Source organism: Lynx canadensis, chromosome C2 (assembly GCF_007474595.2).
Source record: "Lynx canadensis isolate LIC74 chromosome C2, mLynCan4.pri.v2, whole genome shotgun sequence".
NCBI classification, from domain to species: Eukaryota; Metazoa; Chordata; class Mammalia; order Carnivora; family Felidae; genus Lynx; species Lynx canadensis.
Window position 1 is genome coordinate 118,579,719 of NC_044311.2, and position 144,179 is coordinate 118,723,897.

At 35.1% G+C, this 144,179-nt stretch overlaps 1 non-coding gene across 1 annotated transcript; it reads right to left on the reverse strand.

The window, feature by feature from the left end:
• Window positions 1-25,069: 25,069 nt before the first annotated feature.
• On the reverse strand, window positions 25,070-89,014 carry LOC115524166. Its single transcript, XR_004344061.1, has 3 exons — window positions 88,926-89,014; window positions 46,805-46,868; window positions 25,070-25,192 (listed from the first exon to the last, which is right to left on the reverse strand). It is a non-coding gene; the product is annotated as an uncharacterized LOC115524166 (transcript).
• Window positions 89,015-144,179: the final 55,165 nt, after the last annotated feature.

Here is a 144,179-nt window from a genome sequence, read left to right on the forward strand (position 1 = left end):
ATGAGTTCGAGCCCCATGTCGGGCTCTGTACTGACAGCTCAGAGCCTGGAGCCTGCTTCAGATTCTATGTCTCCTCTCTCTCTGCCCCTCCCCTGTTCATGCTCTGTCTCAAAAATAAATAAACGTTAAAAAAAAATTAAAAAAAAATCAAATATAAATAAACATTAACTTTAAAAAACATTTAAAGAGTGACAATATGTTTGTATCTAGAATATATAAAGATCTCTTACAACTTAATAATGAGACAAATAACTCATTTTTAAAAGTGGACATGGTTGAAAGACACTTCACAAAACAAGACATTTGAATAGCCCAAATCATATGGAATATGGTCAACATCAGTCATCAGGGAATAATAATGAAATTATCGCTAGAATGGCTAATACTAAAAAGATGGAAAATACCAGTTGCTGGTGAGGATATGAAGCAAGTGGAATGCTCATGCACTATCAATGAGAGTACAAAATAATACAACTACTCTGGAAAACTGCATTTTTTTTTTTAAAAGTTAAATATACATATGTCATATGACCCAGCCACTCCATTGCTAGGTATTTACTTGTGAGAAATGAAAAAATATGTTCACAAAAAGCCTTGCACATGAATGTTCAATCTACTTTATTCATTTCAATCTCAGACTAGAAGCAACCCAAATGTCCACCAAGGTGAATGGTTAAACAAGAATGGTCATTCGTACCATTGAATGCTACTCATTAGAATAAAACAACAAACTGCTGTTAAATGGAATGACATGGATGAGTCTCAAAATTGTGCTGAGTTAAAGAAGCCAAGCAAAAAAGGGGACATTTTATATTATAACACTTATATAAAATGTAACTAATGTAGGTACCCAAAAGCAGATCAGTGGTTGCTAGGTCCAGGGACAAAGAGAGGGAAGGACTATAAAGAGGCACAGGAATCTTTTGAAGGTAGTTTAAATGTGTGACTTGATAATGGTGGTAGTTTCAGGGTATATGCAACCATTAAAGTTAATAGAATTTTGCATTTTAAATTGATATAATTTATCTTATGCAAATTATCCCTCAATAAAATAGGCAAAAATAAAATAAAACAAAAAATAGATGGGGCATAATAGTCTGAGGTCCCAAAGCAGATGTAGCCACCGCCAAGAATATCCACCCAGCAGAATAAAGCATCGAGTATAACCAGTTTACCTTGGAGAACCTGTAAAGAGTTGATGATCTACAGGGGCGCCTGGGTGGCTCAGTCGGTTAAGCGTCCGACTTCGGCTCAGGTCATGATCTCGCGGTTCGTGAGTTCGAGCCCCGCATCGGGCTCTGTGCTGATGGCTCAGAGCCTGGAGCCTGTTTTGGATTCTGTGTCTCCCTCTCTCTCTGACCCTCCCGCGTTCATGCTCTGTCTCTCTCTGTCTCAAAAATAAATAAACGTTAAAAAAAAATTAAAAAAAAAAAGAGTTGATGATCTACAAACACAAGGGATGATATAGGATGGGAGTAAGATGAGGTGGAGAAGACAGGAAAATGAATTGAAACTTTAATAACCTTCTCCCACTACTTTTTAAAAACTCAAATAAGAAATAATGTATTGGTTTTTTTTCTAATAGACTGTGATTTGGTTTATTTACTATGTTACCAAAACTTCTATACTCCATCCCTCCTACAAATTTATATCTGTATTTAAAATATCTTCATTGGTTATTTTTGTGAATTTTAGTAACATCCTATCAACTTTCCCTTTGCTTTCATTAACAAAAAATATTTTTTGACTCTCAATTATGTGAATGAGGGTATTTACTTCCTGTTGATCCCTTACATTTCTTTTTGCCTCAGACCTTACAACTTATACTTTTATAGGAAGTTCATAACATTTCAGTTCAATTTTATCATTATTAAGTTCACAGAGCTTAGAATAAGTTGGAAATCAAATACATAACTGTGGCAGTGTATTTAATTTACATATATTACATATAATATGCAAATATTATTTATCACAGAACCAATGACTACCAGTATTACATGTCTTTTTCACTTCAGTCTTTGGTTTTCCTGAAGTTTCTAGTTTCCCTATTTTTTTCTTGCACTATCTGCTGCATGATAACCTCATTTTTCCTGGACTTAAACATGCAATCAAATTTAATATATAGTTATTTTTATATATAGCTATTTTTTGCCTTCACAGATAACTTTCTAGGGACTCTGTGCTTCTTGCTCCAGGATAGTATGTTTGTTCTCTAATCTTGCTACAAATTGTTATTGTGGACCTTCCAGTAACTGCTTTCAAGGGTTGGTTCTGGGAACTCATATCTTCATGTTTCTTAGTTACTGCCTATTTTGGTGGAGAACATACTCAAGTGATTTTTAAGAAAATATATGTAAGAGGTAATTTTTCTGTGTCCTTAAGTGGCTGAAAATAGTGTAGCTTCCAGGAAAAAAAAGAAGTTAAAAGAGGCATAAAAGCAATTGGGACTGAGAAGAGAATGGTGGAGACCACTACTGTTTACCATCCTAGAGTATGTATTATATTGATCCAAAAAAAAAAAAAAAAAAAAAGACTGGTTCCTGGTAACTATCTCTGTTCTATGCATTATTCATTTTTTGACTTTTATCAGAAAGTGAATATGTAAATTTCAAAATATACAAAAGAAGTTGAGAAACAAATTTTAAAATTTCTACTTGAAGGTATTGTTTCCTTTGTCAGGTTCAGGGCTGATTGCTTCTTACTCTTTCCAGCAATGTTTTAGAACTTGTAAGCTCCCACCATGTCATTTTCTCTGACAGCAGTCTTATGAGGAAGATACTATTTTTAATCCCAATTTTACTGATGAGGAAACTGAGGCTCAGAGCAGTTTCCTGAAGTTTGCTTGTTTCCATATCAATATCTCTACTGAATTAATGGATTCTGAAATGCTGGTAGTCTTAGTTGTCCTTTGGGGCTGCACTAAATTACAGAATAAAAGATCAGGTATAAAAACTGGTAAACATTGAATGATTAATTATAGCTTTGTCAAAAAATAAGATAAAAATAAAATTTTGTTGTTACATCTTAGTAAAATATAAACGTTTTATTCAAATATTATCTATTTGCTATTTGAGCCCGTTTAGAATGTGACCTTGTATCCTACAAGTAATTCATTGATTTATTGACATCAGGACTCTAACCTGATATGAATCAATGCTTCCCCCCCACCCTCTTGGTAAAAAATTCTCAACTAAGATGTTATTCACAAGCTGAATGGATATACAGACTGTGGTACATTCAAACAATGGAATATTATATTCATTGCTGCAAAGAAATGAGCTATCAAGCAATGAAAAGACTTGGAGGAAACTTTAATGCATATTACTAAGAAAAAAAAGCCAATATGAAAAGCCTATACACTGTATAATTCCAACTACATGACATTCTAGAAAAGGTAAAACCATGGAGACAGTAAAAAGATCAGTGGTTTCCAGGATTTAGGGGGTGAGGAGGGGTGAATAGGTAAAGGCAGTAACACTATTCTGCATAATTCTATAAGGGTGGATGCATGTTATAAATTTGTCTAAACCCATAGAATGCACTATGCCAAGGGTAAGCCCTAATGTAAATTAAGGTCTCTGGGGTATAATGATGTGTCAATGTAGGTTCATCAATTGTAACAAATGAACCACTCTATAAGGGATTTGATAATGGAGGAGACTATGATAGTGACAATGGAGGAGGCAGAGGTATGTAAGGGAAATCTTTGTACCCTTCACTCAATTTTACTGTGAACCAAAACTACAAAATCAAGTGTGTTTTAAAAAAAAGTCTGTGGTAAAGTAACAATATACATCGGTTAGTTTCTTTAGCAAGTACTCATTGAATGGCGTTGACTTCCTCTGATTATTTCTACCCTGATGATAGTAATAGTATCTGCCTCCTAGGGCCGTTAGGAGGATTCACTAAATGCTGCATCAAAGTATAGAGTGCCTAACGCATAGTGAACTTTAACATATTATTGTTGTCATTACAGGTAATATAATGGTCCAGGCACTAAATGGATATCTTTGATAAGGTGGTATGTAAAAGCTTATGGTCTGAAATCATAGTGATCATTATATAACTGGCTCCACTTGCACTCAGCACTGCTGGAGTAGGAGTAGCAGCAGTTGATAGGGCTTCCCAGGTTTTGGAGGCTGGCCACTAGCCAGGGGAATTTGAGGCTCTGGGGGCTTGTGAGGGCATCGATCCAGAGGTCCACAGTAAACTGAGAAGAACATGAAACCAGGGGCATACTGATGAACTGAAAGACCAGAAGAAATTAAGAGTTTGTGATGAATGAATGAAGAAGTATGAAAGAAGGAAAGATAGTCTTAGAATACCAGATTTTGGAACTAGAAGCTTCTCCAGTGGACTAGGTTGGAGTTAACAGAAGTCCAATTTCTGAACATACTTGCAAGAGGAACAAATAGAATATGTGTAAAAATTGTTTAAACCGGGAACTATGAGGCTACAGGGTCCTGTGTGTGTGTGTGTGTGTGTGTGTGTGTGTGTGTGTGTGTGTTTTACATTTATTTTGAGAAAGAGAGAGAGAAAGAGAGAGAGTGGGGGAGAGGCAGAGAGAGAAGGAGAGAGAGAATCTCAAGCAGACTCCAGCCATAAGTGCAGAGCCTCTCATGGGGCTTGAACTCACCAACTGTGAGATCATGACCTGAGCCAAAATCAAGTCAGATGCTTAACCCCACTGAATCACCCAGGCACCCCTGGTCTTGGGCTTTGAATTCCCAAGGATCCTGATACGGAATGGGAGAAAAACAAGACTTACATAAATCAAACTCCAAAAACCTCTGACCTCTGACCTCTGACCTTTGAGTTGGTAGATGGCAATAGTGAGGTTACAGGAAGAGTGATAAAAAGAAGATGGTGTGGACTTCAAGAGGGAGGGGATTTTAGACTCCAGTGAGACAGTAAAGGTATGGAAGTTGTCAATAAGAAACAAGGAAAAGGCCAGCTTGTTCTTTCTCCATGACACAGAAGAAAGATGGTAGTGGCTTTCATTTGAAGTTTACTATCTGCCATCAAACTATTTACTTTTCTCAATGCCACTTCTTTCCCTCAACACCCACTTCAGACTTGAAGGAATTTGGCAGTTCTTTACAATAGTCAATCTTCCAGAAGGTGTTGTCCTGGGGCAAAAGAGGCAGAGATCTACATCCTAAAATGAACTTTTCTTGAGATGTAGATTCATACATTCAAGCTCCTGCTATTCTTGCTAGCTGACTAATCTGTTGGTAGTGGAGGCACTTAAGTAATGAATCATTTCCTAAGTATGTAGAATGGAGTTATTTGCAAGGCAGTGTTAGGAACTATGCCACTAAGAATCTCCAGTCGACTTGGCAATACAATGAACTTCTTCTACTGGGTATGGGTGGGTCTGTGTGGACACAAACTCTTTTGGCTCTGAAGAACAAATTTACATAAACATGTCAGCAAATTGGGAGTCTGGTTTGAGAGTGGTCTTTAAAAACTGTCATTTCTAAAAACTAAGCTAAGGTAAATAAACACTGAATCTAGAGATACAAAATTTTGTTTAAAACAGAATAGTTTATCTAACTATTTATCTGAAAATAAGCTACCTCTTTTATAAACCTTAGTAAGTAAGCTCAGAGTAAGGTTTTAGTTTTTAACAACATTGAGCGTGTTATTATGGTTTAGTAAGTACCTCAAAAGCAGGGTTCTATAATATGGCTATGAGTTCTATTGTCAAAAAGCAAACATAATATTAAAAATTAAAGTCTTTATAGAATAGTCCTGAAATGATGACATTAAAAGAGCAGTATATAAAAAGGATACCACCTGGCAGGAGAACTAAAATGTGATTTTCCCTAAGTCCTCATCTTACTTGGGACTTAGAATGTGTGCATAAATGGATTTAATGAAGAGGTAATTTAATAGGACAAAGATGTGCATTTTTAGACACAGTACAATATCCTGGAGGCTTTTTATTCTAGTGACCTCTTCATTTTTAAGTAAGGGTAGCTGCCTTTTGGTCTTTCAAATCCATCTAGCTCACAGAAAATATTATAATAATTAACTAGGCTGCTCTGAAAATTGGGGGCAGCCCAGCCAGAATGAATGAAGCAGTGAACATAGTCAACTTGAAACTCAGAACTTTTAAAATTAAAGGTCAACTATATTTACTTTTCTTTATTCCTCTAGGATGTTAGGATAAGCCTTAATGTTTTGTAATATTTTTCTGAATGTCATTTTTTTCAATGAAGTAAGGATCTAAGAAGATTAGTGTTACTAGATAAGAATCTTTGTTTCATTCTTTGACAAAACCATAGCTGTGAGTGGTTTAATAAATTTTAAAACATAGCAGAAGATTTGATCCTGACAATTTCAAACTTTGATTTTACAATAATAAACCAAATTTAAACTAACATATCAACATAATTTTGGCCAGGCATATTAAAGACACGATTTCATTAATCAAGCTCAATGGTCACTATCCTTGTTCATAATGAACATAATAATTATAATAAGAAGCATAAAGATGTCTATTTTTTGAACCATTACTTTGTGCCAAGCATTTGAGTTTTCACATACATTATCTCCGCTTCATCAAATTCCTGGGTGGTATGTGTTATTATCCTATTTTACAGATGAAGTATATAAGGCTTAGAAGGTTTAAATAATTTCCCCAAGGGCTTGCAGTAGGAAGTGGCTTTGTTGGCCTTTTGGACTCCAGAACCCAAGCTTCTACAATATTTTCTGTACCTTTGCCATTTGTGGTTATAGCTAACAAAAATATTTCCAATTTTCTAAATGTTATTACGCTATGTATTAACTGCATGTGAAAATAGTTCTGCTAAAGTTCATTGAACAAAAAAGAAAAGTATCCATAACTTCCTCTTAGACTTGTAATATAAGATGCTGAGAGGATAAACTTATTTTTGTTAATTATAAGAGAAAACTGTTCTAGCATTTCACATCTATTCATGCTATCTGAAGCTATCTACCTCAACCACTTTTCTCCTATGCTTTAACATCTAACTTAAAGATATTTTGAAAGCAAAAGACCTCCATCTAGCATAACCTTTCCAGCAATGAAAATTTCAAATTACTCTAAATGAACAACAAAGAAAAATTGGTGTGATGGCAATAATGTTACTGCGAGGTCAAAAATAATTGTATCAAATAATACCCTAAATTGCTGATTTTGAAATACAGTTTTGATCTTTAAAGGGGTTAAAAGATATTCATTGAAAGAAATACTTTGAGAGAAAGGTCAAATGGGTTCCCAGACTCAAAATATCCATGGCCATTTTCAACACTGCCATTCCATTAGAAAATTAACAATTCAGAATATTTAGGGGTAGAACTTTATTGTGCCTTTCCTTTTTACTCCTTCCCTGGACTTATTAGTACGTATATGAATTATCTATATCCTTTTATTCATATTTATTAGAAACTTCAACTTTCTTTATTTGTAAATAAACATTAGATTTTAGAAAAGTTAGAAAAATTGTATTCATTTTATACTTACAAATAACAACTACATTCAACTACTATAGAATGCTTATTCTTTGGGTGGCAAGATTTACAAGCCCTTTTATTTGATTATATTTCTGTAGTAGTTTTCAAATTTTCTCTTAGAACCCAAATTAAGAATAATAAATCAAGGGGTTAGGAAAAACAAATTACAAATGGGCATTAGAGTTTTAGCTTTATCTTTTTTAACTTTCTGTATCTACAGAAAAATATGATAATTGATTTTTAGAATGATAACTTTGAGACTTTTCAAAATTCTAAGTGGAACATTAGAACAGAAGGGGCTCTTGGGTGGTTCAGTTAGTTGGGGGTCTGACTTTGGCTCAGGTCATGATCTCACAGTTCATGAGTTCAAGCCCTGCATTGGGCTCTGTGCTGACAGCTCAGAGCCTGGAGCCTGCTTCGGATTCTGTGTCTCCCTTTCTCTCTGCTTGTGTTCTATCCCTCTCTCTCTCAAAAATGAATAAACATTAAAAAAAACATTAGAACAGAATAGTTATTATGTAAGATCAAGTATAATCCTTTGAATGCCACTGGTACTAATGTTCAATATTTTCAAGTTATATTTCCTCATTTCTTATTCAAATACTATCCAATTGCCAATATATATACATAGTTTCTATTGAACTAATATATGCCAATATTTCCCCAAATATGAATAAATTAAGATTCCATTAACTTTGTGAATCAATCACAGTGTACATTTTTTAGAAGTATTTCTTCTTGTTATTTAAGACATTTTTATTATAAAAAGTATGGAGACCATAGATGAGAAGAAAGAAGAAATAAATTTCTCATAATCAGCATTACAGTTTCAAGATAAAATGAGTATCTCAAACAAGTTGATTTATGTATTTACATTCCATAGTGTGTCATAAAACAGGCTTGTTATTAAGAGCATCGGCTACTCTGAACCCTCCCCAAAAAACTTATTTTAGTTATGTTCCATATTTCATATACAAAATCCCCTTTAAATTATATATTTTTGTGCTTTGAAATTCACTCTAGCTCTTGTTTATGTTTTATAACTTAATATTTTACTGCATCATTTGTTCAGAAACATCACAGATTTTGCCTCCATTCTGTGGTCAGTCTTTCTCTGGAGTGTTATAAAAAAGAGAAATTATGAATTTTTTTCCAAGTCACTCATTTATTTTAAAGTGGTAAATAATTATTACCTTTAGTCCAATAGAATCAATGACTTAGTAATGAATTAAAAAAAAATCTAAGCTTAAATTCAAGCAGGCATGGAGACTCAGATTCCAGAAGGAGAAAGAAATTATAAATCTTTCAGTCAAAATGCAGTGTATTCTATCTTATGTGGATCCTGAGAAACTTAACAGGAACCCATGGGGGAGGGGAGGGAAAAAAAAAAAAAAAAAGAGGTTAGAGTGGGAGAGAGCCAAAGCATAAGAGACTGTTAAAAACTGAGAACAAACTGAGGGTTGATGGGGGGTGGGAGGGAGGGGAGGGTGGGTGATGGGTATTGAGGAGGGCACCTTTTGGGATGAGCACTGGGTGTTGTATGGAAACCAACTTGTCAATAAATTTCATATATATATAAAAAAATGCAGTGTATTCTAGAGTGTTATTTATAATTGTTTACTTCTATTTGATCAATTTTATATATTACAAAGTTATAACAGAAGACAGAGCATTTAATTTTAGATACCGAATGCACAAGTGTATTCTTTAAAAAGTTTTTCCATTGGGACACCTGGGATGCTCAGTCGCTTAAGCAGCCGACTTCAGCCCAGGTCATGATCTCACTGCTTATGAGTTTGAGCTCCGTGTTCGGCTCTATGCTGACAGCTCGGAGCCTGGAGCCTGGTTTGGATTGTGTCTCCCTCTCTCTCTCTCTCTCTCTCTCTCTCTCTCTGCCCCTCTCTTACTCACACTCTGTATCTTTCTCTCAAAAATAAATAAACATTAAAATAAAAAGAAAGAAAGAAAGAACATTTGAAGATCTGAGGGGACCCAGGTGGAGGACCAACAGTTTCTGCTACAACTTGACATAGAATTGATCGGCAAGTGTTAAATTCTCAATATGTATGAGCTTTTATTGTTACACTCCTCATATTATCTCAACCTCTCATTCATTTGTTTGTTACTGTTAACTTACCGTTTGTACATTTTGGATATGAATATTTTGCCATTTATGTGTTTTGTGGGTTGTCTACCATTCTGTGGCTTGTCATTTTACTAGGTAACCACAATACCATGATCACAGCTGGAGAAAATTAACAATATATTTATATTCTCATCTAATATGCACAGCATAGTCAAATCTCTCAAGTTGTCAAATAAATGCTATTTGTACTTTTGTTTTTTAGTGCTCCACAATCCAATGAGTTCAGACACTGCATTTAGCTGTATTAGAAGATTTTTTTTTTCTTGAAAGGGACTCTTCCTTTTTTGAATCTACCTTCTATTTTCCACTCAAAAGAGTTCTTGTGTAGCATTCACTACCTGTGGATTAACTCAAGTTAATTGGAATAACTCAAGTCTGGAATTTTTAGATTGGAGAATGCAATTGTGGTAATTTCTACTAATTTTGATATTTTCATTTGTGGAAGCCCTTCTGCTGTCATTAAACATATGCACTGATTTCTGTGGACACCAAGAATAGTGACTCAGCACATAAAATTAACTCAATCTACCAGATGGATACAGAAGTACAAAGTCAATTCAAGGTAATATTGTAAAGTAAAAGGACTTTCAATAATTGATATTAGTATAACTTTAGAGTGTCCAGTGTTCCTTCATATGTTATCTCATTTGAATCCCTTTTAGAGGATTTTAGAAATCCCTGTGATGTTCAAGAGAGTTAAAATAATTATGTAAGGTCTTATAGTTAATTGGTGCAATGTCCTTGGCTTATAATGAACATATAATAATAATATCTGTTAATAACATATAGTATAATCTATTGAATATCTTAATAAAAATGGGAAAATACAATAAATTTTCTCACTTCAAATCCTTACTTTACTATGACATTTGGTTTCATTTTTGGAAAATAACCTCTCACTAGAATTATTGACTTATTTATTCATTCATTCATTCATTCATTCACTACTTAAAAAAATTTTTTTTAATCTTTTTATTTATTTTTGAGAGAGAGAGAGACAAAGAAGCCAGGGAGAGGCAGAGAGAGAGAGGGAGACACAGAATCTGAAGCAGGCTCCAGGCTCTGAGCTGTCAGCACAGAGCCTGACATGGGGTTTGAACCCACAAACTGCAAGATCATGACCTGAGTTGAAGTCGGAAGCCCAACCAACTGAACCACCCAGATGCCCCTCATTCACTACTTTATTTTCAAGATCCAGTCTTTGGTATATACTAGTAAGACCTTTTAATCCCTTTGGAAGAAGAGTCCCTAATTTTTTTTTTTTTTTGAGTCTCTAACTTCTTATGTCACATGTAATCCTATTCATGTTATCTGAAGAGTATGGCTCATTTGAAATTTCAGATCAGAGGCTGCAAGGTCTGTGTAGGGCACATCTACTGGAAACTGGCCACTCTTTCTAAAATGACTTATCATTTTATCTCAGCAGCTATATTTGCAATACCCAATCTCCTCCCTATCTTATTAGCTGACTAGCCTAGAGACAAACCTGTGACCAAAGCTGGACCAATCAGACACTCTTCCCCAAGACACTTGAATACTTGAAATGAGAGATACAGAGACCAGAACAGGTTGGTAGGTGAGTGGTGTAGAGAGTAGATTTAAGAGGACTGTAAAGTTGACCTAATTTCTGATGTGGTCATTCTTTCTTGGTTCTGTGAGAAACCCCAATATCCAAATATCTCTTTGGGTCAAATAGCTATAATTAGATTCTGTTAATTGAAACTCAAAGAACCTTAAACAATAGAATATTGTAGAAAGTGCATTGGGTGAACAGACTATCTGGGTTTGAGTGTAGAGTAACACTCAGCATCTGAAAGACCTTAAGATCTGGGAAAGGCCAACTAAAATGGCAACCAGGGATACTCTCCCTTGTCTTTCAAGACACCAAGTTTTCACTGATATCTCAAAGTCAGGGAAAGTTCTACTCTGACACAGAAGTCAGTCACTGGTTTGCTGAGGATCCCTGGACTCTGCCAGTACAGTGCCAGGTGTCATGGACTCTAAATGACCACTGGTTACTGTTGAGCTCATTGCAGCTACCAACATGGGCTGAGTGGGAAATACCTTAACTACTGAACCTCACTTCCAGACATAACTGATTTCTCTTAGCCTCAAGTTCTCACTCCTCAAATCTAAATCCATTAAGCTTCATATCCCTGTTTACCTCTGGTTGACAAGGTAATATAAAAAGACGACTCATGTTTCGGAACTCACACATTGCATTCTTACAATAAAAATGTATGTGCTTTCACTACATTATCCCCAATACAGCTGCTCTGAAGAGCTGTTAGACCAGGATGGTTCTTTTTCTTTTTAAAATTTTTAAAATATTCATTTATTTATTTTTGAGGGAAAGACAGAGTGTGAGTGGGAGAGGGGCAGAGAAAGAGAGGGACACGGAATTGGAAGCAGGCTCCAGGCTCTGAGCTGTCAGCACAGAGCCCGACATGGGGCTTGAACCCATGAACTGTGAGATCATGACCTGAGCCCAAGTTGGACGCTCAACCGACTGAGCCACCCAGGTGCCCCAGAATGGTTCTTTTTCATTGACAGCTTTCTTGGTGCCTGGAACTGATAATAAGTTGTACCTTCACACACAGAATGTGTATTTCCTTCTCCCTCTTTATACGTCAGTGTTTTCTGTTTCTTCTCCTGATGAATAGTGGTCTTGCCTAGTTTCTGTGCTCATTATCTCACAGGAGGAACAGTTAGCTGATAAAAGACAATGAGCATATGAAGACTTTTGAAAAGGCTGAAGCCAAAGCATAAATTAGGTGAGGAGAATCCACACCTATGGGAGGCAGTTCATGTCAGCAGTGTTCTTAGTGCAGAGCAAGACTGCATATGCACCCTGGCAAACAGCAAGATTTGTTTCCAGTACATGAGCTGACTCTGTATAAGTGGGTTGTATCTCTCCAAGTGAAAAATACTCATTTTCAGGGATACAGGAAATCATATTTAATCATGAAATTTTAAAAGGTGTATAAACAAATGATCCAAAATCATCTAAAATTATGACTTAGAACGTTAGAGTCGTCTAAATAAAGAATATTCAGTTCAGAAATTTCACCATACAGCTGAAGAAAGCATTTGTGAGTTTTTCAGTTAGAAGTAAAGATCAGCTAACCTACAGGTATTTGTATACACAACTGAAGGCACAGAAAATGATTATACAAAATTATTTATTAAGGTGTACAGGAAGTTATTTACACATTTCATGATTACCTCTGATACAAAATTTTAAAAAATGCTCTAAAATTAATTCACTGTAGAATTACCACATGTAAAATCAACGGCAATGTGTATTCAAGTCATTGAGGCTTATTTGCTCTCCACTATTCCCTGTCTTATTTACTTTTGTATCTCTGATGTCTAGCACTATGCTTTGCATAGGTAAATATCAATCAATATTTGTTGCATAATAAATGAATAAATGCAATAATTCAGTTGAGGTATTTGCAAATCCTGATTAGTATGTGTACAAATAGAACAAATAATTAGAAGGAAAATCAAAATAAATTTGCACCATAAAGGCTCATATTCATTTTTTTCCTTCCTTATTTGAAGAACAAATAGTTTTATAAAATGTAGTATTTGAGATTTCCAAATAGAATATACCATTTGGGGGTCTAAACTGTCTAGATTACAAAGCTCAGTGATCAGTGTTTCATCACAAGAGGGGACATGTAAATATATGAGTGTTCTGATAGACAAAAATATGTGTGCTATAGGAGCACATAGAAAAGGCACAAAGCTGACATCGTGCTGACAAGTGGAAGACAGGAAAGAGATTGTTCCAAGAAGAGTCTTGTCTATATACATATCCTACTTTGATCTACTATCTAAGTTTAAAGTAATCTGGTTTGGGGCACCTGGGTGGTCAGTTGGTTAAGCGGCTGACTTTGGCTCAGGTCCTCTCTCTGACCCTTCCCTGTTCATGCTCTGTCTCTCCCTGTCTCAAAAATAAATAAAACGTTTAAAAAAATTAAAAAAAATAAAGTAATCTGGTTTATCTGCAGTCCTTGTTAAACTTGAGAGTCCCCAGTGAGTGATTTGCAGAGTACCTTTTAAGGGACTCACTGGCATAAACTCCAAGGGTTAACTTCATATCAAGAATCTATCAATATCAACTTTGTCCACTCATTAGATACTCTCATTTCAGTAATGCCAAAGAAATGTGAACATGTGAATATGATTATGTTGCTGTGAAATGGACTTATATAAGCTCATGCCTTAAAATGTGAAATGAATGTATCTGCTTTTTCAAAAAGCAAAGAGTAAATATTTCTTAAGTTAAAATGTTCATGACCTTGTGGAATTTGTGTTGCACATAAATTAAACAAATACTACTTAATATATTGCTTTGAGGCAAATTCCAACAAAAACATAATTCTTAAGATAAATGATAATCTCCGCACATGAAAGAGTATAAGTTAAATCCAATCAATATACTTAAACAGTAGGTGCTCTGTCATTTTCTATTTTGTTATATAGGCTGTTATTACAACAAACAGAATTATGTTCTGATATGCCATATTGTTTTTTTCTTAATTTTAATGATTGAACACTCAGCAGTAAATGTCTTCTGTTGGTGAGTCTTCAAACATGACAGATAAGCTTACCTTGTCAGTGATAAGGAAAAGATCAGTTGTTTATACATGTAGAATTATATCAAAGATCAAGTATTGAGCTATGGAGCATACCATGTGAGATGGCAAATTAAAACACAAGGAAAAGAATAATCAAAAAGGGAAGAGGAGAAGCAGGAGTAGTGTCATTTCAATTTGTAAGAGTTTCAAGTTGTAATAGGTGATTTGGAATCAAAAAGGATCATTTAATTTGTCAAGAATAGAGGAAAAGGCATAATACTTAAGAGAGTGATGTCATTATGTATATGCGGGAGGAGTAGGGATAGTAGTTAGATTTTAAGGAATTAAAAGAAAATTTATATAGAAAGTTATTGTAGCCCACATAGGATAGATTCCTTGGCAAGGAGCGTGGTCCAGATTATAGTTGCGGTTTAATATTCATCCCCCTTTTAATTCTGGCTAAATGACTATATTTCCAAGCCACATTTGCAGGTCAGTGAGTTTATGTGACCCAGTTCTGGCCAATGAGATGTAAAAGGAAGGGTTACAAAGAATTTTCAGGAAGAATCACGAAGGCTGCTTAAAGAAAGTTGGATAGGGCACTCTTCTGTCATTTTCCTCTTTCTCCTACAGCAGGCCTGGAGGTCAGTGCAATAGTTGGAGTTCTGGTAGCTATCTTTGAGGGGTAACCTTGAAGATAAAACCATGAACTGAGGAAGGTGGAACAGAAAAATAGGAACTTGGATTTATGGAGACACTGTGGATCTACCATATGAGCCCTAGATTTCGATCCTGGCTTCTTTTACATAAAAGACAAATAAACTATTATGTTTTAGAAAATATTTTTTAAAATTTTTGTTTTATACCTTAACTTAATCTTTCTCACAGAGACTGATGCAGTACCTTCGGGGCTCTTGAATTTCTACGAAGTATTTACCGGTCACGGGCTTCTAAAGTGAAAGAGAAAGGGAAACTATACTTTGATGATTTGAATCTTTTAAACACATAGCACTGACTTGTTCTACTTTTAAATCAAGGAGATAAGGCATATTGCGAACACTAATCTATGTTTATTTCACTGTTAATGAATGCATGTGTGGTCTTGAAGAAAGACCATATATGGAGACAGACAGACAAGTGATACTCTGAAGCATATGAGCTAGGTTATACTGTGGCAACGAACACAACAAACACTGTGGCAACATTTCAGTGACTTAGAATTTCTTGCTTGCTGTACATGTTCAACATGGGTTGGTTCGGGGCTCTTTTCCATGTGCTCACACCACATCATATGATATCTGCTTCGCACAGAAGGGGAAGAATGCACTAGACAGTTGAGCACCAGTATTTACTGCTGGTGACACATACCTTGCCTCACATTTCATTTGTCAGAACTGCTTATAAGCCTATGACTGACTTTAAGAGGTAGGAAAATGTAGTCTCCCTCATACCCAGAATCAGAAGAAAAGAGGATATTGGGAAACATTAGCAATATCTACCACCCTACTAAAATGCGAGAGTCTATGTGGAAGCATTTAATGCACAATGATGATGTTTTTATCTTTTGGTTACAACATTTCACTATTATTACAGCAGTGCCTCCTTATCTCCAGTTTTGTTTTTCACAGTTTCGGTTACCCATGACTGACTACAGTCCTGAAGCAGATGATCCTCCTTCTGATGTATCACCAGAAGATCAATAGTGGTCTAACGCTACCTTAACCTCACAATGCCTTCGTCATTCACCTCACTTCACCTCACCATGTAGGCATTTTATCATCTTGCATCAGCACAGGAAGAAGGGTGAGTACAGTACAATAAGATATTTTGAGAGAGAGAAACCACATTCATATGACTTTTATTACAGTATATTGTTATAATTTTTCTATTTTATTATTAGTTATTGCTGTTAACTTCTTACTGTGCCTAATTTACAAGTTAAACTTTATCATAGGTGTGTATGCATAGGAAAAAGATTGCATATTTGATATGATTCATGTTTTCTGGCATCTACTGTGGTTCTTGAAATGTATCCCACACAGATATGAGGGATTGCTGTAAATTAATTTTTTTAAGAAAGGTTTTCCTCCAGAAAGAAAAAAGATAAAAGATTTCCAAATAAGAATGCCTACAAAGTTAATTTCTCTTTAGCAGGTGTGAGGGAATTTGAGAAATAACAATTCTCTTTGCTTGAGAAGATGAGCATTAAATCCTAAAGATTCACAAGCACCTACATGTTTTGTTTTTCCATTCGTTTAGTAGATAGAGATTGGTTATCTCTTAAGTACAGTTAAGACCTACTGAAACCAGAGCATAGGGGAAAGGATATGAGAAGGGAAATGGACATAACTCTAAATATTTCTAGAATTCTCCATCAAAACATAATTTTATTCAGAAAACAACAACTACATTATAGCCTCCAAATGCATTTAAGTTATCAGATAGTTCTTGGAAACTAATTATATTATCATGATTAGAATACTGCAGTGACATATATCCCAGATGGGGGATTTTTAAAATAATATCTAAGTAAACAAATAAGATTTCTTTTTCGATAAGATTTTGAGAAGACTTTCCTTACCAGCTGATGCTAGCTAGCTACATAAACATTTCAAACATTTCCTAGCAATAACATAACAATGTGGCTATTTTTCACAAAATACAAGATTCACTGGCATTTTATTTATTTTATTTAAGTTTATTTATTTATTTTGAGAAAGAGAGAGAAAGAATGGGAGCAGAAGAGGGGCAGAGAGAGAGGGGGAGAGAGAGAGAGAATCCCAAGCAGGCTCTGCACTGTCAGCACGCCCAACACAGGGCTTGAAATGGGGTTCCATCAGGGTTCCACATGGGGCTAGAACTTACGAACCAGGAGACCATGACCTGAGCTGAAATCAAGAGCAGGATGCTTAACTGACTGAGCTCCCCGATGCCCCCAAGATCCACTGAGTTTTAATTCAAGAGTCTTCAATCTCATTTTGTTTCCTTAAAATGGTATTTACTGAGCTGCTCTAAAGTATCACTGTACCAGAATCTCTTATGACAGACTCATTGCAATATAAGACAACTTTTTAAATAATAAATTGGGAGAAACCTATCATGGGAAATATATTATTAAAGAAATTGTCAATTATGCTCTAAATGTTTTACAAATATTTGAAAAAGTATTTTTCCCAGTTCTTTTTATTTCTTTAGGATAGATGACTTGAAATGAAAATACTAATTCAAAGTGTACAAGCACAAATTTAAAAGAACAAATTCAATACATGAAATTGCTTTCAGAAACTTATACTAATTTATACTCCAACATATAGTCAGTCTATTGATACCTCTTTATTTTGGTTTAAAAATCATACCAAAAGTTATTCTATTTCTTTGCTATTTCTTCTACCAATTTTAGGCTAAAACACCCCTTCCTATTGAGAAACCACATTATTATGTACCTATATTTAATGCTAGTATAATGGTTTGTTTTATTCTCTTGCTTCCAATCTAGTTATTTAATATTTACTTTAATTATTCCTTCTTTACTGCATACACTTTAACCCAGAATAGTGTATTCTCATGGTGGATGTGAAATAAATGTTTGTAGAATAAATGATCACTATGGTTATTTTTACCTTTAAAGCATCTGCTGAATTTTCTGTGGCTTAACAAGATCTTGCAAATCAATTTTGTTTTTGACAACTCATTATTTTTTTATTATGAAAACATAGCTACTTAAATTTCATGTTCAAATCATTTGATTAAAAATGTCATTAACTCTTCATTCCTACTAATTAAAACTATAACAGTTCAGTTCAGCAAACAACATTATCAGTAGGCTGTCAACAGAAAAGTTTTGAAAAAAAACTTAATGCAAGAAAACAATTTTGGCACAGCAGTCCTGTTCAATTGCTATTATTTCTAGTTACCTATGTGATTGCTTTTTTACAAAATGTATACTTTGATATCAATACAGCTAGAGAAGGATAGGTAAGCTTCATGAGACCCTATAAGTAAATTTTTATAGCACTTATTTCTTTGTGACAGCTACACAAAATTTTTGCCACAACCAATGATCTCAACCTATATACCTGTGAGAGAAAAGAAAATAGGCATCTTTTAAAAATCAAGAGACAGTGCAGAAAAAAAGAGAGAAAAGTCAGGTTTTGAGTAGGGAATACTAGATAAGTCTAGGCCAGCAACTAATTTAAGTGGCACCAATTTCTTTTTCTTTGTGTTTTGGACAAATATTTTTATTAAAGAATAAAACAATATGGAAAAGTGAACAGATCATCAGCTTTATGAGTTTTATAAAGTGAAAATATCAAAAACCACCTCTCAGATCAGGCTGTAGAAGAACCCTATAAGAACCTAAGAAGGTTCTTAGGTGTCTCCTCCCAGACATTATTGTTCCCACCTTTATAAAATGTAACCACTATTCTCAATTCCATCACCATAATAGCTTGTTGGTATTTGCATTTTATATAAATGGAAACATGTGATATGTATGTATTCTATTGGGCTTGGTTTTTTTTTTTGCTCAATATTGTAATTGTGATATTCATATGGTTGCATGCAATGGTTGTTAATTTTTTTTACTGCTATTTATTATTTTATTGTATGACTACACCACGATTTATCCATTCTACTGTTGATGGACATTTGGTTGTTTTCAGTTTTTGATCTATTACAAATAAAGGTGTTGGGACCCTCTTCTATTTGTCCTTTGGAGAATATATAGATGTATGTATTGGATACACCTGTTGAGTAAATAGCTAGGAATGAAATTTGCTTAGTAAAAAAGTATGGTATAAGTTGTATGAGCTTTAATTTTCATTAACATCAAACTAGGTCCTTTGTAAATTAACAGGTATCCATTTTATTAAAAATAAAACAAAAACTAATGAACTGGCTACCAAGAATATATAAATGTGAAACATTTTAAAAAGCTGTATTAATGAAAGAATTCTGCTTGTATTTATTGTGGTCAAAGGTAAGTGCACCTAAAATATATCATGGTATATTAACAATGCTGATGACATAAAAATACTTAGGGCATTTTCTCCTTTGTGTCTGAGACTCAGAAAATAAGCTGATTTGGTTTTCTTAATATATTATTTGGCTTGGCTTGCATTGTCAAAAGGCAATGCTTACTTGTGTTATTTACATTAATTTTGATAAATGAAAAATTCATAAGGCTAAAAGTGGACCATAGAAAATAAAAATTAGCTCTGTCACAGAAAATTTAATGCCAGTGTTTACTTCCTGAAGATATTAAGTATATTTCATGTTTTGTTTCTCACAGCAAAATCTGGTTACAATTTCAGAACAAAAAGGGAAATAGTTCCTTTGTAAAGAGACTGATATTTCTTGGGGAGAGAAAACACACATAGTAAACCAATGTTTTGTCTCAGAAATAACTGCTAAATCAGTCCTTCAAATATCCATACATCTATTTTTAAAGTATAATTTGAATTTCTCTGAGTTATTAATAAATAACATGTTTATAAGAAGAATGTCAGCAGGCAAATAATTATAATTCAGAGGAATGAACAAAAATATAATATGTATGCAAATTAAAAAGTATTAAAAATAGGTAAAATAGAATACAGTGTCCCCAAGAAAAAAAGAAGGTGGTCAACTACCATATCTCAGTGGATATGTCAGCCAGCCTAGCACATGGTAGGTACCTAAATTTTTAAAAACTAGAATGTTAGAGAACTGAATCATATTGCAATAAGATATTACCTTAATCTTACTAGTAGTTAACCTCCTGAGACCTGCATTATGATTTAGCTTTATGACATATGCCAGTTTATTCTTACCCATTCTCTCTGGGCCTATAGGAAAAACATCAGCTTGAGACGAAACCTATAAAGGCTAAGCGACTTACCCAAGGCCTGAAGTGATTTAATATTTCTGGGCCTCATTTCTAGATCTTAAAATGAAAGAAAGGCTAGGACCAGAAAACTGAACATTATTCCTGGGCTCTACTATTCCACAATCTAACCACACAATTAACCTACCTGATAGAGATTTGTATTGATCTCTTTTTTAGAAGTCTTATTACACTGGATTGTAATTCAGGCTTTTCACTCATTATTTCATTTTTAGTCCATCTTGTTTCCTGCCAAGAATTTAAAACAGCTATTTTGTCTAAATTCTCCTTGAAACTGAGCATGTGGTAGGTAAGAACCACGTCTGACACATTTGGGTTTCCAGTGCTCGACGCCCTACCTGTTACATAGGAGGTATTAGTCAATATCCCACAGTAGTATCAGTGTTGGTTACTCTCCTAAATTTTTATGTTTTTTTGTTTGTTTGTCTTTTACCTTAAGCATACGAACACCATTACAAAATCCTATTTTACTAGATATTTTAGGGAAGATTTCAATACTGCCAGGTGCAGGGTAACAATGAGAGTATGATAAATGCAGTCTTCTGGTATGTTGAAGTCTTTGGATTAGGTATAGTTACTAATTCTAGAAATTCAAGTACCCCATTTAGGATATGAGGCATGGGTCGTATTCATAGATAATAAAATAATAATAATAATAATAATAATAATGTGTGATATAAAATATACATAATGGAAATTATAAGTGGTTGGACACACAAGCATATTGTTTTTAATTCTAGCAAAATGTTCATCTAACACATATTTAATGATATATATAATCATTTATTCTCAAATGATAATTAGATACAAGTGTAAGCAATTCATATAAAGTACTATAATTAGAACATTTTTTTTTCTTCTTTAAAAAAGTTTTTTTCCGGGGCATAAAATTAGTATCAGTGTTGACTATATATTTATTTATTTATTTTTTTGAAGTGCAGTTGACATACAATATCATATTAATTTCAGGTGTACAACATAGTATACCTTCCATATTTATACATTACAAAGTAATCATGATAAATCTAGCTACCACCTGTCACCATACAAAGTTGTTACATATTATTAACTATATTCCTTATGTGGTACATTTAATCCCTGTGTCTTATTTATTTTATAACTGGAAGTTTGTACCCTTGAATACTCTTCCCCTATTTCTTCTCCACCCATAACCCGCCCCTCTGGCGACCATCAGATTGTTCTCTGTGTCTATGAGTCTGTTTCTGTTTTGTTTGTTCATTTTTTTTTTTTTTTTAGATTCCACATATAAGTGAACTAGTATGCTATTTGTTATTTCTCTGACCTATTCCACTTAGCATAATACCCTCTAAGTCCATCAATGTTGTTGCAAATGGCAAGATTTCATTCTTTTTATGGCTGAGTAATATTCCCCCATATAAATATATATCACATATTCTTTATCTATTCACCTATTAATGGACAGTTAGGGTTTTTTTTTTTCATACATTGGCTATTGTAAATAATGCTACAATGAACATAGACGTGCCTCTATCTTTTTGAATTAGTGTTTACATTTTTTTTCAGATAAATATCCAGAAGTGGGATTACTGGATTGCATGGTAGTTCTCTTTTTAATTTTTTGAGGAATCTCCATACTGTTTCCCATCTTTTCTCTACCATTGTTAATTTCTACCAACAGCACATGAGGGTTCCCTTTTCTCTACATACTTGCCAACACTTGTTATTTCTTACTTTTTTGATAATAGCCATTTTGACAGGTGTGAGGTGGTATTTCACTATACTTTTGATTTGCATTTCTCTGGTGATTAGCGATTTGAACACTTTTCATTGTCTGTTGGCCATCTGCGTATCTTTTTAGGAGAAATGTCTATTCAGATCCTCTGCCCAATTTATTTGGATTGCTTCTTTTTTGTAAATTTTGAGTTTCTGGATTCTTTATATATCTTGGATATTAGTCTCTTATCAGTTACAGCATTCACAAATATCTTTTCCCATTCAGTAGATCACCTTTTGGTCTTACTGATGGTTTCCCTCACTGTGCAAAAGTTTTTTTAGTTTAATGCAGTTCCATTTGTTTATTTTTATTTTTGTCGTCCTTGCTTGAGGAGACAGATCCAAAAAATATTCCTTAGACCAATGTCTAAGAGTTTACTGCCTGTTTTCTTTTAGTAGTTTTATGCTTCTGGTCTTACATTTAAGTCTTTAACCTATTTTGAATGTATTTTTGTATATGGTGTAAGAAAGTGGTTCAGTTTCGTTCCTTTGCATCTAGTTGTCCAGCTTTTCCAACGCTATTTATTTATTTATTTATTTATTTAAAAGAGATTGTCTTGAGGCCCCTGGGTGTCTCAGTCAGTTAAGTGTCTGACTGGGCTCAGGTCATGATCTTGTGGTTCGTGAATTTGAGCCCCATGTTGGGCTCTGTGCTGACAGCTTGGAGCCTGGAGACTGCTTTGGATTCCTTGTCTTCTCTCTCTCTACCCCTTCCCTGCTCACACTCTGTCTCCCTCTCTCTCAAAAATAAGTAAACATTAAAAAAGAAATTTTAAAGTGATTGTCTTTTTGCCATTGTATGTCCTTGCCCCTTTTGTTGTAGATTAATTGACCGTATAAGTGTGGGTTTATTTCTGAGCTCTCTATTCTGTTTTATTGATCTATGTGCCTGTTTTTGTGTCAGCACCACATTATTTTAATAACTATAGCTTGGTAATACAGTTTGAAATTAGGGAGCATGATATCTCTTTATCTGATATTATTAAATGTTTGGTCATCATGGAAACTTCTAAATGCTGCCTCTTGTTCAGAGAAAACCTTGGGTCTTACTTCAGAATACATGGGGTCTCTTTGTCTCAGGAAATTCCATTCTGTCTTACTTATACTCATTAAAATAGACATCTCATCATACATTCATCCATTTTTAATCCATCTATGAATTCATCCAACCATGTACCCACCATCCATCCATTGATCAATCTATGCACTCACTCAATTTATCAACTCATTATTGAGAACATAATTTAATCCAGGCTTACAATGTTGGAGAGACATACATTTAACCCAATTATAATATACTGAAGTAAGTATAATAAACAAGTTGCATAAATATGCATCACAAAGTTGGTTGAGAATAGCAAAAATTACCGGCAAGAGGTACCTAAGAATTTCGGGATGATGTGAGAAGACAGAATGGAAGAAATGACTTGTGTAGAGGTATGAAAGAATGTGAAGAATGGATAAAGCAAATTTGCTGCTTCTATGAGAGTATGTATGTGTGTGTTCAGGGAGGCAGGAAAAAGGGGGTAATAAGAAATGAGGCTGGAGGGGCGCCTGGGTGGCGCAGTCGGTTAAGCGTCGGACTTCAGCCAGGTCACGATCTCGCGGTCCGTGAGTTCGAGCCCCGCGTCAGGCTCTGGGCTGATGGCTCGGAGCCTGGAGCCTGTTTCCGATTCTGTGTCTCCCTCTCTCTCTGCCCCTCCCCCGTTCATGCTCTGTCTCTCTCTGTCCCAAAAATAAATAAAAACGTTGAAAAAAAAAATTAAAAAAAAAAAAAAAAAGAAATGAGGCTGGAAAATTGATGCCATCAGATCTCAAAGGGTTCTATATGCTGTATTGGGTATTACTGAGTTAAGATAAAGTCTTTATAGGACAGATGTGAATTCATAAGCTCAAAAAGCGAATATTATCATGGGATCGTGATATCCATTAAGAAATTTAAAATGGCTTTTATTTTTTACTGTCAAATTAAACCGAATAAACTTTCCTGTCTGACAAGTTTGAAATGATATGTGGTCTGTAAATTGAAGAAGTTATTTAAAGTGAGAGAATTACAAAAAGTGATCCACACATAGTTTACATGCTAAGTTGAGGGATTAAATTAATAAAAATAAATAACTTGGGGAGCCTGGGTGGCTCAGTGGGTTGAGCATCTGATTTCGGCTCAGGTCATGATCTCACGGTTTGTGGGTTTGAGCTCCATGTTGGGCTCTGTGCCGACAGCTTACAGCCTGGAGCTTGCTTTGGATTCTGTGTCTCCCTCTCTCTGCCCCTCCCCTACTCACGCTCTGTTTCTCTCTCTCTCAAAAATAAATAAAAGCAATTTTAAAAAAATAACCTGAATATTAGGCCAATAAAATTGATTAACAATGGTTACTTCTTTAGGGGTGGATTATAGGAAACTTTTGCATTTTATTTGTACATCCTTATAGTACTTGTAATTTTATATCAACAATATTATATTGATTTAATAAACATAAAAAAGTGAAATAATTTCCTATTTAAGGAAAAGTTTGAAGAAAACTATTACTATAATGGGATATTCTAAAAGCTGAAAGTTCAGCTTAATTAAATTTCAGAGAATTTGTTAAATTTTCCTTATTTGATAAATGCTTTGTAGGCTTCACCAATTTTAGCAGCATTGTAATCTTAGTGAGGAGCCCTCTAACAGAGCTATGTACCTAGCAATTCTGATTAAATTTCACCTTAGAGAGCATTCAATATTATTCGTTACAGAAATAAGAACTCAGAAAAATGTAAAGGCATGATGCAAGTCCTTTGCTTAATTGAAATAATGACACCAAACATCCACCAATATTATGAACGAGTGCAGACAAACTATTATGAACTAGTTTAGACAAAACTCTTGTTAATTTCATGAACAAAATCAAAACTACTTTGAAGATCTCTTTTAGATGAACAAACTGTTTCTATGACAGGATATTCTAAAATAAATGTGTAACGGATATACAGTGGAGAACAGATAAAATTTTAAATGATTAAATTTTCATGCCAAGAACATTTACATAGTCCAAAAATTTAAGGTAGGTAGGTCTACTTTTAAATTTAAATGATTTAGAGTTCTTTCAGCTAATTAATTTGAATAAAGATACAAGGAATGTTCTATCCTAGGCGACATGATATAATACTGTCTAGCACTGTGGCTGGAACACATTAGGCAATCAGACAAAAGGGTAGATGGACTGTAAATACCTTCCCTGAAGCTCGGTTAGGTTCCAGGTCCCTCTGCATTCTTTAGGAGGATGTCCAGGCTGCAGCTGTGACCATTAATTAGCATACGTATTGAACAGGTAAGGCCCCTTTTTGTTAATGGCTCTGGGATGGAAGAGAATGACAGGTAAACAGTCAGAGGTCTTAGATGAAGCAGCACTGGGAGAAAGCAGCATTCAGAGGCCAGTAGGCCATCTGTCATTCCCTAGCAATGTCATTGTCCCAAAGTGGATGAAATCAATGATTCACAACAGTTTCTCTTTCCCATTTTATTTTAAAAGTATTTATAATTTAGCAATATAGGTGACATTTTAAAGCACTCTTCTGGTAAATACTTCTTTTGGAAGGGCTTCAATTCATTACTACTATAAATCACTTTCTCATCACATCGGCTAGTGTTTCTTTCCCCCCATCTCTCCTTTTGGTACAGTGTTATTAACCCATATCTTACTTCTACTGCATTTCCCTGAACTGTTAGAAAAATGCATGAAAAACTTCATCAAAGTGTTAACTTCATTTTAAGGAACTTTTAAAAATGATGAATGCTCACTACATAAAAGGCTTTTGATCTACAACACTTTTACCTACTTAATCTGGAAAATAACAGGAAATTTAAAGATGATAGTTGAAAACTATGAGAACACAGGAACCACTTAGTTGAACTTAGTACCTTTTTTCCTATAAAGTGAACTTGCTATAAATTTGCTAAAGTCCAAAGATATGTTTTGTATTGTGGGGAAATTAGTCCCAACAATCAAACCAATGTTTTTGAAGGAAAAGAGTAGGATACAACATCGGTGGAGTATATATTTCATATATATGTTTCATATATATTATCTCATTACAATTTCACAAGAATCTTTTTGGATTAATATTTTTAACTTCATGCTATCAACAGAGAAGTTAAATAGCTTGGTCAGAGTTACCCAATTACTAAAAGGCAAGCTCACATCTGTTTGTGCCCACTCTACGTTTGTGCATAATACGTGCTTGTGCCTTTTCACTATAGCTGCCTCTGAGTACATAATATTTACAATAATTTTTGAGTTTTACAAACTACTTAAATCCCTTTAATCCTTTATGGCTAATATCTAATTCAATATTTTATTTATTTATTTATTTTTAATATTAGTATTTTTTTTTTGAGAGAGAGAGAAAGCACACATGTGTGTGAGAAAGTTGGGGAGGGGCTGAAGGAGGGAGAGAAAGAGAGATAGAGAGAGAGGGAGAGAGAGAGAGAGAGAGAGAGAGAGAGAGAGAGAGAAAATCTTAAGCGTGCTGAGCATGGAGCCCAATGAGCGGCTCAAACATGACCATGAGATCATGACCTGAGCCGAAATCAAGAGTTGGATGCTCAACGGATTGAGCCACCCAGGTGCCTCTCTAATTCAATATTTTGGGTCATCAGCAGAAATAGTACTTACTATTCATACTAGTCACTGGGCCTTAATCATAAGCCAGGCCCCATGCTACTGGTATTATACACACTATCCTATTCTCTCAAAAATTCTTAGAGGTGGTTAATAACCAACATTTGTGTAGCCCTTCTAATGTGCTTGTGATTTTTCTCAGCACCTTACACATGTTAACTCACTTACACATGTTAACTCACTTAATTTCATATGGTGGTTATTTTTTCCCCATTTTGCAATTGAGAAACATGAGGCAAAAGGAAATTGGTATCTTGGTCAAGGTAATCCAGCTGGTAGGAGCAGAGATGAGATTCACATCCAGATTATCTGGCTCCAGAGTCTTTGTTCTTTACTTTGTTGTCGTTGTTGTTTTAAAGAGTAAACAATTTAGGAAAGTTAAGTCACTTGAGGAAGATGATTTAGGGATAAATGATCAAGTAAAGCCTGTAACATAATGTGTACACACAAGTGACTGATTTCAAGGAACTATATGCATCTTGCTTATGCAATATCATAATAAAATTAATGATACAACTTATATTCGTTGATGACTATGTTTCGTCTTCTTAGAGGAAGAGTGCAAAGCATAACTCTCTGAGATCAGTCAGGATGAGTCTTATGAAAAAATCATAGATTGCTGTCATGTATTGCAAAGCAGTGTTGTTCTAAAGGACAATTAGCATAGGTCTGGTTTTTATACAAACATACAAATTTGTACTAACAAGCTAAATCTTCCCAGGCCATGCTTAAAAACTTCTTTGTGTGGTCAGGTGTTTTAGCAGTTACTTGCTGCTGTTGACATGGTGTTTAAACCTAGCAGTCCTTAATTTGATATGTTAGAGTCAAGTGTCAAAAAGATGAGACAATTGGTAGTGTTTCTCAAATGAGAATCTGCAAAACTCTGGAGTCTAAAAATGTCTATGACGGCTTGTTTTTCTTTAAAAAGAGTTAATAATTGCTTAAATTTATGCATTGTGAATTGAAAACATTATGGTATCTGGAATCTTTTTTGGAGAATGATGCAGAATGTGAACAGACATGCATGGCATGTACTGATTTATGCAGTTATTATAATGGCAGAACTGGTGCTAGAATATTCAGACCAAATGATGCTGAAATACCATTCACTGCTCATAGCTAAAGAATGACTCCTGAGACATTAAAAAAAATGAAAGTGAGAAAATAAGATGGCTTTTTCAACTCATTTAGCATTTTGCATTTGTGTCTCGAATAAGTCAGAGTTTAATGTTTTCACTACCACATCAGATAAGGATAAATCTGAAATTATATTTGAGGCTAGAGCCACCTACTTAAGTAAATGGACACCAGAAAGATAAAATTTGGTTTTAATAAGAACTGGAGTTATAAAGACGGCTAGTTAATCATTGCTCAGAAGAATTTTGGTTGAGGAAATTATGTATGAAGTAAGCAGTTTATCTAGGCTGCATGGCATAATGGATATACAGTCAGATTGGATTCAGGAGAGTTGGGTTCGCTGGCTGATTTGCCATATAAATCGAGAGTTGTACCCTATTTCTGATTTCCAATTTTCTCTTTAGGGAAATATGTTAAGTTGAAAAAGGTTTTTTCAGATGTCAAATACCTATAATTTAATAACCTACAGTTCCATAATAAAGGCAATGGTCTTTCTCTCTCTCTCTTTCTCTCTCTTTTAGTATGTTAGTGACCCTCTTCTTTTTGGAGAGTTAATCAATTTCTCATAAAAAAACTGACAAACATGGCAAGTGATGGTAGCATACCATTCTTTATTTTTTAATTTATTATTAAGTAATTAATTTATTTAACAATTGTTTATTTATTTTGAGAGAGACAGAGACACTGTGAGTGGGCAGTGAAAGAGGGAGAATCTGAAGCAGGCTTCATGCTGTCAGTGCAGAGCCATGCTGGGCACCAACTCATGAAACCGTGGGATCATGACCTGAGCTGAAATCAAGAGTTGGATGCTTAACCGACTGAGCCACCCAGGCACCCCAGCATACCACTCTTTATTAAACAATTGTAATATTAGCTACATCACAAAAATATTTACCACTCTGCCTGAGAGATCTAGATGCAAAATAACTGCTTTCATTGCAGGATAGATGAAAACAAAACAAACCTCCTCAAAAAAGGTGCACAACATTATTTTTCTTTGTTTAAAAAGGTTGAATTGGGGAGCACCTGGGTGGCTCAGTTGTTGAGTGACTGACTCTTGATTCCAGCTCAGGTCATGATCTCATAGTTGTGAGATTGAGCCCCACATTAGGCTCTGCACTGAGCATGGAGCCTTGCTTAGGATTCTCTCCTTCCCTATCCCTCTGTCCTGCCCCAACTTGCACACATGCGTGTGTGTGCTCTTTCTCCCTAAAAGAAAGAAAAAAGAAAAGAAGAAAAAGAAAATAATAAAGTGTTTAAAAACCAAATAAAAAGGTTGCATTGGAATATGCAAGATTTTCTATATAATTAACACCACAGGTGAATCTAAGCTGAAAAACAATGGCTTGAAAAAATGTACAACTATTTTTGGAACACCTACTATGTACCAGCAACTGTACTGGGTAGCTTTGCAAATATTAACTCATATCAAGCCAGTGTTTTATCCCCTTGTTTAGGATGAGAAAACTAACAGAAAAGTGAAGTAAAAAAAAAAAAAAGCCAAAATTTAATCCCACGTCTCTACCTTTGTGGCAATCATAAAGCAAGCAAACATAGTGAATCTGGATATTAAAATGGAAAATTCTAGTGATATTGGAAATAGAAATGTTAACTAAAAGAGATCTAGGTATTTGAAACTTTTAGGGAAAGTGCTAATAACAGAATTAAACTAACTTTGACTCTTTTGCAGTATATTCCCTTTTATAGTTTTTCATACTCTTTCTCAATATCTTTAAAGTTTCATAACAACATCTCTCAATTATAAATCTTTGCCTTATTATCTAAGTTAAATAAAATTCTATCAGTGAGATGATTCATCCACAATCATCAGAATTGAAGTCACAAACCTATTGATGGGCTCGAATAAGAAATGAGGATGCTGATATTAGAAATGTTGCAACACTCATGTGATTTTAATGCAATTCTTCCCCTTTAGGTTTCTACAAGATATGGGGAAGAAGAGAAGATATCCCATGGGAGAGTGAACATAAGTGTTGAGTTGGCACTTCAACAGATATATGAGCTTGACTTAAATTTTCTATGTTTCTCCCACCCCTGGCATTATACAGTAGTCAGAGGCTAATTGCAAATGATGGCGACTGTGAAGTTACTGAGTTGAAAAATTCCCTGAAATAATTATGTATTAATGAATGGAACAAAGAATTTAATGACAAATTGGAGAGCGGAATAGATAATTTTATGGGCATCCATCCATGAAAAAGAGCTAAATAGGTATCATATAATGAGATGTAGCAATGCATCAATAAAACGATCTTAAATGATAATGAGTCTGACAGATAAGAAGTAAAACATAAAGAGGATTCAGAAACCAACAAGATAGTAAGCAGATTATTTGCAGCGTGCATCGGACTACCAAATCGCAATTCTATTCAGACAATTAAAAATCATGTACAGTGTCTGCAAGAAAAGGAGAGAACTTGTAAAGCTCCATTTTTAAAAGAAAGGTGCTGCTAAATCTTGGAAGATGCACCCAAATGCCCATAAACTGGTGTCTTTACTTACCAACACCTTTCATCTGTCCTGGATGACCTTCTCTCCCTGTAGTCGGCAAATGACTCCCCAGGTCATTTATGTCAGTGCAGATGTTTACATATTGTGTTTGAAAATATGTAAATGTTTACAATGTATAGAGAAAATATGGGAGTAAGGCATATAATACATTTATGCTAAGTTTAGGAATAGTTTTATAATCCTCATGTAACTTGGGTGTGTTTGTTCATTAAGTTTGTAAATGTTGAAGGTAATTTGACGTTAAAGAATCTGTCATGTTGAATTTGTCATTTTAATTTGAATGTTTAAGAAAACGGATTGATATTGAACTTATGGGTTTTATTTATTTATTTATTTTTTAATTTTAAGTAGGCTCTACACCCAATGTGGAGCTTGAACTCATGATCCTGAGATCGAGTTACATGCTACTGACTAAGCCAACCAGGCACGCATACACTTATGGTTTTTAATTTGAATTTTTAAAGATTACTTATTTGATGTTATAATTTTGGTTTTAAGATGAAATAATTAAGAGATATACTTTTTGTACTTATGATTTTAACTTGATAACTGCAAGAAAAGAGTAGTTGTTTGTATACAATATTTTATTGCTTAAATATTTAATACTTTAAAACTCTAGAAATTTAGACTTTTAAGGTTTGTAAGTAGTAGTTAAGTGTTTAAGAGATTGTTTATTAGATTTGTAAATCTCTCTTGTTAGGTGTGTGAAATGCTTGAGAGACTTGGATGTGTTAAAATTTGTAATTCTAATTTAAAATGTCTAAGGAAATTGAATTAATCAGGCTTATAAATGCTGCCAAATGTTTAGGGGAAATTAATCTGCCAAACTTATAAGTCAATTGGGCGCTGATCAAAGAACAAAGGGAGAACTGCATGTTTTTTATTTTAACAAAAATACTAGATTTATATGTACATTTATTAGGATTTCTCTTTGAAGATTTAATAAGAATTTAAATTGCAATTTTATTAAATTGAATGCAAATTAAACTATGCACCACTGTCAGCATTCTTTTATATATCTGCATAAAATTTTCTTCCTGTACATTAAGAAATGATTGATTTGAAATGGAGTGGGGAACACATTCAGCAGGAACTCACTTCAGTCCTAGCATGGGTATCAATATGTGAGTACTTTTTTGAAAAAAATGAAACTTCATTTTGCATAATTTGGAATAATGTAAAGTGCCTATCACCTCCCATCATATCACAGGGTGCATGATATGCTTATGACTTTACTGGGGATATAAATCTTGATCACTTAGTTAAGGTATTGCCAGGTTTCTCCACTGTGAAGTTACTATTTTCCCCTTTCAATTAATTTTTTTATGTTTATTCACTTTTGAAAGACAGAGAGAGACCGAGCACAAGCAGGGGTGGGGCGGAAAGAGAGGCGGACACAGAATCTGAAGAACGCTCCAGGCTCCAAGCTGTCAGCACAGAGCCTGACGCGGGGCTCGAACTCATGAACCTTGAGATCATGACCCCAGTGGAAGTAGACGCTGAACCGACTGAGCCACCCATGCGCCCCTCCCCTTTTAATATTCTATACTAATCCCAGCCCATACTTAAAGGAAGAAGTTGGGAGTTAAGCTCTACCTCCTGGAGGGAGAGCTATCTATTTATATTATTTGGAACCCTTCTGTAAGGAAGATTTGTTTCTTCTCTCCCAATTCTTCACTAACCTCTTAACAACTCCAGTCTCTGAAATTACCTGTGGCACCTCAAAGGATTGTTGAGGGGATCTATAATACATATGAGTAGATATGAAGTTCTATAAGAACTGCAAAGTTTTAAGCAATTATATTCCCTCAGGTATATTTTTGAAATTAAGTTTTAAAGCATATATTTAAAAATAGCAGTACATTTTATATAAGTGTGTTAAGGTATTGAGTAGTACCTTGAATTAATTTTGCTTCTTTGAGATGTCACAAAGAACAAACTCTTAATCAATGAAGGGCAGGTTACGGACTATTGACTGGGTAACACAAACTCTTTAAAAGGAGCACATTGCATAGGTGCTATCCATGATTACATTATATTATGTGGGTCTGTGCTGGAGAGTTCAGGATATAAGGTACATATAAGGTAAGAGCCACACATATAACATAGAGTTCTAAACTTCCCACTAAAATCATAAGATCACCTTTGACAATTTGATATTGGGAAAAGAATGATAAAATATTTTAATGGAAATTTACAATAGTTTTATTACATTAATGAAATACAAATTATATTTTCAACAGAGGTCCCTGATGTAAGACTTGCAATCTAAATTCAAAGGCTATCATGTCTAAATCACAGTTATTAATCTCATTTTCATATTAGAATTTAACTTGTCAGACTCAGCAGGCTGGCAATTACTGAGTGCAATAAGTTGCAAGTTATTAAATAATCAAATAGTAAATGTCAAATGATCAAACATGGGCTCATTTAAAAGAAATAAGAAAACAATCAATTTGCTATAGTCTGGATCATTAGACAGGCCAGCCTTGTTTCAAAAGATTCTTTTAACTTCCTAAATTTATCTTGTAACATTGCAAACCTAGATATGTGAGATTTTTTTTTGCCTCTAAATCAGTCAGAAAACTTGTCCGAATTTGGAGAAAAAAAATATTCTCTAGGCTTAAATTGATAAAACTTGGTCTTTTGTGTTTTGAAAACCTTATCCTCAACAGATTCTCAACAAAACACTAGCAAACTGAATTCAACAATACATTGAAATAATTATTCACCATGATCAAGTGGGATTTATTCCTGGGATGCAAGCGTGGTTCAAAATTCACAACTCAATGTGATACATCACATCCATAAGAGAAGGGAAAAGAACCATATGATCATTTTAATGGATGCAGAAAAAGCATTTGACAAAGTACAACATTCATTCATGATAAAACTCCTCAACAAAGTAGGGTTAGAGGGAACATACCTCAACATAACAAAGGCCATACATGAAAAACTCACAGCTAATATCATCCTTAATGGGGAAAAACTGAGAGCTTTCCTCCTAAGGTTGGGAACAAGACAAGGATGTCCACTCTCACCACTTTTATTCACCATAGTACTGGTAGGCCTAGCCATAGCAATTAGACAAAAAAAAAGTATTCAATTTGGTAAGGAAGAAGTCAAACTTTCACTATTTCCAGATGACATGATACTATGCATAGAAAACTCTAAAGACTTCACGTACACACACACACACACACACACACACACACACACACAACTGCTAAATGAATTCAGTACAGTTGCAGGATACAAAATCAATGTCCAGAAATCTGTTGTATGTCTATACATCAATAATGAAGTGGCTGAAAGAGAAATTAAGAACACAATCCCATTTATACTTGTACCCAAAATAATAAGATGCCTAGGAATAAACCTAACCAAAGAAGTGAAAGACCTGTATTCTAAAAACTATAAAACACTTAAAATAAGTTGAAGATGACACAAAGAAATGAAAAAGATCTTCCGTGCTCATGGATTGGAAGAACAAATATTGTTAAAATCTCCATACTACCCAAAGCAATCTACGAATTCAATGAAATCCCTGTCAAAATACCAACAGCATTTTTTTACAGAGCTAGAACAAACAATCTTAAAATCTGTGTGGAACCACAAAAGACCCCAAATAAACAGAACAACCTTGAAAAAGAATGGCAAAGCTGGAGGCATCACAAGTCCAGACATCAAGTTATATTACAAACCTGTAGTAATCAAAACAAAATGGCATTGGCACACATAGATCAGAACATAGAACAGAATAGACAATCCAGAAATGAACCCAGGATTATATGGTCAATTAATCTTTGACAAAGAAGGAAAGAATATCCAATGGGGAACAAACAGTCTCTTCAACAAATGGTGTTGGGAAGACTAGACCACTTTCTTACACCACACATAAAAATACATTAAAAATGGATTAAAGAGCTAAATGTAAGGCCTGAAACCATAAAAATAACTTCTTTGATATTGGCCGTAGCAACTTCTTTCTAGATATGTCTCCTGAGGGAAGGGAAACAAAAGCAAAAATAAACTATTGGGACTACATCAAAATAAAACACTTCTGTACAGCAAAGGAAACAATCAACAAAACTAAAAGGCGTAGTACAGAATGGGAGAAGATATTTGCAAATGATATATCCAATAAAGGGTTATTATCCAAAGAACTAATACAACTCAATACCCGAAAAACAAATAATTCAATTAAAAACGGGCAGAAACACATGAACAAGCATTTTTCCAAAGAAGATATCTAGATAGTCAACAGACACATGAAAAGATAATCATTATCACTTATCATCAGGGAAATGCAAATCAAAACCACATTGAGATATCATCTCACACCTGTCAGAATGGCTAAAATCAACAACACAAGAAATAACAGATGTTGGTAAGGATGTGAAGAAAAAGGAACCTCCTTGCATTGTTTTTGGGAATGCAAACTGGTGCAGCTACTGTGGAAAACAGTATAGAGGTTCCTTAAAAAGTTAAAAATAGAACCACCTTATGATCCAGCAATCACACTACTGAGTATTTATCCAAAGAATACAAGAAAACTAATTCAAAGGGATACATGCACCCAATGTTTATAGCAGCATTATTTACAACAGCCAAGATACAGAAGCAGCCCATGTGTCCGTTGATTTATGAATGGATAAAGAAGATGTGGTATAGATGTATATATACATACACACACAGTGGAATATTATTCAGCCATAAAAAGAATGAAATCTGACCATTTGCAATGATGTGGAAAGAGCTAGAGTATAATGCTAAGTGAAACAAGTCAGTCAAAGAAATACATATGATTTCAGTCATGTGGAATTTAAGAAACAAAACAAACAAGCAAAGGGAAAAAATAAGAGAGAGAGAAATCAAGAAACAGACTCTTAATTATAGAGAACTGATGATTACCCTAGGGGAGGTCAGTGGGGAGATGTATTTAATACATGATGGGGATTAAGGAGTGCATTTGTTGTGATGAGCACAGGGTGATATATGGAAGTGTTGAATTACTATATTGCACACCCAACACTAATATAATATTGTATGTTAGCTAACTGGAATTAAAAACTTAAAAAAAGAAAAGTTGGAACAACCTGAAATCTAAAAATGAATAGTTTTCCATAATAACTGGGAAATGGAATGTGGTAGGATAAAAAATAGGATTTTTTTTGTATATAAATTTAGTCACTCACAATTTTATGAATGTATCTTCTTCAGTTCCTCCTAAAATAATAAGAATTATAGGGGCACCCAAGTGTCTCAGTTGGTTAAGCATCTGACTCTTGATTTCAGCTCAGGTCATGATCTCACAGTTTTTGAGTTTGAGCCCCATGTTGGGCTCTGAGCTGACAGCAGAGCCTGCTTGGAACTCTGTCTCCCTCCCTCTCTCTCCCTCTTCCACTCACACAGGAGACAGTGTGTACACTCCTACTCTCTCTCTTTCTCTCTCTCTCTCTCTTAGAATAAATAAACATTAAAAAAATAAAATAATAGGAATTATAGATGCTAACATTTCTCAATTTCTTATTTTGTACTAAGCTGTTAAATACTTTAAGCTCATTATCTCATTTAATCTTTACAACATCCTCGAGGCAAGTACTTTTATTTTCCCTATTTTTATGCATGAGGACACTGAGTTTTAAAAAAGTTATGTAGTTAGTAAATGATCAAGAAGGAATAGACTGTGAGCCTTGCTCATAGCCATTCATTATTTTGTACTCCCCAAATAAGGAAATAATCAGAATTCCTGATATAAAAATTGCGTCAATTAGGTGGATTTTTTTTGACAATCCATAAAGTTGATATTTTTATCTCACAGTGCTTTTTTTTCTCATCTGCAATATATTTAGTAATTTCATGCTTCAACTTTAATGCTTTACAAAATATGTATCCACATCACTTCCCTGGGTTATTAAAATTTCCTGGGTTATTAAAATTTCAGTGGGCAGACTCATTAATGTAAATTTGGTAAGTCTTTGTGTTTTACTTCAACTATTTACTTTGGAAATTTCAAAACTTGGGGAAAATTGAAAAATAGCAAAATGAGAACCCACATAAGCTCAAATATATTTACAAATTGTTAATGTTTTGATATATTTTCTTTCTCATTCCCTCTCTCTTTCTCTCTCATACATATGTGGATACACTCCTCAATGCATGTATATAACATATATACACATACACACATACTTTTTTGGCTGAACCATTTTATTTATTTATTTTTTAATATAATTCATTATCAAGTTGGCTAACATACAGTGTATACAGTGTGCTCTTGGTTTTGGGGGTAGATTCCTGTGATTCATCACTTACATACAATACCCAGTGCTCATCCCAACAAACGTCCTCCTCAATACCCATCATCCATTTTCGCCTCTCCCCCACCCCCCTCATCTACCCTCAGTTTGTTCTCTGTATTTAAGAGTCTTTATGCTTTGTGTCCCTCCCTCTCTGTTTGTATTTTTTTCCCTTCCCTTCCCCCATGGTCTTCTGTTAAATTTCTCAAGTTCCACATATGAGTGAAAACATATGATATCTGTCTTTCTCTGACTGACTTAGTTCACTTAGTATAATACCCTCCAGTTCCATCCATGTTACTGCAAATGGCAGTTTTTCATTCTTTCTCATTGCCAACTAGTATTCCATTGTATATATAAACCACATCTTCTTTATCCATCCGTCAGTTGATGGACATTTAGGCTCTTTCTATAATTTGGCTATTATTGAAAGTGCTGCTATAAACATTGGGGGTACAAGTGCCCCTATGAATCAGCACTCCTGTATCCTTTGAATAAATTCCCAGTAGTGCTATTGCTGGATTGTAGGGTAGTTCTATTTTTAATTTTTTGAGAAAACTCCACACTGTTTTCCAGAGTAGCTGCACCAGTTTGCATTTCCACCAATAGTGCAAGACGGTTCCCGTTTCTCCACATCCTCGCTATTGGCTGAATCATTTTAAGAGTTAGTTATGGATTTTAATTTTAGGTACCAATCAATAAATTGGAGAAATATTGATTTCCCTGTTGATAAAGGGAATTTTCAACTTTCAACACTTGTGAGCCCTGCTCCTAGGCTCCCAGGGAAGCTATACTTTACCATTTACAAAGGTCAAAATGACTCCACAAAACCTCAAGTCATGGGCTCTATTTCTGTCCTGAGAACATATTGATTGTGCATCTTCTTAAAAAAATAACCAAAACAGAGATTCCAAACATAAAGATAAGAAAAACAAAAAAACCTCCCTGGTTCTCATAAGATTAAAGTCATACAACCTTGCACATACGGAAAACATGAGATAAAGTCTGTAATTTTCCAGAATGTCCTTCATCATGATGATTTGTAGCTCTTTATGCAGAAAAGTATACAGCCCTGCACCAAATGTTCCTTCCCCACAGTGGTCTCTTTGTGAAGATGGTGAATTGTAGGCAGTAGTCCTATCTTGGGCTCGAGTAGAACTCTTTCCCTTTCTCTTTAAAATTTTAAAAAAAGGTTTGTTCATTTTGCGTCGACAATGTAAATGGAGTAATCCAGTTAACATTTCTAAAATCAACTTTAACTCTCACCAGGTTTTCAATAATCACAATTTATCAAATGACAATGAATTTTTATTTATTCAACTTAAATTTTTGACATTGTTTGTCTTTTTCTTGATGTCGTCGAAAAAATTTTAAAAATATTTATATCTGAGAGAGAGAGAGAGAGAGAGAGAGAGAGAGAGAGAGAGATAGGCAAGGGGCAGAGAGAGATGGAGACAGAATCTGAAGTAGGCTCCAGGCTCTGAGCTGTCAGCACAGAGCCTGACGCGGAGCTCGAACTCATGAGCTGTGAGATCATGACCTGAGACGAAGTCAAATGTTCAACTGACTGAGCCACCCAGGAGCCTTCTTGATGATGTCTTTTAAAGAGTACTAATTTTGGTGAAAAGCATATATTTTTTAAAATCAATTGTATTGAGGTGTAACCTATGTGTAGTAAGCTGTGTCCACTTAAAAAATACATAATTTGATACATTTTTGACAGACATACACACCTGAAAACCACACCACAAGATCTGGAAGTCTTCTATCACTCTCCAATGTTTCCTTGTGTCCCAGTGTAGTCCATCATTCCCTTTGCTCTGAGCCCAGGCAACCACTTATTAATTTGTCAGTATAGATTAGTTTGCATTTCTTAGACATTTATACTAATGGAATCATATGTTGTGTACTTTTTTGTGCCTTACTTCTTACATTCAGCATCATGATTTCAAGATTCCTCCATCTCTGAGTAGTCCTTCAGAAACAACATAATTGTACATATACTTCCTCCCTGTACACTTGTCCCCACAAAATGAGTTTTCAACACGAAAGCATTTGTATTATGATTTGATTAAATATATACTCAATTGTTCTCAGTGAAGAGCAAATTTAAGTATAATGTGCATTTGAAAATACAATAGTATTTATTGTATCTTCAATACAATTGAAGATGTATAACATCTTCAATACTTCTAATGGCAGAATAGAAGAGACCATATTAAACAGTATTGATGAAATGCAGGGCAGTTCAGTATAAATAGGATTTTCTATGCTCGGTAGGTGGAGTTATTTTTCCACCTTTTTATCACGGTAATTTTGAAGGATGATTCATATGATGAAATAACTTTTTATCATGGTAATTGTGAAGGATGATTCATATGATGTGTTAATTGGGGGGATGTGGCTTTTAAAAACATCATGTATTGTTTGTAACTGTGTGTATCTTCTTTTCTGTGTTGACTTTGTTATTCCCATGGTATTGGCCTTTTAAACTATGTGCCTCTGAGTCCTTTAATTTATAAATTTGTTATCTTAATAAACATTGTAAAAATGAAAATAAAGTTTCATCCAACTGTTGAATGTATTCATAGTCTCTCCTTTTTATTCCTGAGTAATATTCCACTGTATGACTATATCACATCTCGCTTATCCTTTCACTGACTGATGGACATTTGAATTGTTTCCAGTTTGGGGGTATTGTGAATAAAAAAGCTATAAAAATTCATTTACAAGACTCTGTTTTCACTATTTTGGATTCAATGCATAAGAGTGGAATAACCGGTTAGGCAGTACAATAAGTCTATCTTTAAAATTTTAGGAAACTGTGGAACAATTTTCCAGTTATTACCTCATTTTTCCTCTATATCAGCAGTGTTTGAGAGTTCTGTTTGCTCCACATGTTCAGCAGCACTTGGTATTGTCAGCTTGTTAATTTTAGCCATCGTTGCGTGTGGTGTTATCTTCTTATGAATTTTAACGCCAGTTCCTTAATGCTAATGATGTTGAGAGTCTTGTGCTAATTGGTCAGTCATCTTCTCTTGCAGAATGTCTTCTCAAATCTTTTGCCTAGTTTGTATTGGGTTATTTAATTGGGGTCACAGCACATACTCTGTATGCATTCAATCTTTTTAAGTGTAATAACACTTGTGTTTTCTGTCATGTGGTGAATCTTTGTGACTGAAATGTGTATTCTGCAGTTGTATATAATAATCTATAAATTTCAGTGATGTCAAGGTCATAGAGTATTGTTCAGATTATCTACCTGTTAACTGATATTTTTTCCTAGTTGTAGGGATTACTGAAAAAAGAGTGTTAAAACCTCTTACAAAGATTGTAGAACCTTTTATTTCTCCCTTTAATTATGCCTCTATTTGCTTCATGTCATCTTAGCTGTCTTATTATTGTACACTTTCATGACTGCTATGTATTTCTGATGAATTGATCTTTTTATCATTATGAAATGTCCTTTACCTCAGGCAGTATTTTAAAGCCTATTTTATCTGATACTAATATAGTATTTACAACCTTCTTATGCTGATAGATCTTTTTCCTTCTGTTTATTTTCAACTACCTGTGTTTTTATATGTAAAGTGTATCTCCCATAAACAGTATATTTGGGTATTGCTTTCACATCTATTGTGAAATTTTTCACCTTTTAATCAGACTATAATCTTTAATCCATTAACATGTCATTGATATGGATTTAGAACTACCATCTTGCTATTTTTAAAATATGTTCCTCAGTCAGACGAGGATTTTGTAGTTACAATTGCAATACATGTTACATCTGCATTATAATATTAACTTTTGCTTCAAATGGTTATATAATTTTAAATTAAGGAAAGTATTCTTTTATTTTATCCAGATATTTATCATTTCCAGTGCTATTCATTTCTTCTCAAAAAACATTTCCCTTCAGCATGAAAACTTCCTTTGGCATTTCTTATAGTCTAGGTTTGCTGGCAACAAATTCTCTTAACTAATATTTTTGTTTACTTTTGTACTCCAAGGTTGTTTTCACTGAAAATAGAAATCGTGAGTTAACTATTTTCTTGTTATTATGTTTTTTGTTTTTTAATGTTTTTAATGTCATCTCTTAAATAACCCCCCCACTACCCACTTTCTGGCCTCTGTGGTTTCCAATTAAGAAAGCTAGATCGGGGTGCCTGGGTGGCTCAGTTGATTAAGAGTCTGGCTCTAGATTTCAGCTCAGGGCATGCTCTCACGGTGTGTGAGTTCCAGCCCTGTATCCCTGCACTGGAGTGTGGAGCCTGCTTGAAATTCTATCTCTCTGCCTCTCCGCAGCTTATTCTCTCTCCCTCAAAGTAAATAAATAATTTTTTTTTTTTAAAAAGTAAGCTAGAGGAATTGTTTCCCAAATGTAGTATGTTGTTTACTCTGGTTGCTTTCAAGATTTTCTCTTTATCTTTTGTTTTTAGGAGTTTGAGTATATTGTTCCTAGGCATGACTTTCTTTGCATTTATGTTTCCTGGGGTCTACTGGGCTTTAAGGAGTTCTAAATTTATCTTTTACCCAAACTAGAGAGATTATCAGTCATGATTTCATCATATAATTTTTCTACTTCATTTTCTCTTTCCTTTCTTCTGGGACAGTAAGTACACATTAATTACTTATTTTGATCATCTTTTCCAACAGGTTCTTGAAAATTTATGTTTTTATTTTTTCCCCTCTTTTCTTTAGATTGGATCATATCCACAATCTATCTTTTATGCTCACTGATTCTTTTCTGTCATCTCCATTATCCTATTATAGATAGATATCTATTGAATTTTCAATTTAAGATACTTTATTTACTTATTTTTATTTATTTATTTACTTATTTATTTAAGAGGGAGCAGGGGAGGGACTGAGGGACAGGGAGAGAGAATCTTAAGCAGGCTCCATGCCCAGTATGAAGCCCATGGCAGGGCTCGATCTCACAACCATGAGATCATGACCTCAGCTCAAATCAAGAGTCAGATGCTTAACCCACAGCCACCCAGGCACCCCAAGATTGACTGATTGATTGATTGATTTAATTTATTTATAGTTTAAAATTTAAATCCAATTAGTTAACATATAGTATAATAATGTTTTCAGGAATAGAATTTAGTGATTCACCACTTACATAAGATATTTTATTTTTTAATTCCAAAATTTTGGGGGGGTTTAGAAATATTTTCCATATTTCTGTTGAGATTTTCTAAGTTGGTTTTCAATATGAGTATATTTCCCTTTGCTTTATTATATAGTTACAGTAGTTATGGAATGTCCTTTTCTGATATTTTTCACTTCTGGTACATCTTGGAATTGGCTTCTATTAATTGTTTACTTCTTGAGAGTGGGTGACTTTTCTTAGCTGCTTGTATAACTATTGCCTGCTCTTGGACCAAATCTACAATAGTGTGAAATTCAATCCATTTTGGAATCTTCTTTCAAATTTTAGCTCTCCTGCAAGGGTCTCCATGTCTTTGCTCACAGTCTAGAGCTTTCCAGTTGCTAGTTTAATTTTGTTATTGTTCTATTTTGCCCAGAGTTTATTGTTGTTATATGCAGGAGTGTGAATCTGTAAAGAACCTTCCTCTTTTGCCATTCTGGAAACCAAAGTCCTGTGTGTGAACACTACTATTTAGCTTGAATGATTATTTATGTTTATGTTATCCATTTTTGCAACTTAGAATAAAGATATATTTAAGTGGTTTTTGATGAAAGTTTTATATGAAACTAGGTTACGGAATATATGTTTTGAACAAAGTGATTTTATGATTAAGATTGCAAATCTATTAATATTTCTTGAATTAAGAGAGAAATCATTTGAAATACATAGTAAAGTTAATTTTATTGAGTTAACCCTTAAATTATATTCAAATTTTCACCTTATAGATATATGAAAAATATTTTTTTTACATGTTAAATTTTATATCTCTTTTAAAAATAATGGGATATATCAGAATCACTGGAAAGGAAATTCCTATTTTAAAATTATAGTTAGATAACAGAAAAAAATTACTATCATTAAAATTTATATATTATTAATAGTGTGAGAAATAAGATGCTTTAAATATAGATGTTTTAAATATAGAGGTTAAATAAATCTTGCTTATCTAACTAAATTTTACATACAAATAAATATATTGGCTAAGCTCTACAAGAAATGAATAATTCATTTTATGGAAATGTTAGTAACACTTTACATTAGAATAATATGAGAAATCTGTTTCTTTTACTGAAATTTTGAGAATCTTGGGATTGGCATCTTTTTCTTTAATGAAAGATTCTATATATTCCAGAATGTTGTTATGACACTATTACAGAAAATCTAATTAAATATAGCATCTAAGGAGGGGTGTGTGTGTGTGTGTGTGTAGTCTATGTGTTGGGGGCCATGGTTGACTATTGAACTACCAACTTGACATTAAATAAAGTAATTTAACTTGTAAGACAACTCTAAAGTTATGGAGGATTATGGGTTAATATTCAGTAAAATAACAAGACATTAATGATATTTAATATCATGACATATATCAATGTTAAGAATTATATTGTATAAGTGAAAATAGGAAATGAAATACGGTTAAATATAAACCAAGGTAAATATTTTATTTTTTTACCATTTTCTTTAATATATTTTTTAAAATTACATCCAAGTTAGTTAGCATATAGTGCAACAATGATTTCAGGAGTAGATTCCTTAATTCCCCTTAACCATTTATCCCATCCTCCCTCCCACAACCCCTCCAGTAACCCTCTGTATGTTCTCCATATTTAAGAGTCTCTTATGTTTTGTCCCCCTCCCTGTTTTTATATTATTTTTGCTTCCTTTGTTCATCTGTTTTGTTCCTTGTTCATCTGTTTTGTATCTTAAAGTCCTCATATGAGTGAAGTCATAGGATATTTGTCTTTCTCTGACTAATTTCGCTTAGCATAATATCCTCTAGTTCCATCCATGTAGTTGCAAATGGCAAGATTTCATTCTTTTTGATTGCTGAGTAATACTCCATTGTGTATATATACCACATCTTCTTTATCCAGTCATCCATTGATGGACATTTGGGCTCTTTCCATACTTGGCTATTGTCTATAGTGCTGCTATAAACATTGGGTTGCGTGTGCCCCTTTGAAACAGCACACCTGTATCCCTTAGATAAATACCTAGTAGTGCAATTGCTGGGTCATAGGGTAGTTCTGTTTTTAATTTTTTGAGGAACCTCCATACTGTTTTCCAGAGTGGCTGCACCAGCTTGCACTCCCACCAACAATGCAAAAGAGATCCTCTTTCTCCACATCCTCACCACCATCTGTTGTTGCCTAAGTTGTTAACTTTAGCCATTCTGACAGGTGTGAGGCGGTATCTTATTGTGGTTTTGATTTGTATTTCCCTGATGATGAATGATATTGTGCATTTTGTCATGTGTCAGTTGGCCATCTGGATGTCTTCTTTGGAGAAGTGTCTATTCATGTCTTTTGCCCATTTCTTCACTGGATTATTTGTTTTTTGGGTGTTGAGTTTGATAAGTTCTTTATAGATTTTAGATACTAACCTTTTATCTGTCATTTGCAAATATCTTCTCCCATTCCATCGGTTGTCTTTTAGTTTTGCTGATGGTTTCCTTCACTGTGCAGAAGCTTTTTATGTTGATAAGGTCCCAATAGTTCATTTTTTCTTTTGTTTCCCTTGCCTCTAGAGACATGGAGAATAAGAAGTTGCTGCAGCCAAGGTTAAAGAGGTTTTTGTCTGCTTTCTCTTTGAGGATTTTGATGGCTTCCTGTATTTTTAATAAAAATTGAAAATGAAAACAAATTTTTCCTCTTTCTGTATTCAAGAAAAAGAAAAGAAATGAAAAAGAAAAAAAAATAAAATTGAATAGATGGAGTGGCAAACAGACTGAAATACAATTGAAATAACATCGTTTTCCCCTAGAAGTCAAATTATGAAGCACTTCATAGTCCATAAAGTAAGCAGGCGGAGAGACTTGTGGTGTTCCTGAAGAGCGAGGTTGGCCCAGTTAGGCAGGCATTAGTGTACCAGCTCCATTCTCCACTAGATGGTGCTGCTTAGCTTACTGGGGTGGACTGTTGTGGCACTTGTAGGTGTATATGTGCATGCGTGGGAGGGGGTGTCATCCAGCTACCCAGTCTCTAGTATCAGAACTCTGTTCTCCTCGATCAGCAATCATGCACTTGTCCTTTGTCTTCAGCTTCTGTCCACTCCCTACTTGTACACTGTCTGTGACCAAGTTGTCACATTGCCAGGCGGCACCTCCTTCCTGAGTTTTATCTCAGATACGGCTTTATTTCCTGACCCCTCGCTTCTGAGGGACTGCGGCTTTGACCTGCCCAGATCCTCTGGGGGAGAGTATCACTGAGCAATGGCTGGGTGCTGGCTGCACCCAGGAATGTGACATAGATAATGTCACCATTTTCTACTTCCAGCCTACTTTTTTTTCTTTTAATTTTTACTTATTTTTGAAGAAGAGAGAGAGACAGACTGAGTGGGGGAGGGGCAAAGAGAGGGAGAGACACAGAATCCCAAGTGGGCTCCAGGCCCTGAGCTGTCAGCCCACAGCCTGATGTGTGGCTTGAAGTCAGGAACCATGAGATCACGACCCAAGCCAAAGTCGGGTGCTCAACCGACTGAGCCACTCAGGTACCCCCAGCATACTTTTAAATTTAAAGAAAAAGGAACAGTTTTGTTGAAATCTATAGGTAACCAAGAACGTATCCATAGCATATATGATTCAAATGATTCTATATAATTACTGCATGCGTACTTAAAAAGCACAAATCCAGACTTGTTTTTCACTATCTACTTTAAAATATTTATATTTCTATCTATATTCATGTAACATTTTGGGATGGTATTTATGACATATTTCTAATGAAAGATGAAAAAAATAGCAGACTTTCTCCTGTATTTCATAGCATTAACAAACTGAATACTGCTTTTCTCAACTATAATATGACACTTATACAATAGACTTTGAATAAAACTCAAGTTCAAGCAAAGACCTAGGGAAAGGTATAAACCAACTACTAACAACTTTTACATAATGGCTGGAAATAGCCTACAAGTATTTTCCCTGTTTTTATTTTTCTGTCTATTCTTGTTTGCATGTGTATGCATATGAATGTGTGTATGTAAAGACTGAGATCAATACACAAGAGTAGATCTGAAAGCACAACGACTCATTTTTACTCAGAGAAAATGAACAAGCTTAAAAAGATACTGCCTCTGCCTTATCCTACACTTCTACCTGAAACAAAACAATGAGCAATAGAAAGGTCTGATCCAGCTGGGGAAGGCAAAAATCCTCTTTTGTTATATCCCTATCCTGTGGAAAATCATTTTTGTCAACAATTTCTGGGCCAATTACACCTTTTGCACCAAATGATTTAGCAGTTACTTAATGGGTCTACCAGGCTTTTACTGGGAAGGTTTCCACAGTCTTTAGTAATATCTACTTTTCTTCAAGGTGATTTGATAACCAACAATCTGGGTCATGAATGGTCTAATCTAATACGTGAATGGTCTAATAAAACTCCATACATGTTTCAGCTTAATCTTTCAAAGCAAAACCTCTGCTCTAGAATGACTAATCTTATTATTGGCCACAAAAATGTCCTGCTAATTCTTACCTCTTAGCTTTCCCCTATATTCTCAGTCTATTCAAAATTCACTCATTTCTCAAGGTAATGCTCATTCTTCCTCCTCCATTAAAGCTAGGATCAACTGCCCAAGTCCATGTTTGTTTCCCATTTGTGAAGCATTTTAGAAACACTTAATTGCCAAGAGAATAAAACTGAGAGAGAAATTGGGGAAACCATAAAATTCATTTTACTTGAGGTCTGGAAAGAAGTAGAAATTTGGAAGTCTATGGGAAGGAAGGAGGTTTGCTTACTCCTCTCCCCTTTCTCTTATCCTTAGCTAAGAAAAAGACTATTACCTTTTGGTTGAATTATTAGGCAAGGCTGTTCCACGTTAGAGCTCATTCTCTATACACAGTATTGTACAGTAGCAGTTGGGAGCTTGAATTTGAGAGTCAGACATGGAGTCATGCTCTGTCTATAATAGTTGGAGCTTTGGATAGGTTAAATTCTCTAAACCCCAGGTTCCTTATTGGTAACATAAGACTAATAATAGTGTCTTCCTCATTGATAAGATATAAGGAAAACATGCATTTATGGTGTCTGGCACCTAGCAATAACTTAATATTGTTTTATATTCTTCATTTATAATTCATGTTATGTTATTAATACTTTACATTAAAATTAATATTTTCTTAAATAATTTGTCACATAATTTAAAAATACTTTACCTATCTTTTTGGAATGGTTTTCCAGTGCCATGCATCAGTGGACACTCAATCGATATTTAGTGAACTGGAAGGAAAAGGGAAGGGAATGAGAAAATTCATTATCTACTCTGGACAGACATTAGGCTAGATAATTCAGGCACATTATCTCACTCAATTCTTATAATATACTATGTAGTCACATTATCCTATTTGCTTTCATTACAGAGAAGAAAAACAGCTTGGAGACATAATATAGTTTGGCTAATGTCTCAGAACTTGTACAGGGAAAAACTATGGTTACTTTCCAGAGATTTTAAGTCATTGAAAATTTTTTATTCTTTCTACTTTATCAGTTTTTCTTTTTTAACTGAAATCAATGGACTAATACCACCAAAAATGATGCTTTCTCATGACCTTTTTAGACATTATATTTAATATTCCTAGACCTAAAATTACTTTTTGGACGTTTGACTTTTTTATTATGATAAAAAGCTAAAACATAAAATTTCCCTCCTTAACCATTTTTAAGTGCATAGTAGTGTTAACTATATGCATACTGTTGTGCAACAGATGTCTAGAACTTTTTCATCTTGCAAAACTGAAAGTCTATACCTATTGAACAACCACTGGCAACCACCATTCTACTTTATGTTTCTGAGTCCGACCACTCAAGATACATCATGTAATCGAAAATATGCAGTATTTGTCTTTTTGTGATTAGCTTATTTCATTTAGTATATTGTCCTTATGTTTCATACATGTTGTAGCATATGACAGGATTTCCTTCTTTTTTAAGACTGGATAATATTCCATTGTATATAACTACCATATTTTCTTTATCTATTAATCCATCCATGGACATGTAGGTTGTTTCCAGCTTTTGGCTATTGTAAATAATGCTGCAATAAACACGGAGGTGCAAATATCTCTTCAAAATCCTGTTTTCAGTTTTTTTGGATGAATATCAAGATATGGTATTGTAGAATCATATGGCAGTTCTATTTCTAATTTTCAGAGGAAACTCCATACTGTTTTCCATAGCAGCTACACCATTTACATTGCCATCATCAGTGTACAAGAGTTCCCATACCTCCACATCCCATCAATACTATTTTTATTTTTTATTTCCTAAAATACCTAAATATTAGTGATGTTGAATATCTTTTCATATGCTTATTGGCCATTTGTGTGTGTGTGTGTGTGTATGTGTGTGTGTGTGTGTGTGTGTGTATATATATATATATATATATATATAGATAGCAGGAAAATGTCTATTTAAATCCTTTACCCATTTTTATATCAGGTTTGTTTGTTTGTTCATTGATTTGATTTAATTTGCTTTTTTTGTTGTTGCTGTTGTTGTTGAGTTGTAGGAATTCCTTATAAATGTTGACTATCAACGCCCTGTCAGATATATAGTTTGAAAAATATATTCTTCCATTCCATAGGTTGCCTTTTCACTTGTTGACAAAACTTGTTAATTGTTTCTTTTGCTGTATTGAAATTGTAAAGGTCAACATAGTCCTGTTTGCTAATTTTTTTGCTTTTACTACCTGTGCTGTTGTCATACCCAAGAAATCATTGCCAACTCCAACGTCATGAAGCTTTTCATCTATATTTTCTCCTAGGAGAGCGAGTTTCAGGTGTTATACTTAGGTCTTTAATTAATTCTAATTTTTGTATAGGGTGTTAGGTAAGTCCAACTTCATTTTTTCCCACAGTTGGAATATCCAGTTTCCCCAATACATTTGTTGAAGGTATTATCCTTTCCCCATTATGCAATCTTGGAAATCTAGTTGAAGGTCCTTTGATCATGTATGTGAAGGTTTACTTGGGAGCTTTCTTTCTGTTCCATTGGTCTGTGTCTGTCTTTATGCAAGTACCATACTGTTTGGATTACTGTAGCTTTGTAAAATGTTTTGAAATCAGGAATTCCAGCTTTGTTTTTTCTTTCTCAAGATTGTTTTGGCTATTCAAGTTCCTTAAAAATCCATTTGAATCCATTGAGTTTTTCCTATTTCTGGAAGATATTACCATTGGGATTTTGATAGGGAATGCATTGAACCTTTGCTTTGGGTAATATGGACATTTTAACAATGTTAAGTCTTTCAATCCATGCATGAAAGTGGGATGTTTTTCCATTTTTCCATTTATTTATGTCTTTAATTTCTTTCAGCAACATATCTGCGAACTAGTTTTACTTCTATTCTGACTTGGATGTCTCTTATTTCTTTTTCTTACCTAATTGCTCAGGCTACACCTTCTAATACTATGTGGAAAGAATGGCAGGGTAGGCATCTTTGCCTTGTTTTTGATCTTGAAGGAAATATTTCAGATTTTCACTGCTGAGTATGATGTTATCTGTTGGCTTTTCATATGTGGACTTTATTATATTGAGGTAATTTCCTTCAACTCCTATTTTAAGTGTTTTTGTCATTACCATGACAGGGTGTTGAATTAGTAAAATATTTTTCTGCATCAGTTGAGATGATCATGTGGATATGGTGTTGTCTTTTATACTGTTAATTTGGTATATTGCAGTGATTTATTTTCATATTTTGTAACTCCCTTGAATTCCAAGAATAAATTCTACTTGGTTGTGATATATAACCTTTTTAATGTGCTATTAAATTCAATTTTCTAGTTTTTTTTTTTAGTATTTTTGCACCAATATTCATCAGGGATATTGGTTTTTAGCTTTCTTTTCTAATAGTATCTTTGTTCTTCTCTTTTTTTTCTTAGTTTGTTTAGCTAAGGGTCTGTCAATTTTGTTAATATTTTCAGAAAACCCGCTCTTCGTGTGCTGACTCTTTTCTACTGTTTTCTATTCTCTAGTTCATTTATTTCTGCTTGAATCTTTATTATTTCCTTCCTTCTAACTTAGGCTTAGTTTGTTTTTCTAATTCTTTGAAATATAAAATTAGGTTCTTAATTGGGAATATTTCTTCTTTTTTTAGTTACATGTTTATTAATATAAAATTCCTTATTAGTACTGCTTTTGCAATAACCCATGTTTTGTTTATACCATGTTTTTGATTTTATTTGTTTCAAGATGTCTTCTAATTTCCTTGTGATTTCTTTGACCTCTTTGTTGTTCAAGAGTGTGTTCTTTAATTTCCACTTCTTTATGTATTTTCCTTCTGCGGTTGATTTCTAGTTTCATTCCATTGATATAATTTTAATATTAAATTTGTTAAATTATTAATATTAGAAAATATTAAAAGACTTGTTTTGTGGCCTAACATATGATCTATCCTGGAGAATGTTCCATGTGTGATTGTTGCTGTTGAATGGCATGTTCTGTATATGTCTGTTAGGTCCTTTTGGTCTACAGTGTTGTTCAAGTTCTCTGTTTCCTTACTGCTTTTCTGTCTGGAGGATCTATCCATTATTGAAAGTAAGGTATTGAAATCCCCTGCTATTATTGTATTACTTTCTATTTCTTCTTTCAATTTTGTCAGTGTTTGTTTCATATATTTGAGACCTCTAGTGTTAGTTGCATAAATATTTAAATTGTTATAGCATCCTGGTGAATGGAACCTTTTATCATATAATGTCCTTTGTCTCTTGTGACAGTTTCTGACTTAAAGTCTATTTTGTTTGATAAAAGTAAGTTCAACTTGCTCTCTTTTGGTTATCATTTGCATGGATTATCTTTATCCATTCTTTCATTTTTAGTCTATGGGTGTTCTTAAATCTAAAGTGAGTCTTACAAACAGCAGAGTTAGATCTTGTTTTTAAAATCTATTTAGCCACTCTGTATCTTTAGATTGTGGAGTTTAATCCATTTATATTTAAAATAATTACTGATAGGTAAGGATTTACTATTGACATTTTGTTGTTTTCTGTATATTTTATAGCTATTTTGCTTTCTTTTCCTCTCTTATTTTCCTTTGTGTTTCATTGATTTTTTTTGTACTGACATACTTGATTCCTTTTGTGTATCTTCTATAGGAATTTGTGTGTGTCTGTGTGTGTGTGTGTGTGTGTGTGTGTGTGTGTGTGTGTGTGGTAATCATGGGGATTACATAAAATATCTTACAATTATAGCAGTCTATTCTAAACTGGTAACAACTTAATTTCAGTTGCACACAAAAACTCTATTCCTTTGCATCCTCCTCATTTTATGTCAGCAATGCCACAAATTAGGTATTTTTTTTTAATTTTGTATCCACTAACCTAGTAATACGGTTGCAGTTATTTTCTATGCTTTTATCTTTTAAATTCTATGCTTGAATTAAAGTGATTTATGGACTACCATTACAGTGTTATAGGATTTCTATTTTTATCTACATATTTACCTTTGCCAGAGAGCTTTATACTTTTACATGCTCTCATGTTGCTGTCTAGCATCCTTTCATTTCACTTGAGTGACTCTTTTTAGCATTTCTTATAAGACAAGGGTAGTAATGAAGTCACATAGCTTTAATTTATCTATAAAAGTCTTTATTTCTCCTTCATTTTTGAAAGACAGTTTGCTGGATATACCTGTATCAATTATTTCTCCTGGTTTAGTAATAATTTAAAAAGACAAGACTGTATGGGGTTCAGATGATGGACCAGAATGTTTGTTGCAAGTAAGTGTGCACAGATACTCAATGCAATAATGCTAATTCTGTAGGGAATGCTAGTTATTTAAATGCATTTAATTGAACTCTACACTCTATAGAGTAGAAAATGCTAACAATAAATAAAAGCTTTGTTTGTACTTTATAGACACAAGCTTAATACCAGACAGAGGCTTTTCTATAATTCTCTGATAAGGCAATCTATTTGAGTTTGATTTTATTTACTCTTTATATAAAAAACATTTTTTTCCTGATGCTTAGAGAAATTTTAATCATTTTATAGCAATTTAAGTAGATAACACTTCACCTAATAAAACACAATATAATCAGAACATCAAAGTCAGTAAGGATAAAAAAATATTTTAAGAAAACCTGCTCCCAAGATTTGTATTGCACTGACTCTTTTATCTAAACATGTGTTTGCTAGCCATGTGTTTCTCCTTTTCTAAGCAGATCTTTTCACAAGGGTTACTTATCTAACACAGTAAAAAAAATCACATGCTAACCCAATCTCAGCAAGAGAAAAAAGACTTAGAATTAATCTAATTAGTTAATCATAATTTTTGCAAATTTATTAAATGTTAATTTGAGCAAAATTCACTTACTTTATTACAAAAAAGAGAAAAGGGCTAGAAGAAATGAGATCCAACAAATGTCAGAAATCTCTGAGCTAAAAGCCACCATGGCAACAAAATCATCTTCTAAAGAAAGTGTTAGAAATTGTACATACTTTATTTGATGAATCGATGTGGCTGATTAACCCTGTAAGATGAGAGGAAAGAGCAAACTGTAGCAGTGCCATAAGGAGCACCAGAGAGGAAAATACTAAAAGGAGACCTAACTAATGAAACTAAGAAAGAAACTAGATCATAAACCATAACAAAATATCTACATTTATTTGGACCTGTGGTTTATCTTGTTTGTGCAGCAGAGCCAATATTTAGATGTAAGTCTTTAATTAATGATTTACATAAGAGAAAAGGGAAGCTATGAAATCAAATCCAGATGTGGAAAAGTTTTCTAGTGAAAGTATATTTCAAAGCCCCTATTATGTGGATAAAGTGGCACCATTTTTAAATTTCAACCATACTGCATTTTCTTTACTGAGTAAAATGAGAACACCTATGGTAATATGCATGAAATAGAATTTGAAATTTTTTAAGCAAAGAAACTCCTAGTTGCATTAGAAGAATTAACCAACTTTCACCAGATAGTACGTGTCCAACTTCTTACAGAAATAAATGCATAGTCCTTGGAACATATATACATTGGTTTACTAGGGTGGCTCAGAGATACAGGATATAATTCATCTTCCTGGATAATCTATTTTACTTAGAGACTTCTGAATAAAAGTTAAAAATGTTTGCTCCCTTAAAGATTTTATCCAATGGCACAGCAAATAAAATATGAGTTTCATCCCCCCCACCTTTTTAAGTGCTTGGAAGAGTTCTTTGTGAGTGTGTGAGAAAACAGAGAACATGAGGGAAAGAGGGAGCAAGATAGAAAATTTTACTGTGCAGTGAGAGAATTTAAAAGTTTGAGACTCCTATTTTATCTAAGAACTTGTTGTTTTATCACCACATTCTCAGCAAAGGGGAAAATGCTAAAGTATGTGAAGCCAGCATCACTGGCCTACGTAAAAAGTGCTGTCACAGGTTGAGATGAGCTCAAATAAGGATACTTCCTTTTAAGGTATGAAAGATTCCATGGCCCAGTGTTTTAAAAAATACTCAGACAAATTACAAGCTAGTACTGAATTGTTTTTGTTGTCTTCTATATCAAAACACTTCTCCTAATGCAGTTTACTTCTTCCAAAAATCATATTGCATCAATAATTTGTTTTTATACTATTGTCTGAGCTTTCATTTCAAGTTAAGCTACTGATTCTTGCAGAAATAGTGCTCAGGGTTTGGATAAAGAAATCCATAAAAGTGGTACCTTCCTTTCACCCAATTACTCTACTACCTGAGAACACACACATGCACACATAGGCACGCGCGTGCGCGCGCGCACACACACACACACACACTTGTGGCTTGCATGCCTCTGAAATAAACCCTAACCCAAACAATTTTCTTTCCTTATGGAAATCACTGGCCCAAGAGAAATTCTGTTGAATAATTATAAGAAATCAAACACCATATTTTATAGGAAAACCATTAGAAGTTTTGTTTGCTTGTTTGTTTATAAGTACAGAGACAGAAATCTTGTGTATAAGAAACAAAACAGTAGAATTCATAATGAATCTAGCAAACACCATGTTTTTTGAAGTGACTCTCTAGGTCAATTTCTAAATTTCCTTAAAATGTGAAGGTCATAGTATACAGTCAAATCTGGTGATGCCCTGTAGTATAGATAACGATGTGTTCTTAGATGCTCAAAAGACATTCTGAAGCAACTGGTTGCTTTTTTGTTCAAAGTATTTACGATTTTGCTTATGGATGCATAATAAACAAAATTAATTTCCTTAACTAGTCTCTCTCCAGCAAGGCTCTGAACCTAAACACCTAGTTTAACTTACTTTTAAAATTGTTTTCAAGATAGCACGAATTGGGGAGGGGGCAGAGGGAGAGAGAATCTTAAGTAGGCTTCGCACATAGCATGGAGTGTGATGAGGGGCTTGATAAGGGGCTCGATATGGGGTTCAATCTCACCACCCGGGAGCACGACCTGTGCTGAAATCAAGAGTTGGACGCTCAATTAACTGAGCCACCCAGGTGCCCTAAGGCTCTGAATCTACAGTCAAGTTCTGTACTAGCAGCTTTAAATCTCTGCCCAATTACATAAATATTCAGATGCTTCCTCTGATTGGACATATGTTGATAACACCTTAGTACACAATTATTTGCTTTTGCATTTGAGGCTCTTATTTTGAATATTCTAGTTAGAAGCAGTGGCCAATCAATTGATGTTCTTTTAGGACACTGGATTATTGATTTATTGATGTTATTTTTATAAATTATTTAGTCCTCATTTTATTGGGAAATTGCCTGGATCAAACTAGGGCAAGAAAACTTAATTGGAAATATTTTCTTGGTTTCCATCATAAAAGCAGCTAAGTATTGGCAAGAATGTGGAGCAAAGGAAATTCTCATTCACCATTCACTGCTGATTTATCAACTTTTTGGTAAACTGTTAGCTACAACTAAATCCAACCATATTTAAACCCCAGGTTCCAATAGTTCTACCCCCAGATATAACTGTAACAGGAATTTCTACACATAAACATTAAAAGTCCTGCACTAAAATGTTCAGAGTAGTCTATTTGTAATATATCTAACCTGGAAATGATCCAAAATATCCACCGAAAGTAGAACAGATAAATAAATTACATATTTTTTCATATGAGGAAATAATATACACATTGAAATAAATGAACTATTGCTATATGTAAACAATGTAGATGAATCTTTTGTTTTCCAAACTTTTATTTAAATTCTGGTTAGTTAACATACAGTGTAATACTGGTTTCGGGGGAAGAATTTAGTGATTCATCACTTTCATATAACACTCAGTGCTCATCATAACAAATGTGGATGATTCGTACAAAAATAATTTTGGGTGAAAGAAGCCAGATACACAACTATTTCTTATGAGTTGTGTGATTCCACTTATATAAAGTTCTAAAACAAACAAAACTAACTGGTGATAGAAGACAAAATAATTATTAGCTTTAGAGGAGAAAGTTTATAGTGACTGGACGATGGCATAAGGTAGTTCTATAGAACTGATAGTACTCTATGTCCTAATCTGGATGCTGGTTACCATTGTGTATTTACTTTGAGAAAAGTTCATCAAGTAGAATACTTGTGATCTGTTCTTTTTTTTAATTATATCTTGAATTTCAATGAAATTGTTTTTCTGAAAATATCTGATAGCAGCAGAGAATGCATCAGGTACAAGGAAACAGTTAATATTATTCATGATAAGGGATACAGAGGATGAAGTAAGGTAAAAAAAAAATTGGAATTTGACATACTGACACAATAAACAAGGTCATCAGTGATTTGAAAAATGAAAATCAAAGCTTCTGGTATGGTTAGAGAGCTTGGACCAACTCTTTGACTAATACCAACCTTCTCACAGATAACAACTACATTTCATGTCTGAAGTAAAAAGAAAACCTACCTGAAGGCACTAGATAGTGTCCAAAAGTAGACAGACATTGGAGAGAAATCAACACTGGGTAGAATGGAATCACACAGAGTGGATTTCCCATACATATGACATTTCAACTGATGACAAGCACAGGTCTTCATCATGTAGGGCAGCTAAAACTTCAATAGAAAATTCACAATCTTATTGGCTTGAAGAACCTGAGGACAGAATTTGAGTCAACCATAGTCACTGGATGATAGCAGGTGAGATTCCCAAATTTGAGGGAGCCTAAGAGGAGCTCTGAATTCCACATATCAATTTTAACTAGCTCTTCAGCTGATCTGAACAACATATATGCGGGGCACACTCCTAGCAGCACATCTAAGGCTACAAGAATGACATGTGATTTGGGCTGCTGCCATGGCAAGGACAGTTTCAGGGTTAAGCTGGCTATGTATGGTAGGCCAAATAATAGCTTCCCGAAGATGTCCATGTCCTAATCCTTGGAACTGGCCAATATATTAAATTACATGCCAAAAGGAAATTAAGGTAGATGGAGTGAGGTTGCTAGTCATCTTAAATGAAAAAGGGAGAGTGTTCTGGGTTATGTTTGTGGGCCAATGTAACCACAAGGGTCCTAAAATGTGTAAAAAGGAAGCAGCAGAGTCAGTGTCAGGGTGATGGGATAAGAGAAAGAGTAGACTTGCTACCGTTGGCTTTGAACGTGGAAGGGAGCCAGTAGCCAAAGAACTCCGGCAGCTTCGAGACACGAGGAAAGAAGGAAAAAAGAAAAAGAGAAGAAAAAAGGAAAAAGAAAAAAGATTCTTCCTCAGGTGCCTCCAGAAAGGAATGCGGTCTTGCCAACATCTTCATGTTAGCTCAGTGAGAACAATTTCAGCCTTCTGATGTCCAGAACCGTAAGACAAATTTGTATTGTTCGATACACTAGGCTTATGGTAATTGGTTACAAAAGCCACAGAAAACTAATGCAGATTTTGGTACTGGAAGTAGGGTGGTGCTATAACAAATACTCAAAAATGTGGAAGTGGCCCTGGAACTGGATAATGGATTAAAGCTGGAAAATTTTTGAGAAGCATCATAGGAAAAGTCTAGATTGCCTTGAACAGACGGTTAGTAAAATCATGGATGTTCATAAGCTTGCTAGAGAGAACTCAGAAGGGAATAGGAACATGCTTTTGGAAACTGGAAAGGGGGAATATATATAGTGGCAGAGAACTTAACAGAACTGTGTTCTGCAGTTAATGGAAAATAGAACATGTAAGTAACAAAATTGAATACTTAGCTAAGGAAATTTCCAAGCAAAGTGTTGAAGCTGTGGCTTGTTTTTTCTTGCTTTTTAGAGTAAAATGTGAGAATAAAGAGATAAAGTTACAGAAAAACTATCAGGCAAAAAGGATCAAAATTGATAACTTAAGGGGCGCCTGGGTGGCGCAGTCGGTTAAGCATCCGACTTCAGCCAGGTCACGATCTCGCGGTCCGTGAGTTCGAGCCCCGCGTCAGGCTTTGGGCTGATGGCTCAGAGCCTGGAGCCTGTTTCTGATTCTGTGTCTCCCTCTCTCTCTGCCCCTCCCCCGTTTATGCTCTGTCTCTCTCTGTCCCAAAAATAAATAAACATTGAAAAAAAATTGATAACTTAAATCTTTAGGAAGGAATAAAGCACAACATCAGAAATAGTAAATGTGTCGCTAAATATAAGGGGTTGTTGTTTCTCCTCTCTAAATTATTTAAAATATAAATAATTGTTTAAAGGAAAATTGTAACACTGGATTGTGGAGTTTTTAACATATATAAATGTAATAGATATGAATAACATAAAGGACAGGGGAGTAAACAGACCTACATGGTTACATGGTTTTGATATTTTATGTACAATAGTACTATATTAACTGCAACTAGAATGTGAAAAATTAAGGATATGATTCTTCATTTAATTGATGTAATTCCTTAACTCATTTAAAAGTAATTCAAAGAAGTATACTAAAAAAATACCAATAGATATAAATGGCTATCAATGAGTTTTAGGAAAACACAAATTTATGTAACTAGACACAGTTACATATGTGGGAAAGTTACATATGTGAGAAAGTTACATATGGGTGGAAAGGAACCAGCCAAGTAATTTTTACAGGGCGATGGGAAAGAGCTATTTTCGTGTTTTCGAAAGTATTTATGAGCTCTATAGCCTTAAACTTCAGCAAGAGAAATTTAAATCTCATATAAGAAAGACTGCAAAGCATATTGAATATTGCTATTCTACACAAGGGATGAAAATGGCTTATCTAGATGTTTATGCTAAAGTCAATAATTATTGTTGGTATATTAATGGAAATGTAGCTCTTATAAAGGCAATACTTTTTTATTTTTTTCTTCTAACTGAAGATTAAAGAAACTTGTCACTTCCAGGAAGTAACTTTTGGGGCTTAAACTTCAAAATTTAATTATTTAGACTCCCTTCATAATAGATTTAGTATTCACAGTAATAGGATGGTGAAAAAATGTTTTTCTTAATAGGTGAACCTAATTCCTGGTAAAACCAGTTAGAGCCACTATTTCAGTTTTCTGCCTACAAGCCAAAGCAAAAATTTCATACCTTCTTAGGCACAATGGGTTCTGAGTTGATAATATTATTTTATATGGAAGTGAAAGGAAGGCACTCTGGCATTCTCTTCCATAGTTATTTGTTCAACTTTTCACTTACAATTGTTATGAGTCTAGAGGTTTCTGAAGAAAGCATTAAAAATTTCCAATTATTATGTCATGTCCGTGGGCAAGCAAAGAAATGCTGAACTGTGACTGAGATAAGTTTAATATCCTGTTCTGATTCTAAACCTGGATCTTAACAAAACTGAAAAATTGGATATCTCACTCTGTATATTTATTACTTCACTAATGATAAGAGGAGAGAGTTTAATATAAAATTCAGTCTATAGGTTGGTTTATCAAAGCAACCAAAAGTGATTCTGAATCTAGGAAATAATAAAAATCAATAGAGGAAAAAAGAGGAGGCAGTGAATGCCAAAGAAGGAAGTACGTCTGGGTACAGATGCGGCCTGATGTCAGAGTTCCACAGAGAAAGGGCAGTGAAAGAATCCCTAACTCAACCTAACGCTCTCCAAAAGTTACAGCTCAATGTGTGTTATGTCTCAGATAATAACACAAACTGTAACCCAGTATTTAATGGCACTTATGTATTTACATATTATAGAAATACCCTTGTACTTATCAATTGGTACAGTAAGTTAAAAAATAGTTATTGAAGAGTGCCTTTCTGGCTCAGTCTGTAGCATGCAACTCTTAATCTCAGGGTCATGAGTTCAAGCCCCATGTTGGGCAAGGAGTCAACTTAAAATTAAAACAAAAAAAAAGTTATTGTTTTCACTCTAGACAAGAGAACTAATTTTACAATTACCTATATTCAAGAAATATTTTCCATTTTTCACTTTAAAAATGCATGTTATCTAAAATGTTGTTAATACAAAATAATATATTCAGATTATTATGACAAACATTTCTTAGTAAATTTCTTTATCTATGTATTGCATTTTGAAATTTCTATGTTATCTTCAATGTCAAATATATACTTTGCATAAGTGATCTACATGTGTAAGAAGCTCCAAGGTGTTGTCAATGGTGTTGGGCCCTTAGACCACACTTTAGAGTACTTCATAAATCCCAACCCCTTTACAGCTCATCCTTTCCAAAAAGATAGATTTATATTGCTGTCTGGCATGTTAATTAAATTAATCAATAAATTTAATTAATTATTAAATGTTATTTTAGTCAGGAACTTACTCTTTAGGGATAAATATAGGAGCAACAGATGATATCATTCCCTTGATGTCAAACATGGAAAAAAAAGTCTGCTTCCCTTAATTAGTGGCCCTATTGATTCCCTAGCATTGTAGCTATGAAAACCAATCAATGTCATATGACTGTAGGGAGGATGCTTTTTTGTGGTTCTACTTTAGAAGCAATATTCTATTAGTACCTCATTCCTGTTGTATATGGAATGACATCCTGCATGCTAAGATACCATCTGGTTGGGTTGGCCCATCTCCAAAAACCTGACTCAGTCCAATTTAGTATCTTTTTAGACTGACCATTTATGTGAGACTAATGTGCTACAGCAATGAATAGCAATGACACATTCCTTTGACAAAACTTCTTAAACTCAGGAAGGAAATGCACTGTTGAAGAGGGAAATACATAAAACCCCAAGTGTTGTAACCACTTGTCTCAGATCTGTGACTTTCACAGCCTGGATTTGCAAAGGAACTAAAAATGGTTTGATCCAATACAGAGTAAGTGCTGACTTCTATGGTAAAGTATTTCTCTGCCATTCTTAGTAAAGATATGCTTGGTTTTAGTAAAAAGGAGGAACTGTACACAAAATATGCCATTGTTGTAAAAAAAAACACAGAACATCCATCTTTCTCAAATAAAATTAATTTTATAGGCAATTGCAGGTCCTTGAAAGTGCCAGAGCCACATTTGCAAATATGGTTCTCAGGGTTCCAAAATAGAGATAATGACATTTAAGAAAGCTCATGGAGCACGTGGGATTGGAAAATATCTTTAAAAAGTAAAATACACATAGGCAGAAAGGTAGATTGATATGAAGGGTATTTCATGTTGGTAAAAAGGCAAATCCGAGGAGTAGCAAAGCACAAACAAACGATAATATTATCTTCTCAGGCTAACCGATGCAATATGCTGGTTGAGGGTGAAGCTTTTACTACACTTTTAATATATATCTTAGTATTTATACATTAAGATATATATTGAATACAATACTATTTTATTGAAGCCCAGTACAGACAGTTAAAAATGAGTAGACTTTCATAGCAGATCACAAGCCACAATGGGATAGGCCTATTCGGGCCTGGGCATATACCTTAGCTACACAAATTTTGACAATGTTGTGTATATTACTTTGCTCGGTGAAAGTTGTGTACTTACACTCTACATGTTGAGCATATTTATCAAGCCTTAAAATCCTTTATCCACAAAAAACATTTTGAGATTTGTTAAAAGTAATTTGACCAGGGCCTGTAGTTTGGGTTGGGGGTACAGATAGGTTATGATTCTCTTTCTCCTTTTACCACTGCATTCCTTCACCATTCTTCATTTTTCTTTTCTTTCATTTTTTTTGCCTTTAAGGTATTAGAATATTGAAGAAATTTAGTTTAATAAAAAAATAAGAGTTATATTACCATCGTACCCTGTAGTAGGCAGAATAATAACTCCCAAAGATGTCTGTACTCTAATCCCCAGAACCTGTGAATATGTTACTTTACGTGGCAAAAGGGACTTTTTGGATGTTATTAAGGGTACAGACTTTGAGATAGGAAGATTATCCTGGCTATTTGGGTGGGCCCAGTGTAATCTTAGAGAACCTTTTTCCAGTGGGAGAGATAGATAAGACAGAAAAAGAAGAAAGTTGAAGTGTGAGAGAACTCAGTCTGCTGTTGCTGGCTTTGAAGATGGAGGAAGAGGTGCCAAGGAATGGGGGTGGCTTCTGGAAGCTGGAAAAGGCAGGGAAACACATTCTTCCCTATAGCCTGGAGATAGAACACAGCCCTGCTGACACTTTTATTTTAACTTAGTGTAGTCTGTATTGGACTTCTCACCTACAGAACTATAAAATAATAAATTTATGTTGTTTTAGCTGTTAAGTTTGTGATAATTTGTTATGGCAACAATTGAAAATGAATACATCAAGTCTGATAAGAAGAAAAGAAATAGATACAAAATTATTTTACCTCAGCCCTACCCTTTATAGTGATCTTTTACAATGGCCCTACGAGATATGTACTAATATCCTCAATTTAAAGATGAAGAAACATAATTTGTCTAGCCTTTATTTATTCACTCATGTATTCATCCACTTTAGAAAAAGTATTAAAAATCTATAATATGTAAAATGCTGTATTAAGTGATGAGATATAATGGTTTAAAAAAAGGTGACACCAACATAAACTTTTTCCCAATTTTCTTAACATTTTGCCAGAAAAGAAAGGCATTGAACACATAATTAAAAGTGTGACAGGAGGGCACCTCAGTGGCTCAGTCAGTTAAGCATCTGACTTTGGCTTATGATCTCATGGTTTGTGAGTTCAAGCCCCACATCGGGCTCTGAGCTGACAGCACAGAGCCTGCCTCAGATCCTCTGTCTCCCTCTCTCTGCCCATTACCCACTCTCTCTCTTTCAAAAATAAATAAACACTCCAAAAAAAGTGTGATGGATGACAGAAAGGAAAAGTCAGAATGCTGTTGGCCTGTAAAACAGAGATCAGCATGTGGCCCAGGAGTTAAGGGAAGAATTCTCTGAAGATACAATGTCCTAGATGAGACCTAGAATGAAGTAAGGAAAGTAAGAAGTGAGGAAAGTTGGGTGGGGGAAAAACTTTCTTGAGCAAATACTATACCATGGAGGCAGGTCTAAAGACAAAGCCAAGAGTATTTCACCAACTGACACCAGTTCAGAATGACTGAGAAGGGAAGAAGTGTCTGGGTGAGGTTGAAGAGGTGGGCACAGAGAGGTCCCTGGGTGTCATTTTAAGAACAATGAAAAATGATTGAAGGATTTTTAAACTAGCATATGGCTTGAAAATGTTCACATTTTAAAGTATTCCCCTGGTTTCAAGAGTTTAAATGGATTGGAGAGGAGACAGTATGGCATTTTCCAGGACAATTAATAGGCCATAGTACACCAGAGAAGAACGACAGAAATGAAGATTGAGAATGTGATACAGTCAAGAAATATTTAGGCTTGGCATGGACTTGATTTGGCATGGGGCATTTGGAGTCAAACAGTAGTTTTAAAATTCTGGCATCAGGGAACATGGAGCCATTCATTGTGAAGGGCAATGTTCCAGGAGATGTTTGTTTGAGAAAAAGTATTATGAGTTCTGCTAGATATATTGAGTTTGAGATGTCTTTGAGACATCCAATTAAGGAAAGTGAATTTCCATTAGATACATGGATTTGGAATTCAGAAGACAGGCTTGGGCTTGAGAAATATATCTGGGAGTCACTGACAAATAAAGCAAGAGTATACCAAGGGGGAAAGGAAAAGTACCTGTGACATAACCTTAAGGAATAGTTTTCCAATGATAATGGAATAGAGGGTGAGAAACTGACAGTTTCAGAGCCACTGACAGTCAAGATTTGCAGCCAAGTTTGCATGACTCTGAAGTCCAGAATCTGAGTTATCTTGCTCCATTCAGGAACAATTTTGGAAGGCTTTAAGAGATTCTACTTTCTTCTAACTGGATTGAAGATGATAGACATTTACAAGACATTAAAATACCTTCTTCAAAATTAGTTACCCTCTTTTTTTTTTATTTTGGGTCTAATTATGATGGAAAAAAATCAGTAGGATCATTCTTTTGGAAGGCATTTGTCATGTGTTATAAATCTGTATGATTGGCTTTAGATAGGGAATTAATTAAATTAATTTTCAAAGCATGGATCACGCATTTGATATTCTTCCAATTCATTATAGTCTGCATATGCAATATAAATTATGATGATGTAGTAATATGTATTCTCTACCAGAACTAGACAAGTCTGCCTAGAATTTTCTCTGTTTATTAGAAAATATTTTAATTTGGTGCAACATAAAAATATTTGGGAAGTTGCATTTCTGGGAACATTCACAGACAATTTTCTCCCGTTCATCTCCATTCTGCCTCATTGTGCTCTTCAAGCAGCAAAAGTGAACATGATAAAATAATTTCTTGGTTTTGCAAAATAGCCTTAGGTCAAGCAATATCGTAAAGGAAAAGAGCAAAATGCAGAAAACACTAACAAGTTTAGAGAAATTAACCAACAGTCTGTAAACTGCATGAAAGCGTTACCAGAATCAACTGAAGCTAATGCACGTCATTTCTGCTAATAATGCCCATGGACTGTGTCCTCAGTGGGCAAAAATTTAACGTGAGAACGTACAGATTTAACTTTATGATAGCAGTGGGGCGCCTGGGTGGCGCAGTCGGTTAAGCGTCCGACTTCAGCTCAGGTCACGATCTCGCGGTCCGTGAGTTCGAGCCCCGCGTCGGGCTCTGGGCTGATGGCTCAGAGCCTGGAACCTGTTTCCGATTCTGTGTCTCCCTCTCTCTCTGCCCCTCCCCCGTTCATGCTCTGTCTCTCTCTGTCCCAAAAATAAAAATAAACGTTGAAAAAAAAATTAAAAAAAAACCTTTATGATAGCAGTGATAAGCTTTTTATTCCATTCTTAGAGGTGTGATACAGACTGCACTATTTTCTATATATTACTATTTCTAAATGCACATTTACATTGGCACATACTTAGGAGAAAATTGGTTAGTTGCATATTCTGCAAGGTTTTTTTTTAATTTAACCTTTTTGGTTTAATAACTGTGTGTTAGCCACTGGCTGGTGGTTTAGCTTCTTCAGTAATGTTGGAAGAAATTCTTTGCAGAAAGCAGTTTCGTTTTGTGTATGCCCCAAAGAACAGGTACAAATGTCAAATATGTCATATAAGACAAGTACGGGTTGTCCCTTGGGATACCTTAAACTTTAAATCATGTTCAAATACACTTACTTCTACATATTTCATTTCTTTAAAGAAAATAGCCTTTATTTTTTAGAGTGCTTTTAGGTTCACAACAAAACTGAGTGGAAAGTACAGAGATTTTACGTATACTCCTTGCCCTCCATGCCTCATTTTGACATATTAACTTTATTCTGGTTGTAGGTAATGCAATGGATGGAGAAAGAGGATTCTAGAAATGTGGCAGCTAACTGCACTCCACTTTCCTCCCCAATCTCAATGTCAGAGTAAATTCATTATCTTTTTTGAGCCTGTCATTCAGACTGGCTGAGGGAGTTGGAGAAAAAGCCATTGCAGAGTTCTTACCCTCTGCATTGCTAAGAATCATTAGGGAACAATACATGTCTCATTCTGGAAGTGGAGTTTAAATCCTACAGAAAACCTTTTCCTAGAAAAACAGAAATTACTAAGATTAACATAAGGAGGGACAAACTTACATGGATTAATTACTGTAAAAATGAATGTGAAGATGTTAAAAAGGCATCAAGATGGATTCATAGCTAAATTTTACTAGCTCTCAAAAGGCAGGCATTAAAATATTACTTAAACTCTTGTCAGATTATGGAAAAATTATAAAACTTATGAAAGGACATAAAAATATGAGCAGTGAAATACCAAGTTTTTTGGGAAGGAAATTGTAATTAGAATCACAATGGGGCTTTGTTTTGTCAAGTAGACATTTCTCAAGGAAGATCAGCTGTCTAAGAACAGCCAAGTGAATATAAAAAAGATTACCAAGGTGAAATTTGCTTTGGCCAACAGTCAATGTTAAAAAATAAATCATATAGTTGTGGTATGTGGATAAAAAGAGATCAATGTAGCAGAATCAAGATTCTACAAATTGTTTACAGAATATGAAAATTTAAGTGTGAAATAGTCAGTATCAACTCTGTGGGGGATAATGTGGTTTATTTAATAAATATATCTGGGTATTATTTCAGGGTAAAACTAAGTTGAAGCCCTAGTTTACATCATAGGCAAAATAAATTTCCGATATATTGAGGAATAGCAGTTTTAAAAGTAAACCTTGGAGGTTACATGCAAAAACTAAGAATGGGAAAGACTTCTTAAACAAAAAGAGAAGTGCATAAGCTATTAAAAAAATAGACACCTTTTGCTACAAAATTTATAGTAAGAATGGTAGGTTAAAGGCTAAAATTCAATAAAAAATTGTTAAATTGACAAGAAGAAGACAAGATGTAAAACTTAGACTGGAAAAAAATATGAAAACTCAGTTTACATTAGAGAAAATCCACAGGTCAGTTAATATAAAAAATATGGTGTAAGTCATTATTAGTCAGGGGAATGGCTACATGAAAGTAGCCATAAAATACCATTTCATACATATCAGACTGGCAAAAATATTTATTGTAGGTGAGAATATTGAGAAAAATATATTTTCTTTCAAGTTTTTTTTATTTATATTGAGAGAGAGAGAACATGCTCCCCAGTGCGGGGTGGGGAGGGGGGAGAGAGATAGAGAGACAGAAGGAGAGACAGAGAGAAAGGGAGAGAGAGGGAGAGTCCCAGGCAGGCTCCACACTGTCAGCATGGAGCCTGATGTGGGGCTAGATCTCATAAACTGTGAGATCATGATTTGAGTGGAAGTCAGATGCTTAACCAACTGAGCCACCCAGTGCCCCCCAAAAAATAGATTTTCAAACTATTGTTTGTAGAAATACTCATAGTGTACATTGTTTTATATATATATATATATATATATATATATATATATATATATACTTTTTGTGTATATATACATATATACATATATATACTATATATATATAGTATACCATATACATATATACTATATATACTATATATATACTATATATATATATATACATATATACATATATACATATATACTATAGTATATATAGTATATATGTATATATGTATATATGTATATATATATATACTTTTTGTGTTTGTGGGAGGAATCTAGCACTATTTCAATTTAAAAGACACATATCATTAGATCTGGTAATGCCATTTATGTAAATCTATCTCATAGCAGTTGAGGCAACAATTCATTAGGTGAGATGTTCAGGGATGTTGATTATATCATCGTAAAAAGAACACCATACAGGAATAATTGGATCAAATATGACCCAGCAACAACAAGGAATATAAAGCAGTCATTAAAAAGAGTGAATTAGCATCATTTCCTTGAAGATTCCCCTGAAGAAGTGTTAAGCAATAAAAGATGCAAATAAATGTATATACTATTGTATTTTTTAAGAGTACATAAAACCCCTTGTAAATGGAGTAATTACGTAAGTAGACTTTGACTGGTTACTATCTGGGAGTGGGAATGAAATACTTGGAGGCTCACAGAGTTGAGTGAATGTTAAAAAAGATAGTAATAATAAAGCCACATTTTAATTTCAGTAAAATCATACCTGTGTAAATGATACACATATAAAGAAATTTAAATGGTGTACCTTGGTGGCTCAGTTGGTTAAGTGTCTGACTCTGGGTCAGGTCATGATCTCACAGATCATGAGTTCAAGCCCAGCGTCAGGCTCTGTGCTGACAGCTCAGAGCTTGGAGCCCTCTGTGTCTCCCTCTCTTGCTGCCCCTCCCCCACTCACGCTCTGTCCTTCTCTCCCTCTCAAAAATAAACATTTAAGAAATTTTTTAAAAATAAGAAAGAAATTCAAATAAAAATATGGAATTGGATCTATCTGCTTGTTAGATGATCATGATATTCTGTTAAGTGAAAAATGAGAATGGCAAAATAATAGGTATAATAGAATTTTGTTTTGGTAAGCAAGACATCCAAAACAAGTATTTAAAAAGGTATATTTAGGGGCCAGGGTGGCTTAGTCAGTAAAGTGTCTGACCCTTGATCTCAGCTTAGGTCTTGATCTCAGGGTTGTGAGTTCAAGCCCCCTGCTGGGCTCTGTGCTGGGCATGAAGCGTACTTAAAAAAAATTAAAATAAAATTAATAAATAAAAAAAATGTATGTTTGTATCAGCTATGAGAAAAAGGTGGAAAGATGCATCTCAGGCTTGTTAATATTCTTACTTTGGTGAGATAAGAGCAGAGGTGGGATATTGGGAGGTAGGTAGAAATGGTTAACTGCATTTTAACATTATTATTCTGTTTCACTTCTTTCAAAATAATCAAATAAAGGCAAATTTTAGAAAAGTAGTGTGTACATATTATAGAAAACTATAGAAATTTAGGTAAATAGAAAACAATGATAAGAAAACAAAAATCACTTAATTCCAGAACACAGAAATACCTAACATCATTGTTTGTTAATTTTTTCTGTTTTTTTTTCTGTTCCTGTATAATAATGAAGTTTGTAAACAAAATTAAAACGTGCTATTTTGCATTTTCAGGGTGTATATATTTTTCTTTATGCTTTTTGCTTAATAAAATACTGTGAGAGTTTTTGTATCGTTAATCTTTGAAAATATTTCTCATATTGACATTTGATGAATGTATCATAGTCTATTGATTTGCTAAATCATTTTCTCATTTTAAAGATTTAGATTGTTTTGGTAATTCTAAGTATCTCCTTGTACCTAATACTTGCTTAAAAAAATTCTTTAGATATTATTTGAAATTCTAAGTTTCTATGAAGCTTAATAACTTAAAACACTAAACTAAAAAAATTTTATTACTTGAAGATTTCCCAAGAACTTCTGCTCATGCCTCATTCCTGGTCACTTCTCCCCCCACCCTCCTAAAATTCGATGTTGATTAGATTAAGAAAGAATCTCTCTATTCCCATTCAGGTTTTATTTATAGTCTCTCATAGAAAATAAGGGATTTTTGAATATTAACTGTTCAAAATCCAAAAACAAAAGAGGAGTCAACACATTGCAATGAGTAATAAAACATCTCTGATTTCACATGATTTTTTTCCTACGAATAAATTTCTTGAAGTGGAATTCCTTAGTCCAAGCTCTAGATACTTGATACTTATTGCCAAAGAGAACTATAGCAAATTTGTGCCAGTTAACTCTCATGACAAAGTATAAGATGAAAATGCCTCCCTCAAAACATCATTAATACTATCTACAAATCTTTGTTAATTTAAAGCCTAACCCCCCAAAAGCATTTCATTAATGTTTTAATTTACATTTCTTTTGAGTGAAGATGTACATTTTTCATATGTTAAATAGTTATTTGTATATTGTATTTAATGAATTTTATATTCAGGTTTTTCTCCCATTTGGATTTGGTTGTTTGTGTGCGTGCTACACACCTTATAAAAGAATAATGTACCTATGTGGAAAAATTGACATTTCTGAATATAATTATCATGTGGTTATTTACTTTTTATTAAAAAAAATTAACAGGGTAATTAGCCACAAAGTGACATTTCACTATCCGCTAGAAAATTCCCATCATACTCCTATAAAATTAAACTCCAGTGTGAAAAACTTGAAATTCCATTTCAAAAGTTATCAATGATCTTATGCAGTTAAGATATAATTCTATTTTTATCCATGAAGAATTTGTATTTAATCAGGAAGTTTTTCATTCAAACTTTATGCTCAGGAGGAGTCTGTAATATCACAGAGCAGCATCTTCCTCCCAGTTGAACTTTGAAAGTTAGTATTCAATCATGAAAATAAAGTTGGATTTGTAATTAAAAAAAAAAAAAAGGAATGCTGACTATGTTGCTATCTAGCTGGGTGATTTGGGTAAGTCATCTGACCTTTTATGAGCCTATTTTTCTCATTTATTAAATTATAAAGTTGGCATTCTCTCTCACTTATCCTGCTGTATCTTCAATATCACCTTTATGTAACTCACTGTATATTTATGTGATTATATTTGCTGTCTCCTTCCCCACTGGATTGTCATCCCCACAAGAGTGATGACTTTGAGTTAGTGTTTATCCCTAGCAGCTAGAAGAGTGCAGGTGCACGGTGAGTATTCCGTTAAAAAATGTCAAAAGATATGGTTGTCTGTTGTGTGCTAAGTGCTAGGGATTTGATGAATAAAACCCATGCTCATAAGGAATTTATAATCCACTGGATGAGCTTCTGAGTGAAAATGCCAAAATAATCTTTTCAGAGAAGAGAATATATTCCATCTCTAAATAAGAAATTAGAACTTAAAAATGGGAAATAACACATAAAATGTCCAAATCATCTGATAAATATATTCACAATTCAGGTAATGAGAAATCGAGCAATGGAAATAGATTTTCTTTTCTTTTCCTTTTTCTTGTGTTAGTAGAATTTTCCTTGTTTGAGAAAGAAAGTCAGGTAGTGAAAGAGTGGCAATAGCTTATGCAATATCGATGGCAAGAAATGTATTACGTTTGGTCACACGTACTTCAAAGAATACAATGTCAACATCAAAACAGAACTGTAAAGTACACTCAGGAAGAACACAGTTCACATTTAATATTTTAGAATGAGAAAAACAAAATATTAAGGAAATAACATCATAAACAGAATCCACCTACATATATCAATGTTACCTCAAGAAGTTAAAATAAGTTTAGTTTATATTATTGATACCATTAACATAAACAAAAAGGCTTTGCAAATTATCTTCACTTTTGCTGTTATTAATATTTTTATTTCCGAGATTGTTCTTTTTTTAAAAAAAAATTTTTTTTTCAACGTTTATTTATTTTTGGGACAGAGAGAGACAGAGCATGAACGGGGGAGGGGCAGAGAGAGAGGGAGACACAGAATCGGAAACAGGCTCCAGGCTCCGAGCCATCAGCCCAGAGCCTGACGCGGGGCTCGAACTCACGGACCGCGAGATCGTGACCTGGCTGAAGTCGGACGCTTAACCGACTGCGCCACCCAGGCGTCCCCCGAGATTGTTCTTGAATGAACATAAATTATAACTACTTATAGGAAACTACTGGCATCATTCCAGACACACAGGTGAAAATACGTCAGGGGCTTCAATTATACAGGTTCACCTGAATAATGGAGTCTGCCAGCCATGCTTCTGACCTAAATGGTCATAAAAACTTGTCTGAACTTGGAAACCTTGATCATAACACTCAGCTTTACTAAGACCCAACCACAGCACCTATACAGCATGTCCTTTGAATCCTACAGTTGAATGTGTGCCTGTTGTTGTATGGTTCTTAGAGGAATATTTCAGCTTTTAAAAATTACTTGATTATGGTCTGTGGTGGAGAAATGTATTTCCTCCTGAGGCAGATATCCTGATACACTACAGACTAAGTGCCACAAATTTGTTTGCTAAGAACTAAGTCTTACAAAGTTTTCTAATTGTAGAGATTGCCAGCTTCTTGTTATTTTTCCAGAAAGAATTGGGGTACTGTCTAGTACAAAAATTTTAGAGCCATCACATATGCAGTAATATTTCATTACAATTTCTCTAAGTTAAATTACTTGGCAGTTGCCATTATTTTAGAGTTTGTTTTCCAGAAACTACTGATACAAAATCCTAGATATTTGAAATTCTGTTATAGCTCAAATGATGTTTTATTATTCCTTTCAATGTATTGGGCTTCTTTATAAAAGTTATTGTTTTGGATTGTTGAATTGTTAATATTAAAATATTCTTCAACTTCCAGAAGTTAATGGTAGTGGAGAGATACTTTCACAATGTAATCAACTTTTAATTTTATGAGGAGAAAAAAAAATGACCAGGAGTGAGGTATGAGCAGCAGTTCTTGGGAAATCTTCAAAACATGACAGTTATTTAATTTTAGTTTCTTAGGTTATTGAGTTTCATAGAAGTGTAGAATTCCAAATAATACAGAGAGAATGCATTTTCTTCAAACTAGTGGTTCCTCCTGTACTCCCATATATTTGCTATAATAATTAATGGGATAATGGATTTATAATTTAATCTATGCCCTTTCAAAAATGCAATTGTAAGTAAAGAAGAGTTTTCATTGCCAGGTATAGTCAAAAGGATTGACTAATGATGGAAATTTCAGGGACTAAGGCAAACTTAGAGAAGTATTTGTTTTTAGGAAGGAAGCTTTTAGACCCACTCAGATTATGGCACACAGCAAGCCATACACCGTAAGCATAGGTTAGATCCTTTCCAGAATTTCCCATTGAAGAGACTCTTGGACTTTAAGAAGGTGGAGTTATCCCAATTCTGTTTCCTTTTCTTATATATTATTTCCATATTGTGTGTGTGTAGTTCAATTGGTTTTCATTTCAGTCTATTATTAAGTGATATTACAATAATTTAAATCTAAAATGCTTCAACTACAAAGCACTAAAGGCAATCATAGAAATAAAAGGAACAACTGATTGACACACAGTTATTTGGACAGATCTCAAGACATTATGTTGACGGAATAAAGCCAATCTTAAAACTTCACATACTACATGAGTCAATTTATATAACCTTTCCAAAGTGGAAAAGGATGGAAAAAATACTGGTGGGCACCTGGGGTTTGGGGTTGTGGGAGAGTGTAGGGTAGCATGCAGATGAAGTTTGGTGGTGATGGAAGAATTCTGTATCCTGTTGGTGGTGGTGGTTACACAAATCAATACATTTGATAAAATGGCACAGAAATAGGTAAGTGCGTTTTACCAAAACTAATTTCCTGACTTTGATATTTCATTTCAGTCATGTAAACTGTAACTATTAGCTTAACAGGGTGAAGGGTACCTGGGACCTCTTTGTACTATTTGGCAACTTTGGGTGAATCTATTAGTTATTTCAGAATAAATTTTTAAAAGACCCTAATCATTAGCAATTAATCAACATCTTTTAATCACATGAAACTTGTACCTATGGATTTCATTTTTAAGATAGGTTTTATAATATTTTGCCATATATTACATATCAAATAAACCCAAATTTGAAATCTTAAAGTCTATCTTTCATAAAATAAAAAAAAGTCTTGTGTTCAATTACCTCCCCTGCATATTATATTTTAGTAACAAATTAAAACTTTCAAAATGTAAAGGCAAGAATCAGAACTCAAGAAAACTGATTCTAATAAATGCACCAGCCAAAATCATGTAGGAAGTTTCAGAGTGAGAACAGAGAAAAGGTCTACAGTAGTATTATGGATTTTTACTGGGTTCTTATGCATGGACTTCTAAAAATTCCTTTGTATCTCATTCAATAAAAAGGGACATAGCAATTTATCTTCTGTATTAAATTCCCTCCATAGATTGAGAATTTAAAATGATGAATGTGACATTACATTTTCTACAGCGTAATATAATAGAAACAGCTTGGGTTTTTGACCAACAGAACTGTCTTCAACTTCTGGCTGTGAGATTTGCTAGCTTGGTGATTTCATTGGTTATAATAAAGGGAGAGGGAAAAGTTACTTTGAAGTAGATTGAGTGCTAAATAGAAAAAAGAAGAATGGAGTCAGAGGGACAGTTAAATCCTTGTTTATGGAGGGAAAAAGGTGAAAAGGATTCAAGAATAAGTTAAGTATTCAGTCTAAAAAGCCAAATACCTAATGAGTTCAAAAGTATGAAGATCACAGCATCTGCTGGAATTGGCAGATGCTTGGCCACGGCAATTGTGACAAAAGCAGTTTGAGCTTAATGGTAGTAACGTTGAGGAATAAACAAAAGATGAAAAAGTGGAAAATATCACATGAAATCAGTTTCAGGGTTATAGATACCAAGGAAAGCAGAGCGGCAATAGAAAAAAACATACCGTGGATACAGAGTGAGGGAAATCTTATGCACAGAAGAGAAAGGATCACGAGAGAGATTGAAGATAGAGAAATATGGGGTGTCAGGTTGGTAGATCAAGGTCTCTGAAGCGGCAGGAAGGAACGGAATATGGAGGAAAGGGAAGATATTTATCCTGGCTCTTAATGGGGCCCTGCTCCAATGAGAGGTGACAGAAAATTGTAGGTTTGATGTTTTGATTAGTAGGAGTGGCTTTCTCCATCCCCCACTAACTCACCCTTAACATCTCTTCTCTCTGAGTCAGTTCTTATTAGGAATTATTGTATTATTAAGATTCTTTTTGAGTGGACCTTTTTGGATGCTTAAATCTGTTTTCTTCCCAGAGATCTCAAGATATATACCTTTGCTTTCTGAAAGAAATTGTTCAACAATCACAGTTATTATTTTCAGATAGTATTCTCACAGATAAAATAAATTCTGGAGAAATGTCAAGTAAATAGAAATATAACACATTGATTTTTGATACAAGATAAAATAAAAAGATTCTTCAGTTATAACATGGTAACAACAACATTTTATCTGTCTTAACTCAAGGGAGGGGCTAAACACATTCAATGTAACTTAATCCAGGGTAATAGGTTAAGTTCCATTTATTTAAAAAAATATGTCATACTTACAAAAGAGAGGAAAAAATTTAGAAAACTGTCAGCCAATATATAATATGCTTTCAAAATAATCTAATAATAAGTTCTCAGAAAGCATTTATAGTCTTTAAGATTCACTTCTTTTTTCAACATTTATAAGATATACTTATTATTTTTCTGACCAAAGTGCAATGATTTTTAAATCTCCTTAAATAACTGAAAAAAAGTATTCAAGAACATAAAACACAAAGGGGAAATTTAACCATTAGATTTCTTTACTTCATACCAACCCTACATTGAGTCTAGAAAATAAAAAAAAAGAAAAAACTTTGAATGAAGAGTTACTAAAATGCTATCCAAATCATTTTACTATAAACCTAGTACATGCATTTCAAGGTTCTACTGCTAGGGATTTTGTTAAGATCAGTTTAATCATTAATAGCACTATATAATAGACCACAGGGACATATGTCATTAGATGTGATCCCTGCTTCTTACCTTCAGATTTATGTCAGAATAAAGCTGACCATCCTCCCAAGCTCTCTGAACCCCCAGTGACCCAATCCCAATCCCTGGAAGCAAAGAAGATGCCCTGTCACACAACTTTGTATAAGTTGTAATAAAACCAGCCTAAGTTTTCTCACCTTTCTATAGAAAATGGTTATAAATACTTAAACACTTCTAAAAATTCATTTTATAAGCTTGTTTACCAAACACATGTTGCAAGAACTGACTACAAAGTGTTCCTTTGGAGTTTGGTCCAAAAATTCACTTAACAGGTTGGAAATGTAAAAACGGCAAGAAAATGAGGAAGTGGGGAATCCCTAGTCCTAACATGTTGTAATTACTAAAGGGATGTATACACACACTAAAAAGTTTTGCTCACAGAAGGCACAAACTGTAAAAGGGATAGGCTTTTTGAATAAAAACAAAGAACTAGCTGATATCTTTCTTCGTTTTGTGAGCACCATAACTAAGCTGAATATTAGATCCTAATTCACTGTCTATTCTTATGACCAAAAAAAAATTGAAGATAAAAAATTTAATTTGTCTTATTACATACTTCAGCCATTAACTGAGATGTAATTATGAAAGGTTAAAATTGCCTTAAAAACGGGTTGTAACAGCAGTTATCAAGGCAATATTTAAGCATGATTTCAAGAATGCTTTCAGGTTTAGAGTTAGCTTCTTTGTCAAAAATCTTCACAACGTCTTCAAAACTTTATCAACAGATTTAGAAGCATCTATTTCCTTGACTCTCCCCATTTCATTCTGTTGTTATCACTCCTACTTTACTCTTTCCCCTTTCAAGACATCATTGAATACAGGTCTCATTATTATAGTCAGAAATCAGAACGAAAAATACATTTGCTTTCCCATCCATGGTCTTGTTCCAACCTGAAGGTTGTTTTGATTTCTTGGAAAGCCATCAATCAAGAGTTTATTCTTCAGAGCACTGGCAGCCATTGTCTGATCCACTTCCCTCTTTTACAAACTGATGGCTATTTCACCTGGCACAATCTTTTCATCTTAAAAATTATTTTTAAGTTTATTTATTTATTTTGAGAGAGAGAGAAAGAGAGAGAGAGAAAGCACAAGCAGGGGAAAGGCAGAGAGAGGGAGAGACAGAATTCCAAGTAGGCTCCATGACATCAGCACAGAGCCCGATGCGGGGCTTGAACTCATGAACTGTGAGATCATGACCTGAGCTGGGATCAAGAGTCAGATGCCCAACCGACTGTGCCACCCAGATGCCCCAATATTTCCATCAGTAAAGTGCCTTTCAATGAGTACACCATACGGTGAACCTGGGTTCTTCCTTTCATCATGAAGAAATTCTCCTGCAGAAAGGTGTGGGTAGCCATATTTTAGATCATTGGTTTACTATCAGGAGACTGTGACTCAGGAACAGTCAGCTGGATACATAGCACAAGGCTACAGAGCTTCCATGCCCTCTCCTGTCAAGTGTCTCCCCCTGGATCTATTTCTAGAGATTATGGAGAATACTTCTTGTTTTTCCCTATGAAGAATTCATTATCTTCATTCCCAGGAAGAACAACTGATTTCCCTTAGGGAACCATTTCTCTTTACTCCTTTCCCCTGTGATTCAGGAGAGGTTGGCCACGTACTCTTAGCTTTTACACTGTGAACATGCCTCAGGTTGGCTAATCAAAATATTGCAATGATGCTCAATATCAGGAGTTTTGCTGGACCTATTGGAAAAAAGGTTTTCTGTTCTGTTGGTATTGCTAGGCTAGTAAAATATAAAGCTTGGAGTTGTTGTGCCTATTTCTATAAAGATAATGAAGGCTTGATAATGAAGCTATCAGAGGAAAGCAGAGCTGAGAATATGGAGAAACACTAAGCCCTTGTGACATTGTGTGTGACTTTAAACTCATGGCCTATTCAGTTATGTGAGTCAAATTCTTTTTATTAACAAATACTTTATTAACAGGGGATAGTTTGATTGGATTCCTGATATTGCAACTAAAAAAAAAGGCCAAAATAAAAAACATAAGAAATATCAAGTGTTGGTGAAGATGTGGAGAAAAAGGAATCCTCATGCACTATTGGTAGGAATGCAAACTGGTGCAGCCACTGTGGAAAACAGCAAGGAGGTTCCTCAAAAAATTAAAAATAGAACTGCTATCTGATTCAGTAATTCCCTTACTATTTACCCAAAGAAAACAAAAACACTAATTCAAAAAGATACATGCACCCCATGTTTATTACAGCAATATTTACAATAGCAAAGGTATGAAAGCAAGCCAGGTGTCCATCATTAGATGAATAAATAAAGAAATGTATGTATATATACATACACACATATACATACCTACAGAGGGTGGGTGATGGGTATTGAGGAGGGCACCTTTTGGGATGAGCACTGGGTGTTGTATGGAAACCAATTTGTCAATAAATTTCATAAAAAAAAAAAAAAAGAAATATTACTCGGGCATAAAAAAGAATAAAATCTTATCATTTGAGACAACATGAATGGACCTAGAGGGCATAATGCTAAGTGAAATAAGTTGGTCAGAGAAAGACAAATACAATATGATTTCACTCATATGTGAAATTTAAGGGAAAAAAAAAAACAAGGGGAAAAAAGAGACAAACAAAAAAATGACTCTTAAATACAGAGGAAAAACTGGTAGTTGCCAGAGGAAAGGTAGGTGGGGGATGGGTGAAGCAGATAAAGGGGTTTAAGAATACACATCTCTTGGTGAGAAATATATAGAATTGCTGAACCACTATATTGTACACTGAAAGTAATATAGCACTGTATGTTAATTATACTTGAAATAAAAAAAGAATGAGATAGCATAAAAATAGCATAAAAAGGTGCTATTTAATGCATTGATTTTAATTGTATGAAATGCTTTCCCTATAATCTACAAAGCATCATTTTGTTGTAATGATACTGTATTAATAATTCAAAGTTAAAAGTCATCATCATTAATTTATAATTATAGAGCTAAGGATAGGAATGAGGAAATACTGGAGTCACAAAAGGATCGCAAATTACTTGCGTACAGTGCTGTCAGCTTCTCAGAGATGGGGGCATTGCAAATATAGCTTGGAATTATAATTCGATGGACTATATTAACATATCGATAAATATCAGTCCTTAATAAGTTGCAAACAGGTTAAATTTAAAGTATTAAGGAATTCTGTAGCTTCACCTTAATTCAGCATTTACTGAATATTTCTATTATCCAACGCAAATGACTCGTTCTTATGAACAAAACAAACCACTTGTGGATACCAAAATGTTTCCAAATAGTTATATGCCTCAATATGGAAAACAAATAAAATCTTCAGAGGATTATTATTTACTAGGACACACTGTTGTGTAACTCAGCACAAAAAATAAAAACTAAAAGAGGAAATGGTCTTCCCCGTATTAAAAACAATCACGTCAATGGGAGAGACAATCTTTTTGCTGACAGTACTTTTATGAGGACATTGAGTTAATTCAGAATCTTAGTTTTCTGTGGTAATAATGGAATTACTGCATTCTTCCTAAAGTTATGAGTTGGTTGCACAGAACCACAAAGACTTCCAAAAGAAGCTAAGCTCTAACCCATCTGACCAAAGGGGCAGTATATCGACCCACAGACAATAAAATAGGTGTTGACCTGCTTTGCTGATAGTAAGGGGAAATCAATGATATTTACTTTTCTGCTGGCTAGAATCCTGGAGAATAATCAGAACAAGCAGTAAAGGTGTTGGTTTGGGTTTAGTGCTTGTGCCCATAAAATTATCAAGCTAGGATCCTTCGCACTGGCATGCTACAACTAACGCAAAGGTCTGAAAGTGCCCTGAGGAATGTTTCTCATTTGCGTTAGAAGGCTCATTCCCAGAGAATACAGACTAGGTAACAAGTGCTCTGGGAAAGACTTATTCATGGGGAATCAAATGGGTCCCACTAATGGTTCAATTTACTTCTAATTTGGATCTCTCTTTAGGAGAATGTATGATCTAGTCATAGATGAAGTTCATGGTAGGAAGGAATTTGGTTTCAACTTAAGAACTGGGAAACGATAGTCTTTTTGAATCAGTTCTGAAAGGAAGAACAGAAAATTGAAAAATAACCAAAACATTGCTAATTGCTTTATATGTGTGGTCTATTGACTTCTAAACTATTTGAAATAGATATCAAATACTGCATAACTGTATAAATTTGGCAGAGATAGATTCTTTAACTAGGGAAAGCACTGTATCTGCTTATGTGGTAGAGTACCAATGTATTTGTGTGTGTGTGTGTGTGTGTGTGTGTGTGCACTCATGCACGCATATGTGTATACATACACATAAATATTATGCTTACCTTATGTGTGTATGTATATGTATACATCTGTTTACACACACTCACACACAACATCTTACAGTTCTAATTTAGGACTTCAATCATGTATCACATGGAGTTTACTGATTAGAGGACTCCTACTTTGGGTTTTACATCCAAATACACCATCTCTGTCCCAGAAATAAAATCACTGAATTAGGAACATGATTAGCTAATTTGTAAGAGTTAGGATATTGTCCTACTAAGTAGTTACTTGCCATATATAAAACAAAATATCCTCCTGAGTTTAGCAGCCAATCTATATATTTTTCAAAAATGGAACAAAATAACTTTCCTTTCATCAGAATTTAGCATGTGAACTCTGATTCCTAAGCTACTTACTTAAAATGTAAGTAGGGGTGCCTGGGTGGCTCAGTTGGTTGAGCATCTGACTTTGGCTCAGGTCATGATCTCACCACTTGTGAGTTTGAGCCCCGCGACAACAGCTCAGAGCCTAGAACCTGCTTCAGATTCTGTGTCTCCCTCTTTCTCTGCCCCTCCCCCATTTTCACTCTGTCTCTCTCTAAATAAATAAACATTAAGAAAAAGTTTTTTAAATGTAAGTAGGTTTTTTTTTCCGAGTAAAAAGATAAGAATCTGTGTATAAGCGCAAGCTGTATAACAATATACAGAGGATTTATTTTTAATGCTTTATAGAGTGCAGGGGTTATCTGCATTGTTTGTTGAAATACTATCTTCTTGATCCCAGCTCAGAGGTTCTGATCCAGTAGGTCAGGAAGGAGGCCAAGAAATATACTTTTATTTCAACAGGTAGATTAGGGTGTTTTGATGTAGTAGGCTCAGGGCAAACAGTTAAGGCTTTTATTTTTATTTTTTCCTTGTTCCAGTTTGGGAACATTCTAGACACTTAAGAGAGGCAGAGCCCTGTTCACTCTATATGCTTTGATCTAAATATAACTCTCAAAGAAGCAGAGTTTATCAGTGGAAACAATGGCAATTTTCCAAACAGTTTACAGCCAGGATAAAGAACACTGCAGACAAAGATAAACTGTTATCTTTGCAACTAAAAAAGTCTAAAGACGCAAAAATCTCTCATACATGGCCTTTCCTTAACAGCTAAAGAAAAGGTGTTGTTGATTCAGACTCTCACATCCTAAAGAAGAATGTTCAGGTAAGAGAATGGTGATTTCAAGACACTTAAACCCTGTCACACAAGTCTGAAGTTTGCCAGTTTGAAGACAAAAACAAAACAGCAAAGAAAATAAAACTTTGCAAATATTTTCTGTATTCATCCAACATCCAAAGGCTTTTTATTCCTGGGACTCTTGATAAAATTTTCAAAGATCTCAAATATAACTTTCAAATATCATTATTTTGCTATAATATCAATTATTGATAATGTCAAATGTGAAACCCTGGGGTGATCTGAAAAAGGTTTGCCTTGATTCTGCAAAAGACACAAAAGTTTTTGCCTTGAGGGGGCACCTGAGTGGCTCAGTCAGTTAAGTGGCTGACTCTTGATTTTGGCTCAGGTCATGATCTCAGATATCAAGTCCCACACACCCACCCACACACACACACACACTCTCTCTCTCTCTCTCTCTCTCTCTCTCTCTCAAAATAAATAAATAAACATTAAAAAAAAAAGAGGACAGGTTTATGACATTACAGTCTGTAATCCTTACTGACTGTGTGACCGTGGGCAAGTCACTTAGTCTCGCTAATTCTCAGTTTCCTCACAGGGATGACAGTAGTACCAATCACTGTTAATAATAACAACAGTACAAGGAGATGATTTTAGTACGTTGCTCATGTGGTTATGAAGAATACAATAATCCCTACATAGTGTAAGTATAATTTTCAAAAAGTTAACAACATGACTCATTTACAAATATATGCTAAATATTTGTCAAAGATTTTATTCAGTGTGCTAATTAATGGATAAGCCAATCAGATGGCAAGGCTGACCCATAGCATTTTGAGGATCTGGGTATTTATAGTCATTTTGAAACATTATTAGTACAAGACCTAGGTAAGATTTAATACTGATTAATGTTCTATGGAGTAATAATCTATGACAGTTGGGTTTATTTTGTTCCTGGACAGAAATTATTTCTGTGTTAGAAAAATATCTGCAAAGTAACATGTAACTAAGTCTGGACTTTTCCTCAGCAACAGTGAATTTAACAAAGCATATTCTCTAGATTATTAAATAATTTGGAGTGTGCCTGTTAGATATTAAAAGCATTCTCTCTTGTCTTGTTTATATAATTTTTCTTAATATCCTTTAAGGGACAAGGACCCTATAAAACTTAGCTACTAATATTTTTATCACTATTATACTTTATAGGTCAAAATGTTTGTGCACCACAACTAGGTTATCACTTTTCTGTATCATGCTTATCCATCATAACAGAAAATTCCTCTCATATATATAAGAACATCTAAAGAGTTATTCCTGAGGTCACACAATGTGCCAACAACTTGCAGGAAACAGCAGGATAACTATGGATTTACTGTATATACTGTCCAATGGATTGATTGTTTCTTCATTCAATTATTGATTGAATGTCAGACACAGAGAATGCTGTACTGAATAGGACACAGTCTTTCTTTTATGAAACTGTATCTCAAATGTATACATAATATTTATTTAAAATCCATTTCTACTTCAAATGTGCCATAAACATTGATTAGAAAAACAACCAGGGAAAAGCATTTTTGTGAAGTGACACCAGTTTTTACCCAAAAACTTTTTTACACAACCTGAATTGTCTGGAGCAAGTCCATCAATCTCCTAATTTAAGACATAGGTGGCAATATAACACCGGTGCTCACCTTTCCAGCTCTCTACTGCATGGTCACTTGTTAAAAATCCAAAGTATTTTTTTGTATTTAAAAAAATAAAGCAACCAAAATTTAGTGAGGTATCACTTTACTGTGTTTTCATTAAATAGATCCTCTCAAATCTATTGTGCTTCTGTTAGTTTCAAGGTATTTGGTTTCTTGATAAAGAAAAATTTTCCATACCCAAGACAAATCATGAGAAATTAATATATTTATGATGACAAACCAGAGCATAATAAAATGAGCTAATGAATAATAAAATTGTACCATTATAACACATATCATTTATGTTATGACCAAGAAGAGTCCTGCTGTTCTGAAAATATATCTATGTGCATATGTTGGTGTACTCTTTGCTATTCTTCATACACTTCAGTGAGTCCATACACATGGGCATATTTTAGTATTTAAACACACACACACACACACACACACACACACACACAGAAGAATTAACACATAATAAATAGATTTACTCTATGCCATGGTTATGAGGAAAGCTATTTTATCTTTTCTCCAAAAATAATATATGCAAGGACATATAGTTTTGCACATCACTTCAAGGGGATTACAATCCCTCTAGAATTATATTATAGGGTAACAAATACACTACAAAAATTATGTCTACATTAAATATTTAAATGCTCAGGTAGAATTTTTTTATATGCTCTGCCAAGTTATTTTCAAAATAAAAAATTCATTTTTATATTTATAATATGACTCCATTTATTTTGCAAATAAGACTAAAAGTTAAGTTTTGCTTAAATTAGAGGAATACCATCATATATATTAGACTAACGATGACTTGGGGGTTAAACAATTTTTTTAATGCTTATTTATTTTGAGAGAGAGAGAGAGAGCAAGCAGGGGAGGGGCAGATCAAGAGGGAGAGAGAGAATCCCAAGCAAGTTCTTTTTTTTTTTTTTTAATTTTTTTTTTTCAACATTTATTTATTTTTGGGACAGAGAGAGACAGAGCATGAACGGGGGAGGGGCAGAGAGAGAGGGAGACACAGAATCGGAAACAGGCTCCAGGCTCCGAGCCATCAGCCCAGAGCCCGACGCGGGGCTCGAACTCACGGACCGCGAGATCGTGACCTGGCTGAAGTCGGACGCTTAACCGACTGCGCCACCCAGGCGCCCCCCAAGCAAGTTCTGTGCTGCTAGTGCAGAGCCCCACGCAGCCTCTATTTCATGATCCAGAGGATCGTATCCTGAGCAGAAATCAAGAGTTGGATACTTAAGCGACTGAGCCACCCAGGTGCCTGCCTATTTGTTTAGGCATATCCAACAAATTACTTAGGCTTCGTATGATCATTTCAGTGCTGGCTTTCAGATTCTGCATGTTACATACAAATAAAGAATGTTACTTATCCTCAAATGATTGTAAATAAAAAATGAATACCCCTTTAGAAATTAGTGGATAATTCTCATGAAGTCACACAACCAAACTATTAGAGTTTGGAGACAAAACCGAAGTCGTGAAATAGGCAGAAGGAAGTGCTGGTGAGCCTGTGGAGGAAGTTGTCAGTGGTTGCTGCTGGGTTTGCTGGACTGTACTGGCTGGCTGGGTGGTCAGTCTTTTCAAAGGAACAGGAGAACCAAACATAGCCTCAGGACAGTTCTTATTGGTTTTTTTGTTTGTTTGTTTGCATGCTGGCTTGGCACCACAAATAAAAACTATTACTTATCTACTTTTGAAATGGGACCACATCTACAAATGATTTTCTGTTGATAAAAAGCACTTGTAAAAAAACACGTTTTCTTTTTCTCTGTTTTGTTGTTTAGGAAGGAATGGACTCGAGACAATATGAAATAGTTATTTTACTCTTTGATCCAGAAAGTTGGATCAAAGATATTAATGATAAGAGATGATCCTTTCCAGAAAATTCACACACTCAAAATGTTTTGCATTTAGTTCTTAGAATGTCCATTGTCAAAATAAAACCAAAATGAAGATTTATTTTATTTTAAATTTTCAAGGGCTAGATATGAATTTTGTCATTGATTCAAGTCCTTTTGTTTCTGATTTCAATCTTTTCTGGCTACTCTGTATTGAGTGCCTAATTTACTATTGATCAACCCCTCCTCTGTGGGTAAGGTGTCAAATAAAGAGGCAGAATCCACACAAATTAATGCTCAACTCCGAGCAATGTTAAGTGTTAAGAAACTGATTGGGGACAAAGGTTTAATGTGCTCTTTGAAATAAAATTTTGGATTATCTATAGGTTTCAATTTTCCATTCCCCATTGTTACAGACATTGTATTTAAACTGAATTTGTTAGAAAATTCCTTTTAAAGTAATGAAAAGGGGCTAAAGATATCCTTATCTTTCCCCAGGCATGAGACTAATATTTTTTAATGCTTAACTAATCAAACTTGAATGACACTCTCCGCTCATGTTGTCAAGAAGTACAAGTTCCCCACTGTCAGCTATTTTACAAAGTAGGTACTTGAAAATTCTCATACACAAGACCAAAGACTGTAGAGATATAGATTACCTTCCAAATTTCTCAAGAGATGGGACAAAATTTATGAAAAGATCTTAAAATAATGTAAATAATATATCACATATACGGAAAGAGACAGTATATATATGGAAAGAGACAGTACAATTACCCTCCCCCTCCCCAGATAAAATTAGAGAAATCTTCAAGCCTTCTAGATCTGGTCTAGATCTACCATAGCGTACGTAGGCTTACTGGCTATATGTTCAAATGCTCTGCTCTCTCTGACCTTCCCCTTAGTGGTGAAGACTCCATGCAGAGAACCATAGAATTTCATTAAGTTATCCCAGGAGAGAAGGATACAGATTCTGGATGAGTGTGATTTCTTATGGCCTGGCTGTCTTGAGGTTAAATGTGTATAATAGCTGGACACTGGTTATTCCCATATCTCCTCATCCTTTTTCAAGTAAGGAGTTGCTCTCAGGGCTATCACGGTAAATATACTTTGGTGCACCATTTTGTAATATAAAATAAATTTGGGAAGAAAAAGGAGAGTGCTTATTTTGAAGGCTGATGAAATTATGCTCCATTGTTTTCCAATTTCTCTATCTAATAAATTGACTAAAATAGAATTAATTTTTCTAAAGATTTGATATTTTGTTTGAAAAAGGCTTTGAAATATTTCAACTTAAAGTCTCAATTGCAGAATGTCATTTTCATACAAATGAGAAAAACACACATACTAAAGTATTTAGCTAGATTTTTAAATCTTGATGTTCAGGAGTACATGAAAATAGATTTACATAAAAATCATATTTGTTTATGACATAGAGTACAAAATGGTAGTACAGTTTGACAAAATCTTGGAAAGAAAGTTTTAAATAGGTAAGGGCAATAGGAAAAATGATAATAACACCTTCCATTAGCCAGTAATTATTTATGGACCTTTAAGCATATTGTAGGTGCTGTGGTACTACCTCTCTTCAAACAGTTTATTTGATAGTGGGGAAGACAAATCGTACATAAACAGCACGAATATGACAAGATGCATACTTACAGAGACATACGAAAGTTCAAGGGGAATACTAAGCTGGGAAAAATTGACTGAGATGAGGCCATGGCTGACAAAGTTTTCTAAAGGACTTTAGCGAAACTATCAGGCATTAGCCAAACATATAAGCAGCAAGTGAGGACGGGCATTCTAATCGGAGAGACTGGTCATGTGGGCACAAAGGAATGAAAAAAGATGAACTTTATGAGAAAGCCAAACAGTGAAAAAGAGTGAGCGTCAGAACTGAGTTTAGAAAAATGTGCAAGAGTAGGATAGAGAAGGCTAAAAAATCTGTACTTTTGTTTCTCATCTAAAAAGAGTCATTGATGTATATATCAAAACAACAAGACAGCATGAAGGAAAATAGTTTCCAGCTATTCTTGAATGAGGATTTTCAGAAGCATAGAATAAAACAGGTTCCCTGAGACAGAATAGGGTCTCATTAGGTCCCATTATCTTTGTTGAGAAAAAAAGGAAATCCTTGCTACTCAAAAGAGATCAGTACAAGAGGCCTAGGAAACAATGCAGGGTTTCTGCAAGTGTGTTGTGGGTAACACACGATGGTGCCCAGGGTGGCAGGAAAATGCAGTAAGAGAACTAGCATCCGGTGAGCATCCAACACACGTCAGGAAATATCTTTAAGTAACACGATCTTATGTAGTTTTCACAACAACCCTATGAAGTGTGCACTACTATCTCAAAGTCACATTTGGTTAAATTAAGTTCCAGAGAAGTGAACTTGCCCAAGATGATACCACTGGTAGAGGCAGAGACAGGATCTGAAGCCCTACCTGTCTGATACCACCTCTTAACACTCTTTTTGTAGAATCTCCTACCTCAAAGTAGAATCTCTGCAACCCACCATTGCCAAGTCTTACTGCCTTGCAGGGAGAAGGCTTTGGGACATGACCCTGAGCTAACTCTGGTTTTACGGGGAAGGTGTGGTACAGTCAGAAACCAGGTCAATACATCTCTGTGAGGCTAGAATGGGTCAATCTTTCAAAGAGGTCATGGTTCAAGACAAAAAGGAGTAGGTGCCAGAGATATTTTGTAAGCAGAACTGAGAGGATTTGGTAACCCAGCTGATATATGAAATGAAGGAAAGCTGGGCATTAAGAAATGAATCTTCTGGCTTGAGAGAGTAGATAAAAGAAGGTAACTTCAACCAACATATAGAATATGGGAGGAGGTATAAACTCCATGATTAGAAGTTTAAATTTGACCTGAAAAAAAAAGAGACATGCTTCAGTAATTATTCAAATAAATTCAAGAGAGAAAAACCAGAGATTTTACAACAGCACATTTCATACATCTCCTGGTAGTTAATTTATTGCAAGCCCGAGCAAATGAACACTATAGTGGACTATAAAATTAATTATCAGTCAGGTCCAGAGAACTCTGAGGGTTATTATCTGGGATCATTTAAAGATATCAAATGCAATTTTAGGATCTGAAGCAGACATTACTTTTCTGGTAAGAGATATGTAAATGACACTGCAAAGTTAATCGATTAAGGGTATTGTCTGAAAAGTTGTTAGGGCAAATAAGACATTTGAAGAGTAGAAAAACAGATTTACCACCATGGCACATTTTTATGTACCTTAGCTATTGCACAATTTGAAAGGATTTGGCATAATATTACTTCTTATGATCGCCATCATCAAGTCTGAACATCATGTTTGACTATGGGAGGAAAGATGAAATGAATTCCTAAGTATAAACATTCAGGATGTAGGGAAGGAAGTTTGAGAGATGAAGAGTTCAAACAAAAACAAAAATGACTTTCCCTTTATTAGTTTTTAGAGCTTCCATTCTTACAGAATTAACTTGAGTTGAAAATAGGTAGAATTATTTCTTTGAATCAATACAGTATTTTTGGCTCTCTGTATTCAAAAGGAATGCCAAGAATGTATTTCGTTAACAAAGAATGCATTTATGGAAGAACATCTAGCACACTGATGATCATGTGTAGCTGTTAGTCTGATTTCCATGGATTCCCAGCCTGTTTCCACGGATGGATTCATACTATGGTTATGAATTCATTCATTCACAAGTATTGTGATAGGCAGCATTGTAGGTATGGATCTGTGAATAAAACTGGACAAGTCCTTTCCCAACAGGGGAGACAGACAATAAATAAACACATAAGTAGAAATACAATTTCCAAGAGGGCTTTGAGCTATGAAGAGTAACAAGTAAAAAGGCCTGTTTTACATAGATGAGTGAGCTTAAAATAACGGCCAGGGATCTGATCATATAGCATTTTACAGGACATGATAAAGTATATATATTACAGTAGAATCAATAGGACTTTTGCTGATGGACTAGATGAGGATGAGAAGGAAAAGGAGGGGTCAAGAATGACATCCATATTTTTGACTTAAGCAACCAAGGGTTTAGTAGCACTATAAGAAAAATAGGGAAAATTTGGGGAGAAACAAATTAGGCAGACTGAGAGGTTGATCTGGTCATCTGGAGATGTAGGTTGGACACACAAAGATGGTGCAGAGTCATGTGATAGCTAAGTCTAGAGGTCATGGGAAATTCAGGACTGGGACTATAATAGGAAAACATTGAAAAATTTTTCAGCCATGGGAACAGTTGAGACAATATGAATGTGGATAAAGAAGGGAAGAGGGCTGAGATTCCTAGAGCATTCCACCATCTGGAAAATAGACTGCATGGCAAGAGGCTTTTGCAACAGAACACCTCTGCTCTCTATGTTACTTCTCTGAAACTCAAACTGGCAATCCACTACAGCTTATAAATTGTTGATACTCTCTATCATAACTGTGAATCAATGCACTGGGAAAATAAAAGCCTTTTAAAAAGAATAGTAAGGAGAATGGGGACCACCAGGATTTCTAAGTCTAATATATAGAATTACAAATTCGTACAAACTTAAAAGTATTTATGGGGAGCCTGGGTGACTCAGTTGGTTAAGCATCTGACTTTGGCTCAGGTCATGATCTCGTTGTTCGTGAGTTCGAGCCCCGCATCCAGCTCTGCGGTGACACCTCAGAGCCTGGAGCCTGCTTCAGATTCTATGTCTCCCTCTCTGCCCCTCCCCCACTCAGGCTCTGTCTGTCTCTCTCTCTCTCTCATTAAAAAAAATTTAAACTTAACAGAAACCCATGGGGGAGGGGAAGGAGAAAAAAAAGAGGTTAGAGTGGGAGAGATCCAAAGCATAAGAGACTCTTAAAAATTGAGAACAAACTGAGGGCTGATGGGGGGTGGGAGGGAGGGGAGGGTGGGTGGTGGGTATTGAGGAGGGCACCTTTTGGGATGAGCACTGGTGTTGTATGAAAACCAATTTGACAATAAATTTCATATATTGAAAAAAAATAAAAAAAATTAAACTTAAAAGTGTTTTTCACAGATGGTAACATTTTGGGTATCCATTTCACACACACACACGAAATAGTTCATTTATTAAACAACTACTTCTAGCTTTGGAACTGTAGCTGACATGATACAGTATGCCAGGCTGTCTCCTAATAACTATTAAAATTCATATACACGGCAACAGAGTTATCTTATGATTACATTACTATCCTAAATAATAATATGCATTTCTATAAAACTTGATGTTTTATGAAACATTTTTTGATGAACTCAGACAACTGTATAAGGTTTGGAAAGTAAATATTATTATCATTGTTTTGCTAATAAGCACACTGTGATTCAGAGAGGTTGACTGATTTGAAGAATGTCATCCAGGTAGGAGTATATAACCTGAACAAGGAAGTTATGGCTCTTAATCCTTTGCTCTTCCCAGGATCCCACCATTTATTATGTAGTTTGATTTCTTATTTACACTTAGAATCAGAGGCATGTATAAGGATTGTGCAGATTGTGTTCTGCATGGGTAATCTATGAATGGCCCCTTCACACTGGGCAGTAAGCAGCCTGAACAAGATAAGCAATGACTGTGATTAAAATGATACTTTACTTTGACTATTATGTCAAATAGCCTCAGAAACATGGAGAGATAAGAGCTAAAAATGATTTGTCATTCTATTAGAGATAATTATAATCCCTCCAAATAATAAAAATGAAAAATTGAATTTTCCAAGTCTTGATGATTATTAAAATTCTTTGCTAAATCTGAAATTTTGCAGGTTTTCTTTCAGTATAGTATTTAATGTCCATTTTTCATTTTCTAGAAGCATTTCTCTTAATTCACTTTTTCTTTGATTCATGTTCACTTATTCAAGTGTTTTGTTAGCAACATTTCTAAGTTTCTACCTTATCTTCTTCCAGCAGGTTCTTAGACCTATTCTCCCCTCACCTTTAAACACTCCTGGCCACTAGTGAACCAATTAGTCAATGGTGGTGGCTTTTTCTGGAAACAGTACTCACGACTTTCATCCCCCCACTGCCACTTCTGCTTTTAGTTCCCTTGATTTGCCACATTGTTTTCTTCATATTTTCTCTAACTTACAACTTATTTTTCTTCATGATTTGAATCTGAGAATGCTCACCATATTGTGATAGATCAAATGATCGGTTTTCATCACCACTCTGCCTCCTCAAGTTCCTGTTCTTGTGAGAAGTCCGCCAAAGGCTCGCAGTCTACTTTAATTTCACTGGCTCTTCTTAGCTCATCCTTAAAAAAAAGAAAGAAAAAAAGAAAGAAACAAATGATTTCTTTTTTATTCTCTTGAAACTTTTTCGGCCAAAATACACGCTGACTTTGATGTACTGACGCAGCTGTAGCTCTTCCTCTGCTACCGATAGCCACTTTTTTCAAGTTTATTTATTTTGAGAGAGAGAAAAAGAGCAAGCAGGGGAGGGGCAGAGAGAGAGGGACAGAGAGAATCACAAGCAGGTCCTGTGCTGTCAGTGGGGAGTCTCGATTTCACGAACCAGGAGATCATTAAGTGAGCTGAAACCGAGACTGAAGCTCAAACAAATGAGCCACCCAGGTGCTCCCCCATAGCCACTTTTAAGTGAAACAGGTTTAGAAGTCAAAGAAGAAGAAAAGATGTGTGTGTGTGTGTGTGTGTGTGTGTGTGTGTGTGTGAATATAAACTGTAATAGCTGTGTTATGAAATGCATACTAACTAAATAAGGATATTTGGCTAGTTCTTTTTGTAATTAACATTTATCAATATCTACCAGACAATTAGAGAATCAATTAGAGAATTGTGAGCAAGTTTCATTATGACACTCAGGAGAATGGTCATATGACAATATGAAATATTTATTCTACAATATTATGACAAAATTTATTCTACCTGGGGAGCAAAACTAGTGCTTACCAATAACTGAAAGGCAATCACAAATATTTTGAGATTCGAGGGGTTATGTGAAAGCCCTTTTCTAGTAGGCATGGGACATCAAATTGTTAACATTTAATATGGAATAAGTTAGTAGCATACTACATGTCATTCTTTGTGGGACTAAGGGTAGAATACCATAAGATTGCTGGCTATGTCAGCTCGGGTCAACATCTCATGGGAAAAAAAAGAAACTAATAATTTTGGTCTTTCCTAATTCATAGAGTTGATAAGAGAATCAAAGAAAATAATGTACTTGTACATACTTTGGAAGATATAAGGATTGTAAAAATGTAACTTATTTTAAGCCTTTGGGTTACTCATTGGCAATCTTTCTACTGCTTGTCTAGATCAGTCAGGAAATCAATGGACATCACTTTCAGTTAAAAAATTAATTGTTTTGCTTGACATGTTCCATGAGTACATGGACTTTTGACTTGGTCAAATTTAGCATCATTCAAAATAAATTTAAAATTTGATTAACTGGAGTTAGTATTCACATGGTCATGCAAAACTTACAAAACATAAATACTACTGCTAGTCAAATCTATAAGACTTAGCCACTTCATTTTTGGTTTGTTCCATTGCCTTCAAGATAGAAAACTAGTAACATTAATAGTAACAAATTTATAATATTGATTTTAACCAAGTGTACCAGTATCAACTCTCAAACTCATTACTTAAAATTTACCTCTTAAATTTAAAGAATGTAAAAATACAACCCATCATTTTATGAAGTGCTATTAAATAATTATTCTAAAACAACATATTATTATATTCCCAAGTATCTAATTGCATCTTTGATGGTATGTGACCATCTTATTACATATTTCTCTTAGAGACGGGCAGTAAGCAATACATCCAATTCTCTGCATACAAGTATAAATCATGGTAAAGTGGTTCATAATTCTAGGAAACCAATGTTATTGAAATATTTACTCATGTCTATCTATTTTACTTTTGTCTATCAGATTCTAAGATTTAGACTTGCTCATAATTAATACTTCCCAAAGTTGGGTTGAAGTATTTCTACTGCTCAAAAAAAAAAAAAAAATCCATATAGAAATGTAAAAAAGCAGAATGTTAAAGTTAAAAATTAAAATTATTACACACACACAACTATAATTATCAGTGCAAAATACTTGAAAAGAGGTCCAGTAAGTTTGAATTAAAATTTTCACATTCAATATTAAATTTTTCCTAAATTTACTAAAGTCTGTAGTTTGTTAATATTAAGCATAGATTTTGATTGAAATACTAATTAATATTAAATCTCATTTTAGGGAATTTATAAAATACAAAAACATTTAACTTCATATTAGCTAATATTCTTTTATTATCTTATATACATTAAAACTTTATGATCTTAAATGTTGGCATGATGGAGATACTGGTCAATATGAAGTTTTTTTAATTAATAAATAAGTTAATTTTCCAGTTTTATTTCTTTATACAACTTACCAAACCCAGCATAAATGGGTTGGGGGGGAGGGGAAATCAGAAGATATTTTGAAAAGAAAGAGCACTATAATGGTGATGTCAAAGAAAAAAAAGAAGAGAAAAAATAATAACAAAGAGCCTAGTTAAAATTAGGTAATTTACTAAAATACTAGCATTCTTCTATGAATTTAAATAATCCAAACTCACAAACCAGATAAAAAAAAACTGTCCTATAAAAATAAGCCAAAAACTAAAACAATTGACACAATGAGGTAAAAATATTCAAGAGCTGAGAATAAAATCTAATCATCTTATGCCAATTGGATTAGCAATTAAAATACTTATATGTACATCAGGTTGTGGAGAAGTGAACACAACCATACAAATTTACAGTGACAGTTGGTAAAATTCTTTTCAAAAGAACCTTGGCTGTAAGCAACATGTCCCAAAAATGTTTATAACATGTGACTAGTAATCCCATTGCTGGAATTTATTATGCAGATATAATTTAAATGAAGTAAAATAGTACATGTATAAGACAACTCATTGAACTGTTTATAACAGTGAAAAACTCCAAGTAAACTCTCTTTGTTGCTCTATGGGTAACAAGAAGTTAAAGGATATTTTTCCTGCTCCCTAGAATTTTAGGCCAAAGCTGAAGACAGAAAGGCAACAAGAACCAATATATAACTTTATAAATCTAGCAATAAGGTTCTATAAATTTCAATAAGTTGTTGACGCTACTGAAACTCCTGTAGTGCATACAGAGAGGATTCTAAAGGTACCTTATGCCACAGACTGAATGTTTATGTCTCCCACAAATTCATTATGTTGACACCTAATCCACAATGTGATACTATTAGGAGGTGGACCTTTGGGAAGCCACTAGGTGACCAGGGTAAAACCCTCATGAACGGGATCACTAATCCCTTAAAAAGGAGGGCCCAGAGAGCTCTCTCTTCCCTTCCTCCCCTGGGAGGATTAGAAGAGAGGAGACAGCCATCCATAAACCAGGAAACAAACACACTAGCACCACATCTGTGAATACTTTGATCTGAGACTTCCTAGCTTCCAAGAACTGCGAGAAATAAATTTCTGTTGTTTGTAAGCCATCCAGTCTATGGTACTTTGTTATAGCATCCTGAACTAAGATACCCCATTATACTCTTCCCTCACATCTGGAGCTAAGATGGGACAGGTAAGGTTCCTAGTGATCAAAATTTAAGGAGGTACATACACAGCCCTGAGAGTAAATGCCTACTTAAATACTTTGCTTTAGACTCCTTTCCTGATTGGATTGGTTTAGCCTAGCGGCTCGATGGTATGTCTGTGTGACATATAAACAGGGGAAAGCATAGTTAGAGAGAGGCAGGGATAGGGAATAGGGGGTGAAGAAAGGGTGGTGGTAGAGGAGTCTAAAAGCCACTATTTGGCACGAGAGAATTGCAGGTCTCCTGTGCATCAAGTAGAGGTCTGGGATGACATTTAGGTCTAATCTGTCATCTTCCACCATTCCTCCTGTTCTGCAGATTCTTCTGCTTCTGGAGTTACCTTATTCTGTGAGCAGCCTTCCTGGTGTGGTTCTGGCAGAATGTCGCAAATACAGAATCTTCCAGATTTTCTCTCGACACATAAAAAATATGCAACCTTGCTATGCTAAACAGAGGGTTTGACTCTTTACTATCACCTTGCCTTCAGTCCCATTGCCTTGTACATGGATTATTTTTAGAGTTCTGTAGACTCTGTATCAATTGTTATCAGTACTGTCAATATTTGGGGGAAAAAATCTGAAGATTTGTGTCTTACATATGCATGTACTTAGTACAGCTCTTTCTAGTTTCTCTCATTCATTCAGAGGGTTGTTTTACATCTATGCTAAGGTGTCTCTGGTGAGAGCTCTTCAAACACGAAGCAATAAATATGTGCAGAATTCTCAGAGTTTTACTGCACTTGTAGAATTCTTTAGAGCAACCAAAAATAAATCACAAGAACTCTTGTTTTCCTTCTTGATAATGGTGTCTCTTTGAGACCCTACAAAAGCAGCATGACATTCTGGAGGTTATCAGACAGTTTTCACGGAATATGTACTTGTCAATTAAACTTCTGACGAAGAATATCTTTCTACTAACTCTCTCGAATTTGACAGAGCTGTGCTTTGTATAGCATGGCTTCATCAGCAACATGAGCAATAGTACCGAGGCGACATCTGCAAAATCAATGAATGATGAAAAATTTGACGCATATTTTAAAATATCTTAGTAATCTTATCCTTTGTCTTCCTTAACTTTTTAGATTAAAACTTCCTTAAAAAAAAACCAAAAACTTCCTTTATGTTACTTGGAGTAGAGGCATCTGAAAGCTTCCCAGAAGCAGAGGTCAAGTCACATTCCAGCTGTGCATCTCATTTATAAAATGTAACAATTAGCAGGATGTCAAAAGCATTGCTTATTTATAAAACTTAACAGTTTGGATGATGCCAAAACCATTGCTTAGTTCATGTACAGAAAGATAATAAAAAGCCAGAGCTCTCAGCAATTCAACAAGTGTACCACTCCCAACTAATCTAAGAGAACAATAATGATGTAGCCTAAGACAATTCAAAAAGCTATGTTGAATGAAGACACCTGGGAGGCTCAGTTGGTTGAGTGTCCAACTCTTGATTTCAGCTCAGGTCATGATCTCAGCCATGGGGCCTGTTTTAGATTCTCTCTCTCGCTCAAATTAAAAAATAAATATAAACCATCTTATTAAAAAAAAAAGCTATGTTGAACAAAGTTAATACCTCTTCTTTGATAGCATTCAGTTGCAGGGCTACCAAATCAGCAAAACTGATACTTTTCTGTACATTGGGAAATGTAAGAATTAGCATTTAGTTTCATTTGTGTCTCTGTGCACGTGCCTGTATACATGGGTATGGCTATTTGTAACATCAGAAGAACTGTGGACTCATAACATACAAATTGGTCTACTTTGTGCATATACTTTTTGTTTATAAAAATATTTCTGTAATTTGTTTTCTTAGTTCGATATAACAATTTTGGAGTTTTAAGGAGGAAAAGAATTATTATAGTTCTTTTGTGGAAAATAATAAGAAGCCCAGGGAGTATTAATTCATTGAACTTTCATTTGTTTATTAAATATGCATTTGCTGATTTTTTTAAACCTTATTCTTATCAGTAGTTACTGGGTACACAATAACTAGACATATTCCTTGCTTTTCAGAAGCTCATGACATGATGAGAGTGGGGGAGATATTTTTTTATACATAATTGCACATAAATACAATACGTTCAACTGTAAATACATACAAATAAGAGCTGTGAGAGGCCAGTAAGTTGAATAACAATTTCTAGAGAGACTCTAGGAAGATTTTATTGAGGATGTGATTGCTAAGTGGCTCTTGGTTGAGAAATTTGGAATGGCAGGTTAATCTGATTTAGAGATGAAGTTGAAAATGTAGACAGAGGCCAGACTGTGAAGAATCTTTAGATCGGGTTAAAGGTTAAAAGTACTTGATTTTTATCACTCTTCTACTCCCTTGCTTTTGCCACACCTATTGCCTCCCAAGTACTATCCAAAATATTAAACAACTTAACCAATTATATAAAATATATAACACTTATAAGTCAGAAAATCAGGAAAGTGTTGTTGTAGAAACTAATCAAAGAGAGTTTTAAGAAAGAGTTTCTGAAGCTAAAAGTATTAAGAATAAGTAGAACCACAAAAATTTGATTGAAGACGTACAATATAAAAAGGAGTAAATTCTGACATCAATAACATAAAGTGTGAAAGGATAAAACTGTAAAGCTTTTGTATATGATTGAAGTTAGGTTGTTATCAGTTTGTAGCATACTGTTATAATTATAAGAAGTTTTGTGCAAGCCTCTTGGCAACCATGAAGAAAAAACCTACAGTAGATTAAAAAAGATTAAGAGAAAAGAATCAAGTATATTACTACCAAAAAACTCCATCAAATCACAAAGGAAGACAGCAAGAGAGGAAAACAAAAGAATTACAAAACAGACAGAAAACAACACAATGGCAATGGTAAGTCCTTTTCTATCAATAAATTACTTCAAATCAATCAAATTACTCACCAATCAAAAGATGTAAAGTGGCTGAATGGATGAAAAAAATTTCCAAATGAATGCTGTCCATAAGAGACTCAGTTTAGATTTAAAGATACACATGGAGTAAAGTGAAAGGATGGACAAATATAATCCATTCAAATGGTAACCAAAGGAAAACAGCTAGCTATACTTAAGCCACACAAAACAGATTTTTAGTCCAAAATTGTCTTGAAAGACAAAATGTTTAGCAATATTATCAAAAAGAGTCAATTTCACCAAAAAAATATAACGATTATAAATATACATGCACTCAACACTGGAGCACCTAGTACATGAAGCAAATGCTGACTGATTAAAAGAGAAATAGACAACAATACAATAGTAATAGACTTTATTACTCCACCATCAATAATGGAGAAAATCAATAAGGCAAAAGTTCAATTGAACAACACTAGAATAAATGGAACGGACAGACACATACAGAATGTTTTGCTCAACAGCAGAACACACATTCTTCTCGAGTGCATGCAGAACATTCTCCAAGACAGATTACATCCCAAGTCACAAAATGAATCTCAACAAATTTAAGGAGACTAAAATCATTACAAGTATCTTTTCCAATCACAATGAAATAAAACTACAATAACAAAAGGAAAATGAGAAAACTCACAAATGCATGGAAATTAAACAATGTACTCTTGAACAACCATTGGATCAAAAAATAAATCAAAAGGGAAGTTAGAAACCATCTTAAGACACATGAAAATAAAAACATACCATACAAAAATTTACAGAATATAGCAAAGCAGTATAAAGAGGGAATTTTATGTCAGGAAATGTCTATATTAAAAAATAAGAAAGTTCTTAATTAAATAATTTAACTTTGCTTCTCAAGGAATTAAAGGGGAAGAACAAACTAAGCTCAAAGTTAGTAAAAAGAAATAATAAAAAACTATAAACCAACGAGTTGGGTTTTTTTGAAAAGATCAACAAAGTCTTTAGTTAGACTAATCAAGAAAAAAAGACGCCACAGAAATGAACAGGATCATAAGAGATTATTATGAATAATTATATACCAATAAATTGGAAATGTAAAATAAATGGATAAATTCCTAGAAACACACAATGGAATAAGACTGAATCAAGAAAAAATAGCATGAATCGATGAATAACAAATAAGGAAATTGAATCTGAAATAAAAAATATTCTATCAAAGAAAAAGTCCAGGACCAAATGACTTCACAAGTTAATTCCACCAAACATTAAAAAAAATACTACTGATCCTTCTTAAACTCATCCAAAAATAGAAGAAGAAAGAAACACTTCCAAACTCATTTTATGAGGCCGGCATCACCCTGATATCAAAGCCAATAAAGATACCATAAGAAAAGAAAACTACAGGCCAATTTCTCTCATAAATATGGATGCAAATTTCTTCAACAAATTCTTGGCCTACCAAATCAACAGTACATTACAAGGATGATACAGATGGACCAAGTGGGGTTAATCCCTGGTATGCAAGGATGGTTCAACATATGTCACTGAATCAATGTGATATACTGTATTAGAAGAATGAGGGATAAAAATTCCATAATAATCTCAACAAATGCAGAAAAAGCATTTCACAAATTCAACACCCTCAACAAAATAGGTATAGAAGGAACTTACCTCAACACAATAAAGACCACATACAGAAAGCCCACAGCTAGTATCATACTCAATGATGAAAAATTGAAGGCTTTTCCTTCAAGATCTGGAACAAGGCAAGGATGCCTGCTCTCATCATTTTTATTCAACATAGTACTAGAAGTCCTAGCCAGGACAATCAGGCAAGACAAAGAAATGCAAGGAATCCAAATGAGAGAGGAAGAAGTAAAATTATTTCTGTTTGCAGATAACATGATCTTATATGTAGAAAATCCTAAAGATTACACACACACACACACACACACACACACACACACACAAACCCTCATTAGAACTAAAAAGTGAATTCAGCAAAGTTGCAGTATACAAAATCAGCATATAAAAATTACATTTTTCTATGTACCAACAATGTGCTATCTGAAAAGAAAATTCTAACAACAATCCCATTGACAATAGGATAAAAAACCCCAAAATATTTAGAAATAAATTTAACCAAGAAGGTAGAGGACATGTACACTGAAAACCATAAAATACTGATTACAGAAAAAACAGACACAAATAACTACAAAGACATTTTGTGTTATGGATTGGAAGAGTTAATATCATTCAAATGTCCATACTACCCAAAACAATCTGCAGATTTCAGTGCAATCCCTATCAAAATCCCAAAGTCATTTTTCACAGAAATAGAAAAACAATCCTAAAATTTATATGGCACAACAAAAGGTCCTATAGAGCCAAAGCAATTCTGTGCAAGAAGAACAAGGATGGAGGTATCATGCTTCTTAATTTTGAAATATATTACAAAGGTACAATAATCAAAATAGTATGGTACTGGCATAAAAACAGACATATAGACCAATGGAACAGAATAGAGAGCCCCAAAATAAAATCCACATATAAGTGTCACTTGATCTTTGAGAAAGGTGCCAAGAATACACAACAGGGAAAATACAGCCTCTTCTATAAATGGTGTTGGGAAAACTGAATATACACATGTAAAAGAACGAAATTGAACCTTTATCTTATACCATACACAAAAATTTGCTAAAGCTGGATTAAAGACCTAAGCATAAGACCTGAAACACTAAAACTTCTAGAGGGAAACATAAGGAAAGATCTTTTTGACATTGGTTTTAGCAGTAATTCTTGGATAAGACATCAAAAGTGCAGGCAGCAAAAGCAAAAATAGGCAAGTGGGACTATATCAAACTAAAAATCTTTCATAGCAAGAAAACAATAAAGAGAATGAAAAGGCAACCTATGGAATGGGAGAAAATATTTGCAAGTCATATATCTGATAAAGGTTTAATATCCAAAATATATAAGAGCAAAAGCAAACAAAACAAACAAACAAACAAACAAACAAACAAACAAAAAACCCCTGGGCATCTGAATAGATGCTCCTCCAAATAAGGCATACAGAGTCTACAGGTATATTAAAAAGTACTCAACATTATGAATCATCAGGAAGATGCAAATTGAAACCAGAATAATACCATTTCACATCTGTTAGCATGGCTATTATCAATAAGACAACAGATAACAAATTTGTCAAGGATGTGGAGAAAAGGGAACCCCAGTGCACTGCAGTGGGAAAATAAACTGTTGTAGCCACTATGGAAACTGCATGAAGAGTACCTAAAAAATTAAAAACAGAACTACCATATAGTTCATCAATCTCATCTCTGGGTACCTATCCAAAGGAATTAAAATTATAATCTTGAAAATATAACTGCATGCCTATGTTCACTGCAGCACTATGCACAAAACCAAGATCAAAAACCACCCAAATGGATAAAGAATATATGTGTGTGTGTGTGTGTATGTGTGTGTAAATATATATATATACATATATATAAAAAATATATATATATAAAATAGTATTCCAGTGTGTGTGTGTGTGTGTGTGTGTGTGTATGTGTGTGTGTATATATATATATATATATATATATATATACACACACACACACATACACACACACACACACACACACACACACACACACACTGGAATACTATTTTTTCAGCCTTAAAAAGAAGGAAATTCTGCCATTCACAACAACATGAATAGACCTGTAGGATATTACCTTAATGGAAAAAGCCAGTCACAAAAGGATAACTACTACATGATCCTTTTTATATGAAGAATCTAAGATAGTCAAACTCTTACAAACAGAGAGTAGAATGGTGATTGCCAGGGCTTAGGGGGAGGGGAAAACAGAGAGGTATCAGTCAAAGGGTACAAAGTTTCAGTTATGGGAGATGAATGCATCCTAAAGACATATTGAACAGCATAACACCTATTTCTTTTTTTAATTTTTTAATGTTTATTTATTTTTGAGAGAGACAGACAGAGCATGAGTGGGGGAGGGGCCGAGGGAGAGGGAGACACAGAATCCGAAGCAGGCTCTAGGCTCCGAGCTGTCAGCACAGAGCCTGATGTGGGGCTTGAATTCACAAACCATGAGATCCTGACCCGAGCTGAAGTCAGATGCTTAACCGACTGAGCCACCCAGGAGCCCAACACCTATATTAATAACACAGTACTGTGTATTTTAAAATTTGCTAAGACGGTAGATCTTATGTTAAGTGTTCTTATTACCAAGAAATAATGAAGAGGGCAAGATAAAACTTTTGGAAGTGACAGATATGTTTATGGCATGGATTTTGGTGACAGTTTCACAGATGTATACTTATGTCCAAAGATACCAAGTTGTATACATACTTTAAATATTTACAGCTTTTTACATGTGAATTTTACCTCAATAAAGTGGTTGTAAAAAAAAAAGAAGTAACTTCTATAAATTATAGCAGATACTGCCAAGTGATAAGATGGGATGAAAGTTGAAGGTTGTTTTTGAATTTACCCATTTGGAGATCACTGGTGATTTCAGTAAGAACAACCACAGAGAATGATATCTCCCTAGCCACTCAACTAAGTCCTTCTTCTCCACTAGAATCATATATTTGCATATGTTGTCATTTGCTTAACCACATGCTTTTGTCATGTTTCAAATTTCCTCAAGGCTTGGCTGTCTTCAAATGACATTGAAAAATTAATCCAAACTAAGTCATTGAGGGAGAGTAGATGGATTAATGTATTCCTCAAAGAAAACTTAGATAAAAATCCTGAAATAATTGCCTAGATAACTTGTTTAATATACCAGAAAGGACAAAAACACCTTCAATGATATGCTGTAAAGAGAGAGGAAGTGAAATGCTAGGTTGGTCACTCTTGCTTCCATAAGGAAAGCTACTAAGACATTATCATCTGCTACTGAAGAATGATGCTTCTGTGTTTGCAGTAATCAATAGCTTCTAATTTTACATTTGGTGTAAAATTCAGTTAAGAATTTTAATTAGCCAATATCAAATAACTATAGGAATTTGTACTCCCCATCATGTAACCTCCCTGGTCAAAACTTTTCAATGTCTCTCTGCTGATAAGTTGTATAACCTTAAGTCATCCAAGTTCAATTTGGCAGTAGTTTCCTTTTCCATAAAATGAGATGATGCTTTCTTTTTAGTATTGATTTGGGAATTCAACAGAAACATACGTAAAGCAGCTAATATAGTGCATGCATCTTCAAATATGTTAACTTCATAGGAAATGGAAAACCTCACATAGGCTCATTTGTTAATTAGGTACCAAGCTACTTTTGTAGTGTATCTCCTGATCCTACCCTGGGTCTAGTTTGCAACTGAAATACATTAGGTTACTCACTTTTCTGTTAAAAAAAATATTTCAGGGGCACCTGGGTGGTTCAGTTGGTTAAGCATCCGACTTCAGCTCAGGTTATAATCTCATAGTTCATGGGTTCAAGCCCCACATCGGGCTCTGTACTGACAGCTCAAAGCCTGGAGCCTACTTCAGATTCTGTGTCTCCCTCTCTCTCTGTCCCTCCCCCCTCCACTCTCTCTCTCTTTCAAAAATAAATATTTAAAAAATTAAAAAAAGGGCAGAAGTTTTTATTTAAAAAATCTCTCATACTTCTGTGTCAATTCATATTTTTTTTGTTTGATTCACTGAAAATACTCCAAATCTGACAATTTCTACTCATCAAAATCCTGCAACTATCATTTCAAATGATATGAGGTTAAGTCTCTCCTGTTTATGATAGCCAAAAGTTATTTTCTTCCATGAATTCCCATGACATATTATTCCTACCTTTTGCAGACTTGTATTTTTGTGGCAAATACCACAGGTTGATCCATTCAATACCCTTTCTACATTTTTTGTCTTCTATTTCTTTCACCAGAGAGGCTCCAAAATGATAAGCAACAGCATCAAGTTGTAAAGATTATCCATGTGCCACGTGTCCCCTCAATTCCTCAAAGTTTTGTGTTTATTTTATTTTGACACTTCAGAAATGGAAAGGAAAACATGTAAGTAATTCTTCTCTTGCGGTGGTGTCTACATTTCTCAAGAATTTTCCCTCCTAGGGGCATCTGGATGGCTCAGTCGGTTGAGCACCTGACTTCGCTCAGGTCATGATCTCACAGTTCATACTGATCTCACAGTGCACTGACAGCTCAGAGCCTGGAGCCTGCTTCGGATTCTGTGTCTCCCTCTCTCTCTGCCCCTCACCTGCTCATGCTCTTTCTCTCAAAAATAAACAAACATTAAAAAGAAAAGAATTTTCCCTCCTATATAAAAGCAATTTTTCAGGTTGCTACATAGGTGTGCCAACACTAGAGACATGACCATTTCCTTACTAATCATATTACATCAATTCTGACCTCATTTTACTACTTTCTAATGAGTTAGGACAGGAAATGAGTAGTACAGAACATGGAGAAAAAAGTATTTAATATCTACTTATATATGAGCTACATTCTTATGTATTATATCTTTTAGTCATCACAAGATGCTAGTGAAATAGCTTTCGTTATTCAGAAATTTACAGATGAATATATTAAGGCTTAGATAAATTAGGTAATTTTGCTAAAATCACACACTAAGTGATGGTGCTGGGATTCAAACCCATCAGTTTCGGGTCCTAATGGTCTCGATCACTTTGAATTGCATCACACTGCCTTGTTCCTTACTTTAAATATGAAAGTACCAGGTATAAAATATCCTTTGTTTTTACCAGTTAGATCTTACATAGCCTGGTAATCATTTTTAAAAATGTTATTAAGATTATACTAGAGGTATGCTGGACTTAGCTCCCACTGGCCAAAAACCATTGGGCACATTTCTTCCCAAATGTGTTCAGTGACTTTATTTTGTTACTTTGAAATTGATCATGCTACGGGGTGCCTGGGTGGCTCAGTCGGTTAAGCATCCGACTTTGGCTCAGGTCATGATCTCGGGTTCATGAGTTCAAGCCCCGCCTCAGGCTCTGTGCTGACCGCTCAGAGCCTGGAGCCTGTTCCAGATTCTGTGTCTCCCTCTCTCTCTGACCCCCCCCCCCATTCATGCTCGTCTCTCTCTGTCTCAAAAGTAAATAAACGTTAAAAAAATTAAAAAAAAATTGATCATGATACACTGTTTGCAATAGGAAAATCGGCAAACTTTACAAATCTGGGCTCTTGCTCTCCCTCCCAACATTGGTTGGTAAACATTTACTGGAACACCACTAGTCAAACATTTTCATCCAGAATCTTTAAAAGCATTTTTTAAAATAATTTTAATATTAATCTCTTTCCTTTGTTATTTACATATCTTTCAGAACTGAGTTTTCATCAGTTGACATTTGAAATATTATTGTCATATCCTTTATGCTGCAAAGATTTCCCACTATTACAAAACAAAATCCATCAATTTCCTTTATTCCCCTTATTTACTCATAACCCTACCTTGCTCCTTTTTCAAATTGCAATTTAAATGTGTCATTGTGCCAAGAACTATTGAATTCAAGTAGTTTCCGAACTTGCCTGTAGGAATGCTTTTTTCACAACAGAACTCTATTGAATGTCCAAAAATAACTGAACTGCAAGGGAAGATTTAAAAATAATCATTTAAAGAAGCAGTGAGCCAGAGTGTTGGATAAGTCCTAATTTTATGACCCCTGTTCACATATAACTGAAAATATGTTAACTGAGAATTTAAGAAGTATGAAGTAAGTAGCCATTTTGAACTATGAGAAGAGAGAAGTTAACGAAGTATCTGAAATCAGGATTATATATGAGTACCTAGTCTATGATCAATTGGTACATTAAAAAAGAGTTAGATCATTTGGGGGAAAATAAGAAAGTTTTAGTATTCTAAGCTTATAAGAGCTGACAGAAGCTCTATCTCAGCTAAAGAATTCAATGTATACACATCTGGCCAAATGCTTCTTAAAATTAATAACACCTGTGCAAAGTTACAATTTATCTTTCTTCACATGATGCATAAACCGGGTCAAAGCCACAACTTGAGGAATTTCTCCACTTGAATTCATATTAAAATAACTTATAAACCAGTAAAGAAGAAAATGATTGAGCTACTGTTAAAAACTAGTGATACCTGACATCTTCCTGGCACAAATTTCAGGAATTTCTGCTTGAAATAGTGTGAATCAATCTGATGGAAGGCATAGTGAAAAGTAATTAAAATTTTACCTCCTTCAGAAAAGCTGTGTATCTGGGATGAATGAAGCAAAGAGAGTGCTAGCAGGCTCTATCTGACATACCATACATGTGGGTAAAGTAATGGCAGCAAAAGAAAGTTTGGGTAGGAAGGGGAGGTATTATTCCCATACCTGCTGTTTCCTTGGAGCCTTGAGAGGCATGCTAATCCAGAAATGTGTCATTTGGCCAAGCAAGGAATTGGACACTACTGAAGTTTATTGTGGCTTGGGCAGTAACATCAAATGGAATAGATGATAACATTTTGATGAAAGAAGTTTCTTCTGAAACCATTTGTTCCCTTCACTTTCTATCAGGCCACACAATCTTAGAAATGATAAGAAATTTAAGCAATGATCTATATCAATTTCTAATAGAATACACATCAACTCTACTTGGCTATAATATCAAAAAATAAACAAATCAAGAAATTATCCATCAGTGTCAAAAAATAGTGACAAAAGAAGACATAAGAAAACACGGAAAAATTTTTGGTCCAGGTATAATGGAATCTGATATTTAAAGAAGGTAATTAAAATTGTAAGGTAAGCTCACCTATTAAAAGGGAAAGATACCCAGATCAACTATCCAGATTAGGTAAAGATGAAAGCTAATAATATTTTGTTTGTAAGAAAAATTCAACTATAAAATGATTCAGGCCAACAAATTTGAGGCGGACCTATAAAAAAGAAGGATAATATCAGATAAGATGAATTCAATGAAAATAAAAGATGAAATAAATTTCATATAGGAAAACTAGACAATCATATATCTTTAAGTGCCCAATAATCAAGCACCACAATATACAAAAGACCCATAAGCTGGATATCCAGTGGGAAATAGACAAATAATGACTGTAGAGGGAGACTTTAATGGATCTCTATAAATAAGTAACAGTTAATCATATAAAATAACAAGAATATAGGAATGCAAGCTGGTGCAGCCACTCTGGAAAACGGTATGGATTTTCCTCAGAAAACTAAAAATAGAACGACCCTAGACCCAGCAATTGCACTACTAGGCATTTTTCCACGGGATACAGGTGTGCTGTTTCAAAGGGACACTTGCACTCCCATGTTTATAGCAGCACTATCAACAATAGCCAAAATATGGAAAGAGCCCAAATATCCATCGATGGATGAATGGATAAAGAATATATGGTGTATATATATATATATATATATACATATATACACACATACATATACATATGTGTATATATATATACGTATATATGTATATACATATGTATATATGTATATACGTATACATATGTATATATGTATATATACACATATGTATACGTATATACATATATACACACATGTATATGTATACACATGTATACGTATATACGTATATACGTATATATGTATACACATGTATACGTATATACGTATATACGTATATATGTATACACATGTATATGTGTGTGTGTGTATATATATATATATATATATATATATATATACACACACAATGGAGTATTACGCGGCAGCCAAAAAGAATGAAATCTTGCCATTTGCAACCATGTGGATGGAACCGGAGGGTATTATGTAAGTGAAATTAGTCAGTCAGAGAAAGACAAAAATCCCATGACTTCACTCATATGAGGACTTTAAGATACAAAACAGATGAACATAAGGGAAGGGAAACAAAAATAATATAAAAACTGGGAGAGGGACAAAACAGAAGAGACTTATAAATATGGAGAACAAACTGAGGGTTTCTGGAGGGGTTGTGGGAGGGGGGATGGGCTAAATGGGTAATGGGCACTAAGGAATCTACTCCCGAAATCATTGTTGCACTATATGCTAACTAATTTGAATGTAAATTTTAAAAAATAAAAAATAAAGTTAAAAAAATAAAATATATGCATAAAATAACAAGAATATAAAAGTGATGAATACACTGCTTCTTAGTGTCATACACAGCACATAATTCACTGTCTTTCAAGTGTGCAGTGATATTTCACACAATTCAACACATATAAAACAAAAAGAAAACCTTCTAAAAGCTGCTCAAATAGTAATCATGCTGTCCACAATTTCTGGTCACAATATAATAATAAAAATAAGCATCACTGAAAATATTTAAATACAAAAACTTAAAACTTTGTCACTTTCTTCAAAATAACTTCTAAATTAACGAATAACATTAGACTTCAACGGTACACTATTTGGTTTATACTTCTGAGAATAATATACAGTAATTCTAATAGAATAGCTTTATAAACATAATTATATATTGTTTTCGCTTAAAAAATAAGCAGACAAAATTTTTGGATTCAGAATATATTATTGTCTATTTTAAATAGCTAAGAGAATAAAAATTCATTTATATTAACAAGAATTTGTCACATTAAATAGAATAAGGATAAATGAATAAAAATAAGTGACTTTTCTGTGAACTAGCCATAAGCACAAGAAGATGTAATAAGAAATACTTATAAGTCATATTAATATTCCATAACATAAAATACCTAGGAAAAACCCAAAAAAGAAATGTGTAGAACCCATAAAAAGTCAATTATAAAACTTAATTCACAATAAGAAATAAGTCCTAAATAAGTTGAGAGATATCATATTCCTACAAGGGAAATTCAGTTAGTCCTTTCACATTACATGTACTCAAAATGCTTATTCCAGGGGCGCCTGGGTGGCTCATTCGGTTAAGCGCCTGACTCTTGACTTCGGTTCGGGTTATGATCTCACGGTTTCTGAAATCAAGCTCTGCATTGGGCTCTGTGCTGACAGTGCAGAGCTTGCCTGGGATTCTCTCTTTCCCTCTCTCTCGGCCCCTCTCCAGCTTGCATGCATGCACTGACTCTCTCTCTCAAAATAAATAAATAAACTTAAAAAGAATGCTTATTGAAGGTGCACCTGGGTGGCTCAATTGGTTGAGTGACTTCTGTTCAGGTCATGATCTCACAGTTCATGGGTTTGAACCCCATGTTGAACTTTGTGCTGACAGCACAGAACCTGCTTTGGATTCTCTGTCTCCCTCTCTGCCCCTCCCCTGCTCACGCTTTCTCTCTCTCAATAATAAATAAACATTAAAAAAAAACAAATAAAAAATGCTTATTCCAATAAGAAACTCAAATTTTTGATATCTCAGAAAATTACCCGTGCTCACTAAGGGGTAATACACAGGAAAGAATACACAACATTTTGGAGAATGATAGAAAACGCTTGCATACAGTTGCTAAAATAATGCCCAATTCACAATATCTAAAAGTAGTGCCACTGTTGCAACAACCGAGAGAGAGCCACTAAACAGAACTTATCACTGCAAACAGGAGCACCTAGTAGACAATAAATTTAATATTTCTTACAAGTGAAGATAGAATGACCTTTCAAAACATGGTATTAAGACAATAGGGTAAATATTTAGGGATAAAAGGTCATAAATGATATATAAAAATGAATTAAAGCTTGATCAAAGAGCTAAATAGAAAATAACATCATAACTATTGGAAAATATGAACAAATATCCAACTGATCTTCAGATGGAAAGTTGTAAACTTACTTTTGGTTTCATGAAACTAAAACCAAACCAAAGTAAAAACCTGAAATGTTAAACCACATAAAATTTAAACTTAAGTGCCACCAATCATGGAACAAGTTCAAAGGTGTCAACAAAGGGGGAAATTTACAGCATATGACAGAGCTTTGAAAAAACATAAACATGTCCATAGTTACAGCAAAAAAAAGCATTGATAATTCAAAAAGGAGAAACTCAAATGACCATAAAAATAAAAGGAATTATATTCAACCTTATAAGTAATCAAAGGAAAAATACACCAATATCAAGAAGAGTTGAGATTTATAATTTTGGCTATCAATTCAGCAAAAGTTTGTTAAAAACTAAGATATGATACTCAATTCTTGTGAGAAGGTTGTGATAGAATTGTGGAGACTTTTATTATTTTCCTTAAGTGATTTTATATATTCATGTTTTCAATAATCAGGAAAATGTTATTAGAATAAAATCACATTTTATATATTGAAAGCATCTGTAAAGTAAGTAATAGAAAAAATACTTTTCAGTTTTAAGTGTAACTTTTGCAATTCATTTTTTATTTAAACCTAACAATGAAAATGATAAAAAAAAAATCTACCTTAAAAAGGAATCCAGAGAAGAAGCAGTTTTTTTCTCAGATACTTTAGGGTCAAAGGACAACATATTCTATAGTTGGAAGATGATTGGACCAAGTTGAAATGTGGATTTGTGCCCCCGCCCCTCACCATTTAAGACAAACAATTTAAATCTCTGGGTATCACTTCCCTCTTCCGTAAAATGGGGATAATCATTTCTGTCTGGATGTGAAGATAAAATGTAATGATACGTTGGAAAGCAACTATAAAAATTATCAGTTAATTCTCAAGCCATTCTGTTTGTATTCATGGAAGTATGTTTAGTTCTAGCTTTGTCAATTTTTCTTCTACTCAATGAATTTGTGTCCAGGGCAGGAACATTCCTTCTACCTCTTATTTACATTTTGTGAGGTTCAATACCACTTTTGTATGCTATAGACAATCATACATTTATTCATTCAGAAAACACTTCCCTACTGTTTCACTATGAATTCTACATATTTGTATCTGATGTTAAATTAGATGTTCTTCCAAAAGATCTAATGTTCCAATGTGTGATACTGGTTTTAAGGTAAACTTTTTTAGCCAGTGCAGAACTATTGTCTGTCTATAACTTTGCAATGGTGTGAAACACTTATATACTTTTTAAAAAGTGCAACAATCTTGACAGATTTTCTCCACTTAGGTCCTGAGGTAGCAAGAATATTTAATGAAAGGTTGCAAGTACTTTTAGTGACAGAGTATACTGAAAGGAAAAAGCATAGAAAGGAAACTTGCATAGATTTTAGCTAAATCTTGCTAACCTTCTTTAGGACAAAAATGAAGTCTGTCAGAACTTAAACCCTTTCATCTGAAAGCCCCTTCCAGGATTATGCTTTATGAAGGGAAGAATACGAGCTTCTCTCTTCTGTGTTTTAGGACTAATGGTGGCTGATTGAGTTTAATAAGGAAAGGGGGAAAGGGAGATCCACAGATGAATTTGAGAGAAAATGGTTCTTGGAGCATTTGAAATTCAAGCTATTTTTCTCAAAAAAGAAAGGGTGAAAATTACACAGTCTAGACTTTAGTTATGCAAGGTAAGAGTAAAGAGATCCATTGCTTTTATTTCAACTAGAATGATAAAGATTGACGGGTCCTTGCCTTGTCAAGCATAGCTGCCCAGAAGCCAAAGAACAGCTAAAAGATGCCTTGAATTATTCGTGTTGTGTTGCAGTGGCTACACTGGCTAACTCACAGAGAGAATGCTGAAATGACCACTTTCCAAATCTGGAACTCATTATTTCACACATTAAGAAGTTATGAAAATATGCAACCCACCTATTCATTATTACTTGTACCACATAACTAAACCATCCTTGCCTGTAAGCATGAGCCAAATCAGTGTTTTTCTGAAATTATCTTAGCTATCAAGGCAGTAATCAGGAATTTTGCTTGCTACGGCATTCAGAAAACAAAATCATACTTTATAAACTTTTTAAAATATGACAGATGCCTCAAAAAGTATTGTAAGATTAAAAAAATAATTATAAAATTAGGGATTTTGATAGCTAGGTATTTCCACATAACCTTGACTGTCTTAGTGTATTCACAGGTTTCTACTTATGTAAAACTTCTGTCTCAAAGATTTTATTCTGTTAGTTTTCACCGTGAGTGTGTGAATACATTGATATATATTAATTACAAGACTGGGTAATAATGCAAAAAGAGAGGAAAGGTTCAGGTTGAACTGGAGCCAAAGATCTCTACATCTTGAATAGCTGACAGGCAGACATTTGTAAAACATTAGTGAGTATCAATAAATCTTGATTTAATTGAGATAGTTTTCTTCAATATTAGTTGACATTGTTTTGAAATAGATGAAAAATTGATATAAGGAAAATGTAACCATGTATTGTCCACTTAATAAACAAATAAAACAACCACGGCAATGTCCATTTACATTGTATAAAAAAGTAAAGGTAGTTGAACACTAAAGTGGGTTATTGAGTGAAGTTATATAATATTCTTCCCTTGAGGTTTTATTATATAAGAAAAACAGCCATCTGGCTCAGATATGGTGGATACAGCAGATTATGTTAGGAAGCTTCTCTGAGTTTCTTGGTCTTTTAATTTTGTGAAATAGTTTGAAACAGTGAAATGCCATAGACAGAGGCACCACTGAATAGAGAAAGAGACATTTTTGCAATGATTTTCAGAAAATCACTCTCCCATCTAAGGGTTTTTGTGAAGTGTTCAGGGTTGTGGCTGGATTACAGGCATTTTCATCACAGGCAACAGGAGAGTCAGAGAAGTTTGTCTTTGATGCCCTTTGTGCCGAATACTATGGTTCACTCAGGGGAAATAGAGATGAATAGGACTCAATTGTGGCATCCAAGGACACCCTGGTGTCACTGGAGAGAAGACATCAGTAAATACATAAAAAATACATATAGCCAGTGAGTATAGCATGGAAGCTAGCAGAAGGGAGTTGTTTTCTAGTTATAGGAAGGGTCTAGAAAGGAAAACAAATATCTGAATTTTGGCAAATGACTAAGAATTTCCCAGGTAGAAGGAAGGATATTCAGACCTAAGTGAAGAACAGAGAGGAAAACCTCACGTGTGAGGAGTTCCCTATTGCTGAAGCATAGCTGGCAGACGGGCAAGATGGGGTTATAGGAAGGAAGCTGGAGCAGAAATCCAGAGAAAGGAGGGCCACAAGAGTAAGCTAAATAGTTTGGCTTGTTCCCAGAAGGAAATGGGAAGCCACCAAAGGATTTTAAGCATGGGACAGAACTAATCTCTAAAATTAATTTGGTAGCAGCATGGGACAAATGACTCATGGGGGCAAGGCTTGGTCCAGGGAGATGAAGTTAAAGATACTTAAAAGGGTCCAGGCCAGGCATATTGAGTTGAAGTAAGGTAATGGATGATCAGGAAAGTAGATTCAAAAGACCCATCAGACTAACTGGATTTGGCTGGGTATGGAGAAAATTTTTAAAAAAGGAATTGGGAGTTTCTCTGATGGGATATGGAATATAAGAAACTTATACATTTAGGGGAGAAAGAAGATGAGTTTAACTGTGAGCCTGTTGACTGCACCTAGAGGTCATTATCTGTCCATCTGGTGATCTCTAGGGTCTGTAGCTTAATGAGGAGTTTTGAGCTGGATATGCAGCAGACAGGGAAATTTTCCCAAGACCAAGTTCCATTGGTGCTACATGACATGACTTGAGTTGTACTACGTCATGGTATTAAATAAAACTGAATAACAAAGTGAGGAATTTATTCCCTTTTCAATTTTCTTTCCCTTTGAGAGTGTTACAGTTTGTTGAAGATCTGTTTTTAACTTTTGTTATCTCCCTTTTAATAAGCCGAGAGCAAGTTGGCCTCAGGCTCAAGACTTTTAGTTGGCAATTTTACCTGATTAAAATTTAATAAGATCACTATTCTTGTTGTTGTTGTATTACTTTTTTTATTATTGCCTACTATTTGTGGCAGTAATATTTATTTTTTCACTAACAGTGATAAGAAAGTTATTTTTATTTATTTATATTTTATGGACAAACTCATGAAGGTAGTATGTGTTAAACCTGGGTACAGACGCAGAGAACTATTAATGGGCAATGTTAGAATTGAGACTTGTCACATATGAAATAAGTAGGACCCATTTGGGTAACTGAAACCACAGTAGCTAATGATATTATTTTATAAGGTGTAGCAAGGATTCCTAATTCCCATACATGAACTTTGGTGAGTCTGTCAATTGACAAAAAATGATCTGCACTTATTTGTACTTACGTGCATTATTTCCTTAGGGAGGAAATACCATCGTTGTTTGTTCCTTTGTGTTTCTAGTTTCTTAAAGGGATCTTTCACCAAAGAAGAATTAGAAAAATGGCAGTGAATGGAGAAGAAAGCTAAGGATAGATAGTGGAAGAGGATTACCAAATGAATGGAGAAGTAAAATTCAAAGACAAAGAAACTGGACCAAGAAAGTGCTGCCACTAACTTTGTTGAAGAGCAAGGAAGTTATCTTTGAGTCTAATGGAAGTAAAGCTATGAATGGTTAATGGTTAACTTTGCCAAATGTTCCTACACAGTTTAGCAAGCTAAGGTTTCAGTGATTCGTAGCTTCTGGTTTAAAAATATGATGACATGGGACGCCTGGATGGCTCAGTCAGTTGAGTGTCCAACTTTGTCTTGGGTCATGATCTTTTGGTTCATGGAGCTGCCGCAGTGGGCTCCACGCTGGTGGGTGTGGAGCCTGCTTGGGATTCTCGCTCTCTCCTCTCTCTGTCCCTCATCCGATCATGCTTTCTCCCTCTCTCTCTCAAAATGAGTGAATAAATGTAAAAAAAAAATTTTTTTAAATAAATAAAAAATACGATGACAGTTGCCACAGGAGTTTCATGGTATGGTAGGGGTGGAAGCCAGGCTATGGTGAGAAAGGAGTTAATGGGAGGGGAAGAGATGGTGGCAAGAAATAAAAATTAGTTTTTTTAGAAGCTGACTGAAGAAAGGAGTGAACAGGACTAGATACAGGGATTGTTCAGGATCATGACAGGCTTTTCTGTTTGCTTGTTTTAAGGATGAGAGTGATATAATCTTAATCAACTTAAACAATGGAGTCATTAAATAAAGAAGAAGTTAATGTTGCAGGTGATAAAAAGAATGGCTTATGAAGCAAGGTGCAGATTGGAATGGGGCAGTGGTAGGATCCAGAGCAGAGAGGAAGTCAGCTTGACTATAGGATAGGAGGGAAGGAGAGTAGCTGAGCAACTAAACACACAGGAGTCAGAAGAGTGGAGAGAGCTTCATTCCTGGGAGTGTCTGAATTCCCATTAAAGAGGAATCATCCTGAGAGCAAAGCACAAGACAGGGACAGAGACAGGATTAGTTTTGAGAAGGGTGGCCAGCTGTGCTCAGGCTACTTTGGAGAACTGCAGAGAATGCCAAACGATGGTAAGAAAAGATTTGATGATAGGGCGCCTGGGTGGCTCAGTCGGTTAAGCGTCCGACTTCAGCTCAGGTCATGATCTCGCGGTCTGTGAGTTCGAGCCCGGCATCGGGCTCTGTGCTGACAGCTCAGAGCCTGGAGCCTGCTTCCGATTCTGTGTCTCCCTCTCTCTCTGACCCTCCCCCGTTCATGCTCTGTCTCTCTCTGTCTCAAAAATAAATAAACATTAAAAAAAATTAAAAAAAAAAAAGATTTGATGAGAGGTTAAGTGAACAAATGACATAAGAACTGACTTTACAGTGGCGTCAATTAGAAGAGTTTCTACAAATGTCCCAGGCAGCACTTCGCTTTAGGAATATAGGGGGCTGACCAAAGGACTGATACAAGTCTGGGGCTTTGTGGGAAAATGCACTGTCCCTATTCCTAGTGTTGCTAGTTCTCTCACTCATTCAGTTCTGGAATTCTATCCCCTACCAATTATTAAATGACTTTGCTCCCACAGTTCTTCTCACTCCCTCTCTATTTTTTAAATCAACTCTTGCTTCTGCCTGGTTCATTCCCATTGGCCTAATTCCAACATTACAGCTCCCATTTTAAAAACAAATCCCCATGGCCTGCTCTAGCCACTTTTCATCTTTTTCCTGAAAAAGCTATTTTATACAGAGTTTTTGCTTCCTCATCTTCCATTCTTTTTTCCTCATTATTATTTTAAACTACAATTTTTTTGTGATTTGCATATAAACTTTTATCTAGTATTTTCAATAACTATACCTCAAAGATATTAATGTATATACAAGACTAAGCAGGACTTTATCCTCCTCCCATTATTGAACCCCAACACCCAGTTTTTCTCCCTGTAGGCAACCACTATTATCCAGTTTTTAAATATATACTTTCATACATAGGTTCATTCTCCTTTGTTCTATAAATGATAACATACCATGCATACTGAATTGCAACTTTTTCTCTTTAATATACTTTGAAAATCTTTTCATCTTAGTACATAGAAAGGTGCCTTAATAATTTTAACAACTGGATAGTATTCCATTGAATGGATGTACATAGTTAATTTTGTTTGTTATTTACAAGTATTTATTGCTTTCAATTGTTTATCCATATAAAAAGTTGCAGGGAGTAACTTGGAACATATATTATTTTTCCTAAGTGCCAATATATCTGTAAGATAAATTCCCAGGACTGAAATCACAAGGTCACTAGTCTTTGTTCAATCCATATCGGTCAATCTTTTATCACCACCGTTTCAACTGAAATAGCTCTTTTCAAGGCCAAATAAAATTTCAAGGTAATTCTTTGTCTTCATACAATTTAACTCTTCTGCAGCATTGGAGACAGCTGATCCTCACTTCTTCCTTCTTAAAATACTTTTCTTCTTCTGGCTTCCATGATATTACACCCTTCTGGATTTCCCCGTTTCACTTACCGCTCCTTCTCAGTTTCCTTTTCTGGTTCCTACTCTTTTCAGTGTCCATATTTTGGGCTGTTTTAGAGCTCTTTTCTCAGTCTGATGCTTTAAATACATTCTCCCCTTAAATCATTTCATAAAGTCCCATTGTTCTAAATGTCATTTATATAGTAGTGACTTACACATTTTTATCTCCAACTCTGACTTTTTCCCTGAGCTTTCTCCCAACTACTCTTGAGATGCCCGCATCTGAAGATCAAATAGGCTGCTCAAAGGTTAACTGCTTCTCCTGACTCCTCTCATATCAGTGGGTGACAACTGCACTCTTTCAGCTGCTCTGATCATGTATCTAGGCGTGAACCTTGATTCCTTTCCTCTGTCAGTAACCATGTCTAATACATCATGGAGTCTTCTCACCTTTACTTCCAATATATCCAGGATATGGTATATTCACAGCTATCACTCTGATCAAAGTTTAGGCTTTGAACTAGCTCCCTAACAGCCTCCCTACTGTCCCTCTTGTCTTTATACAAATTATCTCAACACAATATCGAGAGGATCCGGTATCAAGAGGATCCTGGTAAAACTGTTGCCCAATAGAAATGCTTTAATGGCTTCCTATTGTACATAGAAGAAAACAGAAAGTGCATACTATGGGTAAAAAGGCCACCAACTACTTCTGAGAGAAGGAAACACCACCGAGAAATTATTAGATTGATATAGTCTTCTCTTTTTAATACTTACATGTACTCATTGATATAATTTTTGCTTATTTATGTTCGGTCGTAGGCTCTGACATTTCTCTTTGCACCTTTTCAAGTGGAAGTAATAATTTCTGTTGCAGATGCCAATTCTGAGTTTCCTTACTGCATTTCAAGAGTTCGTCACTTTTAGAGCAGAAGTGAGCATTTCTTTCCTGTCTAATTTAGGGTTGAGGGAATGGAAAAGGAAGGCTTCTCACTGTGGGGCACAGGAGCTGTGGTTCTATATCAGATCACTACAGATGCTTCCCTACAGGTCTTGGCACCCCATCACCTAAGGATTATTCGTGCTTTCAGTTAATAGCAATCAGGAAGCAACAAGCTACATCTTGTTTACTCTGCCTCAATCAGTGTCCTTTCCACTCCTTAAATTCTTATTGAAAAAAAGAGAATCCTGCCATAGCCTTTCAAATATAACCATATCCATGTTGTTTTACACTAGCCCTTTATTACTAATACACTAGAAAGTGCCCTTTAAAAATCCTTGAAGTGATTTCAGTAATAGTTAATCACATTCAAAAGGGACCACACTTACTAGATAAGAAAATGCAAACTATTACTCCTCTCATTTCCAGTTAAGAATTTAAAACTGAAAAAGCTGCCTTTACAAATGTGTTATTGCTCAACCCCAGGCATCTATAAAACTTGCCTACTGAGTTAAAGTGTCAAAAATTGCACTCTTCTTTAAATCTTCATTCCATCAGAGCTCTTTACATACTGTTGAAAGGGAACGACTCTTTGATATAACTAAGTTCATTAGTTCTGTAGTAAGTCTCCGTGGACGAGGCTTGACAAATGATTCATACCGACCAAAGAAGGTGTGGGGAAATATATTAAAATTTCTTGGACAAAATCTGGCAACTCCTAAGCTGATACCAGGCAAGAATAACATTTATTCTAGAAACAGCTGGGTTTAACAAACAAGCCACGTAAAGCATAGAAAACCACTTCTGATTGGAAACAGTGAATAACTACTCTCATTATCAGGACCAACGTTGACACACAGGTGTGAATGGGATGGAGAGGAGCAAGAACTCCACTTTCCTTGGAGGAGATACACAGTGATGATGCTCAAACCTGCTTATGAGTTTGGAGAGGGAGAAAGGGAAAGAGAAGGAGGAACAGCAATTGTAAGACCAGAGGGATGGAGAGTCTTCCTCGGGCTTGCAGCTGGCTCGTTGACACTCCCAGTTCACAGTGAAAACCAGCTCAGAGTCCAGACCTCCTTGTTCAGCAAATACGTGGACAAAAGGGGCAACTCAAACTTAAGGATTTAGACTTGGGTTCGCCAAATCAAATTTCAAAGATTTGTATATAAATGAAACCAGAGTGAAACCTGTCTTGAATCTGTTTCACTTTCCCGGTTTGGGGTATAGCACGCCCACTAAAATTTAGTCAAACTGCAATGATGACATAGATAGTCCAGAAAAAGTGATTTTGAGTGGCTGGTGACTTCCCCTGCTTATGCCATCTTACATGCTCACTGAACAAATCGGCTTAACGATGTGACAATCGACAAGGTGCCTGAGAAATACTTTATATGCAGAAAACGAAGTCTTCTCAAGGTTTCTCCCCAAGTGCGCGGAAGTGCACCCTTAGTTCTCTGAACCGCTATCAAAGGTCGCCTCTTTCGCGCAAGTGGAAATAACCCCAAACCTCAATCCAGCATCTGAAGCACCCAAAATACTCCTCTCCGTATGTATTGTCTCCTCATCTCCTCCATTTCATTCCTTAACTTTCTGGGCCCACAGATGCGGCTCTCGTAGCCCCTTTGGGGGCCGGAACCCTGAATAGCCACCCTCACTCAACCGCCCCCCTGAACGGGAAGGCAGGCTTCCTTAGTCGGGCAGGACCAGCAGCCTCCCAGGCCCCTCGTGGCCGCGAGGTGGAAGCTCTCTCCTGCCCTTTACCTCAGTGCTTCGTACCCGCGGGAAATCAAGTTAGAAAACTGCAACCTTCCCCCGATCTACTCCTCCTCCCGGCTCCTCACATTTCTCTAACCGTTTTCCCCAGAAGCATCCCGCCGGGGGATGAATTCGAAGACTCTCCCGACCCTCCAGTGCTGGATTCTGGCCGGTGCCCGGTCTCTCTCCACCCCAGCCGCCCCTCCAGGTAGGAGCGCCGGAAGCCTGCACCCTCCTAAGTGGGGTGTCGGACCCCTCGCCCTTGGGCCCGGGTGGGGCCCCTCCCTCCCAGCCCGGAGCACCTGCTCCGTCCAGGACCCCTCCTGCTCCCGGCAACTTCGCCCCGGGGGGAGCAGAGGCGGCGGGCAGAGTGCGGAAGGGCAATTCTTGAATTCCAGCGCGGCTCGTTCGCCCCGAACAAGTGCCGGAATCCTGCTCCGGCCGCGCGGGGCTGCCGGGCCCTCCCGCCGCGGGGCGGCCGCTGCCCCGCGCTCCCCGGCTCCGCTTCCCCACCCGCGGGCCAGGCCCGGGCGCGAGCCGCACACTCACCGGGAGCGCTGCCCCGCAGGAGTCCGGAGCGGGGAAGGCGGCGCTCCAGGGCCGGGAGCGGGCGGGCGCTAGCGCGCGGGGCGCCGGCAGCTGCCGGCCGGAGAGCCTCGCGTCCGGGCTACTCGCGGGGCCGCGGGCCCGCTGCGCGCTGCGGGACTTGGGCGCCGCGCCCGGCTGGGTCCCGAGCGCGGGCGGGCGGGAGCGCGGTCGCCGGGGGCTCGCCACCACCCCTAACACTCCTCTCTGCTCGCCTTCATCTCTTCCTTCAACACCCCTTTCTCATCTTGCTTCTCTCACTTTTCCCCCTTCCTCCTCTTCTCTCAGCCGTCTCCTCCCTCGTCTTCCACTGGTGCGTGGAGAAGGGCGGGGGAGGGAAAAAGTCCCGTCTCCTTAATTTGAGTGATACCTTGGAGATTATCTCTTCATGGAATCTGGAAATGACGTGAACACCTTTCTGAAAACATCTAGAAGAAAACGCCTTTGGTCTCCTTTTCCTTTTGGTTCTCCTTCCAAGTCTCTCTGCCGCTCTCTTTGGTTGAGTGGCTAGGAATGAGGTGAGGTCAGATAAGAAAAGCGAAGGGGGAGTTAGAGGCAGCGGTCTTCAGAAGTGGGGTTGAGAACCGCTCACTGAGTGGGCCTAGAGATCTGTTTATCCACAATTTCACCAAGCGGGCGTTTCCCCAAAAAGAATTCAGATTGGGGGAAGGATGACAAAGGAGTTAGGCAGGGTAATGGGACCTGGGTTCATTCAAGGGTTTATTGTAAGGCATCCATTGTGGTTTGCCCTCCAGGTGCCTCAGAATAATACATCTCTAGTATTTTGATCTGGATGTGACCTTGAGAAAATACTTACCCTTTCCTGTTGCTGGCTTTGAATCATTTTTCCAGGCTAATGTTTTATAGACCAGGAGATAGAGTCCCTTCAGCTGAAGCCTACCAGGAACTCCCCTAGAAACTTGAGTGCTTCTTGGAAGGTTCCAGCACTGGAACAGGTCTCTAACGCTAGGAAGGATGGGGCAGGTTTGTTTTTGTACAGAACACCACCCCCACAGGCCACAGGTTGTCCCTTCTAGGACTGTTTCACCCTAGGCCTGACTTGTACATCCTTTTCCCCAGAAAGGAACCGCTGTTACTGAAGATCCTTTCTGCTCTCCTGCTTCTCAGTATGTTCTGCCTTCCAAAGACCATCTTATATAATAAGATAGATCTTGCTTATAGATTAAACCTGTATTTTCAAGCCCATCTTTCTTCTGTTAGTGAGGTCATCTTTGTTCTTTGGAATCACAAATTTAAATGAGATAGTATATAAAAAACACTAACCATAATGCTTGGCACTTAGTACTCAAGAAATGGGAGCCAAATTATTATGGGTAATTATTTCAGATTATCACATTTTCCCCCTATTTTTATTCCTATTTTTATTCTCTCACATAATTCTTTTCTTTTTTTAATATTTATTTATTTTTGAGAGAAAGAGACAACGTGAGCAGGGAAGGGGCAGAGAGAGAGGGAGGCACAGAATCTGAAGCAGGCTCCAGGCTGAGCTGTCAGTACAGATCCCCATGAAGGGCTCAAACTCACAAACTGTGAGATCATGACCTGAGCAGAAGTCAGACACTCAACTGACTGAGACACCAGTGCCCCTCTCGCATAATTCTTAAGCACGAGAAGTTGATTCTCTGTACCATTATTTGTACTGTTCCAGCCCTTGTTCCTTATAAATATATGACTATGTGGTGATGGCCACTCATTTAGGAAAGCATAGTGAAAATAATAAGAGAGGAAGTCAAGATTTATAGCTTTCCTAATAGGACACAGTAGTTTCCCTAGAAGTTATAATATTGACCACCTTGATTTTACACTGTACCCAGAGTAATTTGTAACAAATCTTGTAGATGACAGCCGTGGAAAGAGTCCAAGGTTATGCTGCCTCAACAGACAGACGGGGAATGTATCCACCTTCTACACAGAAGGATGTTTCCAGATGCTGTGTGTGGACTTGTGCAATTGGAGTTATCAATTCTCATGTACACCTGGAGAGTAAATGATACATATTAAGTGAAGATGTGACAGAGACCTTACCTGTGAGGCAAGGGAGATCTAAGGTTTCAGATGTTTCTGCTAGTGCTACTGCAGCAAACAAATTTGCTTAGGTAACAGTGATGAAAATGCACCTTGCATGCTGCAACAGGATGTCATGCCCTAGAGATATTCCATTTGCTGTTGAGTTCACAGATAGCCCAGTAGGCAAGACACAATCATAGCACTCAGCAAGGGTTACTCTGAGTAAACTGGAGAATGAGTAACTAGGCTGCTTCCTTAGATATCCTGCTACATCTTAGATGCCAGAGTCTCCATGAGTTAAAGACCAGAATCTCAGTCAGTTATAAAGTTCACCACTTTTAGGTTGTTTAAAATGAATTAAATCATCACAGACAAGTGCTTTTCAGCAGCTTAGACGAAAGATCCAGAAAATGTCAGTGCTTAAAGATCTTATTTGTTTTTAATCTTAAATATGCAAGGACATGTATTAATAGGCAAGATGCTAATAGTCCTTTTCTTGAGATTTTGCCAGAAAGGAGATTTTTACTAAGGACAAATTGCACTATTTTGATAATATTGATTGGTCTCAGTTTAAGACTAAGTTGAAGCTCCTTTGTTCCTTTCAATTAAGCTGACTGCACTGTTCCATGACTACAAAAGCCAGACATGAAGTGTAAAATTAAGGAAAAAGCTGAGAAGTTATAAAAAGATGTAAGTAGTGTAGACAGAATTAACACAAATAGTGCAGGCCTACATAATGTAACCTGCCTTTAATGGCTTATATTTTCCTTGAGTTATTTGGCTAACTACAGAAGATAAACCTGATCTCACAAACCTCACAAGTAAGATCCACTGACTCATCCCATGGCATCAAAAGGTCACTTTTTAGGAGGATTATTTCAAGTTCACATTTCTATTTTGGAAAAAGTACTGCAGAGTAAAATGAAAACTCATAATGCAAATTAAAGCAATCAAATAAGCAACCTCTCCCTAAGTTTATGGGAAAAGTGTTTTATTTTTTCATAATAGATTGATTTAATTTATTCATTAAATTCATAAGATAATTGCTCAGTTCTTTTGGAAAGAAGTCAAACAAAAAGGTATAAAGAGGTTAAGTAAGTATAATCTAATAATTCGATAACATAACATGCAGGGGAAGACTGGATTGGGAAATAATCCCTATTATAAAATAATGCTATTTTCTTATAAGTGGAAAATAAGCCTAAGTAACTCTCAGGAGAATATTATATATATATATTATACCTCAAACACCAACAGAAAAACTGGGTTCTTAGTTTAGATTGGTTCTTTTATACATAAATCATTAAAATCCCCATTTTAGCTAGCTAGATTCATAAGTTATTTCCCAAACAGGTGCAAGATGATGTAGGAGAAAGACCACTTAATCAGAACGTTGCAGGTCTGTCACTATGAAACAGCCTTACAATAAGTGAATTGGGGCATAGTTTATTGGGCAGGAGAGTAGTGAACAAGATAAACATAAACACTTAAATGACATTCTTATCTGTTGCCAAATTGTTTTTTGTTTCCACAACTGTGAGAATTGCAGCATGGTGTTTTGCACACTGCCTGTAACATGAATGGACAAAAAAGTTGAAGACTATGTGAGTATAAAAACAAGAGTTATTAAGTCTACGATGATGGTATGATGGAAAAATAACTGTTGATCACATTTAGTTAAAGAGATATGAACAGTATGAAACTACTGTATATTCTGAGCCTCCAGCTAAGAGGTCCTCAATGCCAATAAATCCATGTTTCTTAATAATTTTGATGCTATTCTCAGTCATATTAAAATTGCATTTTACCTACAGCCATATTTATATTATTTTGAATATTTCAATACCATTTCACAATTTCTTGTTTAGTCTGTATTTGTTAAGGTAACAGAAAATGGCAGTTATCTCTTTGTATCCATGAGAAAACTAGGCATAGGGGTCATGAAGGAGATTGCATTAAAGCTGAACTAATTTGATGCAGTTGTTTTCCTAGCCATTAACCAATTTGGTAACCTAAAGAAGATGTTTAATTTCTCCCAATTTCGACTTCCTAAAATTCCAGGTGGGAATAATGCCAAATGTATCTCTAGAAGGTATCCTGAGTATACTGGGATATACTATTTAAACTTTCATAGAAAGAGTAAAGTGTTACACAACAGATGATCAAATTTATGTGAAGAAAATTAGCAAGGAAATCAGGACAAAACCATCAGGTTTTGACACTTAAATATCTTCAAGGTTACTAATCTTTTGATCAGAATTTTATCAAGTCAACACAAAAACCAGACTTTAAAGTGAAGCTATTTTGTAGAAATGTAATTTGCGTACACAGCTTTTGGACAGCCAGATAGGGTTCTTCGCATGCATTTGTAGCAGTGAGTACTCAACCAATTGGAGTACTGGATGTCAACTTTGAGAAAAAAAACAGTATGTACTTAAGATAAACATGGCTTTCTCTCTTGTCCTCACAACGTCCTGCTGGTTATTTCTACATAGCTGTCGTGATAGAGATGATGCCAGTGAAAACAAGGTTGCTTTTGAAATATCAAGGTAATGCTGGATCATTGCCAGTTCTTAATAATATATGTGAAACAGGCTCTACTATAATTAATATTTACTCTTGGAGATTTACTAAGACAAAAAAGTAGACTCTGAGTGTTTAAGAGGGGACAAAATTACCACAAAACAGTAGTATTTAAGAGATTGATTGATATATGTGCTTGATGGAGAGCAAATTGTGATTATTTAAAAAATAATATGTTTATTATGTTTTTGTACGTATGCTTCTTCTTATGAATGTGAAATAAGACTAACTGGCTAACAGCTTGGTAAAGCCATTGATAATTTATTATTGCTCATTAAGTACAATTCTCAAAGGATTTTAATACAATTTGTTCAAAGCTCCATGTGGATTCTGTAACCATTTAAAATGCCTTCATGGTAACAGTTCAGTTGAAAATAGAAATGCAACAGTTGATTAATATGAGTAAGCCTGCTGTTTTAACTGGAGTCCTACTAAGAATGTCTGATGAAGTAGACAGTTTTCTTTGAAATTGGGTTTACCCATAACGCTTTTAGTTTTCAAAGAGAGAAAAATTTTTAATAATTTATTTAATTATAAATATTTCCTTATATTACCTTAACAAGCACACATTTAAATATGTAATAGTATTTGTGAATTCTTTTTTTACAATATGTCTTTTGCTGCCTTGGGAAGGAGACTCTCCCAGACATTTTATTATTTTTCCTCATTTTATTATTATTATGCCTCAGACTGTATCATCCTGTTACTTTAACATTTATCATACTTTGTTGTAATATTGGGGAAAGGTTGTGTATTTGTCTCTTTAGACTCTAAGCTACTTTAAAGCGAAACTGTTTTATTCCTTGCTTACTCTTAGTAATTTGCCTAGTACAGAGGAATTGGAAGATGCTAAGTAATCTTTGAAATGTATGCATGAATAAATCTATCAGGTATGTATCGTTAACTTTGATAATAAATTAAACCTGTTAACTGTTTTTCAAACCTATTCTGTTTTTCAAAAATGATATTTCTCGAATGGTAGAAGTTATTCAATGTCTTTTACAGAACCATCCAATGATGTTATATAAAATATCCCTCCTTTCTCTTCCCCCACTGTCCCTCTCTGGTTTTCATGTGGGAGGTATTTTTAAATGTCTGCTGTTTTTTTGGATGTCCATTAATAATTAAGACTGGGACACAGAGGCCCTGTATGCTGGGTTGTAACTACCCAAAAATGGACTTCATTAAAATTGATGGGTTGTTGGGCTATATATGCCATGGAAAGAGAATCTGTTTTCTGGAGCTGTTCAATTACTACAGAGAGGACTCTTCCAGTCTGTTTTCTGAAGGCATTCTGGGAATAGTAGGTCATAAGGGAACCAGAACCAGGGATTCCACTCTTTATTATGTAAATATTCACTTACTCTTCCTGCACTGTGCCTTGCATCGCTTGTTTTCTATACAGAACATCTCTGGTGTAATTTTCCTGGAGAATAAATCTCCAGTCTCTGTCCTGCAATGAAGACAGAGAAATTATTGCCCGGCTACAGTGGCTAGGTTTGTGGGACCTAACCGTACCTTTCTGTTACACTTACAAGACTTACAACCAACACAACTTTTTCAGAACACCTCTAAGATCCTTTGTGCTTTCCAGTTCCGAGCCTTTCATGGGTGTGGAGGGGCCAGTTCCCACTATCTATCCACTTCCAGTTTTACCATCTCCTAGTAAAATATTGGAATTTCATGTCTGTTCTCCTGTTGTTTCATTCCTTATGGCTTATCACCATTTTATTTAACTGCCATTTCAGTGGGGATGTCATGGATAAATGTACAAATACATGTGTTTAATTAACTTCTCAAAGTTAAATGAGATCTCTCTAAAAATAGGCAGATCTCTGGCTCTAATTATTTTGTATTATTATATATTATGGTATTTTACAATATGGTATTGCAATGTACAAAATGTGTGTGTCATGGGGCACCTGGGTGGCTCAGTCAGTTAAGCGTCCAACTTCAGCTCAGGTCACGGTCTCATGGTTTGTGAGCTCAGGCCCACATCGGGCTCCTTGCTGTCAGTGCAGAGCCCACTTCAGATCCTCTGCCTCACTCTCTGTCTACCCCTCCCCCACTTGTTCTCTCTCGAAAATAAATAAAAACATTTTTCAACATCTACAAAATTTATGTCATTTTGCCTTTTCTATGTTATTGTCATAACTGAAACTGTCCTTTTTGGTTTTTTGAGAGAGAAAGAGTGCATGTGAGCAGGGAAGGAACAGAGGGGGAAGGAGAGAGAGAATCTTAAGTAGGCTCCATGCCCAGTTTAGAGAATAATGCAGGACTCGATCCCACGACCATGAGATCATGACCTGAGCCCAAATCAAAAGTCAGGTACTTGACTGGCTGAGCCCCTAAAACTGTCCATTTTTAAGTTGATGGAATAATAATAAAGAAATATTTGCCCTCAACTGCATATATTTTTCTTGTTTTTCCTCTCCTTTTTGAGACTCCAATTTCTATATGTCTCCTATTTTCTATACCTCTAGCTCTATTTTACTTTCACTTTAATTTTCCTTTCTAAATGGTGATACCATGATGAGAGAATTATATTATTTTGTAATAATATGGTTGGGTTTCAGACCACTTATTTATGTTCATTCTCTTTTTCCTATGTTTTCTTCTATACAATGAATAGTATTTGCTTTTCTATAACTTGGATATGAAATAGAAAATGAAAGAGGTTTTTTTTTGGCTACATCCTCCTATTAAACATAGAGACAATATTAAGTAACAAAGTTTGGACTATCCTATCGCTAAAACTTTGAGTAGAATATGGGAAGCTGGTAGTAACTGTCACTGAATGATAATGATTATACTAGTAATTCTACTAAAATCCACCATGTATGGAATCCAACACCATGCCAAGCAGAAGTACATTACATGCATTGTAGTATTAAGAGAAATGCATTGGTGTAACTATTTTACAAATAGGGAAACTGAGGCTTAGAGAAGCTAAATAACTTTAATAGGCTTAATCATCTGCTAAGTGGCATATGTTGGATTGAATCCATCTGATGACTAATTCCAATGTATGCTTTTCCTCTCAAAACACCATTATTAAAACACAGTTGTATATATTGATTTAATTTTAAAGTCAAAGGTATTAAGAATAATAGTGTGCTGCTATACAGAAAATATTTTAAGGTCTGATTTTTTGTTATTTTATTGATTTTTGGTTATTACATTGTTCTTTTTTTCTTTTTTTTTTTTTGAGAGAAAGAGAGCGTGTGTGCAAGTGGGGGAGGGGCAGAAGGCGAGGGGGAGCGAGTATCTAAAGCAGGCTCCACATTCAGCACAGAGCCTGATGTGGGGGCTCGATCATGAGATCATGACCTAAGCCAAAATCAAAAGTTGGATGTTTAACTGACTGAGCCACCCAAATGCCCCTCTTTTTTTTTTTAAGGTTTTATTTTTAAGTAATCTTTGCACTCAACATGGGGCTCGAACTTACAACCACAAGATCAAGAGTCATACTGTACCAACTGAGCCAGCCAGGCATCCCTATTTGTTCTTATATATAATACATATATTATAACATACTTTATATTATCATAAAGTATGAGTTACTGTTATTATTATTTCATTATCTCTGAGGCAATCCTACCAGCTTCAATTCCGTCCCTTACCTTATGGCTCAGCCCTGTCCCTAGGCCTCCTCCCTTCCTTTTACTCCTTCCTTGCTTCTTTGCTCTTTTACTAACACAAGATTATACCTTATAGTATTTTGTTTCACATTTTTATTGAGATGTAATTGATATACCATAAAATTCACCCATTAGAAGTCTATATTCAAGGGTTTTCAGTATATTCAGAGTCATGCAACCAGCACTATAATCAATCTTAGAACATATTCATCATCCCCCAAAGAAATGCCATGCCCATTAGCTCTTACTCCTTATTTTCCCCACCTCATTCCCTTGTCCTAGGTAACCACTGATTTACTTTCTATCTCTGTAGATTTGCCTATTCTAAACATTAAATGTAAACGAATGTGCAACATGTGGTCTTTTGTGACTGGCTTCTTTCACTTAATATGTTTTCAAAGTTCATCCATGTTGAAACATGTATCAGTGCTTCATTCTTTTTGATTGCAGAAAAGCATTCCATTGTATGAATTTACTACATATATGTAGGAATGGAATTGCTGGTCATATGGTAGTTTTACATTAACCTTTTCAGGACCTTCCAGATTGTTTTCCAAGGCCCTGCAGCATTTTCATTCAATATGAGGGTTCTAATTTCTCCATATCCTTGTCAACCCTATTTATTATTTGCCTTTTTGATTATAACCTTCCTACTGGGTACAATGTGGTACTTCATTGGTGTTTTGATTTGTATTTTCTCAATGATCAATGGTTCTGAGCATATTTTCATGTGCTTATTAGCCATTTGTATATCTTTGGAGAAGTATCTATTCAGATCTTTTGCAAATTAAAAAAAATTTAATGTTCATTTATTTTGAGAGAGAGAGACAGAGCATAAGCAGGGGAAGGGCAGAGAGAGAGGGAGACATAGAATCCAAAGCAGGCTCCAGCCTCTGAGCTGTCAGCACAAAGCTTATGCGGGGCTCAAACCCAGGAGCGAGATCATGACCTGAGCCTAAGTTGGATGCTCAACCAACTGAGCCATCCAGGCACCCCCTTTGCCAATTTTTAGTTGTATTATTTGTTCTTTTATTACTGAGTTTTAAGAGTTTTTATGTATTTTAGGTACAAGTTTCTTATTTGATATATGATTTCCAAATATTTTCTCCCATTTTGGGGGGGTTGTTTTTTAACTTTCTTGGTTGGTATTATCTAAAGTTTCAAATTTGATAAAGTTCAAATTGTCTGTTTTTTTCTTTTGTCTCTTGCTTTTGGTATCATATCTAAGAAGGCTTTATCTAATCCATGATCAATGAGATTCCTCCACTATTTTTTTCTAAGAGTTTTGCAGTTTTAGCTCTTATATTTAGGTATTTAATCCATTTTGATTAGTCTTTGTATATGGTATTAGAGCAGAGTATGCCTTCCTGTCTCCTCATTCAAAATGAATATTTAATTTTTGAAGCAACAAAGGATTTGAAATAAGTATGTTGTTTAAATATTAATCATTTAAGAAATTTTAGAACAGGATACAGGAGAATATAAAAGTATCTAATGTTGAGGGGTGCCTGGGTGGTTCAGTCAGTTAAGCCTCCAAATGTTGATTTCAGCTCAGGTCATGATCTCACAGTTCTTGGGGTCAAGCCCCGTGTCAGGCTCTGTGCTGACAGTCAGAGTCTGCTTGGGATTCTTTCTCTCCCTCTCTCTGTCCCTCTCCCCCACTTGTATGTGCTCTTTCTCTCTCAAAACAAATAAACATTAAAAAAAGAAAGTATCTAATGTTGAATTTTAAGAAAACACATTTATAACTTCACAAATGAAATAGCTAATAGTTTCATTAGAATGAACTTTATGAGACTTACTTTGATATGTTCATTAACATAACATTCAGCTAATTTTCTGAATAAAACATACAGAGTTACTCTTCTAAAGAGCAAAAAGCCCACTAAGTTCCAGTATGTTGCATATTACTAATAAAATAAAAACATGGCCATAATATTCATTGTGTCATCCTTCATATAATACTATATAATTAAGAAAACATTTGTTACACAATTAGGGAATTTGGCATTGTAGGACAATGTTTGTGATTAGCATATACCATTTCAGATGATTAGCACATACCCTTTCGATGGAAATATTAACTTTTTTATCTAGTCTGTGGCAGCTACATATGCAATTTGGACTGATTTTAAATGAATGCAAAACTGCAGCAATGCTTTTCTATTTTAGACAAAAGTTATTTGCAATTAAGGCAAATAGCCCTGTCTTTGATATTCGCCAGCTGCAGCATAGCTCTGACAGACTTCACCCCAGGTTTAATGTCTATATTATGCATATCAGAATTTAATAGGCAAGTATGTACATAAACTTCCACACATTAATTTTTTATATGCATAATAATTTATGCATAATAAAAGCCAATAACAACCCATGTAATATGGACAGTTTTAAAATTCATAATCATGTTAGCCATTAAGCAAATCAGAATGGTCAATGAAAATCTGTCAAAATTTGGATTCAGTACACAATTTACATATAAATTTGTGTATATATCTGATGATCATAATGATAAACTCAGGGATAGTCACATCCTTTGCAAAAATTTACAGCATGATGAAATGCATTAATCACATGCCAGTGGATACCTGAGTTTAGTTTGACCTCTGTCATTTAGTTATATAGCTTTAAATATTTCTTGATTCTTCATTAAAATGAGGAGAGTAGCTTCATTGTTCTCTAAGGTCTTATTGTGCTTTAAATTTTTGTGATCCCATTGAATTTGCCATTACTTGGCTGGTTCATATTTGTGTAGAATTACAATATTTGTGGTGCCATTTGTTTCCTTTTAATATTTGCCTTGCAGTTAAAACAGTGGCATACTAGGATGAAAATGTTCCACCAGTATAGCAAGTCTTTTCATGTGTGGTTGAGAGTAATAGATTATGGGACACGTTTCAACTTTCTTTTTATCCCCCGCTATTGAAATTAAAATCTCTGAAAAATAACTACAAAAAAAGCTTCTCATTTGCACTGTCGACAAGGTTGTGGAACACTTATTTTTATCTATCATAGGCTCATCTAGAGGTCAGCAGAGGATGTGAAACTTTCTTTACTTTTCCTATTGAGATTTTCTTAGTTTGATAGTAGGCAATCTAGGGACCTTATCTCAGCCTAATAAATGACTCCCTTTTGCCAAACCTGGAAGGTTGAGAAGGAGATTGGGCAATAAAGAAAATGATTTACAGGAAAAAGAAAATGCTTGCCTGCTTCATCTGCTTCATGCTACTTAGTACTGCTTAAAAAGATAGAAATATCATTCTGAGTATTATTTAAAGAGCTTCTAATGCCCCTATATAAGTAAGATCCTTTTCCATTATACTTTAACTATTATCAAAGAGTATTTAATCGAGTTCTGGTTTTATTTTTAAACTTGAGAAGATACACTTAAATCAACAACTTTTTTTCCCCCCAGGACTTTGGATGATGTTGCATTTCACTCTTGAACCTCTGGTTGCCATTCAAACCCTGACAATATTTTGATATTGATTTCCTTTCTGTTCCTTTCCTTCCCCACCCCCACCCCCCTTGTATGCTTACCCTTTCCCTTTCTTCACTTCTTTCCATTTACTGTGAACATTACTCTGTGGTTCATCCTTAATATACTTGATATGTAAAGAACTCAGCTTCTCCCGTTTGAGAAAGGAAACTGCCTTTAAATATCACATGGCTTTGCAGAAGTTAAAAATATGTAAGAAGAACAAGCTATGCCCAAAGTTAGTAAAAGGAAGAAAACGAAGATATTAATTTATGATGGGCCAAGAACGTAAAATTGGGAAAAGATGGTCTCTTCGCTAAACAGTGTTTGAAAAACAAGACAGCATCATGCAAAAGAATGAAACTGGACCCCTATTTTACAACATATACGTAACTCAACTCAAAATGGATTAGACTTGAATGTAAGACTTGAAACCATAAAACTCCTAGAAGAAAACATAGGGGCTAAGTTCCTTGACATGGCTTTTGGCAATGATTTTTTTTTTGGGGGGGGGGGGTTGACACCAAAAGCAAAGGCACAAAAGCAAAAATAAATAAATGAGACAACATCAAACTAAAAGGTTCTGCAAGAAAACCATCAACAAAATGAAAAGGAATCTATAGAATGAGACAAAATATTTGCACATCATATATCTGATAAAGGGTTAATGTCCAAAATATATAAAGAACTTATATAATTCAATGAAAAAAAACCAAATATGTGATTAAAAAATGGACAGAGGAAATGAATAGACATTCTTCCTGAGAATATATACAGATTGTCAACAGGTACATGGAAAGATGCTCAATATCACTAATTGTCAGGGAAATGCAAATCAAAACCACAATGAGATATAACCTCACACCTGTTAGAATGGTATAAAAAGACAAGAAATAAAGTGTTGACGAGAATGTGGAACAAAGGGAAAATGTGTACAATGTTGTTAAGAATGTAAATTATTGCAGACACTATGGAAAATAGTGTGGAGGTTCCTCAAAAAATCCAAAATAAAACTATGATATGATTCAACAATCCCACTTCTGGGTATATATCTAAAGGAAATGAAAATAGGATCCCAAAGGGATATCTTCACTCTTATGTTTATTGCAGCACTATTCACAGCAGCAAGATATGGAAAGAACCAATTGTCTGTGGGTGGATGAATGGATAAAGAAATTGTGACATATATACACAATGGAATATTGTTTAGCCATAAAAAGAAGAAAATCCTGACATATGTGACAACATGGTGAGACCTTGATGGCATTATGCTAAGTGGAATGAGTCAAAGAGAGAAAGGCAAATATCACATAATTTAATTTATATGTGGAATCTAAAAAAGCTGAACTCATAGAAACAGACTAGAATGGTGGTTACTAGAGGCTGAAGTGTGGGGGGAAATGGAGAGATGTTGTTCAAAGAGTACAACCTTTTGAATAACTTAAGTTCTGGGGATCTAATGTGCAACACAGTTATTATGCATATACATATATATTATATATTTGAAAGTTGCTACCAGAGTAAGTCTTAAAAAAAGAAATAGTAGCTATGAGGTGTTAGTTAATATGATAGTAGCAATCACCTTGCCATATATAAGTGAATCAAATCAGTATGTTGCACACCTTAAATTTACACAATGTTACATCAAAATCAAGCTGGAAAAAATATATTAAATAAAAAGGTTAAAAACATGAAAAGATCATGACTATACAATATATCATAAACTATTCAATATAATTTTAGTATTGAATGATGCTATGGTACTCAAGTTTTTGAAAATCAATAATTCACACATGGGTTTGCTCATCCATTCATTTGTTTATGCATCTAATCAGAATTGTGTATTGGATATCTGCTATGTCAGTTATTGTATCTGTGTCACAGCAAAGTAGAGGAAATCACAGTCCCTGCTCTTGAGATTATAGTAGATTTGTTGCTACCTAAACTCTTTTTTTAACTAGAGAAAGTAAGAAAAAGTAAAATTGTGTTGTCCAAACATTCTAGGCAATAGACTTTATTATGTACTGTGGCAGACATGTCTATCCCAACTCCATATTCTCCTTTTTTTCTGTGATTGTTCTTTTATTTTGTTCAAGATCACAGTGAGCACAGCCCTTGGCAATGCATAATGTTTGGTTTAATTCAATTTCTAGAATCCTGTTCTCTGCTTTCCTGGTTTTTCTTTCAGCTAAGAGTGGCTGATGAGACCAAAATGATAGTATATGGAGGAATTTCTGCAAAGGCTCTTCCTTTCTTGAAATAAGGAACAGTGGTAGCCCACATCTTTTGTCCCTATTTTTTTCTACCTTAAAATGGACAGGTATGCAGATCTGCAACAAACATATTGTTGTCATAATCTGGTATTCATGAGAAACAAGTTAACACACTAAAGATGGCACAGCAGACAGATAGAAAGAGCAATTCCCTGACAATGTTATTGAGGAGATGAAGCAACTATAGCCACTTCCTACTTTCAAGATTCTTATGTGAGAAAAATAAACCCTTATTAGTATAAGTCATCATAAATTGGGTTTTCTGCCATAGTGGAACAAATTCCTAATAGATACACATTTACAAAAGGATAAATAGGGCTGTCACAGAGTAACATATATTAGAACCAAGACTTACAGAGCAAGTTTTTGTATTCTTAACAACCATTGAATTAAGTGAATCATCGGTTAAGGGCTTAGAAATCATTACCACATTAATTTTTGGTTGTAATTGGATTTGAGATGTTGTACAAAATGTCGAGAATTTATTCTTAACAGAGGATGTAATCTCTTCAGTAGAGGGCAGTGATAGTGGTTACACATTCATATTTTATTTCTTACTGTCCTGTCTTTCAGAACTAAAAACAAGTTTATCAACTATGGTTGAAGAAAATTCACTCACTTCAACTTTGAAGGTGTTTGAAATCTTTCTGAAATAGGATTTTCAAAAGTAAGGCATTTTATCCTTATTCACTGGGTCATGAACTATTTGTTGTTCACATGATTAGAGACATTTGGGGAAGAAAGACAGGGCAGGAATGGTGATTGCAGTAGAGTGCTTAGTTGTATGAAGGGAGACCCAATTTTGATTTTAAGTCTTATTCTTTCCTAAAGAACTATCTGAGTCATTAGAGAACCCTTACTTAACTAAAAAAACAGTTCTATCATCAATACCAATTACTCTATGGGATTTCTGTTTATTTATGCTTTGGGTAGAACAGTGGTCTATAGTACTAAGTTATAGTGTTAATTCTGAAGTCTCATGACATAAGTACTTTCACATTTTTAAAAGAGTTAACTGCAGATAAGCCGTTTCCATTTGAAGGACCTTTAGTCAGTGAAGATAGATGACAGTGTAATGGGTCATTGAATGCATATGGAGTTGTTTATATATTTATTTACAGCTATGATGGCAGAAAGTTTAGTAAGAACCAGAAAGAAAACCCCACTATAAACTTGAAGCGTTTTATTTTATTTACTGACTCGCAAGGACTAATGGAAATAAAGTGAGAACTAATTGAAGTTATTTGGAAATTCCTTTACCTTTAAGTAAATATATAGTCCTTTAAGTCAAGAATGCTCACTCCCGATCTGGGAGCATTCTGTTAACACACACATTTGTTAGGCATGTGCTACATTCCAGACACTGCTCTCATTATTGAATAGATGATACACACCACTGACATTTGCACAGAGCTCAAGCTCATCAGGGAGAAAAGCACTTAAAAAGAATCACAACAGTAAAATAGAGGTGTGTGCATGACTCTGCAAGACAATGGAGCAGAGCCCCATACGCCATCTGGAGAGGTCAAAAATGGCCAAGCACCACCTTGCTTTCACATCTTCTTTTTATTCGAGCCTGATTTTGCCATCTGTGCTCTTGATTCAAACTCATCCCGCCTCTTCTAGGACCTTGTAAGCAATAATTACTGTTTCCTTTCTTATCTTTATACCACAACCTAAACATGCTCATTGTCATCTTACAAATCAAAGATGGACTGTGATTGGACACTCCAGAACTAGTTATTCTTTCTGATCCCTGCTTCATGACCATGCTTCTCAACATTTCAGACTACAATGGAGGGATTTGCTTCTTTTCATTCCACTCAGTTTTCCACATGTGTAATTTGAATTTTGCTCTGACCACTGCTCTGAAATCGCTTTGTCCAAGGTGAGAAATGACTCATAGAGATTGTAAACTCAATGAGAGTGTGTGTTTTATCTGCCTGTTGAATTGTGTATTTCAGCACTCAGAACTCCATCTGGCACAAAGGCAGAGTGTGATAACACTTGTAAATGAATGAGTGATATTTTTTCTTACTTTCTGTGGTATTTCTAACACCTCTGACCTTCTCTTTTGGTCATTTTTTCCCTCTCCGGTTCCCGTCCCTTCTTTCCTTCCTTCCTTCCTTCCTTCCTTCCTTCCTTCCTTCCTTCCTTCCTTCCTTCCTTCTTTATTTCCTTTGTTCTTTCCCCCTCACTGTTATTATTATCTCCTATCTATCTAGCTATCTATCTATCATCTATCTATCTATCTATCTATCTATCTATCTATCTATCTATTTATCTTTCATCTATCATCTATCTACAATCTATCTTCCAGTATAGTTAGTATCAGTATTATATTAGTTCCAGGTATACAGTATAGTGATTCCAAAATTTTATACATTGCTAAGTGCTCAACATGATAAGTGTACCCTTCACCTGTATTACCTATCCCCAGCCCCCCCCCCCCACCTCTCCTCTGGTAATTATTGGTTTTTTCTCTATAGATAAGAGTCTGTTTTTGTTTGTCTCTTGCTTTGTTCACTTGTTTTGTTTCTCTTTTTTCTTTTCTTTTCTTTTCTTTTCTTTTCTTTTCTTTTCTTTTCTTTTCTTTTCTTAGAGAGAGAGTGAGGGTTCAAGTGACCAAGGGGCAGAGAGAGAGAGAATCACAGGAGGGGCTCACCCAAAGTGGGGCTCATGTTCACCCTAAGTGGGCCTGGAGCTCACCTGACACAGGGCTCATGCTCACTTGAAACAGGGCATGAGCTCACCCAGTGCAGGGCTTGAGCTCATGAGCTCACCCAAAGCCAAGCATGAGCTCACCTGAAGTGGGGCATGAACTCACTCTCACCCTATGTGGGACTCAAACTCATAAACCTGTGAAATCATGACCTGAGCCAAAATCAGATGCTTCATGACTGAGCCACCCAGGAGCCCCCATTTGTTTTGTTTCTTATATTCCACATATAAATGAAAAACTATGGTATTTGTTTTTCTCTGATTGACTTACTTTGCTTAGCATAATACACTCTAGCTACATCCATGTTGTTGCAAATGGCAAGATTTCATTCCTTTTTATGACTGAATTATATTCCATTGTATGTATATGTACCATTTCTTCTTTATCCATTCATCTATCAATGCATCTATCAAAGCACTTGGAGGCTTCCATAATACGGCTTTTGTAAATAATGATGCAGTAAACATAAGCATGCATATATCTTTTTGAATTAGTGTTTTCATTTTCTTTAGGTATATACCCAGTAATGGAATTACTGGATCATATGGTAATGCTATTTTTAATTTTTTGAGGACCATCATATTGTTTGCCAGTGTCTGCACTAGTTTGCCTTCCCACCAATAGTGCATGAGGATTCCTTTTTCTTCTCATCCTCCCCAGCACCTATTGTCTCTTGTGTTCTTGATTTTAACTTTTCTGACAGGTCTGTGGTGAGATCTAATTGTGGTTTTGATTTGTATTTCCCTGCTGATGAATGATGTTGAGAATATTTTCATATGTCTGTTGGCTATCTGTATGTCTTCTTTGGAAAAATATCTATTTAAGTCCTCTGCCCATTTTTTAATTGGATTATTTGTGTTTTTGGTATTCAGTTGTATAAGTTCTTTATATATTTGGAATAATAACCATTTATCAGATGTGTCATTTGCAAATATCTTCTCCCGTTCAGTAGGTTTTGGTTGTTTCCTTTGCTGTGTAGAACTTTTTTATTTTGATGTAGTCCCTATAGTTGATTTTTGCTTTTATTTCCCTTGCCTCAGGAAACATGTCTAGAAAAATGTTGCTATGGCCAATGTCAGAGAAATGATTGCCTGCTCCCTTGTCTAGGATTTTTATGTTTTCAGTTTTCACATTTAAGTTCTTAATTTATTTTGAGTTTATTTTGTATATGGTATAAGAAAGTGGTCTAGTTTCCTTCTTTTGCTTGTAACTGTACAGTTTCCCCAACACAGTTTGTTGAAGAGACTTTTCCCCATTGCATATTCTTGCCTCTTTTGTCATAGATTAATTGACCATGTAATTGCGGGTGTATTTCTGGGTTTTCTACTCTGTTCTATTGATCCATGTCTATTTTTTTGCCAGTACCATACAGCTTTGTAGTATATCTTGAAATCTGGGATTGTGATACCTCCAGCTTTGTTCTTTTTTTTTTTTTTTCAAGGCAACTTTGCCTTTCGGGGTCTTTTTGGTTCCATACAAAGTTTAGGATTATTTTTCTAGTTCTGTGAAAAATGCTATCAGTATTTTGATAGAGATTGCACTGAATCTATAGATTTGTTTGGATGGTATGAACATTTTAGCAATATATGTTTTTCCAATCCATAAGCATGGCATATCTTTCTATTTGTTTGTGTTGTCTTCAATTTCTCTCAGCAATGTTTTATAATTTTCAAAGTACAGGTTTTTCACCTATGTGGGTAAGTTTATTCCTAGGTGTCTTTGTGTGTGTGTGTGTGTGTGTGTGTGTGTGTGTGTGTGTGTGTTTTGATGTGATTGCAAATGGGATTGTTTTCTTATTTCTCTTTCTGTTTCTTATTTCTTATTAGTGTATAGAAATGCAACAGATTTTGTATATTGATTTTGTGTCCTGTATTCTGCAACTTTAACTGAATTCGTTGATCAGTTCTAGTAGTTTTTTAGTGGAGTCTACGGTTTTCTGTGTAGAGTATCATGTCATCTGCAAATAGTGAAAGTTTGACTTCTTCCTTACCAATTTGGATGCCTTTTATTTATTTTTCTTGCCTGATTGCTGTAGCTAGGACTTCTAGTACTATGTTGAATAAAAGTGGTGAGAGTAGACATCCTTGTCTTGTTCTTGACCTTGGAAGAAAAGATCTCAATTTTTTACCATTAAGTGTGATGTTAGCTGTGGGTTTTTCACATATGGCCTTTATTATGTTAGGGTATGATCCCTCTAAAGCTACCTTTGAGGGCTTTTATCATGGGAAGATGCTGTACTTTGTCGAATGCTTTTTGTGCACCTATTGAAATGATCATATGGGTTTTATCCTTTCTCTTGTTGATGTGATGTATTACACTGATTGATTTGCAAATACTGAACCACACTTGCATGCCTGGAATAAATCCCAGTTGATCATGGTCAATAATTTTATTAATGTTTTATTGGATTTGGCTTTCTAATATTTTGTTGATATTTTGTTGAGCATCTATATTCATCAGAGATGTTGGCCTATAGTTTTATGTTTCTATTTTTTTGTGGTGGTTTTTTTTACTGTGTGTTGTGTTTTTGTTTGTTTGTTTGTTTGTTTTTTATCAGGGCAATGCTGGCCACATAGAATGAATTTGATGCTTTCTTTCCTTTTGTATACTTTGGAATAGTTTGAGAAGAGTAAGTATTAACCCTTCTTTAAATGATTGGTAGAATTCACCTGTGAAGTTGTCTGGTCCTGGAGTTTTGTTTTTTGGGACTTTTTGATTACTGATTCAATTTTATTGCTGTTAATTTTTCTGTTCAAATTTCTTATTCCTTCCTGATTTAGTTTGGGAGGTTATATATTTCTAGAAATTCATCCATTTCTTCTTAGTTGTCCAATTTGTTGGCATATAATTTTTCATAGCATTCTCTTATAATCCTTTATATTTCTGTAATGTCAGTTGTTATTTCTCCTTTCTCATTTGTAATTTTTATTTGAATCCTCCCTTTTTTTGTTTGTTTTTATGAGTCTGGCTAAAGGTTTATCAGTTTTGTCGATCTTTTCAAAGAACCAGCTCTTGGTTTCATTGATCTCTTCTATTGTTTTGTTGTTGTTTCTGTTTGTTTATTTCTGCCCTAATCTTTACTATTATTATTTTTTTTCTTCTACTGGTTTTGGGATTTCTTTGTTTTCCTTTCTCTAGCTCCTTTAGTTGTAAGGTTACATTGTTTATTTGAGATTTTTTTTTTTTTTGCTTTTGATTCAGGCTTGTATGGCTATAAACTTCCCTCTTAGAACAACTTTTGTTACATCTAAATATTTTGGATCATTGTGTTTTAATTTCCATTTGTCTCCATTAAAAAAAATGTCCCCTTTGATTTCTCAGTTGAATCATTCATTGTTTAGTAGCGTGTTACTTAACCTCCACATATTTGTGTACTTTCCCTATTTTTTCTTGTGATTGATTTCTAGTTTCATAATATTGTGGTTGAAAATGCATGGTATAACTTCAATCTTTTTGAATTTATTGTGACTTGTTTTGTGGCCTAATATGTGATTGGTTCTGGAGGATGTTCCATGTGGACTTGAAAACAATGTGTATTCTGCTGTTTTAGGATGGGATATTCTAGATATATCTGTTAGATCCATCTGGTTCCATGTGACATTCAAAGATATTATTTTCTTGTTGATTTTCTGTTTATATGATCTATCCATTGATGTAGCAGGTGTTAAAGTCCTTTATTGTTATTGTATTACTATTGATTACTTCATTTGTATTTGTTAATAGCTGCTTTATATATTTGGGTGCTCCATGTTGGGTGCATTATATCTTCTTGTTGGATTGTTCCCATTATGATTATATAGTGTTCTTCTTTGTCTCTTGTTACAGTCTTTGTTCTAATGTCTATTTGGTCTGATATAAGTATAGCACCCAGCTTTCTTTTTACTTCCATTTGCAGGATAAATGCTTTTCCATCTTTTCAGTTTTAGTCTGCTTGTGTCTTTAGGTCTGAAATGAGACTTTTGTAAGCAGCACATAGATGGGTCTTGCTTTTTTATTCATTCCACCACCCTATGTCCTTTTACTGGAATGTTTAGTCTGTTTATACTCAAAGTAGTTACTGATATGTATGTACTTATTGCTATTTTGTTATTTGTTTGCAGTTGTTTTTGAATTTCCTCTCTGTTCCTTTCTTTTCTTGCTCTTTTCTCTCAGGGTTTGCTGGCTTTCTTTAGTGGCATACTTGGATTCTTTTCTCTTTATCATTTGTGTATCTATTACTGGTTTGTGGTTACCATTGGGTTAGCATGTACCCTCTTCTGCATACAGCAGTTTATACCAAGCTGATGGTCGCTTAAGTTTGAACCCATTCTTTACTTCTCTCCCCCTCACATTTTAGGTATATGGTGTCATACTTTACATCTTTTCATTTTGTGAAACTCTTGATAATTTTTATAGATATACTTAATTTTATTGCTTTTGAGCTTCCTACTTTATTTACTCTTATTAATGGTCTTTTGTTTCCACTTAAAGAGTCCCTTTTAACACTTATTGTAGAACTGGTTGAGTGATCATGAATTCTTTTTGTCTGAGAAACTCTTTATCTCTCCTTTTATTGTGAATGAGAACCTTGAAAAAATCTTCAGGTTTTTTTCCTCTGATCACTTTAAATATATGATACCACTCCCTTCTGTCCTGAAATATTTCTGCTGAAAAATCAGCTCACAGCTTTATGGGGTTTCCTTTGTATGTAACTATTTTCTGTTCTTTTGCTGCTTTAAAATTTCTTTCTTTGTCATTACTTTTTGCCATATTAATTACTATGTGTCCTGGTATAGACCTCCCTGGGTTGATTTGTTGGGGGCTCTCTGTGCCTCCTGGATCTGGATTTTTGTTTATTTACCCAGATTTGGGAAGTTTCCAGCTATTATTTCTTGAAATAAATTTTCTGCCCCTTTTCTCTCTCTTTTTCTGAGATCCCTATAATGTAAATGTTATTACACTTGATGATGTTTCTGAGTTCCCTTAATATATTTTCATTTTTAGTTTTTTTTCTTTTTTCTCCTCTTATGTTCAGCTTGATTGCTTTTCATTATTCTGTCCTCCAGATTGCTAATTCATTCTTTTGTTTCTTCTAGTCTATGATTGATTCTCTCTAGTATTTTTTTATTGTTATCCATCTGTTGCTTTTATTGAAATAAGAAAAATAGCATTCTCATTACAGTAGAGCCACTTTAGTTTATATTTACTATTTATTTATTTATTTAAATTATTTATTTAAATTCCAGTTAGCTAACATTTAGTGTGATATTAATTTCAGGTGCAGAAGTTAGTGATTCATCACTTACATACAACACCAAATGCTCATCACAATAAGTGCCCTCCTTAATCCCCATCACCCATTTAACCCATGTCCCCCCACTTCCCCTCCAGCAATTCTCTGTTTGTTCTCTATAGTTAAGAGTCTGTTTTCTGGTTTGCATCTTTCTTTTCCTCCTACATTCATTTGTTTTGTTTCTTAAATTCCACATATGAGTGAAATCATATGGTGTTTGTCTTTCTCTGACTGACTTATTTCACATAGCATAATACACTCTAGTTTTATCCATGCCGTTGCAAAATGGCAAGATTTTATTCTTTTTGATGGCTGAGTAATATTCTATTGTATCTCTATCTCTATATATCTATCTATCCATCCATCCATCCATCCATCTACCACATCTTCTTTATCCATTCATCAGTCAATGGGCATTTGGGCTCTTTCCACAATTTGGCTATTGTTGATAATGCTACTATAAACATTGGGGTGCATGTATCCTTTTAAATCATCATTTTTTATCCTTTGGATAAATACCTAGTAGTGCAATTGCTGAATCATCGGCAGTTCTATGTCCATGCTGTTTTCCAGAGTGGCTGCACCAGTTTGCATTCCCACCAACAGTGTAAGAAGGTCTTTCTTTCTCCTAATCCTCGCCAACATTTGTTGTTTCCTGTGTTGTTAATTTTAGCCATTCTGACAGATGTGAGGTGATATCCCATTGTAGTTTTGATTTGTATTTCCCTGATGATGAGTGATGTTGAGCATCTTTTCATGTGTCTGTTAGTCATCTGTATGTTTTCTTTGACAAAGTGTCTATTCATGTCTTCTGCTTCTTTTGTTCTTTCTTTCTTTTTTTTTCTCTTTCTTTCTTCCTTCCTTCCTTTATTTCTTTTTTTATTTTAGGTAGAGATAGTGAGAGTGGGGGAGAAGGGCAGAGGGAGAGAGAGAGAGACTCTTAAGCAGGCTCCACACTCATCATGGAGCCCAACACAAGGCTCAATCATGACCCTGGGATCATGACTTGAGCCAAAACCAAGAGTCAGATGCTCAATTGACTGAGCCACCCAGGCACTCCTTCTGCCCATTTCTTAACTGGATTATTTGTTTTTTGGCTGTTGAGTTTGATAAATTATTTATACATTTTGGATACTAACCCTTTATCAGATATGTCATTTGCAAATATTTTCCCCCATTCTGAAGGTTGCCTTTTAATTTTGTTGATTGTTTCCTTCTCTGTGCAGAAGATTTTTATTTCAATGAAACCCCAATAATTTATTTTTGCTTCTGTCTCCTCTAGTGTATTTTTAATTTAAGTTATTGAGTTCTTCATCTCTGATTAGTTTTTTAAATTTTTTTTTTATCTCTCTGATGAGAGTCTCACTGAGGTCCTCCACACTTTTTGCAAATCCAGCAAGTATCTTTATGACAATTACTTTAAATTCTCTATCAGACATATTATTTATCTATGTTTCATTTAGCTTTCTTGCTATGATTTTGTTCTGTTCTTTCATTTGGAACATATTCCTCTGTATCCTCATTTTATCTAACTCTCTGTGTCTGTTACTATGTGTTAGGATAGTCAGCTACACTTCCTGCTCTTGAAAGTGGGGGTCTTATGAAAAAGAGTACCTATAGTGCCCTGCAGTGCCATATCCCCAGTTCACAAGAACTTGGAGCTTTAGGGGTGTCTCCTATGTGTGTTGTGTGTGCCCTATTGTTGTTGCTGAGTTGCTTTTGCCTTCAGTCCAGTCATTTGTAATGGCTTTCTGTCTGTTGTGGGCAGAGTTTGGTCCCCATGTTGTTAGTGGGCCATTCTGGGGCTGCCTTGGGCTTCAGTTGAATCAGACCAGGCATTTGCTAGACATGCAGTAGCACCACACTTCTGGGCACTTTCCCTGATTGTCTTTTGAGATGCTTTCATTAGTGGGCAGGGCCTGCAGTCAGACCAGATGTCTGCCTCCAGCCCACTGCTGGGGCTTCAGATTGGTGTGTGTGGTTATCTTACCCTTTCCCCATGGTAGGAGTTCTTGTTGGGGCTGCTTGCCAGGCTTGTGGTACCACTTTGGATAAGGTCTAGCCAAGGGCATTTTGAAGGGGGAAGATCTACAGAAGCAGGTAGCATTAGCAAGGTTTGCCTGGGTCTGCTGTAGGAGAGAACCTAAAGCTGAGGCTGGGCTGGAGAGCATGTGTCTGTAGGAGAGCTTAGGGGTAGGGCATGCTGTTAGCAAGTTAGGTTGCCAGCGTTATGGCTTGTGCTTTTCAAATCCTTTCTACACACATGGCTTGAATGGTCTCTCTAAAACATAAAACTGGTGATATTATATCTCTAACTAAAATGTTCTAATGGCTCCTAAAGTGTGGTGTATTAGAAATTTAACACTAACTCTGTCTCAATGATAAAGTCAATTGACTTTTATTGACTGGATCATCTCACTAAAATTAAGGCTGTGCCTCATGCACTTTTTTCCCACTTTTCTTTTGATCCTCTCTTCCACTCATTAGCTTCATTTGTTTAGCTGCAAATGGGACAAGGAGCTTCCTTCTTCAAAGAAAGGGCAGTTGCAGTCAATTCTCACAAACATTAAAAAAATTAAAAAGGCTTTTAGCTTTGTGCTGATTGGACGTTCTTTGAACAAATCCCTTGGGAAATTGTAGTGCAGTGACTTATTTAGGTCTTGGTTAGTGTCTTTCAGTGTGGAAGGGGTGTGGAATTACCTTGATGGTTGAGATCGATCATGGCCCACCTCTGAACTTGCACTGATGCAAATCCTATTCAAACTGCATAGCTTCCACATAATAGAGATTGGGGGTAGGTGGGTGTAGGACAGACAATCACAAAGCCCCTAGAAATGTCATATGTCTTCTATAAAGGGCATCCTGCCTGCCTATCCATTTTTTTTTTATCTCTTATAGAATACTTGTCTGCAGAGTTGTTTTATACATGCTGATCTGTTTGACATTCTTTGAGCACATCAGTTTGTTTGCTGCTTCTGTACCTACACTCACCTACTCTCTCTGCCTGGAATGCAAACTCCTATTATTTGTTCAAAAGTAGGTAGATGTATCACCTCTGTGAAGCCATTTGTGATGCTTCATTTCCTAGGTAGAATTTGTTGATTCCTTGCATTCTTCTCCCTTCCTCTTTACCATATACCTGCCATATTGTATGGCATTAATTGTTTTGCATGTTTAAATTGTAAGCTTTTGGAGGCAGAGAGGTTTTCTTGGTTGGTTGGTTTGAATGCGCCCCCCCTCCCCCCCCCATACTAGTACAATGTTTGGCATCATAGTGGATAGAGTTTATCAGAGTCATGAACAACAAATGCCATTTCCTTGAACACTTTGGGCATAAACACATTTCAAAAAAGAATATGTTTTCAAGTGAAAAGCTTTCAAGTTTCCAGTTTCAAGTATATAAGATAAGATCTTAAGAAAAATCTACCTTTAGGTGAGGTAGCACGAACAGAAAAACATCTAAACTATCTTGGAAAATAATGAAGAAAGTACTCTAAAATAGATGGAACTTGGAATGGGTCATTAAGAAAATGCTGATTTATCACTTTCAGTTTCTCTATTGTTGGGGAAGAACAACAGAAACCCCAATAAATGTTCCAGAACTCAAGCTGGCAACAAACTTTTCAGTTTGTGCAGCAAACTCTTCAGAAATTGTGCAGCAGATGATCCTTACTTGTAGAAATAAATAAATATACTACCTCCATTTCTGCTGGTAACCAAAGTCCCCTCATTCTTCTTATCTTAATACTGTCATCTCCCTTGCCCCCAATACCAAATAAGTCATTAGGTCCCATTCACTCTTCCTTAGAACTGTCTCTCATATTTGTACTCGACAAACAAGGCTCTCTGAAGGAATAGTGAAGGCAGTAAGTAAACTTTATGCAGAGAAAGTAAATTATAAAAGGAGGAAAGTTCATAGAAATATCTTGGGAGTCACAGGTGGAGAAAGTAGCCAGGATTGTAAGTAGTAGTTAGAGTTTAAAGGGAAGGAATGTAATAAATGCCTTATCAATAACTTTCTCAATTCACAGAAACTCTTTTACTATTTATATTAAGAAAATAAGACTTTAGAATTTTTCCTAGAGAAAGTAATGTACCTATTTTCCAGGGTATTTGAGACGTTTGGAAATATTATATTAGGAAGTCTAGAGCACTTCCTTCAAATTCTTATTGATGGTCTGCTTACTAAAATGTAATTTCTATGCAAAACAAACAAAGCCACCACTACCAATACAACTGGCTTGTAGCCCACTCTCCAAGTGTCCTTTAGTGAGCGTTCACAAATAAAAACAAAGAAGTGATCCATTAAAGAAATGCTTTTGATTACATGCCTGCTTTGTTATTTTAAGTGGACATCTTTCAGCAAAATGATTCAAATAATTTGAGGTTCTAGAATTAAATTATGTACTCTTTTTTTTTTTAAATGTTTATTTATTTTTGAGACAGAGAGAGACAGAGCATGAACGGGGGAGGGTCAGAGAGAGGGAGACACAGAATCTGAAACAGGCTCCGGGCTCCGAGCTGTCAGCACAGAGCCCGACGCGGGGCTCGAACCCACGGACCGTGAGATCGTGACCTGAGCCGAAGTTGGCCGCTTAACCGACTGAGCCACCCAGGCGCCCCAAATTATGTACTCTTTAATGAAAGAGTGACACATAATTTCACCACTTTAGATGAATAAAATTTTCTGTTTCATACAGTTAGGGAGTTAGGAAGATACAATTATAGTTTTTATTAATGAGGACCAAATAAACCACTAAAATAGGTGATTCCCATAGTGACTGACTGACTAAGGAGGTGTGAGTGAAAAAATGCCTTCAGCTCCATAAGAAAAGATACTACATAGAGATTATCAATAAGCACTTATCCTGCCACATATGTTTAATAAAATAGTATTAGTTTCCAATTTCAACATTGAAAATTTCCATCTAAAAATTAATTTTCTTTGTGCTGCTCAACGTGTGTCCAGGGTGTGTCATTGAAATCTTTGTATTTTCCCTTTACCAAATCCATTTCCCTTTATCATGTCAGGGCTCAA